This window comes from Oryctolagus cuniculus, chromosome 9 (assembly GCF_964237555.1).
Source record: "Oryctolagus cuniculus chromosome 9, mOryCun1.1, whole genome shotgun sequence".
Lineage (NCBI taxonomy): Eukaryota > Metazoa > Chordata > Mammalia > Lagomorpha > Leporidae > Oryctolagus > Oryctolagus cuniculus.
This window is the reverse complement of record NC_091440.1, coordinates 60,452,827-60,597,005: the sequence shown is the minus strand read 5'-3', so window position 1 is coordinate 60,597,005 and position 144,179 is coordinate 60,452,827. Positions and strand designations below refer to the sequence as shown.

Sequence of the window (144,179 nt, the reverse complement as noted above, 5' to 3'; positions counted from 1 at the left end):
GAGGGGAGGCTGCAAGGGCACAGAAGTGCCTGTGCTCTGGGGGGCTGTGATGCTGTAGTATATGTGAGAAATGTGCAGTACCTCTGACCCTGTGCAGCTTCCTGGCACACAGCACCCTAACCACCCCCCGCCCCATCTCCAACGCCACAGGTGTGCTTTTGTATGTTAATGATATGACTTGGGGAGTGGGGGGTGGGGGGCTCCTGGATGCCTCCGGATGGGTCCTGGTTACCAGGCGAAGCAACCAAGGGATTAGAGGATTGGAACTTTGCGCCCCACTGCCCCTTTAGGGAGGGGGAGGTGGGCTAAATGTCCAGTTCATCACTGTTGCCAAAAGGATGGAGTTGGGAGGGTTTGGGGTAGTTAAGCACCAGGAGGAGGTGGGATAGCAGGGCGGGGCACTGGGAGGGGGCAGGCAAGCCCCACAGCCCTCCCCACATACCTTGCCATAGGTGCTTCTTGCTTCCTCTGGCCATTCGTCTGTATCCTTTGTATTATCTTTTGCACTAAGCTGGTGCACAGCTGTGTCCCTGAATTCAGAGAGCTGTTCTAGCAAATGATCACTCCCAAGGAGCAGGGCACGGGAGTCACCTGTTGAAGGCTCATCATTAGAGGTCCTGGAGGCCTGCACTTGCAGTTGGCGTCTGAAATGGGGGCAGTCTTGTGGGACCGAGCCCTGAACCTGTGAGATCTGATACTAACTTCCAGCAGGTAGGGGCAGAATTGGACTGAATGGTAAAACACCAGTGTCCCTGTGGAACGTACTGCCACATATCTCATCAAAGAAGTGTTCTGTGCTGAGTGTTCCATCACTCCCCAGTATCCACAAAGGACTGGCTCCAGAACCCTCCTCAGATTCCAAACTCTGTGAATGCTCTGGTCTCATAAGAAACAGTGCAGGATCACATAGAATCCACATAATCCTCCCGTGTCCTCTGAATCACCTCTACATTATTTACAACACCTTTTGCACTGTAAGTGCTAGGTAAATGATGGTTATATTGTTTAGGGAATGGTGATCAGGAAACTATTCTGTACGCATTCAGTACAGAGGCAAATTTCCCCCACATATTTGGAACCACAGTTGGGATGAAGCTGCAGAGGAAGACACAGAAGGCTGAGTGCAGAAGGAGGAACTGGGCTCGTTCTGTGCCAGCGAAGGTACTTGTGGATAGCAAAAGGGGTCTCACACACTGCTTCCCCCTCAGGGTCTTGTAGTTTCAGGACACAGAGACAGGGCATACTGTCACTTAGAAAGGCCTCCTCACTCTACCGGTGAGGAATGGGGGTCCTGGGAAGGCGTGGCCTGCCTGAGACCAGTCCCCGGTCCTCCCAGTACAAAGTTGCTGCCCTCCAACAAGCCAGCTGGCTAGCGGTTTTCTGTCTTGGCAGAGGGCAACTAGCATGGGGATACATTGGATCAGGAGGAATCGCATACACTTCCAGCACATGGAGAGAATCTAACTTATTTGAAACAATTAAAGTTCAGGTCCATGAATAGTTACCTTAATTTTTAAGAACTCAGAAAAATAAACTTGAGTTGGAAAGCGTGCCCTCTAGTGGGGAAACAATGAACTACACACATCAGTTTCACAAAAGTGATTGCTGCCCTGAATTTTGTGTTAACCAAGTGTGTTTAACTGGAAAATAAATATTAAGGAACACATGTAGCACCTGGTATAGGCTTAGTGAGACCAGACTTTAAGCACACATGGGATCAGACAAATCATGACCGAGAGAAAGGGACGAGGTGCTTGGCTCAAAGCTGGAAGGAGTGAGTTTCGATCCTGGTCTGTATGGAGCAGCTGTGAGCCCAGGGAAAAGCATCTGTCCTATTGGTGCCATCGAATCCGAGAAGACCTCTTCCACGGGGTGAATGAGGGCTAATGAGAGACTAGTGGCGTACTTAGTGACTGTGCGCGTTCCTCACCATGTTCTCTGCTAGTTTGCGTCTTTCATACTAAAGACGGACCACAGAAATGATTGAAGTGACAGATACGCCAGTTCTCCTGATCTGGTCATTATACGTTGCTTATGAGTATTGCATGGTCACGCTGCACACATGAGAGGGCTTAAAAAGTTGGTGGAAGGCCGGCGCGGCGGCTTACTAGGCTAATCCTCCGCCTAGCGGCGCCGGCACACCGGGTTCTAGTCCCGGTCGGGGCGCCGGATTCTGTCCCGGTTGCCCCTCTTCCAGGCCAGCCCTCTGCTGTGGCCAGGGAGTGCAGTGGAGGATGGCCCAGGTGCTTGGGCCCTGCACCCCATGGGAGACCAGGAAAAGCACCTGGCTCCTGGCTCCTGCCATCGGATCAGCGCGGTGCGCCGGCCGCAGCGCGCCAGCCGCGGCGGCCATTGGAAGGTGAACCAACGGCAAAGGAAGACCTTTCTCTCTGTCTCTCTCTCTCTCTCACTGTCCACTCTGCCTGTCAAAAAAAAAAAAAAAAAAAAAAAAAAGTTGGTGGAAAATTCACATTATGAGAAAACTGAATGGATTTCAAACCATTTTTGTGTGGCCTGGTAGGTTAACCCACCACTTGGAATGCTACTTTGAATTCTGGCTACTCCTCTTCTGGTCCAGCTTCCTGCTCATGGGCCTAGGAAGGCAGCAGAAGGTGGCCCAGGTACCGGATTCCCTGATACCCACATGGGAGACCTGGATGGAGTTCTGTGCTCCTGACTTTGGTGCCCAACCCTAGCTGTTGTGGGCATTTGGGAATGAGCCAGCAGGTGGAAGACCTCCATCTCTCCAGACTCTCTCTGTTCCTCTGCCTTCCAAATAAATAGATTTATTATTATTATTACTATTATTATTTGAAAGGCAGAGTTACAGAGAGAGAAGGAGAGACAGATCTTCCATCTTTGGTTCGCTCCCCAAATGGTCACAACAACCAGCGCTGGGCCAGGCCGAAGCCAGGAGCTTCTTCTGGGTCTCCCACATAGATGCAGGGGCCCAAGCACTTTGGATATCTTACACTGCCTTCCCAGACTCATTAGCAGAGAGATTGGAAGTGGAGCATCTGGAATGTGAACCAGCACCCATATGGGATGCTGGCACCACAGATGGCGAGTTTACCTGATACAGCACAGTGCCAGCCCCTAAAAAGATGGGAGATGGCCCAAGTCTTTGGGCCCCTGTGCCTATGTGGGAGACCCAGAGGAAGCTCCTGGCTTCAGATCAGCGCAGCTCTGAGCATTGCAGCCAATCGAGGAGTGAACCAGCTGATGGAAGACCCCCACCCCACCTCTCTTCTCTGTGTAACTCTGCCTTTCAAATAAATCTTTTTTTGGAAAAAAAAAAAAAAAAAGAGGTCTCCCACTTGCTCAAGCACTTGGGCCATCTTTCACTGCTTTCCCAGGCCATAGCAGAGAGCTGGATCGGAAGTACAGCAGCTGGGACTGGAACCAGCACCCATATGGGATGCCAGGGCTTTAACCCACTGTGCCACAGTGCCAATCCCCAAAATTATATATATACATATATATATATATTTGACGGAGTTAGAGACAGAGAAAGGTCTTCCTTCTGTTGGTTCACCCCCCAAATGGCTGCTACAGCAGGCGCGCTGCGCTGATCCAAAGCCAGGAGCCAAGTGCTTCCTCCTGGTCTCCCATGCAGGTGCAGGGCCCAAGTACTTGGGCCATCCTCCACTGCCTTCCTGGGCCACAGCAGAGAGCTGGACTGGAAGAGGAGCAACCGGGACAAAATCTGGCACCCCAACCAGGACTAGAACCCAGTGTGCCAGCGCCGCAGGTGGAGGATTAGCCAAGTGAGCTGCGGCATCAGCCCAAAATTATATTTTTTAAGACCACATTGGTGACCTTAGGGAACTTAGAATCAAGCTAAGTAACTGGATGTCAACCGGTGACCAGGTAAGTGGACTACTACTGGCACACATGCCTCCCCTGCAAGATCTGAAAAGACAGCCCTGTAAATGGAGGAATCTCAAGTCAAGGCCCCTTCTGGGGAGAATTTTGAGACCTACATCACTGTAGAATATGGCAGCCTTTAGCCACTTGGGACTGGTTAAGTTTTTTAAAAATAAGATTTACCATTCAGCACTCAAAAGGCACATGTGACTAGGATTACTGAACTGGACATTGCAGATTATGATAGATGCAGGGCCATTGCTGTGGCTCACTTGGTTAATCCTCCACCTGCGGTGCCGGCATCCCATATGGGCGCCGGGTTCTAGTCCTGGTTGCTCCTCTTCCAGTCCAGCTCTCTGCTGTGGCCCGGGAAGGCAGTGGAGGATGGCCCAAGTACTTGGGCCCTGTACCCGCATGGGAGACCAGGAGGAAGCACCTGGCTCCTGGCTTTAGATCGGTGCAGCTCTGGCCGTTGCGGCCATTAGGGGAGTGAACCAACGGAAGGAAGACTTCTCTCTCTCTCTCATTGTCTGTTTAAAAAACAAACAAAAAAACACCTCCAATTGTGAGTTCTGGCAGTGTTGTGGTGAAAACTCACACAGCATTTTTCAAAAAAAAAAATACTATGATAGATGCTAGATTTGATAGATAGGAACTACTTTCTATTCATTGTCCTCATTTTTTTCTACTTTGGTCTTATTTTAAAGTTCTACTCTTAAAAAAAAATAAAGTTCTCTTAAAACATTTTAATTGTCATGTAATACTTGGAAATTTTATGAGCTATGTTTTTTTTTTTTTTTTTTGACAGGCAGAGTGGACAGTGAGGAAGAGAGACGGAGAGAAAGGTCTTCCTTTTTGCCGTTGGTTCACCCTCCAATGGCCGCCACGGCTGGCGCGCTGCAGCCGGCGCACCGCGCTGATCCGATGGCAGGAGCCAGGTGCTTCTCCTGGTCTCCCATGGGGTGCAGGGACCAAGTACTTGGGCCATCCTCCACTGCACTCCCTGGCCACAGCAGAGAGCTGGCCTGGAAGAGGGGCAACCGGGACAGAAGCCGGCGCCCCAACCTGGACCAGAACCCGGGGTGCCGGCACTGCAGGCGGAGGATTAGCCTAGTGAGCCGCGGCACCGGCCTTTTTTTTTTTTTTTTTTTTTTTTTTTTTACGGGCAGAGTTAGTCAGAGACAGAAAGGTCTTCCTTTCCTTTGGATCACCCCCCCAAGTGGCCGCTATGGCTTGCACACTGCGCTGATCCGATGGCAGGAGCCAGGTGCTTCTTCCTGGTCTCCCATGCGGGTACAGGGCCCAAGCACTTAGGCCATCCTCCACTGCACTCCCTGGCCACAGCAGAGAGCTGGACTGGAAGAGGAGCAACCGGGACAGAATCCAGCACCCCAACCTGGACCAGAACCCGGTGTGCCGGCGCCGCAGGCGGAGGATTAGCCTAGTGAGCTGCTGGCCTATGTTGTAATATTTCAACACAGATGCAGAGCATAACCCAAGCACTCCAGGCAACTTAGCCTTTCCGTTTCCTTATGTCTGTTTTGTGTTTGGAGTCTCCCAGGTCTTTACACTGTAATACACAGTGGTGAGGCGTCCTCACCCTGCCGTCCTGTTAGCACCACCGCACAACTGGGGTTTGGTACCCATCATCCAATCTCCCTTCCCACTCCTTATCCCAGCCCCTACTAATCACTTTTAGATTCAGATCGAATATAACTTTTTGCACTTAGTTTTTATATATTACAGAGAACAGGCAGTCTTTTGGGTCTGATTGACCTCATTGAATATAATGACCTCCGGCTCCACCCATTTTGCTGTTTGGAATGTCATTCCTTTTTACAGTTGATTAATGCTCGCTTTTCTTGAGCCGTTCATATATTGATAGATACCCAAGTTGGTTCATATCTTAGCTATGATGAATAGTGCGGCAATGAGCATTGAAGTACAGGTTTGTTTCAGCTGCTGCTTTCATTTCCTTCCGATAAATACCCAGAAGCGGGATATCTGGGTTCATGTGATCTATTTTTAGTATTTTGAGGCACCTCCATACTGTTTTTTTTTTAATTAATATTTACTTTATTTGGAAGGCAGAGTTAGAGAAAGAGAGCTCCCATCTGCTGGTTCACTCACCAAAGAGCCGCAACTTTCAGGGCTGGGCCAGGCTGAAGCCAGGAGCTTCATCTGTGCTGCTCCTCCGCTTGTTGGTCCCTTTTTTTACAAGTCCTTTCTATAGTAAAGTAAGAATAAGTAAACAGCAAACTCCCAAAGCAAGAATGAGTAGAGAAATAAGAACCAAGTAACGAACTTCCCCGCAAACTCTCCAACGCACTCTCCAACCAACCCACACCACCATGCCGTCTCTCTCCTCCTATATAGTCCTCCTCTGCCAATCCTAACTCGGCTGCCCACACGCCGAGCACGCTGCTCTCCTCCAATCAGGAGCAAGTCCTACAGTTTATTGGCTGAACTGGAGGCAGCTGTGTAGAAGCTGTTTTCTTCTCTCCCAGCGCCATATTGTGGGAGAGCAGATGCATAGAATAAGTCTTAATTCCAGTAACAGTATAGTCCGAGTTGCTCCCCACAATCTGGGTCTCCCGTGTGGGTGCAAGCACCTGGGCCACCTTCCACTCCTTTCCCAGGCACATTAGCAGGGTGCTGGATCAGAAGTGGAGCAGCTGGGACTCAAATTGGCACCCACATGGGTTGCAGATGTGGCAGGCAGCAGCTTTACCTGTTAACGCCACAACACCAGCCCCATCCTTCTGTTCTTCAGAGAACTTCCCAGAGGCCAGAAAACCAATTAAACGCCTTGTCCTGGCCACCCCTGGCTTCATAAACAGCACATTCTGACATCTGCCACAGATTTCAGCGATACATTAGAATCCAAATTGTTTCTCTTGAAGAGGAAGAGAAAGAGCCTTCTCTACCGGGTAAGAATGACAGGCGTTCCCACACACAAGTGCAACCAACATTTACACACCGATCTTCCTGTTCAACCATCAGCTGTCATTCTAACCCCTGCAACATCAAAATGTAAGAATTTACTTAACACATCGGCTTGATAAAAGCTGGGACAGGACAAGCCCAACCTAAGCTTAAAAGCTTTTTCATCTTGAAGGTGTTACTGCCTGCCAACCACTTAAAAGACCAACACACTTTGTTACCTCCATACTGTTCTTAATAATGACTATTCTGACTTTTGCATTCCCACCAGCAGTCTGTAAGGTTTCCCTTTTCTGCAATATCCTTCTCAGCGTGTTATTTTTTGTCTTTGATGAAAGACATTCTAACTGCAGTGAAATGAGATGATGCTTCATTGTGGTCTTGATTTGCATTTCCCTGATGACTAGTGATACTGAGTAGTTTGAGTGTTTGTCTGCTATTTGTATTTCTTTTGAAAAATGTCTATTCAGAATGTTTGCCTATTTCTTAACTGAATTGTTTGATATTTTTTTCTTTTGCTGTTTTGAGTTCTCTGAATTCCTCATATATTCTAGACAGTAGCCCTTTGTTAGATGCATAGTTTGCAAATATTTTCTCCTCTCCTATTGGTGGTCCCTTCCTTTGTTATGCAGAAGCTGCATAGTTAGCTATAATCCCACTTGTCTACTTTTACTTTTAAGGTGTGATCCAAAAAAATCGTTGCTTATACCAATGTCTTGAAGTGTTTCTCCTGTTTTCTATTAGTTGCATAGTTTGGGGTCTTACATTTAGATATTTGATAACATTTTGAGTTGGTTTTTGTATAGAGTGAGAGCCAGGTGATCAAGTGAGGGTCTTATGTATGTTGAATATCCAATTCTCCCAACATCATTTGTTGAAGACCTTGTCCTTTTTCTGGTGGATACTTTTGGTGCCTTTGTCCAAAAAGTTAGCTGTAGATGCCTGAATTCATTTCTGGGGTGTCTGTTCTGTTCCATTGGCCCATCTTCCAGTACCACACTGCCTGGGTTGCAATTGGTCTGTGGTATGTTTTTTGTTTTTTTTTTTAAGATTTATTTATTTATTTGAAAGAGTGGCAGAGAGTTGCAGAGAAAGACTTGGGCCATCTTCTACTGCTTTTCCAGGCCATAGCAGGGAGCTGGATCGGAAGTGGAGCAGCTGGGACTTGAACTGGAGCCCATATGGGATGTCATCACTGCAGGTGGTGGCTTTACCTCTACGCCACAGCGCTGGCCCCTGCAGTATGTTTTACTATCTGGTCTTGTGATGTCTCTAGCCTTGTCCTCTATAAGATTGCTTTAGCTACTCAGGGACTTTGTACTTCCATATGAATATTGGAATTTTTTTCCCTAGTTAAGTGAAGAATGTCATTGGTATCTTGTCATTGAATCTGTGAGCCATTTTGGATAGTTTGGACATTTTAATTCTTCCAATCCATGAACATGAGAGGTCTTTCCATTTTTGTGTCTTCAATTCTTTTGTTGCTGTCTTGTGATTTTCATTGTAAAAGTTTTTCACATCCTTGGTTAAATTTATTCTGAAGTATTTTAACTTTTATATCTATTATGAATGGGATTATTCTAAGGTCTTAGTGAATTAGTTATTGATATATAGAAATTCTGATTTTTTTTGTATGTTGATTTTTGTATCCTGCAAGTTTACTGAATTTGTTCATCGGTGCTAATAGTCCCCAGTGGAGTCTTTTTTGTTTAAAGATATTATTTGAGAGGTAGAGTTACAGACAGTTAGAGGGAGAGACAGAAATTCCATCCACTGGTTCACTCCCCAGTTGGCCCACATGGCCGGAGCTATGCTGATCCAAAGCCAAGAGCCAGGAGCTTCTTCCAGGTTTCCCACCTTGAATGCAGAGGCCCAAGCACTCGGCCATCTTTCACTGTTTTCTCAGGTGCATTAGCAGGGAGCTGGATCAGAAGTGGAGCTGCTGGGACTAGAACTGGTGCCCATTTGGGATTCTGGTACTGCAGGTGGAGGTTTAGGCCACCACAACACAGTGCCGGCCCGGTGGAGTCTTTAAATTTATATTTATACATAGAATCATGTCATCTGGGAGGAAAAAAGGCTAATTTAACTTCCTCCTTTCCTATTTTTATGACATTTCTTTTATGCAGTTGCTCTGGGTAAACCTGCGGTACTATGTTGAATAACAGATCTTAGAGAAAATGCTTTCAGCTTCACCCATTCAATCTGATGTTGTGGGGCCAGTGCTGTGGTGTGACAGGTAAAGCCACTACCTGTGATACTGGCATCCCATGTGGGCACCACTTCGAGACCCAGCTGCTCCACTTACTATCCAGCTCTCTGCTATGGCCTGGGAAGGCAGTAGAAGATGGCCCAAGTCCTTGGGCCCCTGCACCCATGTGGGAGACCTGGAAAAAGCTCCTGGCTCCTAATTTCGGCACAGCTCTGAACGTTGTAGCCATCTAGGGAGTGAACCAGTGGATGGAAGACTTCTGTCTCTCTGCCTCTCCTCTCTCTGTGTAACTCTGACTTTCAAATAAACCTTTTAAAAAAATATGCTGGAGGCTGGCACCGCTGCTCAATAGGCTAATCCTCTGCCTGCGGTGCCGGCACACCGGGTTCTAGTCCCCGTCGGGGTGCCAGATTCTATCCCGGTTGCCCCTCTTCCAGGCCAGCTCTCTGCTGTGGCCCGGGAGTGCAGTGGAGGATGGCCCAAGTGCTTGGACCCTGCACCCACATGGGAGACCAGGAGAGGCACCTGGCTCGCTCCTGGCTTCAGATCAGTGCAATGCGCCGGCCGCAGCGCACTGGCCCTGGCAGCCATTGGAGGTGAACCAACGGCAAAAGGAAGACCTTTCTTTCTGTCTCTCTCTCACTGTCCACTCTGCCTGTCAAAAAAATTAAAAAAAAAATATGCTGGCGTGGGTTTGCCAAATAAGCCTTCGTTACACTGAGGTATGTTTCTTTGATACAGAATTTGTTCAAGGTTTTCAATCATTGAATATTGATTTTTATTTATTTTCCTGCATCTATTGATACATCAACAGAATGAATGGTAGAAATAATTATTGATTTGCATATGTTGAAACATCTCTACATTCCTGGGATAAATCTCACTTGATCATGAGTGGTCTCTTTGATGTGTTGTTGGATTTGATTTGCTAACATCTTATTGAACATTTTTGTATCTTCATCAGGAATGGTGGTTTATAGTGTTTTGCTCTTATGTCATTGTCTAGTTTTGGAATCAAGGTATTGCTGGCCTTGTAGAATGAGTTTGGAAGCATTCTCTCCTTTTCAACTTTTTAGAGTATGAGAAGAATTGGTGATAGTTCTTCCTTAAAAGTTGGGTACACTGGTGCCAGCATTTTGGCATAGTGGGTAAAGTTGCCTCCTGTGATGCCAGCATCTCATATGGGCGCTGGTTCATGTCCCAGCTGCTCCACTTCAATCCAGCTCCCTGCTAAAGGCCTGGGCTCTGCCACCCATATAGGAGACTCGGATGAAATTCCTGCCTTCCGCTTAGCTCAGCCCTGGCCATTGCTGGAGAGTGAATCAGTGAATGGAAGGGGTCTGGGTCTGGGTCTGGGTCTGGGTCTGGGTCTATGTCCGTCTGTCTCTGCAATTCTTTTCAAATCAATCTTTTTTTCAAAAAAAAGTTTGGTATGGTTCAGCGATCAAGCCAAGAAATGGTGGGCTTTTCTTTATTGACAGTCTTATTTGATCACTGATCTCATTATGTTACTGGTCTGTTCAGGTTTTCTATGTCTTTATGATTCAATTTTGGTAAGTTATGTACATTCAGAAATGTAATCTCTCCAATTTGTTGGCATATAGTTTTTTGTAATAGTCCCTAATGGTTCTTTGTATTTCTGTGGTATCAGCTATAATATCTCTTTTTCATCCCCAATTTTGAGTCTTGTCTTAGTTAAAGGCTTAACAATTTTATTTTTACCAAAAACCAACTCCATTGATTATTGTGGGGTTTTTTTTGTTTGGTTTGGTCTCAGTATCATTTATTTCTGCTCTGATCTTTCTTTTTTCCTACTAACTTTGAGTTGCTCTTATTTTTTTCCAAGTCCTGGGGGTGCATTGTTAGGTCATTTATTGGATATTTTTCTTTTTATACAGGTGTTCATTGATATTCCTTCTTAGTACAAATTCACTGTATTATGAAACAAGAAACTTTCCTGTTTCTATGAGACATTGCTCTCCCATCATAACAGTATTCACTCAATGCTGCTTCTACCCATCCTTGTATTCCTAATGCGGGCCCCCTGGTGCTTCATTTTACATGGTCTGACCAACGCTGGGTTATCTGCCAACCAACAAGGTTGGTTCCATTGAGGTGTAATCATCTGAGTAGAATTCAGATGCGGGATACTTAGCCAGAGATGTTGAGTGTCCTGGGGAAAATGTAGTAGTCTTAGGGTAATCACCAAATACAAGGTGATCAGCGTTGGCCAGAGGGCTTCTTGGAGCCAACTCTGACTGCAGATAGGGATGCATCTCCTCCCTATTGAATTTTTAGTTAGGCCACTGTTGGAAGAATTTAGGTGAGATAGATGTCCATCCACAAAAATGCAATAGATAAACAGTAACATGTGGCGTTGTAACAGACACATGGCTTAATCAGGTCAGTGTTACACCAAGATTTTTTTAGTAGAGAATACTCATCAATCCCAATAGACACACAATATCATTGATAAACATTGGTTTGATTACCATGAGTTATACTTCAAGGAAAAAAATTCCAAAAAAATTCTCCAAATGGGAGGGACATGTATGTTTGTATTAAGATATATGTCGGGGCTGGCACTGTGGTGCAGTGAGTTAACACCCTGGCCTGAAGCACCAGCATCCCATATGGGCACCAGTTTGAGACCCGGCTACTCCACTTCTGATCCAGCTCTCTGCTATGGCCTGGGAAATCAGTAGAAGTTGTCCCAAGTCCTTGGACCCCTGTACTCACATGGGAGACCCAGAGGAAACTTGAGGCTCCTGGCTTCGGATCAGCGCAGCTCCAGCTGTTGCGACCAAATGGGAAGTGAACCATCAGATGAAGACCTCTCTCTCTCTCTCTCTCTCTCTCCCTCCCTCCCTCCCCCTTCTCCCCCCCCACCATGTAACTGAATTTCAAATAAATCTTTAAAAAATATGCCAATGTCTGGATGCATGAAGAAGTTGATAATTGTGTAACAAATATCTTTGAGTCTGATTTTTTTTATCACATAGGATAACCTGTAGTGTTCTGAGTAGCTAAGAGGTTTTTTGTTTGTTTTGTTTTTAAGATTTATTTATTTGAGAGAGTTACAGATAGAAGGAGAAACAGAGAAAGGTCTTCCATCTTCTGGTTCACTCCTCAAATAGCCACAATGGCCAGAGCTGGGCCAATCCAAAGCCAGGAGACTGCTCAGGGTCTCCCATGTGGGTGCAGGGGCCCAAGGGCTTGGGACAACTTCTACTGATTTCCCAGGACATAGCAGAGAGCTGGATTGGAAGAGGAGCATCTAGGACTTGAACAAGTACCTATAAGGGATGTTGGTGCCTCAGGCAGTGGCTTTATCCACTATACCACAGCGCTGGGCCCCAAGAGGTGGTATTTTCCCAAGTATACTTCTGGGACTCTAAGAAAAGATAGAATTTAAATAAGCACATTAGACAACATGATTCGCAGGGCATAAATTATAACAAGTATAAATGCAGGGCTGGCACTATAGCACCCTGGCCTGAGGTGTCGCTATCCCATATGGGTGCAGGTTTGAGTCTTGGCTGCTCCATTTTCAATCCACCTCTCTGCTAATGTGGCTGGGAAAACAACGAGGGATGACCCAAGTGCTTGGGCCCCTGCACTTGCATGGGAAATCTGGAAGAAGCTTCTGGCTCCTGGCTTCGGATTGGTCCAGCTCTGGCCAGTTGCAGCCCTTTGGAGAGTGAACCAGCAAATGGAAGACCTCTCTCTCTCTTTCTCTCTCTCTCTCTCTCTCTCTCTGCATCTCACTCTGTAACTGTCTTTCAAATAAACAAATCTTTTTAGAAAAGTATAAATGCATGCATTACAGGCCTGGTCAATAGTCCTAGGTATCCAGCTGTCTGCATCTGATATTGGCAATCTCTCATCCTCATTCTAGCAGTATAGCTTTAATTTTTTTTTAAAGATTTTATTTATTTGAGAGTTAGAGTTGCAGACAGTGAGAGGGAGAGACGGATCTTTCATCCATTGGTTCACTCTCCAAATGGCTGCAACAGCCGGAGCTGTGCCAATCTGAAGTCAGGACCCTCCTCCAGGTCTCCCACGTGAGTGCAGGGACCCAAGGACTTGGACCATCTACTACTGCTTTCCCAGGCCATAGCAGAGAGCTGGATGGGAAAAGGAGCAGCTGGGACTCAAACTGGCGCCCATACGGGATGCCAGCGCTGCAGGCGAAGGATTAACCTACTGCGCCACAGCACCGGCCCCTGTAGCTTCAATTTGAATTTGGATATTCATTAAGAAGACCGCTTTGGAATTGGTACCTTTTTAGATGAGGAATAGGAATCCAAGAGGCAATTCTTTGAAGCTTAGCTACACATAAGGTGGTTACAAGGACCTGATATGGTCCCTTCCATTTAGACTGCAGGGAGCGTTTTACCTAATGATGATTCCACAGCATAGTGACCTGCTTTGTCATGAGCCTGCACATCTTCATTTGTGAGTAGACGTGATAGCTGGTGATGAATTTGTATTTCAGATTTTTAGTCAGTTGTTTGCATTAGTACAATAGATATTAGAGCAAAGTAGGTTCATACATTCCTCCTTTTTAAAATTTATTTACTTGAGAGGTATTTGTTTCACAGAGAGAGGGAGACAGATCTTGCATCCACTGGTTCACTCCCCAAATGACCACAACGCATAGAGCTAGGCCTATCTGAAGCCAGGAGCTTCTTCCAGGTCTCCCACATGGGTGCAGGGATCCAAGCATTTGGGCCAACTTCTACTTTCCCAGCCATAGCAGAGAGCTGGATCAGAAGTGGAGCAGCCAGGACTCAAACCAGCACCCATATGGGATGCCAGCACAAAGGCAGTGGCTTTACTTGCTATGCCACAGTGCCAGCCCCTATTCTGATTTATTTTTCCCAAAGAAACCTTTTATTTAAGGAGTGCAAATTTCATGCATTTCATAAGTACAGCTTTAGGAATATAGTGATTCTTCCCACCATACCCACCCTCCCACTCATACTCCCATCCCTCCGCCTCCTCCCTCTTCCATTCCCAGTCTCAATCTCCACTAAGATCCATTTTCAATTAACTTTATACACAGAAGACCAACTCTATACTAAGAGTTAAACAATTTGCACAGAAAAAAAAAAAAACTGTTCCTCAACAGTCAAGATTAGGGCTATTCAAAGTCATTGCATATTGAAGTTAATTTCACTACTTTTATTTTCTTTTTAGAAATGTATCTTTAAAGAAGCATCCAAGAATGATATCTTTTGTGAGCATTTAGAGACATAATTATAACCTATGAGACATAGGAATATCCCCCACTTAATATATCAAAAAGAAAGTCCTTGAGAATGAGTTTTATCATTAATTAAGGAAGTACCTAAGAAAACAAGCAATGGAGTTGTACACTTAGGCATAATTAAAACTTATGAGACATTAGAATATCCTCCAATTAATACACTAAAGAGTAAATCTTTGAGAACAAGTTTTACTGTTAACTCTTAATACAACTCTGAGGACAGAGTTGGTGCACAGTGACTCCTGTTGTTAATTTAAAAATTAACACTCTTGGGTGATCACTGATGTCATACCTAAGGCTCTTCACATGAGCTGCCACAGCTATGGAAGCCTTTTGAATCCACAAACTCCGTCAGTATAGAATTATAGACAAGGCCATAAAGAAAGTGGAAGTTCTCTCCTCCTTTCAGAGAAAAGTACCTGCTTCTTTGACCACTTCTTTCCACTGTGGTCTCATCCACCAAGGTTGTTCCTTTAGGACAATTTTTGCCACAGTGTCTTTGCTTGCCATGCCTGAAATGCTCTTGTGGGCTTTGCAGCCAGATCAGAATGATTTAAGGGCTGATTCTGAGGTCAGAGTGCTATTAAAGCTATAGTCATTCTATGAGTCTGCTGTGTGGACCACTTCCCATGTTGGAGTATGCACTCCTTTTTAATTATTTCCAGACACTTAATCCTATTTATATGATCACTTTAACACTTAATCCTATCTATATGATCCATTTACACTTGATCTTAGCCAAAAGGCCAAGAAACACTTAATCCTATCCATATGATCATTTTAACACTTAAGATGGTATTTTTACCACCCAGTTAAGGGGACTTGGGGTCCCATGGCAAGCTTTTAAGCTGTACCCTCAGAAGTAAGTCCATAGGAATGTATACAGAACAATACAGCTCTACAGTTACAAACTTCATATACTTCATAATTACAACTTTAAGAACATGGTGGTTCATAAACCTGTGCTCACCTTCCCATCCATACTCTCACCCCTCTTCCTCCTCCCTCTCTTATTCCCACTCTTATTTTTTACTGAGATCTATTTTTCATTTGTTAGAAAGCATTTATTTATATATTTATATACTTATATATATATATTTTATAAATATGTATTTATAAATATAAACATCATAGGTACAGCTTTTGGAATATAGTGGTTCTTCCCCCCCATACTCGCCCTCCAACCTTCACTCCCATCCTACCTCCTACTCCCTCTCCCATCCATTCTTCATTAAGATTAATTTTTAATTATTCTTATATACAGAAGATCAACTCTATACTAAGTAAAAATTTCAAATTTGTACCCACTAAGACACAAAGTATAAAGTACTGTTTGAAGACTAGTTGTACCATTAATTCTCATAGTACAACTCATTAAGGACAGAGGTCCTACATGGGGAGCAAGTGCACAGTGACTCCTGTTGTTGACTTAACAGTTGACACTCTTATGTATGATGTCAGTGATCACCCACGGCTCTTGTCATGAGCTGTCAAGGCTATGGAAGCCTCCTGAGTTCATTAACTCCAACCTTATTTAGACAAGGCCATAATCAAAGTGAAAGTTCTCTCCTCCCTTCAGAGAAAGGTATCACCTTCTTTGGCCTCTTTTTTCCACTGGGATCTCATTTGGAGATCTTTCATATAGGTCATTTTTTGCCACAGTGTTTTGACTTTCCATTCCTGAAATGCTCTCATGTGCTTTTTAGCCAGATCCAAATGCCTTAAGGGCTGAGTCTGAGGCCAGAGTACTATTTAGGGCATTTGTCATTCTGAAAGCCTGCTTCCCAAGTTGGATCATTCTCTTTTAAATTCTATCTATTGTTATTAGCAGACACTTGGTCTTATTTATGTGATCCCTTTGACACTTACTCCTATCTTTATGATCAGTTATTAACTTAAGCTGATCACTTAAACTAGTAAGATGGCATTGGTACCTGCCAACTTAATTGGATTTGAAGTCTCATGGCAAGTTTTTAGCTTTACCCTTAGGGGTAAGTCCATGGGAACATGAGGCAAACTGTACATCTCCCTCTCTTATTCTCAGTCTCGTTCTTCAAAAGCATCAGTTTTCAATTGAATTTAAAAACACAGAATTATTCTTAGGTGAATAGAGTTCAACCAATGGTATTAAGTAGAAAAAGAAAATACTAAAGAATAAACAGTCAGGACGTGGGCTGATCAAGTCATTGCTTCTTTTAGTGTCAGTTTCACTTCTACAGATTTCCTTTTAGGTGCTCAGTTAGTTGTCACAGATCAGGGAAAACATATTTGTCCCTTTGGGACTAGCTTATTTGACTCTCTATGATGTTTCCCAGATTCCTCCATTTTGTTCCAAGTGATGGGATTTCATTTTATTTTTTGTTGCTGTGTAGTATTCCATAGAATACATAACCCCTAATTTCTTTATCCAGTCTTCCATTGATGGGCATTTATGTTGATTCCATGTGTTAGCTATTGTGAATTGAGCTGCAATAAACAGGGAGGTGCAGAAAGTTCTTTTATTTGTCAATTTAATTTCTCTTGGGTAAATTCTGATGAATGAGATGGCCGGGTCGTATGGTAGGACTATATTCAGGTTTCTGAGGTATCTCCATACTGTCTTCCATAGTGGCTTTATCAGTTTGCCTTCCCACGAACAGTGGATTAGGGTACCTTTTCCCCCACATTCTCACCGGCACTTGTTGTTTGCTGATTTCTGTATGAAAGCCATTATAACTGGGGTGATTTAAAACCTCATTGTGGTTTTGATTAGCGTTTCCCTGACGGCTAGTGATCCTGAGCATTTTTTTCATGTGTCTGCTAGCCATTTGGATTTTCTCTTTTGAAAAATGTCTAAGTCCTTGACCAGTCTCTTAAGTGGGTTGTTTGTTTTGATGTTGTGGAGTTTCTTGATCTCTTTGTAGATTCTGGTGATTAATCCTTTATCAGTTGAATAGTTTGCAAATAATTTCTCCCATTCTGCAGGTTGCCTCTTCACTTTCCTGTTTCTTTTGCAGTACAGGAACTTCTCAATTTGATGTAATCCCAGTTGTTAATTTTGGCTTTGGCTGCCTATGCATCTGGGGTCTTTTCCAAGAAGTCTTTGCCTGTGCCGATATCTTGCAGGGTTTCTCTAATGTTCTCTCATAATTTGATGGTGTTGGGTCAAAGATTTAGATCTTTAATCCAGTTTGAGTGGATTTTTGTGTAAGGTGTAAGGTAGGGGTCTTGCTTCATGCTTCTGCGTGTGGAAATCCAGTTTTCCCACACCATTTGTTGAATAGTCTGTCCTTGCTCCAGGGATTGGTTTCAGCTCCTTGGTCAAACATAAGTTGGTTGTAGAGGTTTGGATTGACTTCTGGCGTTTCTATTCTGTTCCATTGGTCCATCCATCTGTTTCTGTACCAGTACCAGGCTGTTTTGATTATAACTTCCCTGTAGTATGTCCTGAAATCTGGTATAGTGATGCCTCCAGCTTTCTTTTTGTTGTATAAGATTGCTTTAGCTATTCAAGGTCTCCTGTGTTTTCCTATGATTTTCAGCATTTTTCTAGATCTGAGAAGAATGTTCTTGTTTGGTATCACATTAAATCTGTAAATTGCTTTCAGAAGAATGGACATTTTGATATTCTTCAATCCATGAACATTGAAGAGTTTTTCCATTTTTTTGTGTCCTGTATTTCTTTTTTTAAAAAATTATTTATTTGAAAGTCAGAGTTACACAGAGAGAGAAGGAGAGGCAGAGAGAGAGAGAGAGGTCTTCCATCCACTGGTTCACTCCTCAGATTGCTGCAACAGCCAGATCTGCAGCAATCTGAAGCCAGGAGCCAGGAGCTTCTTCCAGGTCTCCCACAGGGGTGCAAGGGCCCAAGGTCCTGGGCCATCTTCTACTGCATTCTCAAGCTACAGCAGAGAGCTGGATCGGAAGTATAGCAGCCAGGACTCGAACTGGCACCCATATGGGATGCCGGCACTGCAGGTGGTGGCTTTACCCACAAGCTACAGCGCTGGCCCCTCTTTAATGTTTTGTAATTATCATAATAGAGATTGTTGACATCTTTGGTTCAACTTATTCTAAGGTATTTGACTTTTTTTGTAGCTATTATGAATGAGATTGATCTTAGAAGTGCTGCTCCTCCGCACGCGGAGGAGCCGCACCGGACCGGGCGCTTGTTGTTCCCTTTTTTTACAAGTCCTTTCTATAGTAAAGTAAGAATAAGTAAACAGCAAACTCCCAAAGCAAGAATGAGTAGAGAGAAATGAGAAAGAACGAAGTAACGAACTTCCCCACGAACTTCCCCGCGAACTCTCCAACGCACTCTCCAACCAACCCACCCCACCATGCCGTCTCTCTCCTCCTATATAGTCCTCTCCACCAATCCCAACTCGGCTGCCCACACGCCGAGCACGCCGCTCTCCTCCAATCAGGAGCAGCTCCTGCAGCTTGTCAAGTTGGTGAGAGGCAGCTGGGTGGAAGCTGTTTACTTCTCTCCCAGCGCCATATTGTGGGGGAGCAGATGCATAGAATAAATCTTAATTCCAGTAACAGTATAGTCCGAATTGCTCCCCACAGATCCCCCTTTCTTTTTATTTTTTGGCGTTGATACGCGCCTGTGTAAAGTTCAGTGTGATCTTCATGCTATTGACTCTTGTTTGTCGTGCTACTTCAGAGTTTGTTGAAAAATGTCCCGTATTCCAAAGATCCCAGGGATTGGTTATTCATTGTTTTCTTCCTCAAATGGAGTTTTCTTCTTCTAGATCTTCTGCTGGCAGGTTTATCAACCGAATTCTTCTCTCAGGGGTCCATATTGGTTGTGCCGCACCCTGTGGAAAAAAACAAACGGCGCCTCGTACTCTTCTGAGTAAGGGGAACGGGCCTTTCCATTGGTTGTCCTGTAAATCCTTCCACATTACCCACTGTATTGATTCCTTATCAGCTGATTGAGTATGCATTTCTGCAGGTGTTTTACCGTTCTTTTTCTTGTTCAAAAAATTAATTGTATAAAGAGCTAGGGCCAAGACGTCCTTGTTGGATGTGGCCATTTCCCCTATTCCCCCTTTTTGTTTAATTATTAAATTTTTTAAATATAAGTGAGCGCGTTCTACCACAGCTTGCCCCTGTGGATTGTATGGAATACCGGTAATATGGGAGATTCCGAATTCTTTCAAAAATGCAGCAAAACGCTTTGATGTATACGCTGGGCCATTATCCGTTTTGATCACATGAGGAACTCCCCAGGCTGCAAAAGCCTGCAAGCAGTGTTGGATTACTTGTTGTCCTCCTTCTTTATTCATGGCTGTGGCCATAATTACACCTGAGTATGTATCTACAGTGACGTGAACACAGCTTTGTCGCCCAAAAGAGGGGATATGTGTAACGTCCATCTGCCAGATATGTCCTGGTTTAAGGCCACGGGGATTGGCTCCCGCAGGAATCTTTGGAACTATGGTAACAACGCACTTTTCACAGGATCTAATGATATCTTCTGCTTGCTTGCGGGGAATATTAAATTTAAAACTTAAAGTGTGGGTGTTAACATGCCATTTAGAGTGATATTCTTTAGCTTGTTCCAAAGCGGTGCATGCAAGCAAGAATCTTGAATAGTGATCTGCCATCATGTTTCCTCGAGTAAGTGGGCCAGGTAAATTAGAATGAGCTCTTATGTGGCCTATGTAAATAGCATGCTCTCTTTGATTTAATAACCCCTGAATTTCACTTAGATAAGAATAGACTGAGGAGGATTTAAGAATAAGGCACTGTGTAGCGAGCATCTGAACTGCATTCACCACATATGCACTATCAGACAAAATATTCATGGGTGCGCTCTCTCTGCGTAATACTGTTGCGATAATAGCTAATTCTGCATGTTGTGGAGAAGGGGATGCTGTTAAAACAAAATATCGTTGATTGTTAAATATAGCTGCTCCTGTTCCGCCTTTAGCTCCATCCGTAAATACGGTAACTGCCCCTTGAATTGGATCCCTTCGCACCTTCTGCACCCGTTTTATTGAAACCTGTGTGCAGAAGTTAACAAATGGATGGCGAGGGTAGTGATTGTCAATCTCTATTTGTAGAATGAGAACTATGTATGCCCATTGCCAGCATTCCCTTGTAAAGGCTTCTACTGCCTCTTGAGCAAAGGGAACTACACATCGCTTTGGAGTCTTCCCCGCCATTTCTGTCGCCTTTTTTATTGCTGTTAATATTAAATCAGCCACCGCAATGCCTTGGGTGTATAGTACACGTGGTGCATGTGAATGTGGGTATACAAACAACAAGGGTCCTCCTTGCCAAATGACTGCGAAGGGATACAGCTGTTCCATAAAAATTAATATTTCTAGGGCTTGTTGTGGATCACATCTTTCCATCTGCATTGCTTTAATTTGTTTTTCAATTTTCTGTAACGCCAAGCGGGCTTCTATTGTCACTCTACGAGGGGAATCAAGCTGGGCATCTCCTTCTAAAATATTGAATAATGGCATCATATCTTCGGTAGTTAATTTACAATAGGGCCTCAACCAATTTAAATTGCCACATAATTTTTGGAAGTCATTAAGGGTCTGTAACCCATCTATTGCAATTTCAAATTCTAATGGGGTTACCTTTTCAGAAGTTACTTTAAGTCCTAAGTACTGTACTACTTCCCCTTTTTGTATCTTCTCTGGCGCTACTTGTAACCCAACTTTTTCCAAATATAATAGCAGCAGCTTATATGCTTCCATTAGGTGACTTTCACTTTCAGCCGTTATTAACAGGTCATCCATGTAGTGTAAAATTTGTACTTTTGGGCACTGTTGTCGAACCGGCTCTACTGCCTGGTCAACATATAGCTGGCATATGGCAGGACTGTTAGTCATTCCTTGGGGAAGCACCTTCCATTCATATCTTTTGTCAGGACCTTGATGATTAATGGAAGGTACGGTGAAAGCAAACCTCTGAATGTCTTGTTCATGTAGAGGTATGCTAAAAAAGCAGTCCTTCAGATCGAGTACTATTAGTGGCCAATGCTTTGGGATCATAGTAGGAACCGGGAGTCCGGGTTGCAATGCCCCCATGGGTTGCATCTGCTGATTAACAGCCCGTAAATCATGCAACAACCGGTATTTCCCTGATTTTTTCTTTATCACGAATATTGGCGTATTCCATGGGGAGGTTGATGGTTGCAAGTGGCCTGCCTCTAATTGTTGTGATACTATATCATTTACCGCAGCCAGCTTTTCCTGGGTAAGGGGCCACTGTGGTATCCATTTTGGCTTGTTGTCCAGCCATGACAATGGCAGCGGCTGCATCTCAGTGGCCCCCACGAAAAACCCGTGTCCTGTCTTTTAAAATCGCCTTTGGGCTGGGCTAGGTCCCTTCTGCCTTCTCTGGAGCCTAATCCTCTCTCCTGATATCCCTTTTTATACATAATACGCCGTTCTGTAGAACTCTCCAATTGATCCTCATTTGTTAACGTCAGTCCCAATTGTTCTAAAATGTCTTCCCCATAATGTGATGGGGAGTGCACTAACATAAGGTTGCACATTTCCCTTGTTCCCTTCTTGATCCTGCCAATGAAGCACCTGAGCACTCCTTGATGGTGTCATGGCCGCACCTAGGCCTACTAAAGTATTATCTCCTGGCTGAAGGGCCCATGACTTCGGCCAATCATTTTCCGAAATTATACTTACATCTGCACCTGTGTCTAGCAGGCCCTGAATCGACTTTCCTCTAATGGTTAAGGTCCACAGAGGTCGATCTGCTAGAGATAGGGACAAGGCTGCAAATTTCTCCCCTTGGGGTCCATGAACATCCTGCGCTCCAATCATGATCAGTATTTGAGCCACAGGTTCTTCTGGTTTGATTTGAATAATACCCTTTGTAGATTGTATTAGCACTTTTAACTTATCAAAAGGTAATTGAATGACTCCGGTGATGACCATTAGGCCTCTCAAAGCATTTGTTTCTTTTCCTACGATTATTCCAAGTCCGTTATGCTCCGCTGAAATTGTTTCTGCCCTCACCTCTATGGCTTGTGGCCCCATTTGAGGTGTTAGTACCGAATATTCGGTGGCTCGTAACTCTGCGCGGTAAATATTTGGTTTTGGGACCGTGGCACCCACCGATTGTTTTGGCCCCGGGGTGCAGGGGCCCACATTCCGTTTTTTTGCTGTTGACCATATACACCTGATCTTCTTATGGGGCCCGGCTCATTTGGCATCCTCAGGGGATTGCCTGTGCTATACATTTTAGAGTAACATTCACTGACCCAGTGATTCCCTCTTCTACAGCGTGGGCAAAGGCCTGGTCTTCTCGAGTTCTCTATGCCCTGCCGATCTCGGGCTGGAAATCTGGCCCTACATTCCCTCATTAGATGCCCTTCTCGACCACATCTAAAGCATATTCGTCCCCTCATGTTCTGTCTAAATTGTCGGGTCACTGCTACTGCAGCATGTGATCCAGAAACTACATCATCCATGACATCCCTACAGATTTTCAAAAAGGTAGGGATGTCTTTATGCTGCCATGGTCTAAGAGCTTCCCGACATGTTTTATTGGCCTGTTCATACGCCAATCTTTTGACTAAGGGCATTGCTTCTTCCACGGTTTCAAAAATGTTTCCTGCTGCTTCCATTAATCTGTTCACGAAATCAGCGTAAGGTTCGGTAGGGCCCTGTACTATCTTAGTTAGGCTGTGTCTTACTTCTCCTTTTCTGGGTATCACCTTCCAGGCTCTTCTTGCTATCTCTCTCACTTGTAAGAGGACAGCTGTTGGTAATCGGGCCTGCTCATCGGGACTGGCAAATCGCCCTTCTCCATTTAACATTTCCTCATCCCATGCTTGATTCCCTGTTTGATAGTTCTGCTTTGAATATTCTCGCGCAAATTCTTTATAAGCAGCTAACCACAAGAGGAAGTCACCCCCGCCTAACACCGCCTTTACTAAGTTTCTCCAATCCTCAGGTATTAGGCCTTGCTGCCCGATGTTATCAAGGATTGCCTGAGTGTAACTTGCATGGGGCCCATACAATTGTACTGATTGCTGCAACTCTTTAAGTAATTTATGGTCAAGAGGCGTCCATCCCCTGTTTCCCTGTGGATCCTGAATTACAGGAAACACCTGGCCTGGTTCCTGGTACTGCTCCCAAGCAGGTTTTCTATAAACAGCTCCCCTTTGCTTGTTTTCGGTTCTTGGCCTTTCTAGCTCCTCCTGCATACCTACTCCCTCCATCACTCCTTCTTCCTCCCACTCTTCTTCAATCTCATGTGGAAAAAAGGGGCTTTTCTTTACAGGAGGAAACTTTGGTAGTACCAATGGGCGATACCGGGGTGGTGATTCATCCTTTATGGTTGAATTTGCCAGCCTTGTATGGCCAGGCATCTCTCTCGGGGGCGAGGTTCCCTCCTCAGCTTCCTTCTCCCCCCCATAAGCTTCCTGGCTCTCTAAATCCTTCTTTGATTTTCTTCTCACTTGTTCGTTACAATAGTTGCTCGCCTGGCTGCCCTGCCATAATTCTTCCTGCAATTCACTCCTCTCATTAAGCAACAACTCGATCCCTTCCGTGGGGTCCTGAAGCACCTGATCAACGAGTTGCCACAGCTTCAGCACTTCTATCGATTCCCCAGCCTCGCGCATTTTCCGTCCCACCTGCCTCCACTGCTGTAGAAACCAGGGGGACGTCTCTACGACTGCTCTTACGAATGCATGAATTTTCCTCCCCCCTCGTTTCCCTTGCTTAGAGGAAAAGCTGCGAGGAGGTGGGGAGTAGGAAGAGAGAGAGAGAGAAACCACATTCAGCCCATAATGGATGATCTTTAGGGAGAAACAGAGGATGGTGCCCAGCAGGAGGAAGAGGTAGCCAGTGGGCAAAGAGTAGCCAAAGAACTCCATTGTCTGTACCATCTGTGACATGTTGGAGCAGTGGGCGTAATGGAAGACTGAGTCTCCCAGACGTTCCCAGTTAATACCTCCTTCCTAGCTTCTAATTTTCTTCCCCCACGGCTTTTTTCCTAGGTTCTAACTAGCTTTTCACCGGCACTCTTTCCGTCCGGCCTTCCCCTAGGCTCTTTGCTAGTCTCTCTCTCCAGTAATTTCCCACTTCTTCCCGGTCTTTCCCTCCTAGGTTTCCTATCCGAGTCACGGCACCACTTGCTGCTCCTCCGCACGCGGAGGAGCCGCACCGGACCGGGCGCTTGTTGTTCCCTTTTTTTACAAGTCCTTTCTATAGTAAAGTAAGAATAAGTAAACAGCAAACTCCCAAAGCAAGAATGAGTAGAGAGAAATGAGAAAGAACGAAGTAACGAACTTCCCCGCGAACTCTCCAACGCACTCTCCAACCAACCCACCCACCCCACCATGCCGTCTCTCTCCTCCTATATAGTCCTCTCCACCAATCCCAACTCGGCTGCCCACACGCCGAGCACGCCGCTCTCCTCCAATCAGGAGCAGCTCCTGCAGCTTGTCAAGTTGGTGAGAGGCAGCTGGGTGGAAGCTGTTTACTTCTCTCCCAGCGCCATATTGTGGGAGAGCAGATGCATAGAATAAATCTTAATTCCAGTAACAGTATAGTCCAAATTGCTCCCCACAAGAAGCTCTTTCTCATCTGTGGGATTGTCTGTCTATACAAAGGTTGTTGATTTTGTGTGTGTGTGTGTTGATTTTATATCCTGTCATTTTACCAAACTCTTCTATCAGTTCCAGTAGTCTCTTAGTGGAGTCTTTTTGATCGCCTATATATAGAATCATATCGTCTGAAGATAGGGATAGATTGACTTCCACCTTCCCAATTTGTATCCCTTAATTTCTTTTTTCTTGCCTAATGGCTCTGGCTAAAACTTCCAGGACTATATTGAATAGCAATGGTGGGCCAGCACCGTGGTTCAATAGGCTAATCCTTCGCCTTGCGGCACCGGCACACTGGGTTCTAGTCCCGGTCGCCCCTCTTCCAGGCCAGCTCTCTGCTATGGCCCGGGAGTGCAGTGGAGGATGGCCCAAGTGCTTGGGCCCAGCACCCGCATGGGAGACCAGGAGAAGTACCTGGCTCCTGGCTTCGGATCAGCGCAATGCGCCGGCCGCAGCGCGCCAGACAAAGGCAAACCAACGGCAAAAAGGAAGACCTTTCTCTCTGTCTCTCTCTCTCACTGTCCACTCTGCCTGTAAAAAAAAAAAAAAAAAAAAAAAAAAAAAAAAAAAAAGAATAGCAATGGTGAGAGTGGACATCCTTGTCTGGTTCCAGTTCTCAGTGGCAATGCTTCCAACTTTTCCCCATTCAATAGGACACTGGCCGTGTGTTTGTCATAAACTGCCTTGATTTTGTTGAGGAATGTTCCTTCTATACCAATTTGCTTAGAGTTTTTATCATGAAAGGGGGTTGTATTTTATCAAATGCTTTTTCTGCATGTGTTGGGATAATCATATAGTTTTTGTTCTTCATTTTGTTAATGTGATGTATCACATTGATTTTCAAATGTTGAACTATCTCCTTGTATACCAGGGATAAATCCCACTTGTTCTGGGTGAATGATCTTTCTGATGCGTTGTTGGATTCCATTGCCTGTATTTTGTTGAGGATTTTTGTGTCTATCTTCATCAGGGAAATTGGTCTGTAATTCTCTTTCTCTGTCAGATCTTTTTCACATTAAGGAATTAAGGTGATTCTGGCTTCATAGAATTTGGGAGGATTCCCTCCCTTCCAATTGTGTTGAATAACTTGAGAAGAATTGAAGTTCTTTAAATGCCTGATAGAATTAGCAGTGAAGCCATCAGTCCTGGGATTTTTTTTTTTTGCTGGGAGGGTCTTTATTACTGATTGAATTTCTGTCTAGATTATAGGTCTGTTGAGGTTTTCTATGTCTTAATGGCTCAATTTAGATAGGTTGTATGTGTCTAGGAATCTACCCATTTCTTCTAGGTTTTATGATTTGTTGGGATACAGGTCTTTTTAGTAATTTCTGATTATTTTTATTTCTATGGGGTCTGTTACATTTCCTTTTTCATCTCTAATTTTTTTAAAGATTTATTCATTTATTTGAAAGTCAGAGTTACACAGAGAGAGGAGAGGCAGAGAGAGAGAGGTCTCCATTCAATGGTTCACTCCCCAGTTGGCCGCAATGGCCAGAGCTGCGCTGATCCGAAGCCAGGAGGCAGGGGCCTCCTCCAGGTCTCCCACGTGGGTGCAAGGGTCCAAGGACTTGGGCCATCCTACAAAGCTTTCCCAGGCCACAGCAGAGAGCTGGATTGGAAGCAGAGCAAGCAGGTCTCAAACCAGCACCCATATGGGATGCCAGGACTTCAGGCCAGGGCATTAACCCACTGCGCCACAGCGGCGGCCCCTCTAATTTTGTTAATTTGGGCCTTCTCTCATCCTTTTTTTGGTTAGTTCCACCAATGATGTGTCAATTTTATTTTTTCAACAAACCAGCTCTTTGTTTTACTGATCTTTTATATTTTTTGTTTCAATTTTGTTTATTCTCTAATTTTAATTATTCTTTTCTCCTACTTGTTTTGAGTTTGGTTTGCTGTTTTTCTGGATCATTGAGATGCATTGAAAGCTCATTTATTTGGTGTCTTTCCAATGTGTATTCTGCAGCTATAGGATGGAAAGTTCTGTAGATATCTGTTAGGTCCATTTGGTTTATAATGTTAACTCTGTTTCTTTGTTGATTTTCTGTCTGGTTGAGCTGTCCATTGCTGAAAGTGGGCTATTAAAGTCGCCCATTACTGTTGTATTTGAGTCTGTATCTCCCTTTAGATCCTTTAACATTTCTTTTAAATAGCTAGGTGCCCTATAATTGGGTGCATATACATTATAATAGTTACATCTTCCTGTTGAATTGATCTCTTAATCATTACATAATGCTCTTCTTTGTCTCTTTTAACAGTTTTTGTGTTAAAGTCTGTTTTGTTTGATATTAGCATGGCTACACCAGTTCTTTTTGGTTTCTGTTAACATATCTTTTTCCAACCTTTCACCTTCAGCTTGCATGCATCTTTGTCAGTGAGATGTGTTTCTTGCGGGCATCAAACAAATGGGTTTTGTTTTCTTAATCCATTCACCAACCTTTGTCTTCTAACTGGAAGGTTAAGGCCATTTACATTCAAGGCAACTATTGATAAATAATGACTTTGCCTTGCCATTTTTCCATAAATATTTCTATTATTTACTTTGGATTTCCTTTGTACTTTTACTGGGAGATTTTCTTCCTTTACCTTTTGTAGTGATGACCATGTTTCTGTGTGCAACACATCCTTAAGCATCTTTTGCAAGACTGAATGGGTGGTGACAAATTCTTTCAATTACTGTTTGTTATGGAAGGTCTCTATTTCACCTTAATTCATAAATGAGAGCTTTACAGGGTACAATATTTCAGGTTGACAGGTTTTTTCCCTCTTAACAGTTATAATATATCTCACCATTCTCTCCTAGCCACTGTGAGTCTAATTGGGAATCCTCTGAAAGTAATCTGCTGTTTCTCTCATGCATATTTTAGAGTTCTTTCTTTATGTTTTACTGTGGAGAGTTTGATTACAATGTGTTGTGGTGAAGATCTTTTCTGGTTATTTCTTTTTTTTTTTTTTTTTATTTTTTGAGGCAGAGTGGATAGTGAGAGAGAGAGAGAGAGAGAGAAAGAGAGAGAAAGGTCTTCCTTTGCCATTGGTTCACCCTCCAATGGCCGCTGCCAGCATGCTGTGGCCGGCGCATTGTGCTGATCCGAAGCCAGGAGCCAGGTGCTTATCCTGGTCTCCCATGGGGTGCAGGGCCCAAGCACTTGGGCCATCCTCCACTGCACTCCCGGGCCATAGCAGAGAGCTGGCCTGGAAGAGGGGCAACCGGGACAGAATCTGGCGCCCCGACTGGGACTAGAACCTGGTGTGCTGGCACCACAGGCAGAGGATTAGCCTATTGAGCCGTGGTGCCGGCCTCTGGTTATTTCTATTAGGAGTTCTATGAGCTTCCTGTACTTGGATGTCCCTTTCTCCAAATTAGGGAAGTTTTCTGCTATTATTTCACTAAAAAAGCCTTCTAATCCCTTCTCTTCCCACACCTTCAGGAACTCCTAGAACCCATATGTTGGGTCATTTGATTGTACCCTGTAGATTCCCAACCGTGTTTAGTTTTCTAATTGCTTCTTCTTGAGCTTGGTCCGACTATATAATTCCCTGCAATTTGTCTTCTAAGTTAGATATTCTTTCTTCTGCTTCATCAATTCTGTTTAGCTTTCCATTGCATTTTTTATTCCATTGAATTCTTAATTTCCAAGATTTTATTTTGATATCTCTTTTAGATCTCAATTTCGTGGGAGAAGTTTTCTTTCATGTCCTGTACAGATTGCATTAGTTTGTGCATTTGCTTGATTACTTCTAAGTAATCCTACAATCAGTTTTTGGAATTCCAGTTTGGCATTTCTTCAATCTCATTATCTTCACAATCTAGTATTGAAGTGTTGTGTTCTTTTTAGGGTATCATGTTGTCTTCCTTATTCTTGTTTCTTGAATTGGTGCATTTATTATTTGGCATTTGTAGAGATACTTTTTTTTTTTCCTGTGATGGCTTTTATCTCTGGACTATGCCTCTGTGGATTAGTGGAGTGTCTACTTTTTCAGTGAGTACCTAAAGCATGTGGTGGGTGTGGCCAGGGAGCTCCATTCAGTGTTCTAGGGTGAAGGGAATGTCTATGGTGACACCCAGGTTGGGCATGGTAAATCTCTTCTTTTTTTATATCAGAGGGGAGATTTGTTCTGCCGTGTTGGTGTAGACTTGGCTAACCTCTCCTCAAAGGAGGCCAGTGCCTGGGCACTAGCCTCAGTGGGTATAATATTCATCCACACTGCCACAAGAACCACAGAAAACATCTGTGCAGTCCTCGGTGTATGCAGATTCCACAGCAATGTCCCTCACAGGTAACCAGGGAGCCCTGAGCATGTGGAGCCTCCCACAGTGACTGTCCCAAGTCCCAGCCACACCCTGAGCCCTCCCACTCAGCCTCAGTGTTTTCACAGTCCCAGCACACCAGCCTCCCAGTCACAAGCATCCAGGCCCCTGTCATTTCTCCCTAACAGACTCGAGTCTCCACTCGACTGGTTGCTGGACACGGACATGAGCTGGCGCAGTTGTTACATGTGTGCAAAATGGCACCTGCTCCCTAACAGCTTGTTACAGCATGCGGTTGCAGGGTGACTGAGAGAAATATTCCCCTCTATTTCTCCTCTAGTTTGGCAAGTACACTATCCCCTACAGGGCTCCAAGCCTAACTTACTTCAGGCTCTTCCCGCAGCTTTATTGCCAGTGGCTTGGGCTACTGCAGTCTGGTCTCATCTCACTCTCCAAAGCTGGTGAGGAGGCTTTCAGCTGCTGGGGTCCTGAGTTGTGCATGCCCACACCCTCCACATAGGTCCACAGTGTCCCTCAAATTTGTATGGAGTTTCCTCTGCAGTTTTCTCCCTGACTCTTCCCTGAGATTGCACACTCTCCAATTTTTTTTTTTTTAACTCTCTTCTCCTAGAGTAGAAGAGTAAGCTCCCTCCTTACTCTGCCATCTTAATCCCTTCTCAGAATTTAACAAAGAGAAATACACAGAACACTAACTTTGTAGTTACCCTACTGTGTCACAGAACCACAGAACTTCTTTCTCCTATCTAACTATAACTTGCTGTTGGTCAACCTTACTCCACTCCTCTTGCCTTCTCCTCCCCAGTCTAGTAACCACTGTGATACTCCTAAGTTCTGTGACATCCATGTTTTTTATGCTCCACTTATGAATGAGATCATGAGTATTTGCTTTTCTGTGCCTTACTTATTTCACTTACATAATGACCTTCAGTTCCATCCATGTTGTTGCAAATGACAAAGATTTCATCCTCTTTATGGCTGAATAATACTCCATTGCACATATGTAATATACTTTTTATTTATCATTAGATCGACATATAAGTTGGTTCCATTTCCTAGCTATTGTGAATAACATGGGAGTGCAGTTGTCTCTTGGTGTATGACCAGTAGTAATTGCTGGATCACACAGTAGTTCTATTACTAGTTTTTTATAGCATCTGTTTACTATTTTCCACAATGACTACTAATGTACTTATTGATCATTGGTATGTCTTCCTTTGAGAAATGTATGTCCATTTTTAATTGGATGGCTTGATTTTAGCAATTGAGCTGAGAGCTTCATATATTCTGGTTATTAACCCATTGTAAGATATCTAACTTGTAAATATTGTCTCCAGTTCTGCACACTGCCTCTTCACTCTGTCAATCCTTTTGCTGTGTAGAACCTCTTTAGTTTGAAATCTTGTCTTTAGTTTCCTGTGCTTTTCGAATCTGGTTCAAAAATTCTTGCTCCATCCCAGTGTCCTGAAGCATTTCTTCTGTGTTCCAGTAGTTTCAAAGTTTCTGATCTTACATTTAGATCTTCACTCCATTTTGAGTTGACTTTAGTACATTATGAAATAGGGGTCTGGTTTCATTCTTCAGTATGTGACTATCCAATGATCCCTGCACTATTTACTAAAAAGATTGTCCTTTTTCCATGGCATGTGATTGTGAGTGCATTGGTTTACTTTAAGGTCTCTATTCTGTTCCATTGGTCTCTTATTGTTTTTATGATAATATGTCTTAATTAACTTTGTAATATACTTTAATTTTTAATTTTTCCCTTCTGCCTTGATTTTTAAATTCTCATTTTACTTGAAATGCAGAGGGTATTGGTATTTTGTGTTTCCATTTTCATCCATTTTAAGAAATATTCAAATTTCCTTTTGTTTCTATACTTATCAATTGGTAGTTCAGGAGTAAGTTGTTTAATTGCCATGTATTTTTCAGTTTCCAAAGATTTTCTCATTATTGATTTCTACTTTTATTGCATTATTGTCAGAAAATATATTAAATATGATTTCTCTTTTTAAAACTTTGAGACCTGGCTGGCGCCGCGGCTCACTAGGCTAATCCTCCGCCTTGCGGCGCCGGCACACCGGGTTCTAGTCCCGGTCGGGGCGCCGGATTCTGTCCCGGTTGCCCCTCTTCCAGGCCAGCCCTCTGCTGTGGCCAGGGAGTGCAGTGGAGGATGGCCCAGGTGCTTGGGCCCTGCACCCCATGGGAGACCAGGAAAAGCACCTGGCTCCTGGCTCCTGCCATCGGATCAGCGCGGTGCGCCGGCCGCAGCGCGCCAGCCGCGGCGGCCATTGGAGGGTGAACCAACGGCAAAAGGAAGACCTTTCTCTCTGTCTCTCCTTCACTGTCCATTCTGCCTGTCAAAAAAAAAAAACAAAACAAAAAAAAACAAAACAAAAAAAAAAAACTTTGAGACCTGTTTGGGACCTGTCACATGATGTATCCTGGAGAATGTCCCATGCACATGTGTATTCTGCAGCTGTTGGCTGGAACATTTTGTAAATGTCTGAGCTACAGTATGATTTAACTCCATGGTTTCTATGCTACATCCTGCATGGATAATCTGTCCATTCCTGAAAATCGGGGGTTAAAAACTCCTCCAACTATCGTGTTAGAGTCTCTCTCTGCCTTTAGGTCTACTAATATTTGCTTTCTATATTTGAGTGCCCTACTACTGAGTGTGTACATATGTACACATCTGTTACTACGTTTGCCTGGATTGAACCTTTTTATACAAGGACCTTCCTTGTCTCTTTCCCTGTTTGGATTTTTAAATATATTTTATCTAAGCATGACTGCCCCTGCTTCCTCTTGGGTTCCATGTGCATAGAACGTTTTATTGCATCCTTTCACTTTCCATGTGTATCGATAGAGGTGAGGCCAGTTCAAGTAGCACACAGTTGGGTCTTTTTTAAATCCATTTGGTCCCTCTGTTTTTTAATTAGAGAATTTTAAACGATTAAAGTAATTATGGACAGGTACGGTCTTGCTCCTGCTATTGTGGTTCTTGTTTTCTAGTTTTATTGTAGTTCCTTTCTGTCCTTCCTTTCTTTCAATCTTTTGTGGTTAAGTGACTTTATTTAGTAATATGCTTTGATTCCTTGTTTATTTATTTTGGTTAACTCTATTACAGATTTTTGCCTTGTGGTTATGAAGCTTACAAAGATCTCTGGGTTATAACAAGCTATTTTGAAATAACAGCATCTTGACATTTGTTAGAAGATAGGAAAACAAATAGTAATAAAGACTCTGCACTTCAACTGCATTTTGAATATTTTATTTTGACAGTTATAGACAGGCATTTTGAATTTTTGATGTCACATTTTACCTTTCTATATTGCCTCAACATATTTAGTAATTTTTTTTTTCTTAGACTTATTCATGGGGCCAACGCTGTGGCATAGCAGGTAAAGCTACTGCCTGCAGTGCCAGCATCCCATATGTGTGCTGGTTCGAATCCCAGCTGCTCCACTTCTGATCCAGCTTTCTGCTATGGTCTGGGAAAGTAGAAGATGGCCCAAGTCCTTGGGCCCCTGCACCTGCATGGGAAACTCAGAAGAAGCTCCTGGTTTCAGATTGGCCCAGCTCCAGCCATTGTGGCCATCTGGGGAGTGAACCAGCAGATGGAAGATCTCTCGCTCTCTCTCCCTGCCCCACCTCTGCCTCTCTGTAGGTCTGCCTTTCAAATAAATAAATAAATCTTTAAAATAAACTTATTTGAAAGGTAGTTAGGTAGAGGCAGAGAGAGGGAGAGGTCTTCCACTTGCTGGTTCACTCCCCAGTGGCCACAAGGGCTGGAGGTGTGCTGATCTGAAGCCAGGAGCTTCTTCCCAGGTGTCCAACTCGGGCCATCTTCTACTGCTTTCCCAGGCCGGAATCGGAAGTGGAGCGGTTGGGACTCCGAGTGGTGCGCATATCGGATATTGGCACTGCAGGCGGTGGCTTTACCCCGCTACACCACAGCGTTGGTATATTTAGTTCTTTTTAGTTTCATACTAAGATATGACTTATTTATGTTTACAGTATTAGAGCACTCTGAATTTGTCTATATAGTTCATTACTCTGGCTGAGTTTTCTACCTTCTGTATTTTCTTAAGTGTCTGTAGTTTGAAGAAATCACTTTAACATTCCTTGTAAGGCAGGTCTGGGGGAGGGGGAGAGGAGTGATCAATTCCCTTGGGTTTTCTTTGCTAATGCCCTTATCATTCCTTCTAACCATCTCCCCACCCCCCTCCAAAATAAAGCTTGGCTGGGTGTGGTAGTGTTGGCTGGCCCGCTCACCAGGACGGTACGCTTGCTGGTAAGAAGTGTGCAGTCATGGAGTTGGGAACACTTAAAGTGCTTCTTTTCTCTTGAAGCTTGGGAAATCCTCTCTGGAGAGGGCTGATTACGTCTTGTGATCAACACGGTTTAAACCTGACTGGTGACCTGAGGCTTTCCTGTATCTTGATAATTGTATCATTTCTTGTTTATTTATTTGAAAGACCTACAGAGAGGCAGAGAGGGGGAGAGAGGGGTCTTCTATTGCTGGTTCACTCCCCAGATGGCCACAATGGCTGGAGCTGAGCCAATCTGAAGCCAGGAACTGGGAGCCAGGAGCTTCTTCCTGGTCTCCCACACGGGTACAGGGGCCCAAGGACTCGGGCCATCTTCTACTGCTTTCCCAGGCCATACCAGAGAGCTGGATCGGAAGGGGAGCAGCCAGGACCAGAACTGGTGCCCATATGGGATGCTGGCACTTCAGGCCAGGGCTTTAACCCGCTGCACCACAGCACCAGCCCAAGACTAGTTGCTTTCCTCAGTCTGTGTAATCTGGCTTCATTGATAGCTTTGTTCTCTATGAAGTGCTAAAAGGTCTGCTTGTTTTCAGAACCTATGTGAACTTTTTGCTATGTTAGCACTAGATGGAGCCCTATGTCAAGGTTTGCTGGAAGTCCACTGTTGACAGTCCTGTAGACCCTGTAGAGCTGAGCTCAACTGGTATGTTGTTTAGAATAAACATGGTTAGTGTCTTAAAAGGGATAGACAATTCCTACAAGCCTCTTCTTGGTGCTGGAGTGACCACCAACACCACAATGCTAGATCACACCTAGAGCCTACAGCTTGCCAATACCAGCACAGTGCAGGGGTTGGATCATAGCCTACTCAGTTTGTCTGCTTTAGTGATGCATTCACAGCCCAGGGCCACTGCAACCCATCACAGGTGACGCTGCCTGGGTTATAAGTCCAACTGGGGCTGTGGGACCCCACTTGGCATCTGGGAAGGTGCAAAGGCTGCCCACACGCACTGTCCTGGGGATAAGGAACATTAGAATCTCTCCAGTGTTGGGTATTAGCAGCCCTGAGTCTCAAAACCCAGTGCGGTGGTTGGATAGAAGCAGTCCTTTTGATACCAAAGCTAGGTCAATCCTGGAGGCCTGTATTAGGCGGGCGGTCATTTGGAACAAGTCTTCCACCAGAGCGCACACTTCTGATGCCAGGGCAACTCAGAAGCACCCTGGTCTGCAAGCCCTAGCCTGGGAAGTAGAGGATTTTTGGCGTTATTTAGGTGCTGTGCATCACAGGTGGTGGGCCCAGCTCTGAGCTCTATGGCAAGGTCCTAAATTCTCTTTCCTGCCTTAATCCCCAGCAGCTGGAGTCCTGCCAGAGGTTGACAAGGGGTGGTGGATGCATTCCCTGGGCACCTGGAAAACCGAAGTCCAGAGACTCAGCCTATGTGGGGTAGGGCCGTTGTTTCTGTTTCAGCACGGTCGTCTGGTCCTGAATTTCAGGTTTAAGGATTTAAACTTAACTCTTACCCTCCAAACTGGGAGGTGAGGCAGCTCCCTGACCTACTTGGATATGGCAGACGGGCGACACGGCCACTCTTTCCTGTCTTCCCGAGTCTTACAGTAAAACCAGGCACTGGTGGTCTCCCGCCGGGCTTCCAAAGCTCTCGTGAAGGTGACTTGCTATGTGAACAGCTGGCTCAGTGCGCCTGAGGGAGATGATCACCAGAGCAGCTGAGCCACCATCTTCTGCCTCCCCTTGGTCTTTCCAAGGGAATCCTAGTAAGGAACTTTTGAATTGCCTTCCCCATTACCCACTCATGGAGGAACTTACCGCATACCTACCTGCAGTGTAGACAACTGGCTGAAAAAATTCAATCTTGAATAATGCAGAAATGTAACACTGAGGAGTGTCTCACTCTTAGGGCCAGGGCCCCGCATGAACTGGTAGGCTGACAATGGGGCCTGCGCTGGCACTGGGGCTCCAGCAACCCCACGGTGTTCCCGTTGGATTCAGGTGATCCACTGTGGGTCCCTTGATGACTGCCAATACTGGCAACTGAAATCATCAGTCTTGTTAGAGAATCAAAGCGAGCCTATTCAGAAGTCAAACTGAGGGTTTAAGCTGGGAAAACCATTGCTTGGGTAGATGCCCCTCCAACTTCTCTTTGGTTGCAAGTTTTTTTTTTTTTTTTTTTTTTAAGATTTATTTAAAAGTTAGAGGCAGAGACAAGAAAGGTCTTCCACCCCTTTGTTCACTCCCCAGACGGCCGCAATAGCCAGAGCTGTGCCAACCCGAAGCCAGGACCCACGGTTCCCTTACGTGGGTGCAGGGGCCTAAGGACTTAGACCATCTTCCACTGCTCTCCCAGGCCATAGCAGAGAGCTGGATTGGAAGAGGAGCAGCCTCTTCTAGGACCAGCTAGAACTGGTGCCCATATGAAATGCCAGCACTGCAGGCCAGGGCTTTAACCTGCTGTGCCAAAGTGCCGGCCCCATGTTTCATATTTTTCATACAGAATGAATACATGCAGTGAGTCAAATTTAAACAAGACAGATCTGTGTTGCAGTTATTTTTAATATTTATTTGAAAGTCAGTTACAGAAAGGAAGACAGAGAGATACCTTCCATCTTGGGGTTTACTCCCCAGATGACCACACTAGCCAGGGCTGGGTCGGGAGCCTCTTCCAGGTCTCCCATGTGGGTGGCAGGAGCCCAAGTATTCGGACCATCTTCCATTGCTTTTCCCAGGCCACAGCAGGGAGCTGGATCAGAAGTGGAGCAGCTAGGCCATGAACCAGCGCCCACATGGAATGCCAGTGTCACAGGGTGGGTGGTTGGGGGGTTTTCTTGTGGTTATTCTTAGAATGTATCAAAGGAGGCTACATTTAGTTATGGTTTAGTCTTGGTTATTTATTTCAGGGATATACTACATCCCTGTGCTGATTTTTCATTATTCTTAGGTTTACATTTAGGGTCATTATAACTCCCTCCATCCCATTTATTCCTTCTTAGCACAAAGATGTTTCTTGGGTTACGAGGTCAGAGGCTGCTGAAAGATCCTGGTGAATGTGCTTGATATATGTAACTGACCTTCATGGTTTCTTCACAGCCGGATGTGACCTGGCTGACTTAGGCCTATGCAGTCACCATTCTACTCTCAAAGCTGCAGTGCCATGACAAAAAGGTACAAACATCTCTCCTGTTAAGCAATGCTGATAGATCACTATAGAGGAAATACAGCTACATATATATTTTCTGAAAGAAAACACTTTTGTATTCCAATCAGAAAAAAAGATAGAGCATGCCTAATTGTATTCCTTTGCCCCCAAATCCTCTTATAAATACCTCAACAATCAGTTGATCTGAATCAACCAGATAACCCTCTGCAATCCTACTGTAAGAGCACCGATGTCCAGTGCATCTGCTATGTTGCCAATTTTTCTTACATTTCAGATAGTACAATTATACATCTTATGAGATGTATAATTTCAAAATGGCTACTGTTGAAAGCATAATTTCCACACTATTTACGTAAATGGCATTTTGTTGAAAATAACAGGACAAACTACAATTTCCCAGAATATCTCATGACAAAACCAACTGACAACATTTTTTAGACGTGAAAAGACTAAGTTCTCCCTCTAAAAACACTTTGCCACAAATAGTTGGGCAGTGTGAAGTAGTAAGAAAACACAAATACAAATAAGCAACTGTGTACAAAATAATTTATTCAAGCATTTTCTAGGTTGGCATTATTTTACAGTGAGGTTTTTTCCCTTTTAACACTTTTGAGTCTAAACAGATAAGGGTGAAGGGAATCCAATTAGAATATTTGCCTAAATAAAATCTCCCTTTTTGAATTATATTTGCCTATAAGGGGTGCATTAACATTATAGACATATTTACAGTTTTAAAACTTAAGCAGTAACTCCATTGTTTTCTGTACAAGATCCAACAAAAAGCTAACTGTCCTTAAATCCTCAATACTGTTCAACAACATCATGTCTTACTAGTCAAAGTAATGACAATTTAAATTCTCATCTTGCTAAGATATAAAAATGCATTTCACATAGCTATAAGTTAATAAAGCTTCATTTTAATTTGTATTCTGCTCTTTTTATGCACCCTTGAAGCAGACCTCTGAGTATAAACTGCTTGCTAACACTCAAAGCAACTTGTGAACAAGAAATATGCAAAAAATTCACCAGTGACTTTCCACGGTTAAGAAGGGAAACCAAATTTTCACATTCTCAATCTACGTAAAACTGGAGTACCCTTGTGTCACTGTCATGGATGCTACAAAGGAAATGGTGAGTCATGAAAAATTAGGTGAAAAAGGGGAGATTTAAATTTCAGTATCTGCCAAGAGCAACTTCATACTGACTTTAACAGTTAACACCTTGAAAGAAATAAACAGTAACAAAACAGCAAGACAAGGGATCAAAACACACATCCTGAAACCAGAGTCTAAAGAAAAAAAATACACCAGGATTCTACATAACTTAGCCTATAAGAATCACGATGCTGATAATTTGAGTTTTAAGAAAAACTATACAAGTACAAACAGGTAATCTTAACAGACATTTATGTAAAGTGGCAAAGTCAAAGAATAAAATGAGCTTACAGAATACTCCATTTAAAAATTCAACCCAAACATCGCATTTCACATCTATATTAAAAATGTACCCTGGCAAGGACACCCTGATCTGTCCACGTCGATCTTCCGTGAGACTTCACATCTCATTTGCCAACACCTCAGAGTTCACAGTGTGCTTCAGTGCCGCAGCAGGACTGTCCGCTTTGTTCACAGCAGGCAGGAAAGCAGGTGTGAAAGGAAGGAGGTTATGACAGGCCACCTTGTACTCTTCATATTGGGAACTACAGTTCCCAAAGCTGCCATCAAGCAGTGCCTCGGAAACCTTTATTAAAGTCTAAAACAAGGGGAAAATACAAGTGACTTTTTTTTAATGTAACAAAAAAGCCCTGCCATAGGTAACAAGAACTGGCAAGGATGTGGAGAAAAGGGAACCCTGTGGGTGAGAATATGAATTAACACAGCCATTAAAGAAAATAGTACACAGGTTCCATAAAATATTAAAAATAGAACTACCTGTAACCCAGCAATCCTATCTGGTATGTAGCCAAAGGAAATGAAATCGGTATTGGAGAGATGACTGCATGGAATGTTTACTGTGGCATCATTTCACAACTAGCCAGGAAATGGAATCAATTTAAGTATCCATCTGCTGATGAACGGATCAAGAACATGTAGTATGTATACCATGGAATACTATTCAGCCTTTAAAAAGGATGAAATGCTGCCATTATGTTAAATGACATAAGCCAGGTACAGAAAGACAAGTTCTGAATGATCTCACTCATTTGTGGAATCTAAAAATGCTCAGCTCATACAAGTTGAGAGTAAAACAGTGGTTACCTAAGGCTAGGAAGTTGAGGGGGAGAAGAGGGACATGGTTGGTCAACAAATACTAAGAAAAAAATCGAGACCACAAAGAGATAGATAAGCTTACCCTGATTGGAACAGTATATAATGTATACCTGTATAGGTACATAACAGCCCATAGATACATTAGAATTTTGGCTTGTGAATTCAACAAAAAAAAAAATGTTTTGCAGAGTTGATTTATAAGTAGTAAAATTTTAATACTTGACAAGCTCTCCAACTGATGGAAAACAGAAGTGTTCCTGATGAGTAACAACAGCTCACGTTCATTGAGTGCTTACTATTCCCCAGGTACTTCATGCTAACTCTGATAAAGGCAGTATTTTCCTTACATTTAAAATAAAGGAGACAACTGTCTCAGGTGACATGGCTTGTGATGGGTGGAGCTATGATTTGTATCTGGGCATACCTCTAGGGGCCACTTAGGAATCTGTGAGCTAAAGATACATGTTTTGTTCCACCACTCAGCATCTAGTTAGCCTGTGAAAATCTTACCTTTACATTTTTATCTTTTATAGTTTCATCCAGTCTAGTGGCTATAGCAACTGCTTTCTCTTGCCTTGACTTGTCCAGGAAATACATCATTTTGGCACCTGAAATATCAGGACATTTCAAAGTGAGTAAACTCTTACATTTTATCTGATTTATACTGACTGGTGACTTAAAATATGGTTTGAAGAGTTTTATCTGTGGTGAGTTAGTGCTGGCTCTCACCAGTTCTCAGAAGCCCTCTGTGACATCTCTCCCCAATTTCCTATTCAGTGAAAAATAAATGAACCTTACTTTATTTCTCCTGCAAATTATATGGCTTATATTCTATATTCATTTTTATTGGATTTTTATTAATTTATAAGAGTATATTAGCTTTTTATCAGTTACATATCTGAAATTATTTCTTCCCACTTGGACTTTCTTTATAATACTTTATTTTCATATTGTGAAAATTCTTTTCTCAGAATGCATTTTCCACAAATACAAAAGAGAAATCTTTTCTTCTACCTAGCCTCTAATCTTGAAGTGTTTTTTTGTTGTTTTGTTTTGTTTTTACTAGAAAGAAAAATTAGAGTAATAGTAAGAAAGACAGATCTTCCATCTGTGGGGAGCAGCCCGGACTGGACTGAGTTACTGGAATTAAGACTTATTCTATGCATCTGCTCTCCCACAATATGGCGCTGGGAGAGAAGAAAACAGCTTCTACACAGCTGCCTCCAGTTCAACCAATAAACTGTAGGACTTGCTCCTGATTGGAGGAGAGCAGCGTGCTCGGCGTGTGGGCGGCCGAGTTGGGATTGGCGGAGGAGGACTATAAAGGAGGAGAGAGACGGCATGCACCAGGAACATCTAAGGGGAACGCCTGTGCAGCCCCCGAGAGAGCCGGCCAGCGGTGTGCTGCTCCCCTGCGGAAGTGGGGAATGTGGCAGGGGGAACTGCCCTTCCACGGAGGTGGAAGGGATAGTAGCCAACCCGGGAAGAACCAGCAGCAAACCCGGGGAGGGCCGAGCAGACGAAAGAACAGCGCAGGGTCCTGTGTCGTTCCTCCACGAAGAGGGGGAGCGACATAATGGTGCCGTGGCTCGGATATGAAGCCTAGGCAGGGCTTGGTGTCGTTCCTCCACGAAGAGGGGGAGCGACATAATGGTGCCGTGACTCGGATATGAAGCCTAGGCAGGGTTTAGTGTTGCTCCTCCACGAAGAGGGGGAGCGACACCATCTACTGGTTTACACTCCAAATGGTCACAATGAAACCAGGAGACTATAACTCCATCCAGGCCTCCCACTATAAGTTGGCAAGGGGCCCAAGCACTTGGGCCATCTTCTGCTTTCCCAGGCCATTAGCATGGAGCTGAATCAGAAGTGGAGCCCATAGGGGATGCTGGTGATGCAGGCAGCAGCTTAATCCATCGTGCCACAACACCACCACTAGAAGAGAAATTCTTATCTGTTTTTACTACCAAGAAGTAACTTTTCAGAAGGATTTTTTTCCATAGACACAAGAACTGAGAAGTTTCCTTTTAATAAGAAAGCTTAAGGTAGCATAACTGTAAAATATATGGCTTAAAAGCCTGCCTAAGTATGGTCCAGCCTTCATTTTGTCCCCAACTCCCTTTTCACTTATACCATACTGTCATTTTACACATTTGTATAAACTGCCTAAAACCTTTCCTGTAGCAAGGCAGTATATAAATAAATAAGTCCTCAAGGCAGAAAATACATAAAGCAGTAACAACACAAGAAAAAATAAATCACTAAGAACCACAACAGCCAAAGGCTACATTAAAGCTAAACATATACTTCTTCCATTCAGCCTTTCACCCCTGTAGGTTCTGACACAGCTGAGATACTGTGGGTACAAGTTTGGATATGTAGTAGAAAAGTATTTATCCCAATCCTACAAACACTTCGAAGAAACACCATCTTAAATAATGACCTGGTATTCCATCCCACGAGCCAACCTCCATTTTATCTATTATGACACATACAGTTAACCTGAACTCCCTCTTTCCCCCAAACTTACACACAGCATTTGAGTATCTTTGCACATAAAGCTCTTTTTTTGCTTCAGAATAGTTATTTTCAAATTATTTATAGAAACTTCCATGTGAGGTGAAAGTCTTGCTAAGAACAAGACAAACCCCTCTCCTAATTGGCTGGGCCAATTTACAATCACAGCCACAAAGTACAAGTGTGCCATATCCTGTGCACATTTCACTCTTTTTTACACACTTTTGGGGGGTGTATTTGGTACAGCAATTAAGTTGCTCTTTGGGACCCCCCATCCAAGTACAGGGTTCAAGTCTTCACTCTAATTTTAAACCAGCTTCCTGCTAATGGCACCCTGGGAGGTAGCAGGTGATAGCTCAAGTACTAGGGTCCCTGCCTCCATGTGGGAGACCTGGATTGGGTATATGCTGCCTGGCCATACCCTGCCTATTGAGGGTATTTATAGAGAGAACAAGTAGATGGGAACTATCTCTCTCAAATTTAATTTAAAAAAAATGGTACTGTGTTCATTTCTTTTACTCTTATAACATCTTTCCAAGTGTTTTCCACCACAATCTTTTCCTATAAACATTTTAACCCCTGGGAGGAATTACAAACCTGAAAGTAGATGCTGAAGAGAGGTAGAATTATGTTTGAGAAAATCTTCATTAAAACTTTCCAAATCCCTGTTGACAAATATTTTCTGCATTTCTTGAGACAGAACTTTGCTCACAATGTCTGGAAGATTACTATGATTCGATACTGCAAAAATAAAAATCAGTGTTTTTGAGCCCTTTGAAAAAAAATAATTAGAAAACTTAGTATTTATTACTCTGCTTGATATATTCCACACAGTAAAAATACTGCTTTGGAATATAAACACATCTTCATTTAAATAATATAAACATTTCCTTTAACTTTGTTGCAAAATGGAAAATAGCCCTATTTGCTTCTCTATAAACATTACCTTTTTTAATACTCACCAGATTTAGAAAATCTAATTAAACACTCATGTAACCATGGGTTATTGCTGTTGATAGCAAAAGCACGTTTGACAGACTGCAGCATCAGTAAGAACTTTCCTGTGTCAGAAAAATGTAACAGCTTCAATATGAATTTTCTTTGTCAATTAAATTCAGTGAACTTTTCTATAATACTAGTAGGCAAAATTCAAAACTGACAAATAATTATCAAAGAACAACTTGTGGTTTCCAAAGAAAAGCTTAAAAATCATCAAGAACTTCTTTGGGTAAATAATTCTTAAACTGGATTTTATCTTAACATGTAATACATAATTCTGTGCAACATTTCAGCACATGCACACATCATAAACTGACCAAATCAGACAATTTGTATTTCCATTTCCTTTTAGGTTTGAAGGACTGTTAGTCCTTCGCACAGTATACACCACATTATTATTGTGAACCAATTATTCCACTGTGCTGTGTCAGCAAAGTTTTGAGGAACAAGGACAAGAAGATCAAGAGTCTTTGTGCAAAGCTGAAGTGGAACTCTAAGAAATGAAACAGATCTAACTGACAAAGATTACACTGAGTACAGTCACCAATATAATTAAGGAGTAAAAAAAACTATTACCTTTTCTAAAATATATTTCAAATGCTAATAGATGAGTGTTAATGTTATCGGCAACAAGATTCTTAAGAGGTATAAGGAACTTGATAGCTTCTTCTAATGGGTTTTCTACCTATTTTGGAACAAAGGACAATTATTACATTTACACAGCTATGCAAGTCAAATTTCCCCTACAGTTTTGGATGGTTTTCTTCATATCCATATAAGAAAACATTTAAAAAAAACTATCTTCTACAAATATTTAAAGTACAGAGTCAAATTTTCAAAAGGCTCCATTTTTTAATTACAAAATCAAGGTACTTTTTATTAATATTCCACACACTTAAGAAAATGATATACCAAGTACAGACAGTCCTTTATATACCACAAATATTGCAAGGAAGAAAATGGTATCATATAATTGGGAAAAAGTAATGACTGATTCAAAGTCCTTATACTGGATTTACAGTGACTGTAAGGCAAAAAGCTAAATATTTCACTAAATCTACTAAATTTATCAGCAATGGAGATGAACTATTGCTGTGTAGCTACATTATCTAATAAGACATAAAATTATTCCATCTATTGCTGCAATAATGTATTACTAAAAAGTTACTGGCTTAAAGCAAAGCAAACTTACATTGCAGTTCAGTCTGTCTCACTGGCTTAAACGTCAAGGTGTCAGCAAAGTTGCCATTTTGAAGGTGTTGGGGAGAATGATCCCAACCTTTCCTAGCTTCTAAAAGCTAGAGGACTCCTTGGCTTGAGGTCCCTTCCCCCAACTCCAAAGCGAGCAGCAGCAGGGGAGTGCTTCTCCTAACACCCTAACCATTTCTGGCTTCCCTCAGAAGCCCCTTCTCCTTGCACGGGGTAACCTGGAAAGTCCAGGCTAATCTACCAACTTTGGGGTCAGCTATTACAATCTTAACTCCCCTTTGCTAGGTAAGGTCTCACAATCACAGGTTCTAGGCATTAGAGCCCAAAAAGCGTTAGAGAACCATTACTCTGCCAACCACAATAATTCTATATATAATTTGCATTAACCAAAATGTACATATATCTCTCAAAGACAACTGATATGGACCCTGAAATATTGCAAAATGGCTTCTCATGCTTTTTACCAAATAACAAAGACGGTAAATTCATCTCACCCTTTCTAACTTCTCAGGTATAAGTTCCTCCTTAAGACCACTGGCTTCTTCTTCATCATCATCTCTTTTTTTCTTTTGAATTTTTTGTTGACGTTCCTTTTCCGAATGCTTTCTCTCTTCTTCTAATTTAGCTTTTTTCTGAGCTCGTCTCTGTTTGCTAAGCATTTTCTTCAATTCTTTGGCTGACAGGTTTTCTATAAACATCCAAACAAAAATTCTATTTGAGTCAATGTTTGCATTTTTCCTCACATTCTAGTACAGCTTTTTTGAGAAAGGAGGGGCTGCTACATGGAAGTTTTCAGAAAGTGCATACTCATGAATAGCCCAAAATCTGGCCCACAGAAAAGTAACGGTAAATGCTGCATGAACTATAAAATGAACCAATTCTAGCCAGTTCTGCCTCCTAGTTAATGTCTAACCTTTTAGTCTCAAGTCCTAAACTGTGTAAAAGTGGGCTGATATCACCAACTATCCTCTGAGAATATTTCAAGGGTAAGTGAAATGCATTTAAACACACTTGCAATCTTTAAATGCTATATAAATGTTAGAATGAAAGCTTGAAAATCTGCCTCCATGCTAGTAATTCTAATATTCCTAGATACTAACATTCTAGGAAATAAAAAGCTGTACAAACAGTCTTACTGGTATTCTTATCATAAATAAAGCAGGTACTAGAAGTTTTAAAAACATATATTTTCCTTGTGCTCAAAGCTACTTTCATTTACAATTTAAGAAAAAAGAAACAAGATCATAGGCATTTCTATTTGTTCTGAACCACTCCATTAAAGTGACTAAGAAGCATCAGCCCGCAGAGCTTCAGTTTCCTTTGACTCTTCCCCCACTTGTCAGTAATTGATACCTTTATATCCAGGTGACAAGGCACTTTTCTAGGCATTGTTTGTTAATGACACTCTATAATTTAGTGTTCTTTTCAAATCTTTTTAAGTCAGTTACCTGAATTTATTTCTTGTTGTTTGCTTTCATTGGTTAAAGGGTTATCATACAATTTCAAGTATATTTCAATCGCTGATCTAGCAGCCTTGAAATAAAAAGCATGTCTTCTGAGTATATCTTCTAACCTCAAAAGGTCAACATAGGCACGGAGGGTCATCTTTCTCATGCAGTATGTATGGAAGTCAAATTGATCATCGGTTATCTCAAAAAAATGCTTAAAAACAAAACCACAGAATTACCCCTTACATTTGTTGTCAGTCTACCTTTTGAAAGAAAACCATAAAAAAAGCCCCCCAACAAAACAGTGTAAATAATGTCACATTTTCACTTGGTTGCTCTCTCTCCTTTTTATTAACAGTATCATGTTGGAGTTTTTGCTACAATACATCCCCATTCCCTATAAATCAAGTTTTGTGATGATATTCAACAAGTCAAATGATCAGGTTGTTTTTTAAACTGGACATTCTTGTATGTGATGTTTTAATTTTAATCAGTGATTTCTCCTCCATAGTCACTAAATTCAGAATGGCAGAGTTAAACATAAGTCTGGATGAAGACTAAACATGTAGGTACACACTAAATGTTTGCAAGTCAAAACTGTTCTACCCCACTCAGCTCTTGGTGGGAAAGTCTTATCTTCTCTATCCCCACTGCCTGGCACAAGAACCTAAGAAGTGGCAGACATTCAACAGCCACAGTATTTTGCCAGCTTGAGGGATAAGCTGCTCAGGAGACATGTGACCCTGAGTGAGCCTTTTCATCTCCCACAGTTATATAGTGAGGAATGAAACTCTACACAGCTTGTTTCTTAAGGCTGACTCTCAACAGTAAACTGCTAAGCCAGTGCACAGCACTATGGTTTTCTCCCTTCTCATTAAGCTCCCATTAATTGTCTACATTCCATTTTAGCCCAATTCACTCATCTGGATTCTTCCTAAAGAGACAGCTGCAGAGCTTTCATCCAATTATTAAAGGATAGATGGCCCATAAAAGGTTATGAACATCTGGTATTTTACATGGAAAGGAGAACATCAATGCCTTACTCCTCAAAAATTTTTGTTCTTTTAAAGTCGGAGTTAGATCTTCCATTTACTGGTTCACTTCCCAGATGGCCACAACAGCCCCGGGCTTGGCCAGACCTGAAGCCAGGAGCTTCTTCCAGATCTCCCATGTGGGTGGCAGGGTCCCAAACACTTGGGCCATCTTCCACATTCTCCCAGGTACAGCTGGGACTTAAACAGCACCCTTATGGGATGCTGGTGGCAGGTGGTGGCTTTAGTCAATATGACACAATGCCAGTCCCACCAAGAACAGTTATACACTATTTTCTCTCCTCTATGCATTTCTACCTCTGATTCTGTTTCCCTACATTAGCATCTCTAAAATCACATGGAAAAACTAATGATTCTACCCATCAACAGAGGTAAGTTTCCCTTGCACTTCACAGTCCTGGGTGTCTACTAAGTCCTCACAGTGAGGACACATCAGTAATCATCCACAGCCATTTGACAGTTTTAGCCATCATGGTAATTAGAAACACATTATACACAGAACATTCCCTAGACTTTAAGATTTTTAAGAATAAAAGCACACAATGTGGAGGGCAAGAAATTGAAAAAATATTTTATATTAGTTTATACTTTAACTAAAAAAATGCTTTAATGTTCTATTCAAGTACTGAATCCTTCCCACCAATAAAATAAGCAATTCATATATAACAAACTTGGCTTCATTTTCAAAAAGTGAAAAGGTTATTATGTCAAAGTTGCTGGTTTTCCTTAAATGCAAATCAAGTAACATGTAGCATCACATCTTAATATTCAATACAAATGACCAAGAAAAAAATAGCAGTGCTAATAGTCATGGCCACAATGATACAAAAACATCTAAGAGAGTTTAGGATGATTTCTAGGTTGAGAAACATAAAAAGGCAGATGACAAGCTTCAAGAGATATTCCTAGCAGCATCGGTAAACAGATTTTAAGTCAAACCTTGAAAGGAACCATTTGGAACCAAAATTCTTGATGCTGCCTCTTTTATCAGTAACAGCCCATAGGCTGCCTCTCTCCAGTTAATGTCTTCCATATACAGGGTGACCAACTTATCCCAGTATGCTGAGGCTTTCCCAGTTTTTCCAATGAAAGCACTGAGTCTCAGGAACCTACCCTGACAGAGGCAAACCTGAGCAGTTAATCACCCTATAATAAGCTAAAAGTGATAACACAGAATATGGCTAGACTAAGAAAAAGTAGGAAACAGCAGCTATGGCTTATTAATCCTTTTGCTTTTCAAGAAGTGGTGTATTGCAGAATACTACTCTTGGGTAGGTCTTTCTAACCTTTTGCTTTGAAATTACAGATAAAGTGGATATTGCAAAAGTAGTATACAGAGGTCCTATTTATTCTTCCCTCAGTTTCCCCCAAGGTTCCAGCATATAAACTATAGGACATGGCCAGCGCCACGGCTCACTTGGCTAATCCTCCGCCTGCGACGCTGGCACCCCGGGTTCTAGTCCTGGTTGCTCCTCTTCCAGTCCAGCTCTCTGCTGTGGCCCGGGAGCGCAGTGGAGGATGGCCCAAGTGCTTGGGCCCTGCACCCGCATGGGAGACCAGGAGGAAGCACCTGGCTTTGGGTCGGCGCAGCGCGCTGGCCGTAGCGGCCATTTGGGGGGTGAACCAATGGAAAGGAAGACCTTTCTCTCTCTGATTGTCTAACTCTGCCTATCAAAAAAAAAACAAAACAAACAAAAAAAAAAACTACAGGATAGTATCAAAACCAAGAAACTGCAATTGGTACAATATGTATCTACAGTTCTATGTAGTTTTATCATGTGTGGATTCATATAACTGCTACCAAAATCAAGACACAGAACTATCATTACAAAGTTCTCTCTTACACGATCATGGATTGATTTTTTTGTCTCCAAATTTGTAAAATTTGAAAGTAAGCAAGACAAAATAAAGTTTGTTTCCCTGCACTTTTTAGCCAAACACAAAGTGCACCCTAAGTCATTTGTCAGCTCACTGCAGAAAGCTAGGTATCAAAATCTTATTAACATACCCTTTCCTCTAAAAATGCTAGTTTTTTTTTTTGAGGGTGGGGGCAGGTGATGCTGGCAGGAGTTGCTGGAGATGTCGAAGACAGTCTTTGCTAACCTGTCTTTGATTCAAGCCTGAGAAGCCACTCACAGTTCTACTGAGTGGTTTCTTTAGGAATCCCCGATAGGTCTTCTCCCCTGGCTCAGATTCTTCTGCCAGTACTTTGTGTTCCTGAGTGACACTAGTAAGAGTTTTACACACAGAAAAGCAACAGAGGCTCTGAACTTTAAAAATAACTGGGGACAACGCTGCGGCATAGGAGGTTAAGCCTCTGCCTGTGGCACTGGTTGGAGTCCAGGTTGCTGCACTTCCAGTCCAGCTTCTGTAAATGGCCTGGGAAAGACAGCCCAACTGCTTGAACCCCCAGAAGTCAGGTGAGAGATCCAGAAGAAGCTGCTGGCTTTGGATTGCCCCAACTCTGGCCGTTGTGGCCATTTGGGGAGTGAACCAGTGGATGGAAGACCTCTCTATCTCTCCCTCTGTTAACTCTGCTTCTCAAATATTTTTTAAAAATAACTAGATCGAGGAGAATAAGCAATTTGATTTTCTTTATAGAGAATCTGTCATTAACAAGCATATGTCAACTTGATAAAGATGCAAAGAAGATAGTTATGAACTGCTCTAACTTTGGTTTATCTGAAGTCCAAGATCTTATCAGATATAATTGCTGCCCTGATTCCCATATGAACCAGCACACTAAAACAATGGGAACCTAATCACCTGAAGTTTTAATTCTTTTATTTATTTATTTATTTTTTATTTTTCACAGGCAGAGTGGACAGTGAGAGAGACAGAGAGAGAGAGAGAAAGGTCTTCCTTTGCCATTGGTTCACCCTCCAATGGCCGCCACGGCCAGCGCGCTGCAGCCGGCGCACCACGCTGATCCGATGGCAGGAGCCAGGTGCTTCTCCTGGTCTCCCATGGGGTGCAGGGCCCAAGCACTTGGACCATCCTCCACTGCACTCCCTGGCCACAGCAGAGAGCTGGCCTGGAAGAGGGGCAACCGGGACAGAATCTGGCGCCCCGACCGGGACTAGAACCCGGTGTGCCGGCACTGCAAGGCGGAGGATTAGCATATAATCACCTGAAGTTTAAAAAGAAAACCTCACTTCTTGAAATAGTTAAAAATGTTATTCTGAACATCAGTTTCTATTGAATATTTTGGAAAAGACTGTTTTAATAAAGTTCATTTCAAACATTAGACTGGTTTGTACCACATAACCTTTATGTATATAATCCTAAAATCCTATGAGAGGGAGCTGGTGCTGTGGCATAGCAGGTAAAGCTGCCGCCTGCAATGCCAGCATCCCATATGGGCGCTGGTTTGAGTCCCACTGCTCCACTTCCCATACAGCTCTCTGTTATGGCCTGAGACTGCACGGCCTAAGTCCTTGGGCCCCTGCACCTGCGTGGGAGACTGGGAAGAAGCTCTGGCCGCTGCGGCCAGTTGGGGAATGAACTAGCGGATGGAAGACCTCTCTCTCTCTCTGCCTCTCCTCCTCTCTCTGTGTAAATGACTTTCAAATAAAATTTTTTTTAAAAAAAAGATCTAGCTCTTTGTACTTCTTAGCTACCCTTCAGTTTAGAAGGTAAACTGCAAAACTATTTTTGAAATATGTTCCTTATTCAAAGCATTAAACATTAAGTACCTCATCAATACTATTACAATAAATTCATAAATTTTGTAATTCTAAATCCTTCCAATGAGTGCAGGAATTTTTTTAGATTAGAAGTTAATTTTAGAAGCATTAATCAATATGCTATTTGTACTAAGCATCCCATTTCTATACAACATGTAGAAGATGTATAACCATATAAAAGATCTTTACTTTTAGTAGAGCTAAGTCATGAAAAGAATATCATACAAGTGGCGCAAGAGGCTATCGTCTATTTTTTCTATGTCTAAGTTTTATTCTCGTTTATTTCTAGTTCCTTTTCTCAAATTCTTCAAATTTCTAGCAACAGTTAAGTAACATGACAATGATTTCTGCAATGTTCTAATCTGATATAACCAATGATTTTTTAATTTTTTCCTCAAAAATGTCTTCTACAAATTAAATCATTTCTTGAACTAAAAGTCTTTTACCTGACATGTAGAAGCTTATTCAATGCTACTCAGTGAAGTTCACTACAAATTTAGGGGAAGTATAACCTAAATGTAACAGTGATGGAAGATCAATTCATATTCTAACAATTCTCAAAAATATGAAAAATATTCATTTAAAGGCATTCTGCTTCTTAAGTGATGGTCATCTAGCAAGTATCAAAACAAGCTCAGATTTATCACAGAAATAACAGCCTGACAAACTAGAATGCTTAAATAATTCATGTATCATCTAGGAACTCTACATTTTTCAAGGAGAAAATGACAAGGACTTTCCCCAAAGAGATAGCCATCAAGCCCAGGCTTAAAAGGGCAGCAAAAACAAAACAAAAATCAGGTCATTTCTAAAAAGGCTCAGGTATAATCCTGGTTCCGATTCCCTTCAAAAGCCACCCCCTAGGAGTAAGCCTTCCTTGTGGGTAACCTCAGAATTTCCCCATGGAAAAAGGCCGAAGTGACTGCCACGGTGCAGACATCAGGCTCACCTGACTCTGATGCCTGTGGTTCTATACTGCGTCAGCAGGGGAACTGTGGTGCCGATTGCCCCCACAACTGAGGGCTGCTGAGGACTGCCTCAGGGGTGCATTTGCGGCTCTTTTCCTCCTGTGGTCCATGTGGAAGGAGAGTGCTTCAGAGATGACAAAGAACAGGAAAACAAAAATTCACACAAAGGAAAAGAAAAGTCCCCTCACTAAGGCACATCACACATAATTCTAAAAGCAAGTAATAAAATAAGCCTGCAAACTGGCCACAGATTGCCGTACAGAGCACTGGGTGTGAGAACAAACATCCTGGGAAGACCAACTGGAGAGAGGCTGACTGCGGACCAGATCCTGAGCCTTACAGGATAAAGAGGTTGCCATCAGCTATGTGTTCTAGGCTGGTGATGAAAATCAAGTAATAGCCCAATTAGGGAACAGAAATTCTGACTTTGTTAATAATAGCACTAGTGTTTTACTAATTCATCTTTCCCCCTTCCTTCAAACAAAAATAAATACACGTGGCAAAAGTATAATCATTTGAGGATCAAAAATCATCATTTGTTCACAGCTTCTGATTAAAAGGCTAAAGACCAAAGTTTTGTTCTTCAGGATGAAGCTCTCACAGCAGTTAGAAGAGGCAGATGATCCTGTGCAGAAATCTACCTGTTTTCACCACCTTACAGGAGCAAACTAAGGACAAAATCCTACCCTTTCTACTTCATGGCACTTCTTCAAGGCATCCCCGTATCTGCCCAGACGCTGATAAGCGGCAATGCATTCAGTCTGAAACCACATACACTGCATTTCATTCAGGTTTTCCATGGCAGACGTTCCTTCCTGAAATGGAAGCATTCACAACACAACTATAGGGAGCAAACAGGAAGACCCTAAAAATCTCATTTTCTCTTTTACACTTATTTTTACTACATTAAAAGTATTATAACAATCAATTAGCAAATATATGAATTAAGCAAATGACTCCCATTAGTTTTAAATTATATAAAGTCTAGTGTAAAGTCTTATAGTTTGATAAAATCTATCGCTCTGTTGGAGTATCCAACACTCTATATAAAAGACTCCAGATCACTAAAGATGCATTTTTGAACACCAAAGCTTTGACTTAAATCATTTAATACAGTAATCTTAGGAAACACTGCCTATCTTCTGAGCTTTAAGCAAAGACAACTTAACCTTCCCTTGCTTCCCAAAACTGTTGAATCTGTTAGTAAATTTCAGGCCTCCTGTTCAATTTCCCAGACTCCTTCCTCCAACTTAGAAATCCACTGTCTCTCAGTTTCAGTGTACAAAGCTGCAAATGCACTATGAACAATTCCAGGTAGTTAACTTTTTGAAATGAAAAGTAATGTACATTTCTTAAAATATGTGGTCACAAAAAAAAAAAGGAGGCGGGCGCCATGGCTCACTAGGTTAATCCTCCACCTGCGGTGCCGGCATCCCATATGGGGGCCAGGTTCTAGTCCCGGCTGCTCCTCTTCCAGTCCAGCTCTCTGCTGTGGCCCGGGAGGGCAGTGGAGGATGGCCCAAGTGCTTTGGCGCCTGCACCCACGTGAGAGACCAGCAGGAAGCACCTGGCTCCTGGCTTCGCATTGGTGCAGAGCCGGCTGTAGTGGCCATTGTGGGGGGTGAACCAATGGAAGGAAGACCTTTCTGTCTGTCTGTCTCTCTCACTGTCTAACTCTACCTGTCAAATAAATTTAAAAAACAAAAAGAAAAAAATTTTAAAATTCTAAATTGAAAAATCTGTAAGAAGGAAACAGGAATATTTCACTCCTTTACTGGCAACTGGAGCTAAGCTGGGTTCAGCAATTAAACAGGGCTATTAGCAATTTTCTTCTCCTAGCTCACTATGTTAATGACATCTTGTGAATTTACAAAGCCAATGAACAAGTATCAGCAAAATGAACAAGGTCTGTGAACAGCATGGCACCTATCAAAACCAGATGACCAGAGGCAAATGATGAGCAACCTAAGCCATAGATTTTGGTGGCTACTTCCTTTAAATAACTAACTCCTCTCACCATCTTGTTCTCCTGTTCCTTTGAAGACACATCCTCGTTAGTTACGTTCTTTGTTGTTTTGAAGTCACTAGATTTATTTAAGTTCTGTACACTCACCTTTTTAAAAAATTTATGAAAAGGGAACAAATTTTATATATTTCAAATACAGTTTTAATATAATACTCCCCACCCTACCCTCTTTCCTACTCTCCCTATCCTTTACTCATTTTTCTTTTAATTTAAAAAATGATAATTTCAATTTACTTTATAATCACAAGCTTAACCCTCCATGAAATAAAAAACTCAACAAGCAGAAAAACTACTGTTCCTCAAGAGAAAACAAAGGCTGGCTATAAACAATCAATTCTCAAAATGTCAATTTCACTCATACTTTTTTTTGTACTCTGTTTATTATTTACCACAAATCATGGAAAACGCAGTATTTGTCTTTTAGGGAAGGTAATGGTCTCCAGTTGTATCCAATTTGTTATGAAAGGCAGGATTTCATTAGCTCTTACAAGTGAGTACTATTCCATTGTGTGTATACAATTTCTTTATCCAGTCATCAGTTGATAGACATCTGGGTTGATTCCATATCTTAGATATTCTGAGTTACTGGGCTGTTATAAATATGGGGGTAAGTTCACTCTTTAATATGCTGATTTCATTTCCTTTGGGTAAATTCCCAGGAGTGGATGGCTTGGTGATATGGCAGGTTTATTTTCAGATTTGTGAGGAATATCCAAACTGTCTTCCATAATGGCTGTACTAGTTTACATCCACACCAACAGTGTATTAGAGAAAGGGTACCTTTCTCTCAAATCCTCACAAATTTTTTTTTTTTTTTTTTGAATGACAGCCATTCTAACTGGGGTGAGGTAAAACCTCATTGTGGTTTTGATTTGCATTACCATGATGGACAGTGATCCTGAGCATCTTTTCATATGTCTGTTGGATATTTGTATTTCATCCTGTGAAAAGTGACTATTTATATCCTAAGCCCATTTCTTAGATAGACTGTTTTCTTACTGAGTTTCTTCTTTTTTTAAAAAAAAGATTATGGGGCTGGTGCTGTGGTGTAATAGGTACACCACCTGCAGTGCAAGCATCCCATATGGGTGCCAGTTTGAGTCCTAGCTGCTCCATTTCCAATCCAGCTCTCTGCTATGGCCCGGGAAAGCAGTGGAAGATGGCCCAAGCCCTTTGGGCCCCTGCACCCATGTGGGAGACCCAAGAAGAAGCTCCTGGCTTCAGATCAGTGCAGATCCAGCCATTGTGGCCAATTCAGGAGTGAACCAGCAGATGAAAGACCTCCCTCTTTCTCTGCCGCTCCTTTTATCTGTGTCTCTTTCAAATAAATAAATAAATCTTTTTAAAAAAAGATTGTTTATTTGAAAGAGCTGGAGAGAGGCGGAGAGAGGCGGAGAGAGGCGGAGAGAGGCAGAGAGAGAGAGAGAGAGAGAGAGAGAGAGAGAGAGAAAGAGAAAGTCTTTCATCCACTGATTCACTCCCCAAATGGCCTCAATGGCCAGAGCTGTGCCAATACAAAGCCCAGCTTCTTCTGGGTCTCCCCCGTGAGTGCAGGGGCCCAAGGACGTGGGCCATCCCCTACTGCTTTCCCAGGCCATAGCAGAAGAGCTGGGTCAGAAGTGGAGCAGCCAGGATTTGAACGGGCACCCACACAGGATGCCGGCATTATAGGCAGTGGCTTACCTTCTACACCACAGCACCAGCCCCTTGTTGAGTTTCTTGAGCTCCTTATAGACCCTGGATATTAAGTATTTATCAGATGTATAATTTGCAGATATGTTCTCCTATTCTGTCAGTTGCCTCCTTTGTTGTGTTTCCCTGTTGTGCAGAAGTTTGATGTAATCCTATTTGTCTATTTTTACCTTTTCTGCCTGTGCTGCTGGGGTCTTATCCAAGATGTCTTTCCTTTGCAATACACTGCAGTATAACCCCTGTTTTCCTCTAGAAATTTCATGGTTTCAGGTCTTAGATTTAGATCCTTAATCCATTATGAGCTGATTTTTGCACAGGGTATAAGCAGTGTTGTTTAATTCCTTTGCATGCCATGCAGAGATCCAATTTTCCCAACACCATTTGTTAGACTGTCCTTTCTCCAAGGAATGATTTTTGGCTTGTCAAATATTAGTTGATTACAGATTTTTAGGTTAATTGCTGGGGTCTGTAGTCTCTTCCGTTGGTTTACATGTCTATTCCTTTGCCAGTACTAAGCTGTTTTGATTGTAACTGCCTTGCAATATGTCTTGAAATCTGGTATTGTGATGCCTCCAGCTTTTTTTAATTTTAATTTTTATTTTTTGACAGGCAGAGTGGACAGTGAGAGAGAGAGAGGCAGAGAGAAAGGTCTTCCTTTTCTGTTGGTTCACTACCCAATGGCCTCTGCGGCCGGCGCACTGCGCTGATCCAAAGCCAGGAGCCAGGTGCTTCTCCTGGTCTCCCATGCGGGTGCAGGGCCCAAGGACCTGGGCCATTCCCCATTGCACTCCTGGGCCAAAGCAGAGAGCTGGACTGGAAGAGGAGCAACCGGGACAGAATCCAGAGCCCGACTGGGACTAGAACCCGGGGTGCCAGCACCACAAGGTGGAGGATTAGCCTATTTTTATTACTTAAGACTGCTTTAGCATTTCAGGGTCTCTTGTGATTCACATGAATTTGAGGGTCATTTTTCCCAGAAGAGAGAAGTACGTCTTTGGTATTTTGCATTGGGATGATACTGAATCAGTAAATTGCTTAGGTAATACGGACGGTTTGATATTAGTTCTTTCAATGTACAAACATGGGAGATCTTTTTATTTTTCTGTGTATACTCATTTCTAATTTTACTTTATATTAAACTTTTACCTTGGCCATCCAGGCACCATTTTTCTCTAAAAAACAGTATTGCTTTTTTTAAAAATAATTTATGTATTTATTTGAAAGGCAGAGGCAGGGAGGGAGATAGAGAGAGAGGTCCTCCAAATGCTGGTTTGTAGTGGAATGAGAAGGCCATTCCAAGATGGCCGCTGGCAACAGGCTGTGATTGGATGGCTTCAGAAACTGCCTTCAGAAACTGGCAACAGGGTGTGATTGATTAGGGCATAGACCACCCCTTGACCAGATTGGCTGCCGTGGCTGTGTAAGCTGCTGTACCAACTGAAATAAACGAGTCTGCAGGCTGCTCGCCTCAGGCCTGCTTTCACTGGGCTCCCGGAATCTGTGTGGTGACTCCATGCCTCTTGCCCCCACCACACTCCTCCTCTCAGAATAAATCAACCACAACACTGGTTCACTCCCCAAACGGCCGCAACAGCTGGAGCTGAGCCGATTCAAAGCCAGGGGCTTCTTCTGGATCTCCCACATGGGTGCAGGGCCCCAAAGACTTGGGCCATCTTCTGTTGCTTTCCCAGGCCATTAGCAGGGAGCTGGATCCAAAGTGGAGCAGCCTTGACTCGAACCAGTGCCCACATGGGATGACAGCACTGTAGGTGGTGCCTTTATCTGTTATGTTATCTTAGCGCCGGCCCCCCAGTATACTTTTGTGTCTATTCTGTATACTCTGTTCTATCTTCAAACCTGTGATTCAATGGAAAGGGTGATGAAGAGTTTGAACCCTAGCACTGTTTACTACTTGACCAAAGATCCTGTGAGTAACCTCAGAATTTCAATTATCTTACTATAAAATATTAGAACACTTGATAAGCACTACAGGAACATAAACAGTATTGCTATTTTCCCTATTTTTTTCTCCTAACAATCATCACTGTTGCTGATCTTCTTTCCCAACATTGCATGTGCTGTCTTGCCTCTGCTAAGGTACAAGTTTTAGAATCACTATTCATTGCAGTTGCTCTTCCTATTACACAGTTATGGTTTGGCAGAACATGAGTGTCAGGATCAGAGACACTGAATGTAGAATCCTGCCTCCAAATTAATACAAAGCTGATTATTTCCAGCTGACTGGTACTTGACCTCCATAAATATTTCCTTAACTATAATATGGAGGATTACAAAGGGTACTGTTTAACATTAAATGATTTATGTATATATGTATATACATATAAAATACTTAGTTCAGTGCTTATTAAGTATAAAGTTACTTTTCTATTTCCCCTTTCAAATGATAAATAAATTATTAGTATTAGTGAATAACATCCAATGTTAGGCTGCTTCATATATGAAGAAGACCTTTATATAATGAGAAACAATAAATGTTCTATAGTACTGGCCTTTAATGAAAATTGAGAGTATGTGTTATATAAAAATATACCCTGTTATATCAGACATAACCTTCAGCCTATTAAATGGTTCTAAAATGCTATTTTATTTTTTAACTTGCATCTCTCTGATTACTAATAAAGATATCTTTTTTGGACATTCTATTTTCCACTTCTATGAATTAAATACATTTATCACTTGCCTACATATGCTTTTTTTCTTGTTGAGTTTTTTTTTTTTTTTAAGATTTATTTATTTATTTGAAAGTCACAGTTACATAGAGCAAGGAGAGGCAGAGAGAGAGAGAGGTCTTCCATCCACTGGTTCATTCCCCAGATGGTTGCAACGGCTGGAGCTGCACCGATCAGAAACCAGGAACCAGGAGCCAGGAGCTTCTTCCTGGTCTTCAACGCAGGTGCAGAGGCCCAAGGACTTGGGCCATCCGAGGAGCAGCCAGGACTAGAACCGGTGCCCAAGTGGGAGGCCGGCGCTTTAGGCCAGGGCATTAACCCACTGCGCCATAGCGCCAGCCCCCTTCTTGTTGAGTTTTAACTTAAAGTGTTTTTATGACATTCTTGCAAACTGCTAAATTTTCACAATAAAAGTTCAAGCTATTCTTCGAGTTCTAAATTATAAAAAGTTGCCATAAATAAAAAACTAAAGTCCAGTTACCATTTAAGGAAGATGGTACCACCGATGCAGTATTAGTGACATCTAAGCATCACTGTACACAGCAGTAACTTATTTTCATCCTCAAGAATTTACTGTTGAGACTGGTGATGTGGACCAACAGGTTAAACCGCTGCCTGCAGTGCTGGCATCCCTTATGGGTGCTGGTTCAATTCCCAGCTCCTCCACTTCCAATCCAGCTCCCTGTTAATGTGCCTGGGCGGGGGCTGGCAGGAGAGGGTGTAGCGGTGGAAGATGGCCTGAGTGCTTGCTTGAATCTCCGCACCCACATGGGAGACCTGGAGGAAGCCCCTGGCCCCTGGCTTTAGCCTTGCCAAGCCCTAGCTGTTGCAGCCATTTGGGACATGAACCAGTCAACAGAAGACCTCCCTGTCTCTCTGTAATTATGCCTTTCAAATAAATAAATCTTTAAAAAAAAAAAAAAGGGGGCTTACAAACACGGTTTCCTCATTACACCTCAATCTCACATTTAATGTATTACAGAATATTCAGTGAATTACTTGGAGTTCTTTATGAATTCTTTTTCATTGAAAGCTAAAAATATCTTCTCCAATTCTTTTATCTATTCTTACTTTGCTTATTCTTATTATACATAATCCTAAAAGTTTGACACTGTGAATTTTACTCATACTTTACAGTTTTGGGGTCTCAAGTGCTTTCAAGGGCAGGCTTTCTGGCGCAGTAGGTTAAGCCACCACTTGGGACAACTGCAGCCCACATCAGAGTGTTGGTTCAGATACCAGCTCCCGTGTGTCCGTTCCTGCTAATGCATTCTGGGAGAAAGCAGACGGAGTTAACAGGTTCCTGGCTTTGACTTGACCCAGTCCTGGCTGTTGTGGGCATTTGGGGATAAAGTAGCAGAGATAATATCTCTGCCACTTCACCTTTCAAATATATAAACTTTACATTAAAAAAATTTTCCTATACTAAGCATAAAGAATGTTTCTTATCCTGAAAATAAACTATATTTTCTTCTGATAGTCTGAAAGGTTTTCTTTCCATATTTAGATCTTTAAAATTGATTTGTGGGGCCAGCACTGTGGCGTAGTAGGTAAAGCCGCCACCTGCAATGCCAGCACCCCATATGGGCACCAGTTCGAGACCAGGCTGCTCCCCTTCTGGTCACGCTCTGCTATAAATGGGAAAGCAGAAGAAGACAGCCCAAGTCTTTGGGCTCCTGCACCCGTGTGGGAGACCCAGAAGAAGCTCCTGGCTCCTGGCTTCAGAATGGCATAGCTCCAGCCGTTGCAGCCAATTGGAGAATGAACCAGCGGAAGGAAGACCTCTCTCTTTCTCTTTCCTTCTCCTTCTCTCTTTGTTAAGGAAGACCTCTTTCTCTCTCCCTCTCCCTCCCTCTCTGTGTAACTCTTCCAAGTAAAATAAATATTAAAAAAAATAAATTGGGGGCCGGAACTGTGGCACAGTGGGTTAACACCCTGGCCTGAAGCGCCGCCATCCCATATGGGCACCGGTTCTAGTCCCGGCTGCTCCACTTCCTATCCAGCTCTCTGCTAAGGCCTGGAAAAGCAACAGAAGATGGCCCAAGTCCTTGGGCCTCTGCACCTGCATGGGAGATCCGGAAGAAGCTCCTGGCTTGGGATCGGTGCAGCTCCGGCCGTTGCAGCCAATTGGGGAGTAAACCATCAGATGGAAGATCTCTCTCTCTCTCTCTCTCTCTCTCTGCCTCTCCTCTCTCTGTGTAACTCTTTCAAATAAATATTTTAAAAATTTTAAAAAATAAAAAAATTGATTTGTGTGCAGCACAAGCATAAGATAGGGATGCCATTTTATTTTTTAAACAAAAATAATTGTCCTGGCAATATCTTTTCATGTCTAATTCTTAAAAGTATCTCTGGCTATACAAGTTTTCAAATATAAGTCAATCTGTTTCTGAGCTTTCTATTCTGATTAGTCTACTTCTGAACATAAAACATATATTATTGAGGCTAGTGCTGTGGCGTAGTGGGTGGAGCCGGCGCCTACAGTGCCAGCATCCCATGTGGGCACTGGTTTGAGTTCCGGCTGTTCCACTTCCCATCTAGCTCTCTGCTGTGGCCTGGGAAAGCAGTGGAGAATTGCCCAGGTCCTTGGGTCCTGCATAGGAGACCCAGGGGAAGCTCCTGGCTCCTGGCTTTGGATAGGCGCAGCTCCAGCTGTTGTGGCCAGTTGGGGAGTGAGCCAGCAGATGGAAGACCTCTCTAACTCCGAATTTCAAATAAATAAATAAATAATCTTTTTAAAAATGTATTATCTTCATATTATAACAAATTCTAAAAAATGAATAGATGTTTAACACAAAGGCACCAGAGAACTTACATTTTAGAATGTCATAAACACTAATAGTGCACATAGAAAGAACTCAGAATAGTTTTGAAACAAGACACTGTAAAAAAGAATTAAAAAGCCATCACAAATTACTAAGGAGATAAAAAAATTAAGATATAAATTGTATTTTACATACTAGCACTGAAGTACAGCACATTGCTTATACTGGTATTGAGGTATTCTGCTTCTGCTATTGCTTTTTAACAATCCCCTGCCAGAAACACATACGGCGACACCCTTAAAATATGGGCTAAACAGGACTTAAAAAAAATTTATATGAACGTCAGTGCAAATTTCATAAATCATAAAACTTAAGTACAAATTCAGATAATTACATATGCTATTTCCTACCCTTGTGAACTTGGAACACATTTCCTCTGCTTCTTTTATCATATTTGCTCGAAGCATATATTTTGCACATTTGGAATTGATGAATCTGTCAGCTGTGTCCAAAGACTGTGCTTCATCCATCCACTTTGCAGCTTCTTTGAGATTACCTATATGCTATAAGAAATAAAAGCATTAAAAAATCAGTTTATTATCAAGAGAATACATATATACTATAAGTGGAAAAACAAATCATTTGCTAAACAAATTATTTGCTACCATTTCTGTCAAATTTATCTAGAAGTCTAGATAATTAAAATTCACATTTACTAAGAGCTGAATCAAATACCAAACACTGATTACACAACAATGTAATATGAAACTCCTTGGGATTATCAGAGTATTTGAAAAAAGATTATCAGAGCACCCTAGAAATTATTTCTACACAAAAATAACTCAAAGGCTTCTTAAATAGCTAAATTCTTCAACTATTCAAAAAATATGACTAAGAATTTACCTTGTAAATTTTTGCTTTCATATAGAATAATTCTATTAGAGTTGGAGTACTAGCAATTGCAGCATTAATATAATCCAAAGCCAGTGAGTGCTGTCCAAGTTTATCAAAGTGCTGTGCCAGGAAATACTGAACCCAGAGTAGTGTTGTTGGGGGTTCCTTTTCCCCATTCTCTGTAAATAAAACAAAAGTCAATTACATGGAAAAGGCAAACAAACAAATTATGTTCTCTCTCTGCCCTAATTTTAATAAAACTATTATTACAGAAGTGAAACCCCAGAAAAAATGTCCAATTTCAACATTTCAAAAAGTGACAGCCACACAGAGAATTAAAACATCTAGTTTCAGACTTCTGATCCCAATTCCACTCCAAAGAAACAACGATGAGGAAAGGAACTCAAATCAATCTAATTCTGTGAGTTCTCAAACTGAAAGGAAAAAGAGGCAAGCCCAGTAGAAGTTAAGGAAAATAACTCAGAGAGGAGACTGCTTAACTACCACAGCAAGATTTCAGCAGAGGAAAACAACGGCCAGACTTCCAGGGCTTAGCATTTTCTAGGCCTCACCACTTAAATCAAAGAAACATAAAGTTCAAAAATATGATCCTCAAGAAATGGATACACCCTTGAAAATATGGAAATAACCCTGCCAGATGACAGGAATCTGAGAGAGAATACAAACCAAGCCCTCTAACAAAAGCAGTCAATACGCTGAGTTCTATTCTGTCCCCCTTAAGCTACACAAAGGTAGATAAGAAATAACAGGCTCTCCAAATGGATTTCAGAAGGGAATGGGACTGGTACTATATCACAGGAGATTAAGCTGCTGCCTTCAATGCCTAGATCCCATTTGGGTACTGGTTCTGGTCCCAGCTGCTCATTCACCTGGGAAAGCAGCCGAAGACAGCCCAAGTGCTTGGGGCTTAGCCAGAAGAAGCTTATGGCTCCTGGCTTCTGCCCTGCCCAACCTCTACCACTGCAACCATTTGGGGAGCAAACCAGTGGATGGAAGATCTCTCTCTCTCTCTCTCTCTCTCTGCCTTCAATAAAGCAATCCTTAAAAATTAATAAAAAAAATTTTTTGAAAAAAAGGAAGACATACAGGTCTAAAATGAGGTGAGAAAGGGCTGGCATTATGGCAGAGCAGGGTAAGCTGCCTCTTGCAATGCCAGCATCTTGTATCAGGGTACTGGCGTGAGTCCTGGCTGCTCCATTTACAATCTAGTTCCCTGCTACTGTGCCCCGGAAGGCAGCAAAAGATGGCCCAAGTGCTTGGGCCCCTGCCACCCAAATGGCTCAGGCCAGGTTGTTACAGCCATCTGTGGAGTGAGCCAGCAGATGGAGATCTCTATCTCTTTCAAATAAATCTTTAATAATAAAGTAAAGTGAGGTTAGAAAAGAAATTATGATGTCTGAGGTGACAGATATGCCAATTACTCTGATCATTACACTGTATACATAAATTGAAATGGCATATTTATTCCATAAATATGCATTAATTAATATTACTTTATTAATATTAATATTATATAATTGTTAATTATAATATATTAATTATATTTATTATAATATTTAATATGATATTATATATTTAATAATATATAATATTGTAATTATATTTAATATAATTATATTAATTATAGTTAATTATATTATTATAATTATATTAGTCATAATATTATTATATTATATTATGTTAATATTAATATGTATTAATTAACATTAGTCAAAATATATGTAAAAAAATAAATGAAAATGGAAGGAATAAATCTATCCATGCACCATCAAAACAAAAAGGTCTCTTGTTATAGCTAATAAAATGATATAAAAATAATACAAATGCACTGTCGCACACATTAAAATACAAACAACAAAGGCAAAGGGTCAAGTTCCTCTTATATAAACTGTATTTCAGTAAAACAAAACTCTTTAGAAAAGAGCTAATAAGTCAGAGAGGAAATGATAGAGTAAAGGGAACTGGGGCCAGCACTGTGGTATAGTAGGTTAAGCCTCCACCTGTGGCACTAGCATCCCACATAGGCACTGGTTCAAGTCCCGGCTGCTCCACTTCCTATCCAGCTCTGTGCTAATGGCCTGGGAAAGCAATGGAAGATGGCCTAAATGCTTGGGTCCCCACACCCACACCAACATGGGGGACCCGGGAGAAGCTCTTGGTTCCTAGTTTCTGATCGGCCCAACTCCACCACTGCAGCCTTTGGGAAGTGAAGCAGCAAACAGAAGACCTTTTTTTTTTTTTTGGACAGGCAGAGTGGACAGTGAGAGAGAGAGAGACAGAGAGAAAGGTCTTCCTTTACCGTTGGTTCACCCCCTAATGGCCACTGCGGCCGGTGCACCACGCCAATCTGAAGCCAGGAGCTTATACTGGTCTCCCATGGGGTGCAGGGCCCAAGGACTTGGGCCATCCTCCACTGTACTCCCGGGCCACAGCAGAGAGCTGGACTGGAAGAGGAGCAACCGGGACAGAACCGGTGCCCCGACCAGGACTGGAACCTGGGGTGCGGGCGCTGCAGGTGGAGGATTAGCCTATTGAGCCGCAGTGCCGGCCCAGAAGACCTTTTTGTAACTCTTTCGGTAACTTTGCCTCTTAAATAAATAAATAAATCTTAAAACAAACAAACAAACAAACAAACAAAAAAAAACAATGATCCAAAAATAATGCTAAAATCCTGAATCGAAAAGCCCATGAGACACCATTTAATGGGCACATCAGGCTGACAGCAAACTGTGATCAATCTTAACATCAAAAAACACAATCAGAATGCCACCTGCCATGACACAACAGGAAGCCCAAAGCTCCTGGTTCATGGCTTCTGCCTGGTCCAACCTACCACTGCAGCCATCTGGGCAGTGAACCAGCATATAGACGATCTCTCTGTGTCTCTCCCTCTCTAAATCTTAAAGTTCATGGAAAAATAAACTCATAGTGACATAAAAGTAGTAATTTTTAAATCCATGCAAGTTTTTCCTTAAATCTGAAGATTTGTATGCAGATTTAAATTTTTTTGCACCAAAACAGAACTGATTATATCCCACTTTCCATAAACTTTAGAACCCTCACAAAGACACATGAAGAACCCAAACTAAAATTACCATCTGCATGACTACAAAAATTCTAGTATTTTCTAAATTAAATCATCCTTATGTACATAAAACCTTACAAACAGAAAAAAAAAAAAAAACAGAATTATACAAGATTGAAAGGAATAAGAGTAGAAAAAAAGGTTCCAAATGAAACTGCATGGTCTCAGCAAGCCACATAACCTAATCAAGGCTGTTTTTTTCATGTTAAAATAGGTTTAACTCCCTCCCGCCCACAGGATGATGGAAAATTTAAATTAAATGAGATTGAAAGTGTTTTCATTTCGTTCTCTAATTCAATATCTATTTAATAAGTAGCTTTTATGTAGTACATACACAATAAACATAAAATAGTATTACTGCACATAACTAAAACTGATAGAAATAAGTAATCAAATTCCAATTTAATTTAAACTTACCATAAGGGCTAAAAAATTCACATGTTTTAAGAGAAGCTTCATAATTAGTAACAAGTTCCTGGATTATAGAAACCTGTTAAAGAAACATTTTTTAAGCTTCAAAATATTTTATTGAAGGTACTTTCACTTATTATCAATTACATATGAGAAGCACTCTACAGCTTATTTCAGAGCTATAAATTAACCAAACTACCAGGATGTCTGCTTCCCACCTCCCTTTGAATATGAACATTTCCTGGTATAGAGAAAGTGAGAAAAAAACAGAAAATACACTATTTATTAATAGTAAAAAAGAACCTCTTAAATTTCTCAATAAGCAGTCTGAAATTTTGAAAGATAAATTTCTACTAGTTACTACAAAATCTATTTTTGACAATAATTAATCCTTTACTTCAATATTGTAAAACAGTAAACTGTTCATTGTATATTGATTTCCTAACATGTTATTACAAAAAAGTAAAATGAAAAATGACTGCTTACTTACTATTGCTAGCAACCTTAATGAAGTGCAGAAAGCAGTATCTCCACTTAGAATTACAGATTCTCCTACCCAACCTCCTTATTATCTACCTGCTAAAGTAAGGTCTGAAATCCTGCTTAGTATTTAGTGAAAAGTGGAATGCTATCCATTTTTAATTTCAGAAAAAGAATTCTACTTCTTTTCCATCACCAGCCTTCTTTACAAACTGGCAGGGTTCGATATGCCTTGAGTGAGGCCCCCAAAGGTCCGGATACTGGAAGCTGAGTCCTTAGTGTGGCACTGTTGTAGAGAAATGCAGTTAGGGCGATGGGGACACCACCCTCTGAGGGGATAAATGTAGTTCTTAGTCACACGTTGTGATGCCAGCTGGAGGATCCACCTCCCGAAACTGTGAACTAAATAAACCTCTTATCTTTATAGAGCCTTAGATATTTTGTTATGGCAACAGATAATGGACGAATAACCAAAGTTCCTTATAGTTTCCCTAACACTGAAGAGCAGACCCAGTGTCACAAAGTCCTAGCAGATTTTATACATACATAAGAATTCAGTTGTATGCATATACAAAAAACTTCTTCACACATTTAATGCAATATGATATTCTTCAACTAGCTTTATTTTGAATTCACTTTAATCCCCGCCCCTCAAAATCACAGTGCCCATGAAACCACTGACATTCCCATTGATACCAGTCAACTCAAGAAAGATCATATTAAGAAAAGTCGCAGGCCTACGTATCTGTTTGGCCAAATGCTGCCTCACAAGTGTAAATCTCTAGTTAAAATAAAAATTTTAAATAAAACAGTTTATTCTGGTACACAAAATTTGAAATCCATGCAGTTTTTTCATAGTATTTTTTTGAAGACTCTTTTGAAGACCCCATTTTATGTAGAAAGAATACAAACTCAATGAAAATATGAACAGAATTTACGCTGGTAGAAAATGGGTACATTTTTTTTTTAATTTTAAAAGAGTGGTTCTGAAAGTGTGATCCTCAGAACTTTAATATCATTAATAGTAACATTATCTGATAATTTGTTAAAGATTTTTGGACCACACCCCAGACCAGTTAGAATCAAACTCTGGTTCTGTACATCATCATGTTATTAACAAGCTCTCTGGTTAAAACAAACACAGTTTGAGAATCATTGAAAAAAAAGATGCAAAAGTATTTTTACTATACAACAACATCAAAGATTAATAGAATTTTAAATCCACCATGACCATCCCACCAATCTCACAGTGTACGTTAACTAAAAAACTATTTCCAGGCTTAGAAATTCACAAGTTGTTCAATGCATAGAGGCAAATATTTGTTCATTAACTTATGTTGCCTTCTACTGGAAGTTGCAAAAACTGCAGCTAGTCCAGATTTTAAATAGGGTTTGTGAAACTTTCCTGCATCTCCAAGGTAAGAAATATATTTTTTTTTTGTAAGAAATATTTTTAAAGTAAATTGTATTAAATAAGAGATATAAGACATACACAGAAATTATACATAATCTTTAATAAAGGTGTATAAGTACTGGTGAATAACAGACATCCAGTTTTAGAACTTTAAAATAAGATGTGATAGGCCGGTGCCGCGGCTCACTAGGCTAATCCTCCGCCTTGTGGCGCTGGCACACCGGGTTCTAGTCCCGGTCGGGACGCCGGATTCTGTCCCGGTTGCCCCTCTTCCAGGCCAGCTCTCTGCTGTGGCCCGGGAGTGCAGTGGAGGATGGCCCAAGTCCTTGGGCCCTGCACCTCATGGGAGACCAGGAAAAGCACCTGGCTCCTGGCTTCGGATCAGCGCGATGCGCCGGCCGCAGCGCGCCAGCCGCAGTGGCCATTGGAGGGTGAACCAACAGCAAAAAGGAAGACCTTCCTCTTTGTCTCTGTCTACTCTGCCTGTCAAAAAAAGAAAAAAAAAAGCATAGGACAGCATTTTCTTCAAAAACTGATTATAGCTATTTTTATTAAAATGTAGCCTATAAAAATCAATAAAATGTAGCCTACTGGTTAAAATTAATAAATTATATTTTGTTGATCAAATGGCAGTTTACTGCTGCAATAAATTATCCATGCTCTAAGTTTAAAAGCAGGCATAACAAATTGAAAAATCTATATCTACACTACAAAATAATAATCATGATGGAGCAACTAAATATAGACTGTGATAATATGTCAAATCCAAAATTCGAACAGAAAACTATTAAAAATAAACCACCTTTATAGTCTTAGTACGCTAAATTTCAGAGATTGACATTTCTGTTAACATTACTTACAACATATATATATATATATATATATATATATATATATTTCCAGTACATACATTAACAGACTAAAATTTAAGGTGAATAACATCACTAGAAGATGATTAAATCATATCATGTTATGTGCGTGGGGATCTTCCTATAGCAATTAAGTTCATATAGCAAACTAAATAAATACCAAATTTTACCTTTTCTGCATTGTAATATAAAGATTTCAATGTAGTAAACAAGGGTGGGCAGCCTTTACTGAAGTTAACCCTCAGGAACTTATCCATTAGTTCTTTAAATTTTTCACCTAGAAACAAAAGTGTACTTAGGTTATATTTGATTGGCATAAGCAAGTCTTAAAATATTATTATAAATAAAACAACCACAGAAACAATTATCTCCATATCCAAATTTTAAATCTAAAAAGTCTGCATTATTTCTTGATAATGCCAAAAAGCCTAACACTTAATATCTCAGTTGGTAATTTTATTTTTCTCTAAATCTAAGTTGAAAATATCTTCAAGAGAAGTAAATAAAATGTGCGATTTTGAGCAGAGTGGAAGTAGACATAACAAGTATCCTTCCCGACTAGCCGACTCAATCCTACTGCCTAAAACTCAAAGCCCTACAGACAACTCAAAATGCTCTGCAGCAGACTACTCTAACCACCCCTGTATTCAAGGAGTAGCCAACATTTCCTCTTAAATACTAGGGGATATTTAGAAATGTTTCCCAAAATCATCTTGTGTTTTACTTCAATATGCATTCATTTGTTCATTACACCATTACGTATGAAGCACCTATTACATGCCAGACACTGTTTCAGAGCTAGGTGATACAGCAGTGGCTAAAACAATTTTTTTAGAAAATTCTGCCCTAAAAACATACATCAGACATTAGATTGAACCCTGTGAACATTAAAATTAAAATGTTCCATTTGCAACATCAAGTCAGTCAGTTTCCTCTTATTGCTAAATCCTTACAAAAAATTTTAGCATCACTGTTTGAAAGCAGAAAATATTGAAAAAATTTTTTCTTTTAACTTTAAATGTAAAGATGGTTAAGAGTTAATACTTGGGGCCAGTGCCGTGGCACAGTACGTTAATTCTTTGCTGCGGCGCCAGCATCCCATATAGGTGCCAGTTCTAGTCCCAGCTGCTCCTCTTCCAATCCAGCTCTCTGCTGTGGCTTGGGAAAGCAGTGGAAGATGGCCCAAGTGCTTGGGCCCCTGCACTCACGTGGAAGACCCAGAAGAAGCTCCTGGCTTCGGATCGGTGCCGCTCTGGCCATTGAAGCCATTTTGGGGAGTGAACCAACAGAAGGAAGACCTTTCTTTTGTCACTCCCTCTCATTGTCTACAACTCTACCTCTCATATAAATAAATAAAATCTTTTAAAAAAAAGAGTTAATACTTAAGAACATGAATTTGCCCAATGATTTTTTAAAAAAGAAAAATACATATGTCATGAATGATTTAGCCTAAAATAAAAGACTGGTAAAATGAATTGTAAAGAATTTAGGAACCACAACACTGTACAACAAGCCCCAACAATCCGAAGTGTTTTTTAACTGTTGTGGCTGGTCATCTTAAACAAAACATGAACATGTAATACAATCAGCTGTAAGAAAATTTTGAAGGAAAAATTTAACTCAACTTACTACCAAGATTGTTTTCAATTCATCTGTGAACTTTCTCTAGATCATATACAACATATTGATCTTTTGAAATTTACACATTACCAAGACAACATGAAACTTTGCCTAGGTTAAATATTTGTATGCATCATTACTTCCTTAAAAGCAAAAGTCATGGGGCAGGAGAGGCAGAACAGGGCCAGTCCTGTGGCGTAGTAGGTTAAGCCTCTGCCTACTGGACCAGCATCCCTGATGGGCACTAGTTAGCTTCCTGGTTGCTCCTCTTCCAATCCAGCTCTCTGCTATGGCCTGGGAAAGCAGTAGAAGATGGCCCAAGTGCTTGGGCCCCTGCACATGAGACCCAGAAAAAGCCCTGGCTTAGGATAGGTTGAGCTCCAGCAGTTGGGGCCATTTGGACAATGAACTAGTGGATAGAAGACTTCTGTCTCTCCTGTCCCTCTGTAACTCTGCTTCTCATATAAATAAATCTTTAAAAGAAAAAAGAATCATTGAGCTGGCATTGCGGCACAGCAGGTTAAACAATGCCAACATCCCATATGAACATCAGTTGCATCCTGACTGCTCCATTTCTGATCCAGCTCTCTCGTAATCTGCGGCAGAAGATGGCCTGAGTGCTTGGGCCCCTGCCACCCACGTGGGAGACCCAGACAGAGCCCTAGGTTCCTAGCTTCAGCATGGGCCAGCCCACCCTGGCTGTTGCGGCCATTTGGGAGTGAACCAGCAGATGGAAGAGCTCTCGGTCTCTCCTTCTCTAACTCCACTTTCAAACAAATAGATTTAAAAACAAAAATCAAGTGATTTCAGAGTTCAAATCCTTCCAGCACTTCCTTGTATATAGCAAAAGCTAATTTTATGGTAGACAGTAAAAGATGCTGTTGTTTAGAATACATATTGCTCCACTTCCCTGCTGTAGGACCTTAGACAAACAATCTGTACCCTAAAAATCCTCATTTTCTCTGACATAAAATAAGGCTAACAACATTACTGGCTTCAAGAGCACTCTTCTATGGCTCAAACAAGATGACAGTGTATGGCAAAGAGCAGTATTATAATAATCACTAAGTGTTGCCTATTATTATCTGTCCTAATATCTGTGGCTATTATACTTCTACAGTTAAGATTCTGTTTTCCAAACTTGCTATCTTCTGCTGAGAAAACTAACATTGGTGTCTACCTCTTTTGCAGCCCCCATCTTGGCTACTGCAGCAGGTTTCTGACAAATAAATCTTGCTTTGCACTGCCTATCCTCATGGAAATTCTTATATGCGAGACAAGAACCAAAATCATTTCCTTTATCATTTTCTGGGTCACAGCTAGGCCCCATGACTCGGATCCATTTAGAATTTGACTCCAGCCAGTATTGGATTGCCTCACTGGACAGAAGAGCAAGCAACCCGCTCTTGCTTGTTTTTCAGAGTCTCACTCCCCTCCATAGTAACTCTCTCAAAAGGTCTCTGTTAAAAGTGGTTAGCACAGTTAGATTCAGATGTTAGGCTTGCTGACCAGGCTGGAGCAATCCCCTGGAGAAGAGACTCTATACTTCTCATCTCAGCTCTGGGAATGCTGGTCCTATCCAACTCAGTTTCTTCTTCTTCTTTTTTTTTTTTTTAATAAGATTTATTTATTTATTTATTTGAAAGTCAGAGTTACACAGAGAGAGAAGGAGAGGCAGAGAGAGAGGGGGGTCTTCCATCCACTGTTTCACTCCCCAGCTGGCCACAGCGGCCTTAGCTGTGCCAATCCGAAGCCATGAGTTTCTTCCAGGTCTCCCACACAGGTGCAGGGGCCCGAGGCCTTGGGTCATCTTCTACTGCTTTCCCAGGCCATAGCAGAGAGATGGATGGGAAGTGGAACAGTCAGGACTTGAACTAGCGCCCATATGGGATGCCGGCACTGCAGGTCGCAGCTTTAGCCACTACACCACAGCGCCGGCCTCCAACTCAGTTTCTTTGCGGGGACTGGGCTGTTGTGTGAGACTGGGAGCAGGTCCTGGAGTGATTGTGAAATTCAGGCCAGGATAACACACATGTTCCTCAAAGATAGCTTGACTAGACAACAGACTCCGACAGCCTGATAGGGTGTCAAGCTGAAAAGTGCACTCTGTTGTCTCCTCGGAGAACAATTTGTCAGCGAGATTGGGTGCACTTTGGAGTGAGGCCATGGGCTCCATGCTCCATGTCCCAACAATTTTTTCTTCACCCCAAACCCTAACAAGATCTCTTTTTCTGTTTGCCTCATTCTAGATGCTCTCCTTACCCCACCTAATCTACAATTCCTACCAACTCGAATTCCTGGCCCCATTAGCCTGTATTTCCTTAGACATCTGGTTAGTTCTGCATCACAGTCTACATATCTCTTTCACGGAGAGGTGGCTTTTCCATCTAGACTCCACCTTAGGTGTAGATCCCCTCATGACCTGAACTTATGGAGACAGGACCTCCAGTGTGTTCACAGGTATCCCCTTCCTCCTCAGGTCTCTGTCTCTCTTATGTCCCCTTCTGTCAGGTCCTTCCTATGCAGTACTTATCTCTCCAAGGTAGCACAATGGGGAGAATATTTATTCTCCCACTATGCTCCTTTATCCCTCCACCTGCCTATTTAACAAACTAACTGGTCTACACAGCTTGTAGCCTCCCTCCAAACTCTAGCACAAAATACTTTAAGGCTCTTTTTGTGGAGGCTCATTGTCTATTTCAGGCCCATGAGCTAGGACTCAAGGTTAAGAGGTGTATAACAACTATTTCTCTTCATGCAGGGGAGCAAAGTGATGGTATACATTTGACCAGGCAGAGGCAGAGTTCTAGCATGTACCAGTACAGGGATCTGATCACTCCCTGCAAATGCTGTTCTGACAAGTACATATCCGAGGTTACAGGCATGGAAGGCTGAGTAAGCATGGGTAATACATGCTAGTCCCAGCTGCGCCTTCCGCCCTTCCCTGTGGGCTTCAGTGCATGTCTGGATGGCACAGGCAGTGAGTGTTTTGAAAAATGTCTCAAACTCAGGAGACGTAAGAACTGAAGGATGCTTCTGTTTTTATCCTCTCATTCCAGATGGGAAACAAACCACATACAGAACACATTCTCATGGGATGGATCCTTAGATTCTGGAATTCCTTTGAACCCCCAGAGTTTAAAAAAAAATGCCTGATCTTTCTCTGTACCACCACCTAACCAGTTACAAGTTAGAGGAGGGAGAAAGTTAGCCTAAGTGAGATGAGGTTCCTTATGTACAGGCTTTCTTTGTGCTAAAACTGTCCTTGATAGATCAAACTCAATCTGCCCAAGGCATTAGGAAAAAGCTCCACAGACCTGCAATAGAACCTCAAAGTACTCTGGACGACCACTTAAAGGTGGCTACTATGGTCTTTTATAACAACCGAAGAGAGGACCCAACAGCAGAAAGAAAGGATAAGAGAAGGAGTGTGTGCCTGCTGATGTCTCAGCTCCAGTGAGACCCGTAGAGACCTGCAAAGTGCTTTCACTGCAAGGGCAGTGCACATTTTGCACAGGACTCTTGAAAAGACCCTCAGGCCGGTGCCACGGCTCACTAGCTAATCCTCCGCCTTGTGGCGCTGGCACGCACACCGGGTTCTAGTCCCGGTCAGGGCGCCGGATTCTGTCCCAGTTGCCCCTCTTCCAGGCCGGCTCTCTGCTGTGGCCAGGGGGTGCAGTGGAGGATGGCCCATGGGAGACCCCATGGGAGACCAGGAGAAGCACCTGGCTCCTGCCATCAGATCAGCACGGTGCGCCGGCCGCGGTGGCCACTGGAGGGTGAACCAATGGCAAAGGAAGACCTTTCTCTCTCTCTCTCACTGTCCACTCTGCCTGGCGAAAGAAAGACAGAAAGACAGAAAGACAGAAAGAAAGACAGAAAGACAGAAAGAAAGACAGAAAGAGACAGACAGAAAGAGACAGACAGAAAGACAGAAAGACAGAAAGAACAGAAATCAATCCAAACATCTACACAATCAACTTAAACTTGACCAAGTAGCTAAAAGCAATCCCTGGAGCAAGGACAGTCTCTTCAACAATGGTGCTGGGAACTCTGGATTTCCACATGCAGAAGTATGAAGCAAGACCCTTACACCTTACAAAAAAAAAACACTCAAAATGGAGTAAAGACCTAAATCTATGACCTGATACCATCAAATTATTAGAGAACATTGGGGAAACCCTGCAAGACATTAGCACAGGCAAAGCGTTCTTGGAAAAGACACCAGAGGCACAGGGAGTCAAAGCCAAAATTAACGAATGGGATTACGCCAAATTGAGAAGTTTCTGTCCGTCAAAATAAGCACTCAGGAAAGTGAAGAGGCAACCAACAAAATGGGAAAAATATTTGCAACTGATGAAGGATTAATAACTATGCAACTGATAAAGAATTAATAACCAGAATATACAAAGAAATCAAGAAACTCAACAACAAAACAAACAACCTAGTTAATAGATGGGCCAGCAACTTAAAAAAGATGTTTTTTAAAAGGGGAAATCCAAATGGCACACAGACATGAAAAAATGCTCAGGATCACTAGGCATCAGAGAAATGCAAATCAAAACCACAAAGAGGTTTCACCTTAACCCAGTTAGAATGGCTTTCATACAGAAATCAACAACAAATGCTGGCAAGAATGTGGGGAAAAAGGCACACTAATCCACTGTTGGTGGGAATGTAAACTGGTAAAAGCCACTATGGAAGACAATATGGAGATACCTTAGAAATCTGAATATAGACCTACCATATGACCCAGCCATCCCACTCCTGAGAATTCACCCAAGGGAAATGAAGTCAGTAAACAAGAGTTCTCTGCACCCCCATGTTTACTGCAGCTCTAGTCACAATAATTAAGACGTGGAATCACACTAAATGTCAACCGAAGACTGGACAAAGAAATTATGGGATAGGTACACTATGGAATACCTCATAGAAGTTAAAAAAAAAATGAAATCCAGTCATTTGCAACAAAATGGATGAATCTGAAAATCATCATACTCATTGAAATAAACCAGTCCCAAAGGGACAAATACCATATGTTCTCCCTGATCTGTGATAATTGATAGAGCACCTAAAACAAAATCTGTAGAAGTTCAATTGACACTTCAAGAAAGGATGACTTGAGCTGCCCTTGTCTTGTCTGCCGAGGAACAGTTTCATTTTTTCAACTTTTTTTTTCTTCAGACTATTTGCTGAACTCTACTTAACACAGTTAATCGTATATGTATAAAGTCAACTTTAAATAAAACTTGGTAAACAGTAGGAGTGGGAATAGAGGGATGAGGAAGTCTGTAACTGTAAAGCTGCATAGTTCTGCATATATTCCTACAGACTTACTTCTAAGGGTACGATTTAAAAACTTGTCATGGGACTCCACATCCCATTAAACTGTGGTAAAAATGCCATTTTAATTGTTAAAGTGATCACACTAAGTGTTAAAGTGAGCATACAAATAGGACAAAGCCCATGAGAGCATTTCAGGCATGAAGACACTGTAGCAAAAAATGTTCCACATGGAGGATCTCTATGACAGATGCCAGTGGAAATAAGCAGCCATCAAAGAAGTATGTGCTTTTCTCTCAGGGAGGAGAGAACTTGCACTTTGATTATTGCCTTGTCCAAATACTGACGGAGTTTGTGGATTCAAAAGGCTTTCATAGCCTAGGCAGCTCACGTCAAGAGCCTTGGGTGATCACTGATGTCATACGTAAGTATTGAATGTTAAACTGACAACAGGAGTCACCGTGCACTGACTCCCCATGCAGGACCTCTGTCCTCAATGAGTTGTATTGAGAGTTGACTATAAAACTACTTCTCAAACAGTTGTATGTATCTATGTGTGAGCAAATTGTTGAAATTTTTACTTAATGTAGAGTTGGTCTTCTGTGTACAAAGTTAACTGAAAATGAATCTTAATGGAGAATTAGATTAGACTGGCAAGGGGAGAGGGAGGAAGAGCAGTGGCAATGTGGGTGGGAGGGTTGGTATGGTGGGAAGAATAACTATATCCCTAAAGTTGTGCTTTCATTTTTTTTTTTAAGATTTATTTATTTATTTAAAAGGCAGAGTTAGAGAGGCAGAGGCAGAAAGAGAGGTTTTCCATCCCCAGTTGGCTGCAATGGCCGGAGCGGTGCCAATCCAAAGCCAGGAGCCAGAAGCTTCCTCCAAGTCTCCCATGCGGGTACAGGGGTCCAAGGACTTGGCCCATCCTCTACTGCTACCCCAGTCCATAGCAGAGAGCTGGATCAGAAGAGGAGCAGCCAGGACTAGAACCGGCGCCCATATGGGATGCCAGCGCTTCAGGCCAGGGCGTTAACCTGCTGCGCCACAGCACTGGCCCCTAAAGTTGAGCTTTTGAAATTTTTATTCCTTAAAATAAAAAAGGGTGGGGGGGACAACTTAGGCCAACTTCCTCTCTCTCAAACTCTCTACCTAGGCCCTCCTGACTTTGGCCTGCTTGATCTGCCTAGAGGCTGTTCACTACCTCCTCTTCTTGGCCTCAATCATCAGGAAGGGGCTGGGAGAGAAGTGGGGACAAGGTTGCATTTGTTCACATACAAGAAGGCACAGCACCTGGTTTCAGTTGGCCCTCCCTATTAAAGGATGCCAGGAGTCTCATTTTCCCGACCTCCTTAGTCTCCATTTTGAAGAGATACTCAGAAAAACCTGTTCTAACAGCATATGACTGGGTTTTTTTGTTTTTAACACCAACCAGACTCTGAAAGGCCATGTTTTCCAATCTCTCTCTTAAGTTTTCTCCTATACTGACAACCGTGGGCACTCTGGCTGCTCTGATTCAAAGAGTTCACATTTTCTTGTTTGCTGAATTATAGAAGTTTCTCTGCCCACCTATTTAAGATTCTTCTGTTGCATAATCATCAATATATGCTTGTTAAAGGAGAGTTCTCCAAATGAATGCCATTGCCCTAAAAAGTATAAAGGTCTGTAAAACCTTGTTATACTTTCTAAGACACTACAAACTTAGTTGTTGTAATCATAACTAATTTAAATCCTTTGCCATTTGCAATGTGATTTTCAAAATATTTATGTTATATCTTAACAAAGCATTGTTGGTAATATCCTTAAGTGTCTTCTAGGCTAAACATTTTCCAAGACTCCCAGGCTTTGCAATACTTTGGTAAACTCTAACTGTATAAAAATTATTTACCTATTTCCCACCTGGATACAAAACCTGCTTTAATGTTTTCAAAACTCAGAAACTGCTATTAAAGTAACTATGGGTTAAAATTCTGTATGTTCCTTTAAAAATTATTTAAAGATTTATTTCATTCATAAGTCAGAATTACAGTTAGGCAGAGACAGAGACACACAGAGAATCGTCCATCTGCTGGTTCACCTCCCATATGGCCGCAACACAAGGGCTTTCAGGAGACAGTTTTTCTCATGTCTCCCACCTGGGTTCAGCGACCCAGGCACATTAGCAGGGAACTGGATTGGAAGTGGAGCAGCTGGCAACTGAACTGGTGCCCATATAGGATGTCGGCACTGCAGACAGCAGCATTGGCCCCAAAAGATATTTTTCTTAATTTAGAGGTGGTTAAGGATTGTTTAGTATAAGAACTGAAGGAACCAGTACATAGGAAAGAAAGTTGTGGAGAAAGGTATGAGTATCAGAGTACATTCTCAGTTATAGAAGATTAAGTGAAATTTTGGATATTAAGAATTTTTTGATAGAAACTAAAGGAACAACCATGGTTTGGAAGTTGAATTCTGGGTAAGATTGGTTTGATGACATTAGAAGGATATTATTTACAAACTTAGGTCTTCTAAAAGAGAGCAGGATTACCAGATTCTCTACCTCTTTGCCATATGATGTATTTACCTGTCCTCAGTGATGGATTCATATGCTGTAATCACTTGCTATCCTTTTCAGTCAAGGTTTTCCTGTGTTTAATAACTGGCCTAGGTAATAAAGTTTAATGTATCACAAGTTTCATGTGTTTTTTGTTGCCCTTATTGCATTTAATTGCTTTAAAAATTTAAATCTTGGTGCAAGTGCTGTGGTGTAGTGGGTTAAGGCACCACCTGCAGAACTGGCATCCTACATGAGTGCCAGTTCAATTGCTGGCTGCTCCACTTCCAATCCAGCTCCCTGCTAATGTGCCAGGAAAGCAGTGGAGGATGGCCCAAATCCTTGGGCCCCTACACCCACAGAAGAGACCAGGAAGAAGTTCCTGGATCCTGGCTTTGGTTTGGACCAGCTCCAGCCATTGTGGCCATTTGGGGAGTGAACCAGTAGATGGAAGATCTATCTCTCCTTCTCTCTCTATAACTTTGCCTTTCAAATAAAACAAATCTTTTTTTAAAAAATTAAATCTTAATGGAGTTAACTTTATCTGATTTGAACTGGTCCACAGCTTGTTTCAGATGCTCAGATTTAACTTGCTTTGCCCAAATGGTTTAAACCTCTGAAAATTCTTTCACATTTACAGCTCCAAAACTGAGTCTCTGACATTGAGACTTCCAGCTGGATCCCTGGAACTCGCTGCTGTCCCTCAATGATGCCCCCTTTCAGCATGAAGTAGCCACAGTGGTCATTACCCCCATATCCCTAACAGTAGTTAGGGTCCACTCCTCTGGGGGGATGGAATTTGAGGAAATAGGCAACTAAGTGAGGTCCCTGCAGGAATGAGAAGAGAGGGAAATTTCTAAGAATGTACAAAATGCAGACAAGCACTGTAGCATAGCTGCAGCACCAGCATCCCAGTCAACAGTTCGTGTCCCAGGTACTCCACTTCTGATCCAGCTCCCTGCTAAAGGCCTGGAAAAGCATCAGAAGATGGCCCAAGCGTTGGGGCCCCTGCACCCACGTGAGAGACCTGAAAGAAGCTCTTGGCTCTAGCCTGAACCAGCTCTGGCCACTATGGCCATTTGGGGAGTGAACCAGAGGATGGAAGATTTCTGTCTTTGCCTCTCCCTCTCTCAGCCTGTCAGATAAATAAGTCCATCTTTAAAAAAAAATGTACAAAATGCATGTTTCTCCCCAAAAGCTACTTCTAACAATACAAAAGTGCTGATCCCACTCTAATGAATTTCTAGTTTTATCATGAGAAAAGAAAGAAGTTACCCATCCCACCCTTCTGATGGCTTTATCATGAGGAGGCTTGACTTGATCACAATACAGGCCGTCTGATGAGTTTTGTCCATACCCTTTGATTGATTCTTCCCCAAATTGTGCTTAAAACACTCTACTTCATGCCAGCCCAGAATATTATATCCTGCAAAGCTATCATTTGTGAATGAAGGTGAAATAAAGACTTTTCATTGCAAACAGAAATTGAAAGAATTTGTTGCCACTCGTCCAGCCCTGCAAAAGATGCTTAAAGATGTGTTACACACAGAAACACAGAAACACGGTCATCAATATGAAAGAAGGTAAAGGAAGGAAACCAAGGAAGGAAACCTCACAGCAAAAGATCACAGGGAATTCAAAGCATATATTAGAACTTATCTTTGGCAAATGGCAGGGCAAAGTTACCACTTATCATTAGTCACTTTGAACGTGAATGGCCTGAACTGTCCAGTTAAAAGACACCGATTGGCTGATTGGGTTAAGGAACAAAACCCATCTATTTGCTGCTTACAAGAAACACATCTTTCCAACAAAGATCCATATAGACTGAAAGTGAAAGGCTGGAAAAAGATATACCACGCCAACAGAAATGAAAAAAGAGCGGGCGTAGCCATCTTAATATCGGACAACATAAACTTTACCACAAAAACTGTTAAGAGAGACAAAGAGGGACACTATATCATGATTAAGGGATCAATTCAACAGGAAGATATAACAATTATCAATGTATATGCACCTAACTACAGGGCACCAGTTTATCTAAAAGATTTATTAACGGACTTAAAGGGAGACTTAGACCCCAATACAGTAGTACTGGGGGACTTCAATACTCCACTCTCAGAAATAGACAGATCATCCGGTCAGAAGATCAACAAGGATACAGTAGATTTAAACGACACTATAGCCCAAATGGATCTAACAGATATATACAGAACTTTCAATCCTACAGCTAAAGATTTTACATTCTTCTCAGCAGTACATGGAAGCTTCTCTAGGATTGACCACATACTAGGCCATAAAGCAAGTCTCAGCAAATTCAAAAGAATTAGAATCATACCATGCAGCTTCTCAGACCATAAAGGAATGAAGTTGGAAATTAGTAACTCAGGAATCCCTAGAGCATACGCAAACACATGGAGATTGAACAACATGCTCCTGAATGAACAATGGGTCATAGAAGAAATCAAAAGAGAAATCAAAAACTTTCTGGAAGTAAATGAGGATAACAGCACAACATACCAAAACTTATGGGACGCAGCAAAAGCAGTGTTAAGAGGAAAGTTTATATCAATAGGTGCCTACATCAAGAAATTGGAAAGACACCAAATAGATGAGCTTTCAATTCACCTCAAGGATCTAGAAAACCTACAGCAAATCAGACCCAAATCTAGTAGGAGAAGAGAAATAATTAAAATCAGAGAAGAAATCAACAGGATTGAATCAAGAAAAACATTACAAAAAATCAGCCAAACGAAGAGCTGGTTTTTTGAAAAAATAAACAAAATTGACACCCCGTTGGCCCAACTAACTAAAAAAAGAAAAGACCCAAATCAATAAAATCAGAGATGAAAAAGGAAATGTAACAACAGACACCACAGAAATAAAAAGAATCATCAGAAATTACTACAAGGACTTGTATGCCAGCAAACAGGGAAACCTATCAGAAATGGATAGATTCCTGGACACACGCAACCTGCCTAAATTGAACCAGGAAGACATCGAAAACCTAAACAGACCCATAACTGAGACAGAAATTGAAACAGTAATAAAGGCCCTCCCAACAAAGAAAAGCCCAGGACCAGATGGATTCACTGCTGAATTCTACCAGACGTTTAAAGAAGAACTAACTCCAATTCTTCTCAAACTATTCAGAACAATCGAAGAAGAGGGAGTCCTCCCAAATTCTTTCTATGAAGCCAGCATCACCTTAATTCCTAAGCCAGAGAAAGATGCAGCACTGAAAGAGAATTACAGACCAATATCCCTGATGAACATAGATGCAAAAATCCTCAATAAAATTCTCGCCAATAGAATGCAACAACACATCAGAAAGATCATCCACCCAGACCAAGTGGGATTTATCCCTGGTATGCAGGGATGGTTTAATGTGCGCAAGACAATCAATGTGATACACCACATTAACAGACTGCAGAAGAAAAACCATATGATTATCTCAATAGATGCCGAGAAAGCATTTGATAAAATACAACACCCGTTCATGATGAAAACTCTAAGCAAACTGGGTTTGGAAGGAACATTCCTCAATACAATCAAAGCAATCTATGAAAAACCCACAGCCAACATCCTATTGAATGGGGAAAAGTTGGAAGCATTTCCACTGAGATCTGGAACCAGACAGGGATGCCCACTCTCACCACTGCTATTCAATATAGTTCTGGAGGTTCTAGCCAGAGCTATTAGGCAAGAAAAAGAAATTAAAGGGATACAAATTGGGAAGGAAGAACTCAAACTATCCCTCTTTGCAGATGACATGATTCTGTATTTAGGGGACCCAAAGAACTCCACTAAGAGACTACTGGAACTCATAGAAGATTTTGGCAAAGTAGCAGGGTATAAAATCAATGCACAAAAATCAACAGCCTTTGTATACACAGACAATGCCATGGCTGAGGAAGAACTTCTAAGATCAATCCCATTCACAATAGCTACAAAAACAATCAATACCTTGGAATAAACTTAACCAAAGACGTTAAAGATCTCTACGATGAAAATTACAAAACCTTAAAGAAAGAAATAGAAGAGGATACCAAGAAATGGAAAAATCTTCCATGCTCATGGATTGGAAGAATCAATATCATCAAAATGTCCATTCTCCCAAAAGCAATTTACAGATTCAATGCAATACCAATCAAGATACCGAAGACCTTCTTCTCAGATCTGGAAAAAATGGTGCTGAAATTTATATGGAGGCACAAGAGACCTCGAATAGCTAAAGCAATCTTGTACAACAAAAACAAAGCCGGAGGCATCACAATACCAGATTTCAGGACATACTACAGGGCAGTTGTAATCAAAACAGCATGGTACTGGTACAGAAACAGATGGATAGACCAATGGAACAGAATTGAAACACCAGAAATCAACCCAAACATCTACAGCCAACTTATATTTGATCAAGGATCTAAAACTAATTCCTGGAGCAAGGACAGTCTATTCAATAAATGGTGCTGGGAAAATTGGATTTCCACGTGCAGAATCATGAAGCAAGACCCCTACCTTACACCTTACACAAAAATCCACTCAACATGGATTAAAGACCTAAATCTACGACCTGACACCATCAAGTTACTAGAGAACATTGGAGAAACCCTTCAAGATATTGGCACAGGCAAAGAATTTCTGGAAAAGACCCGGGAGGCACAGGCAGTCAAAGCCAAAATCAACTATTGGGATTGCATCAAATTGAGAAGTTTCTGTACTGCAAAAGAAACAGTCAGGAGAGTGAAGAGACAACCGACAGAATGGGAAAAAATATTTGCAAACTATGCAACAGATAAAGGGTTAATAACCAGAATCTACAAAGAGATCAAGAAACTCCACAAAAACAAAACCAACAACCCACTTAAGAGATGGGCCAAGGACCTCAATAGACATTTTTCAAAAGAGGAAATCCAAATGGCCAACAGGCACATGAAAAAATGTTCAAGGTCATTAGCAATCAGGGAAATGCAAATCAAAACCACAATGAGGTTTCACCTCACCCCGGTTAGAATGGCTCACATGCAGAAATCTACCAACAACAGATGCTGGCGAGGATGTGGGGAAAAAGGGACACTAACCCACTGTTGGTGGGAATGCAAACTGGTCAAGCCACTATGGAAGTCAGTCTGGAGATTCCTCAGAAACCTGAAGATAACCCTACCGTTCGACCCAGCCATCCCACTCCTTGGAATTTACCCAAAGGAATTTAAATTGGCAAATAAAAAAGAGGTCTGCACCCTAATGTTTATTGCAGCTCAATTCACAATAGCTAAGACCTGGAACCAACCTAAATGCCCATCAACGATAGACTGGATAAAGAAATTATGGGATATGTACTCTTTAGAATACTATACCGCAGTAAGAAACAACGAAATCCAGTCATTTGCAACAAAATGGAGGAATCTGGAACACATCATGCTGAGTGAAATAAGCCAGTCCCAAAGGGACAAATACCATATGTTCTCCCTGATCGGTGACGACTGACTGAAAACCAAGAGGGAAACCTGTTGGAGTGAGGTGGACACTATGGGAAATGGTGGCTTGATCAGCATAGCCCTGACTGTTAATGAACAACTTAATACATTATCCCTCTTAGTAGTTTTTTTATCTGTTCTACTTAATATGACTGGTTTAGATCTGTAATTGATGCACAGTTATTCTTAAGTGTTGAAAATTAACTGAAATGTGATCCCTGTTGAACATGGTGGTGGGAATGGGAGAGGGAAGAGATGTATAATTTGGGACATGCTCAGGCTGACTTGCCCCAAGTGGTGGAGTTGGAAGCATACCAGGGGATTCCAATTCAATCCCATCGAGGTGGCATGTACCAATGCCATCTCACTGTTCCAGGTGATCAGTTTCAGTTCACAGTTGGTCATGGTGAAGGGACTGGGAGTCAAAGGGAGCACATAGACAAGTCTAGTACCTGCTAACGCTAACTGATGGAGTAAATAAAGGGGAGAGTGATCCAACATGGGAAGTGAGATACTCAGCAGACTCATAGAATGGCAGATGCCCTAAATAGCACTCTGGCCTCAGAATCAGCCCTAAAGGCATTCGGAGCTGGCTGAAGAGCTCATGAGAGTATTTCAGGCATGGAAAGCCAAGACACTCTGGCAAAAGATCTCTGCGAGTGAGATCCCAGTGGAAAGAACAGGTCATCAAAGAAGGAGGTACCTTTCTCTGAAGGGAGGAGAGAACCTCCACTTTGACTATGACCTTGTCTAAACAAGGTAAGAGTCGGAGAACTCAGAGGGCTTCCATAGCCTTGGAAACTCATGACTGGAGCATAGGGAGATTACTGATGCCATAGACAGGAGTGTCAATTGGTAAAATCAACAAGGAGTCACTGTGCACTTACTCCTCATGTAGGATCTCTATCCTTAATGTGCTGTACATTGAGATTTAATGCTATAACGAGTACTCAAACAATATATTTCACTTTGTGTTTCTATGGGGGTGCAAACTGTTGAAATCCTTACTTAATGCATACTAAACTGATCCTCTGTAAAAAAAAAAAAAAAAAAAAAAAGAAATTATCAATTCCCAACTTGACTCTCACTGGGATTAAACATGACAATAGGTCTGCTCTGATTTCATCATCATTTAAAAAAAATCATCTATTATTTTTCACTTTATGTTTCTGTGTGGGAGCAAACTGTTGAAATCCATACTTAATGTATACTAAGCTGATCTTCTGTATATTAAGATAATCGAAAATGAATCTTGATGTGAATGGAAGGGGAGAGGGAGTGGGAAAGGGGAGGGTTGTGGGTGGGAGGGACGGTATGGGGGGGAAGCCATTGTAATCCATAAGTCGTACTTTGGAAAATTATATGCATTAAATAAAAGTTTAAAAAAAAATTAAAAAAAAAAAAAAACACTCTACTTCAGTCAGTTTCTTGGGTCTGCCCCTTTTGGAGCCCCCCCTCCTGGCTATAGCTGCATGATGTTTTGGACTTAAATAAATCCTGCTTTGCCAAACTAGCATTTTATCTTCCTGTGAGAATTCACGTCTGAATTCCTCTTCTTGGTCAACTGTCTTGGGTCTGTTCAGATGACACTGGCAAATTTGATTTAAAAAATAACGTACTAGCCGGCGCCGTGGCTCAATAGGCTAATCCTCCACCTTGCGGCGCCGGCACACCGGGTTCTAGTCCCGGTTGGGGCGCCGGATTCTGTCCCGGTTGCCCCTCTTCCAGGCCAGCTCTCTGCTATGGCCAGGGAGTGCAGTGGAGGATGGCCCAGGTGCTTGGGCCCTGCACCCCATGGGAGACCAGGAAAAGCACCTGGCTCCTGGCTCCTGCCAGGATCAGCGCGGTGCGCCGGCTGCAGCGGCGGCCATTGGAGGGTGAACCAACGGCAAAGGAAGACCTTTCTCTCTCTGTCTCTCTCTCTCACTGTCCACTCTGCCTGTCAAAAAAAAAAAAAAAAAAAAAAAAAAAAAAAAAAAAACGTACTGAGGCTGACGCTGTGGCATATAAGCAGCTTCCTGTGACGCCAGCATCCCATATGGGCGGCAATTCAAGTCCCAGCTGTTCCACTTCCAATCCAGCTCCTTGCTTATGTGCATGTGAAAGCAGCGGAAGCTGGCCCAAGTGCTTGGGCATGTGGGAGACCCACAGGAAGCTCCTGTCTCCTGGCTTTGGAATGGTACAGCCCCAGCCATGTGGCCATTTGGGGAGTAAACCAGTCCAAGGAAGATCTGTCTGTCTCTCCCTAACTCTGCCTTTTAAATAAATAAGTCTTTAAGAAAAAGAGACAATAGACAATGTACTCAACTCTCATTTCCCCATAACACAGAAAGCCTCTTCTCCCATTAAACTGTTAGTGAGACTGTGCAACTATGAGTGTGTGAGTAAGCTATTTATGTGCTGATAGAGGACATCTTCAAATACAGAGGTAAGTAAAAAGAAAATGCAGATGCAGAACAATCCACGTTATCACTTTCATTTAAAAGGGGGGGGGGGTGCGTGAGAGGGCAGTAAAAAGGGAAGCTGTACATCAACCTCTCACACATTTTTGCTTGTATATACACAACATGTTTTTGGAAGAATACACCATCAACTGATAATAACTGCTGTCTCAAGGAAAGTGAATTTGGTGGACAGAGGAGAGTAAAAAGAATTCACTTATAACCCCTTTTGGACCCATTGTTACCCTATGATACTATCTAAGCAAGAAGCCTGCACACAGCTGCTCAACTGTTCAGTCACACACCGTATCCCAAAATTACTTCCTATTTAACCATTTCATAATTTTCTTAAGATATACAAAAAAAACCTTTCCAAAAAATAAACTGGCTCCCTTCCTCCTAGTTATTTCATAGTAATTCTTTAGCACCTACTAGACTTTATTTAAAGGAAAAAAGACCAATCATTCCAAGTTTATTTAGCATTAAGTTCACAAAACAGGTTATCTCACTGCATAGATATACTTAATTAATCTCTAGATGTATACTCTAGGTGTTCTAGGACCAGCACAGTGGCATACCTGGTGGGTAAAGCCACCTATACTGCCAGCATTCCATATGGGCACTGCTTCGAATCCTGGCTGCTCTACTTCCCATCTAGCTTTCTGTCATGGCGTGGGATGGTCCACGCGAAGATAGTCCAAATTCTTGGGCTCCTGCAGCCACATGGGAGACCAGGAAGAAGATCCAGGCTCCTGGCTTCAGATTGGCCCAGCTCCAGCAATTGTGGCCATTTGGGGAGTGAATCAGCAGATGGTAGATGGTAGATGTCGATCTCTCTTGCTCTTGCTCTTGCTTCTCTCTCTCTCTGCCTCTGTAATTCTGCCTTTCAAATAATTAATCTTTTTTTAAAAAGATGCCCCCCCCCCAAAATCCATTACTAAATTGATCAGCATAAACATCAAGATAACACTGTTTCTGATTCACTGGAAATTTATTTAAATAATGGATCAAGTTGAATTAGCACTCTATGCTGTCTCCTGACCTCTCTCCACCCCTTTGTCTATGAAGAATAATTAACTAGTTATTTTGAAAAGTAGCTTTAAGGGCTGGCGCTGTGGCGCAGTGGGTTAATGCCCTGAGACCCAGCTGCTCCACTTCTGATCGAGCTCTCTGCTATGGCCTGGGAAAGCAGTAAAAGATGACCCAAGCCCTTGGGCCCTGCACCCACGTGGGAAACCCGGAAGAAGCTCCTGGCTTCGGATCAGCGCAGCTCTGGCCATTGCGGCCAACTGGAGAGTGAGCCATAGGATGGAAGCTCTCTCTTTGCCTCTCCGCCTCTCCTCTCTCTGTGTAACTCTTTCAAACAAATAAATAACTTTTTCTTTAAAAAAAAAAAAAAAAAAAAAGGAAAGAAAAGTAGCTCGAATCACTGCATTTTTTTTCCACAGTATTTAATGCTTTATAGTATACAGAATTTCCCCAGGATTTCTACTATGTTTACTGCTCTGTATTACAGCTTTTTTTTTAAAAAAGATTTACTTTTATTTATTTATTTGAAAGGCAGAGTTACAGAGAAGCAGAGAGAGAGTGCGAGAGAGGTCTTCCATTTGTTGGTTCACTTCCCAGATGGCCACATCGACCAGAGCTGTGCTGATCCAAACCCAGGAGTCCGAAGGCATTTCCAGGCCTCCCACGCGGGTGCAGAGGCCCAAGGACTTCAGCCATCTTCTACTGCTTTCCCAGGCCAGAGAGCTGGATCAGAAGTGGAGCAGCTAGGACTCAAATCAGTACCCATATGGGATGCCGGCACTGCAGATGGCGGCTTTACCCCCTACACCTCAGTGCTGGCCCCTATTACAGCCTTTTAAATCTAAAAATGGGAAAGACCTTTTAAAAGCTTTGATATTGGGACTGGCCCCATGGCAGAGCAGGTTAAGATGCTGCCTATGATGCCAGCATCCCATGAGCGCATATCTAACATGATTTCCGGCTGCTCCAGGCTGCTCCACTTCGGATCCAGCTTCCTGCTAATGCACCTGGCAAAGTAGCAGAAGATGGCTCAAATACTTGGGCCCCTGCCACCCCATGGGAGACCTGAATGCAGTTCCAGGCTCCTGCTTTGACTTGGCTCAGCACTATCTCTTGTGGCTATCTGCGGAGTGAACCAGCAAGATGAAAGATCTGTATCTCCCTCTCTTTTTCTGTAACTCAACCTTTCAAATACATAGAAATAAATCTTAAAAAAACACATTTTTGGTACAAATTTTGCAACCTATGCAGTGTTTTCATAATAAGCATTTCTATGAATTTCTGATAACATATCATGTGAATATTTCAAAAAAGCTACTTTTAAAAGGAGAAAGAAAAGGAGTAATTAAAGAACACAATGAGCCTAAGTATCTTCCATACAACATTTTTATCAGTAAAATGCTCTTCCCTGTACAGTATATTCCATCTTGAAAATTCACACTACACATGAGGAGGGCTTCAAAAAGTTCATGGAAGGGACTGGTATTGTGGCAGTGTTTAAGCTGCCATTTGAGGCAGACATCCCATGGGAGTGTCAATTCAAGTCTCAGCCGCTCGGCTTCCCATCCGGCTGTTAATATAATAGCCTAGGAAAGTATACTGAAGAGATGGCCCAAGTACTTGGGCACCTGCCATCCCTGTAGAAAACCCAGATGAAGCTCCTGGCTTCTTTGGCCTGGTTCAGCACCAGCCACTGAGGCCATCTGGTGAATGAACCAGCAGATTTAAGATTTCTGTCTGTCCCTGTGTAACTCTGCCTTTCAAATATATAAATAAATCTTTTAAAAAAAATTCATAGAAAACTAGTATTAGGAAAAAATTGTGTATGCATAGATTTCAAATTTTGTGGACCAAAATAAACTTAGCATTTAATTCTATTACCCATGAACTCTTTGACATACTTATGTGTATCAAAAAGCTCTGCAGAAACCTGACAGCTGTGTTTCTAGAGTTTTCTAAACTTTCTTTAATAATATCCCAGCACACTTTTACCCTGCCTACCAAATCTATTGTCCTAGAAAGTTTTACGGAAATATGCTCTCTGAAGTCTAAGAATCAGAAAAATACAAGTCATCACCTGTGGAAATGAAATCAGCAGAAAATCAATTTTTCAAGTGAATTCCTAGGATGGGCATTTGGCACAATGGTTAAGATGATTGATACTTGGGACGGTGACACCCCATTTAAGAATACCTGGGCTTGGGGCCCAGCGCTGTGGTGTAGCAGGTAAAGCCATCACCTACAGTGCTGGCATCACATATGGATGCCAGTTTGAGTCCTGGCTGCTCCACTTCCAGCTCACTGCTATAGCCTGGGAAGGCAGTCAAAGACAGTCCAAGTGCTAGGGCCCCTGAACCCACATGGGAGAGCTGGAATGGGTTCTGGGTTTTGGCTTCAGCCTGGCCCAGCCCTGGCTGTTATGGGCATTTGGTGAGTGAACCAATGGATGGAAGATTTGTCTACATGCCTTTGAAATACATAAAATAAACTTAAAATGAATTCCTAGCTACTATATAATTCAACACATCTCTAAGACAGATTTCATATATTTTTCAAGAGAATGAGGGGCCAGTACTGTGGCACAATAGGTTAATCCTCTGCCTGTGGCACCAGCATCCCATATGGGTGCCAGTTCTGGTCCCAGCTGCTCTGCTTCAGATCCAGCTCTCTGCTATGGCCTAGGAAAGCAGTGGAAGCCAAAGCACCTGATCCCCTGCATCTACATGGGAGACCCGAGGAAAGCCTCCTGGCTCCGTATTGGCCCAGCTCCAGCCATTGTAGCCATTTGGAGAGTGAACCAGCAGATGGAGGACCTTTCTCTGTCTCTCCCTCTCACTGTCTTTAACTCAAATAAATAAATTAGCTCTTTAAAAAAGAAAAGGCCGGTGCCGTGGCTCACTAGGCTAATCCTCCGCCTAGCGGCGCCGGCACACCGGGTTCTAGTCCCGGTCGGGGCGCCGGATTCTGTCCCGGTTGCCCCTCTTCCAGGCCAGCTCTCTGCTGTGGCCAGGGAGTGCAGTGGAGGATGGCCCAGGTGCTTGGGCCCTGCACCCCATGGGAGACCAGGAAAAGCACCTGGCTCCTGGCTCCTGCCATCGGATCAGCACGGTGCACTGGCCACAGCGCGCCGGCCGCGGCGGCCATTGGAGTGTGAACCAACGGCAAAGGAAGACCTTTCTCTCTGTCTCTCTCTCTCTCACTGTCCACTCTGCCTGTCAAAAAAAAAAAAAAAACTCTTTGAAAAACCTTATCATAAATCTTATGATAAAAATAAAACTTATAACCCAATGATCTGAACAAGCATTAGAGGGGCCAGTGTTGTGGCATAGGAGGTAAAGCAGCCTGCTGTGATACCAGCATCCTGTATGGGCACCTTCCAATCCAACTCCCTGATAATGGCCTAGGAAAAGCAGTAGAAGATGGCCCAAGTGTTTGGGCCCCCGTAACCCACGTGGGAGACCTGGATGAAGCTCCTGGCTCCTAGCTTTGGCCTGGCTCAGTTCTGCCTGTTGCGGCAATCTGGAGAGTGAACCAGCAGGTGGAAGATCTCACTTTTTCTGTCTCTCCCTCTCTAACTCTTTCAAATAAAGCTTTTTTTTTTTTAAGATTTATTTATTTATTTATTTGACAGAGTTACAGACAGTGAGAGAGAGAGACAGAGAGAAAGGTCTTCCTTTCATTGGTTCACTCTCCAAATGGCTGCAACGGCCAGAGCTGCGCTGATCCGAAGCCAGGAGCCGGGTGCTTCTTCCTGGTCTCCCATGCGGGTGCAGAGGCCCAAGCACTTGGGCCATCTTCTACTACTTTCCCAGGGCACCACAGAGAGCTGGACTAGAAGAGGAGCAACTGGGACTAGAAGCAGCGCCCATATGGCATGCCGGTGCCACAGATGGAAGATTAACCTAGGGCACCACAGCACCAGCCCCATCAAATAAATCAATCTTTAAAAATAAACAAATGAAAAAGTATTAGAAAATCTATTCAACCTCACTTACACTCTCTGGAATACAGATTTTTTTTAAAGATTTTATTAGCTTTCTGCAGTCTGAATTGTATCAAAGTAAATGTCAAAAGAAGTCTCAATTCGTAATCTGTAGCATTTAAAAACTGAAATTAAAGAAGACCCAACAAAAACATACTTTTTAAAATAAGATCATCAACAAAGATGTTAACTATGTGTAGAACTAATATATTCTCTTCCATCTAATACAGCCCAAAAGCAAATCAGAGTTCAGCTATATACAACAACTTGGCTTAAGGTCATGAATACAATATACAATAAAAGCATATCATAGAATATATACCGCGGTATTCCAATTTATTTAAAGTATTACACCAGTTTGTTTTTTAAAGTAAAAGTAATTTGGAGCCCTGTAAGTAAAAAGCAATGGTGTGATAAAAACTAAAAATAAGCAAAGTGGTCAACTCTGAGCAGGAGGTCTTCAAAAGGAATGGTGATGTTCTTATCTTAAAACATTGTGGTAAACACAAAGACCTCACAATGATTTACTTGAATTGATGCTCTACAAAGAAGATTTAACTTTAAAACTTCCACCACTTAAATTGTAATACTTCGTATATAATTTGTCATCAATTTAGGGAATTTAATTTACCTTCCAAGTATTTTTTTTAAGTCAACTAAGAAAACAGTTTTATACAGATAATTTCTGCTACTTTAAAACAAACTGCAGCTACACACTCAACTAATCAAACTCTCACCCACAAGACTGTTATAGATGTAAACTCTGTACCAGCAACAAATTTTTAAAATACAAATAGCAGTTGGTAATTTCAACAAATTCTTAGTCTCACAAAACATATCGTAATATTACCTGGGACAAGATTCAAAGGTAATCTTCTAGGTGAAATTGCTCTCGGGTGCTGTTTACTAATTTCTTCATAAATCTGAAGCCTCTCTTCTAAAGTGCCTGTTATTAGCAAATATATGTGAGATTCACAGCAACTAAACTTATTTATAATAAAATGCTAGTAACTTTAAACATTCTCTTATAAATAAAAATTACATTATTAATAGTAAAGCTGTTCTCAGTTTTTGCATGCAAGACCCTTTAAACTCAGGTAGAAAATACTGTTATTAATAAATCATCATATTAAACCCAATCTCCAGAGAAATTCAACATTTCTTTCATCACAAAAGGTTTGATATCAAATTCAAAATCAGATACATCAAGCCACAGACTCAAGATATACTGTACTTCCCTTCGTACACTATCCATGAAAAAGTAAATCCTTTTTATATCCTGTATAACATACCTTATGTACACACTTTAAGCCTACTTATGCTCCCCCTTCATACAGTGTTTAATACCTATTGATTAGGCCTAACGAAGCAACAATTCAGGATCATGACTACAAATGTTTCATAGTTTAAAAGGTGAACTAAATTTCTATTGTAGTTTTGACATTTAAAATCTCCAACAGAGACTCCATTATAAAGGACTGCATTAGTTCAGATTCTTTAAAGTGGTAATCATTTTTCTCAATATAAAATACACTTCCTAGGGCCTAGCTTAACTCTCGCATGCAGCACCAGTATTCCATATGGGCGCCAATTCTAGTCCCGGCTGCTCCTCTTCCAATCCAGCTCTCTGCTATGGCCTAAGAAAGCAGTAGAAGATGGCTCAAGTGCTAGGGCTCCTGCACCCACACAGGAGACCTGGAAGAAGCTCCTGGCCTCGGACTGCCCCAGCTCTGCCATTGAGGCCTTTTGGGGAGTAAACCAGTGGATGGAAGACCTTTCCCTCTGTTTTTCCCTCTCAGTGTCCATAACTCTACCTCTCAAATACATAAAATTTAAAAAAAAAAAAAAAAAAAAAAAAAAAAAACCCACTTCCTAATAGTAGCTATATCTTCCCTCCCAAGAATCATCTTGTGAAAAATTTTTTAATTTTCTGAGATAACATTATTTTTAATACACTTTATAGTCAAAGGCTTAATAGAGCTACTAAATAAAGAACTCAACAAATAAAAAGTTAAAAGAACACAGTCCAGCAGGAAAAGAGGCAAGGCTATTAAGAACCACCTATTTTATAGCTCTGCATAGAGGACTTCTATGTAAACTATGTTTGTCTGCAACAATTCTTCTATGTAACTATGTTTGTCTGGGGCCAGCACTGTGGCATAGCGGTTAGAGCCACCGCCTACAGTGCCATCATCCCATATGGGCGCCGGTTCTAGTCCCAGCTGCTCCACTTCCGATCCAGCCCTCTGCTACGGCCTAGGAAAGCAGAAGATGCCCTAAATCCTTGGGCCCCTGCACCTGCGTGGGAGACCTGGAAGAAGCTCCTGACTCTTGGCTTCAGATTGGCGTAGCTCTGGCTGTTGCAGCCATCTGGGGAGTGAACCAGCAGATGGAAGACCTACCCCCCCACCCCGCCTCTGCCTCTAACTCTACCTTTCAAATAAATAAATAAATCTTTTAAAAACAAAAAGCAGGCCGGCGCCACGGCTCACTAGGCTAATCCTCTGCCTGTGGCGCCAGCACCCCGGGTTCTAGTCCTGGTCAGGGCGCTGGATTCTGTCCCGGTTGCTCCTCTTCCAGTCCAGCTCTCTGCTGTGGCCAGGGAGTGCAGTGGAGGATGGCCCAAGTGCTTGGGCCCTGCACCCACATGGGAGACCAGGAGGAAGCACCTGACTCCTGGCTTCGGATCGGCTCAGCGTACTGGCCGTAGCGGCCACTTAGGGGGTGAACCAACTGAAGGAAGACCTTTCTCTCTCTCTAACTCTGCCTGTCAAAAAAAAAAAAAGCAAAACACACAAAAAAATCTATGTTTGTCTGCAATACTTTGCAGAGTAAGATCTGGCTGCAGTTCATTATTCTAAAATAATTCATATAAAATCTACAAAGAATTTACATGATTATACAGAAGCAACAGAAACAATTTACAGTAAAATTTTTTATGACAAAGCAAACAAACCCATTTTTTAACTAAACAGATTTTAATTCAGATTACAAAAATACGAGAATAACCTCTGGTACTAGCAAATACATTATTTCCATAGTAAATGTAGTGTTTACTTTCAAGATCTTAAACAGCATACTTTAAAAGGTAAAGTATGATTGTGTGTAGACTCATTCCTTCCCCCAATAATATGTTTTGGAGCTCCACTGTGATTATATTTTAAAACTGAGATATATAAAACAATTCTCACATTCTATTAATGATCTGAAGACATTATGAAATATTAAGTACCCTTATATTAAAATTTATGTGAAAGCTATTGCATATATTAAAAAATAGTAGTTCTCATATTTATCCTAAAAAATGGCAAACTGTTAAGTAAAAACAAAAACAAAAATCTCCACTACCCTAGATATAACAAGTCTTATAAATGTAGTTAAATTAACATGAAGACAAATATAGCATTACATTGCCCTATGTGAAGTCACAAATTGGAGCTCCAGAACTTACCATGGGGGAGAAAAGGTCCTAAGGAACCTAAAAAAATAAAAGTACTTTCATTAGTTTGAAATCAATGCATTTCACAGTAACCAGGATCCTGACAGAATGTTATAATCAGTATATTAAAAACACTTAACTATTACTACTAGCAATGTAACTAGTACTTTAAAGGAAATCAATTATCTCATATTTTCAACCTTTAGGCATTATGACTTTGTTTTTACCAGATCACCAATCTAATCAATATTTTAAATTTAATCATTTTCTTGAAAATAGCTAGTTAAGGAAATAAAAATACTTTTAACAACTTGGGATACCAAAATCTAAATATTAAGCAGAACACTTGGACTCATTTAAATAATGACTAGAATTTAACAAACTCTTTTCATAGCTCATAATACTGTATAACTGAATACAAGTAATTACCTATTTATCATACTTCATATTTAGAAATTATGCTGTTCAACATCCTCAAGCCAGTTTCATAATTCGTTCCGGCATGCTATTCACTCCTGAGTGAAATGATTTTAGGAACTATTCCCACCAACAGTTAATTATGAAAATATTAGGGAAAATTTGGAATAACACTCTAGATTTCTAAAAAGGGTCAAAACTATCTAATTTCCAAAGATGATGATTAACATTTGTTCTATGCAAACTGCCCTAGTTTGAAATTCACAGAATAATTTTCATGCCAATGCTATACACTACATACCCTCGGCAAGGTTTCTTTGGCCCAATTCTTAGGTTTAGAGGTGAGGTAACAGGTCTGTAATGATTTAAAAACATTAAATGACTGTAACATTTCCTAGAAACAAATATTCATTTTTTCCCCATCTCTCTAGCTAAAATGATAGGATTTTAATGGATCAACAAAACTAAAATTATCTGTATGAGCTTACCACTTAAGTATAAATATTTAAAGTCATTTTCACTCATGTTTAACCTATAATTTTACTAAAAGGAAAAATAAATACTAATGCTTAAGTTACCTGTTCTCAAGTATTATTATAACTTTGCATTTCATTATAATTCAAACATTAGTTAAGAGAAGGAAGAGAAAAATCATTACATACTAAGTTGGAGAGCTTTTTCCAAGCCTTCATAATAACACCAATTTTCTGCATTCCGATCAATCAAGTTTTTGAATACTTCACTGGCTTCATTTAATCTTCCCAATTTCAACAGTATTTCCCCTAAAATTAAGTTTAAAGTCATATTCACTTTACTTAAACATTAAATGTCCTGTAATTTCACTAAGCATTATTGCTGAATAGATGTTTATGAAAGACAGAACACTGTGCTCCCCCTGCATATGTTGCACTTTATTTACATAGATTAATACACAGCTTGCCTCTAGAAACGAGCCTTCACCTCAACAGTCCACATTCCTTTTTTTGCGCTTTTCCAAATATACATGTAAGATGTAAGATGTTAATTTGTTAGAAAAAACAATCTGTTACATTTTTACGGGCTTTTTGAAGTAATCAAAGCACTCCTTCCAATACACACACAGCAAAATTAGGTTGCCAAATAATTTGAATGAAATATCACTAACTTCCTACTTCAAAATTGGATGTACCTTTAATCAGTTCATATAATAATCCTCCATTCAATTCTTATAATTTCCTTTCCAGGTCACTAAGATTTATGAAGTGTTAGTAAAATAAAACTGAATACTGCTTCATAGCAAGAAACCACACAAGTTATGTTCTTTTATGGGTCACCTCTAATAACCCACACAAACTGAAAGTAGGTGCACAGAATGAGGAACCTCTCTGATATAACTGAAAGCCCACCTAACTCAAGACAAGAGAGATTCTCAAAAAAGAATAAACTTCAACTTCCATTCCGCAAAGAATCTATTTCAAACCACTAAGCTTAGGAAATGTCTTCAGTAATACTATTTTAGCATTCATCATGTTGGAGAAGGCAGCATATTACCATAGTTTTTATATACTGTTACAGTACTTAAATACTCTCAAGCCCCTGCGCAGGACTGAACAGTTCCACAACTTACCAGCTTTCTGATCTTAAGCAAGAGAGTGGCTTGCTAAAGTAAACACTGTTAAGATTTACCCTCATTCATCTGCAATTATTTTCTAGCCAGTCTAGTTTTTACCCTGCCTACCCTAGATATAATAAACAACAGCATATTTTTCATTTCCAAAAATATATTATCTGTTACCACTATGAAATAAACATTATTATTAGAGGAATATGCAGGACAAGTAAGTACATGTACATAATCACAAAATAAATGGAGTAAAATCAATGAAAACCTCTAACTTTATTGTTAAGGATCTCAATGGTCACAAGCTAATGACTACAAAAGACAAAGGCATGCAAAGTTCACTGAAAAATTAGAAAATAATATTGTAAACTCTTTCTATTAAGAATATAGAGGGAGCCAGCACTGTGGAAAAGGTTAATCCTCCTCCTGTGGTGCCAGCATCCCTTATGGGCACCAGTTCTAGTTCCAGCTGCTCCTCTTCCTAACCAGCTCTCTGCTATAGCCTGAGAAAACAGAAGATGGCCCAAGCACTTGGGCCCATGCAACCGCGTGGGAGACCTGGAAGAAGCTCCTGGCTTTGAATCGGCCCAGCTCCAGCCATTGCAGGAATTTAGGGAGTGAACTAGTGGATGGAAGATCTTTCTCTCTGTCTCTCCCTCCCACTGTCTGTAACTCTACCTCTCAAATAAAAATAAAACAGAACACTGGCTATATATGTAACATTTATGGCCTCCAAATTACTTATTATTTTTCAAACGTATTTCTTTTTTAATTTGACAGAGTTATAGACAGTGGGAGGAGAGAAAGGTCTTCCTTCCGTTGTTTCACTCCCCAAATGGCCGCTATGGCCAGCGCTGTGCCGATCCGATGCCAAGAACCAGGTGCTTCTTCCTGGTCTCCCATGCGGGTGCAGGGACCCAAGCACCTGGGCCATCCTCCACTGCACTTCTGGGCCACAGCAGAGAGCTGGACTGGAAGAGAAGCAGCCGGGACTAGAAACGGTGCCACAGTCGGAGGATTAACCAAGTGAGCCCCGTCACCGGCCCAAATTACTCTTATTAGCAATACACACATGTGAATGAATGTGGCTATTAAGTAATTTGCAGGATTTTTAACTAGGGGCCAGCATTGTAGCATACCAAGTAAAGCTACTGCCTGAGATGCTAGGAGCTCCTGGCTCCTACTTCAGATCGGCACAATTCTGGCTGTTGTGGGCACATGGGGCATGAACTAGCAGATCAAAGATTCTCTGTCTCTGTAACTCTGCCTTTCAAATAAATAAATCTTTAAAAATAATTTAAAAATCTTAAAAAAAATAAAAACTAAGTCTAAAGACACTATACATTAACAAGTAAGAGAGGCCAGCACTGTGGCAAAGTGGGTAATGCAGTGCCGACATCCCATATGGGCACCGGTTCGAGTCCCAGCTGCTCTACTTCCTATCCAGCTCTCTGCCTAAGGCCTGGGAGAAAGTGGTACAAGATGGTCCAAGTCCTTGGGCCCCTGCACCCACGTAGGAGACTGGGAAAGATGCTTCTGGTTCCTGATTGGCACAGCTCCAGCCATTATAGCCATCTGGGGAATGAACCAGTGGTTGGAAGACCTACCTCTCTCTCTCTGCCTCTCAAATAATAAATCTTTTTTAAAAAGATAAGTACAAATTAAGTAATTAAGTAGAGTAGTTAAAAGTAAAGGCTCATCTCTCTCACTGTCCACTCTGTAAAAAAAAAAAAAAAAAAAAAAAAGTAAAGGCTCATGAAAAGACAAAAGGAATCTTAAATACATATTACTAAGGTAAAGAAGCCAACGCAATAAAGCTCTTGTATGATTCCAACTACATGATGTTTTAGAAAGGCAAAACTATGAATATTAAAAAGGTCAGTGGTTGCCAGGAGTTGAGGGGAGGGAGGGATGAACAGGTAGAGCTTAGAGAACTTTTAGACAAACTATTCTGCATGACACCATAATGGTAGATTATATCATACCTTTGTCAAAACCCAAAGAACATGACAGTGGGAGAGGCTGGGGGTGTACAGAGCATGGGGACATTTGGGAATCCTCTGTAACTTTTGCTCAATTTTCACTGTAAACCTAAACTCATTCTGAATAATAAAGTGTATTCTAAAAAAAAGTGGGGGAGCTGTGAAATCAAAATATGTTGATAATGTTTAGAAACTAACTCTGCCATTTAAAACAATGGGTACACCAGACAAGTCCTTAATCTCTCTTAAGCCTCAGTTTCCTCAACTATATAATGGGAACAGTACATAGTATTCTCCTTAAAATAGTGGAAAACTAAATGAAACAAAGCAGGGTTTTTTTTTTTTTTGACAGGCAGAGTGGACAGTGAGAGAGAGTGAGAGAGAGAGAGAGAGAGAGAGAGAGAGAGAAAGGTCTTCCTTTTTCTGTTGGTTCCCCCTCCAAAGGCCACTGTGGCCAGCAGACTGCGGCCGGTGCACTGCGCTGATCCGAAGGCAGGAGCCAGGTGCTTCTCCTGGTCTCCCATGCGGGTGCAGGGCCCAAGCACTTGGGTCATCATCCACTGCACTCCCTGGCCACAGCAGAGAGCTGGACTGGAAGAGGAGCAACCGGGACAGAATCCGGTGTCCTGACCGGGACTAGAACCCAGGGTGCTGGCGCTGCAGGCGGAGGAGTAGCCTATTGAGCCGTGGCGCCAGCCGAAACAAAGCAGTTTAAAGCAATCACCAAATTCTGAAACATAGAAGAGTAAAATGTTATTATTTTTATTGTTTTCAAAGTCCTTCAACTCTATGAAACTTTAGTTCTAAACTAATGATTATTCTAGGTGGATGCTCGGGGGAATGGGTAACTGATGTGCAAAGTTCTGAGAAAAACTTCTAAGCTTTTGTTGATTAACAGTTTAGGGATTCCTTCCTTTATAACGAGTCCATAATGAAAATGCCTCCTGCTTTCATGATGACCCCAAGTGTCATCACTTACTGTTCTCTGTATTTACCGCATATGAACGTAAGCATATATGGATCTGCTTATGTATTAAAGTTCATAGAGGGACCAGTGTGGAGGTGCAGCAGGTTACCTGCAATGCCATCATCCCATACTGAAGCGCTGGTTTGAATCCTGGCTGTTCTGCTTCTGATCTGACTCCCTACTAATATGTCTGAGAAAGTAGTGGAAGATAGTCCAAGGAACTGGGCTCCTGTCACTCATGTGGGATACCTAAACAAGAGGTCTAGGCTCCTGGCTTTGGCCTGGCCCACCCTTGGCCATTGCAGTCATTTAGGGAGTGAACCAGTGAATGAAGATCAATCTCTCTCTCAGACCTCTTCTATTTCCTCTATCTGTTGCTCTTTCAAATAAATAAAATAAATCTCTTAAAAAATTCTCATAGAAATGGAATTAAAAATTTGTTTTGGTACAAAAATGTTTGAAACCCATGCACTGTTTTTCCCTAATAGTCATTTTCCATGAACTTTTTGAGGACTAAGAAGGCAGTGTACCAATATGCTGCTGAAGAGAATAGAACCTAGGGCTGCCCAGTATTATGGCACAATGAGTTCCTGCCTACTGACTTCAGCATGGCCCAGCTCCTGCCATTGTAGTCATTTGCGGAGTCAACCAGTGAATGGAAGAGCTCTCTCTCCATCTCTCCCCCTCTTTGTAACTCTGCTTTTCAAATAAGCAAATACACATTTTTAAAAAATGAGAGAGAGAGAGAGAAAATAGAATCTGGACTCAAATTCAGAACCACCCAGTTTACTAAGCTATGCAATTCTGAGCAAGTCATTTAATTTCTGTTTGTCAGATCCCCATATCTAAAATGTGTGTAACAACTATATCACAGGGTTGTTACGACACTTAAATTAAGTAATAATGGCTTAGAGGTCAAGCATTATGGTGTAGTGGGTAAAGCCACCACCTGCAATGACAGCATCCCATATGGGTGCTGATTCGAGTCCCAGCTGCTTCATTTCCAATCCAGCTCCCTGCTACTGTGTCTGGGAGAGCAGCAGAAAATGGTTCAAGTCCTTGGGACCCAGTACCCATGTAGGAGACCTAAAAGAAGCTCCTGGCTTTGGACCAGACCAACTCCAGCCGTTGCGGCCATTTGGGGAGTGAACCAGAGGATGGAAGATCTCTGTCTCTCTCTTTCTGCAAAGTCTTCCTTTCAAATAAATATTTTTTTAAAAAATGGTGTAATGTGCTTATATCGCCTGATAAACAGTAAAAATAATTTTTTATCTATTAGAAAAGAATACAGTTTTTTCCTTTGAGATCACTAAAAACAATTCAATTTACCTTTAATTTCTTCCACAAGAAGTTTATCACATACTTGTTTCTCATACATTTCTATATGTTCCAAAGACTGCTGAAATAGATCTGCCTCTCTCATCACTTGATTCTGGTACAATATGAGTTCACTGTATTCATAGTCTACTTTATTGGGAGGAATCTGGAAAAAAAAAAGAGCAAATTACCTTACTTGCATAATTATATAAAGAAGTTGCAAATCTTTTGTTAAACTGCTTTCCCAGGAATCATTCACACAGATTTCAGAGAGCAACTCACAAGCAGTTATAAACAGAGGAGTGATTTACAGCACAGATTAATACATCCTTTAAAACAAATGAAACAGGTGAAACTTCTGTGAGACTTCTATGGTCAAATGAAGAAGCCAACAATTCTAATATCCACATATAAAAATGGTTGACATCCAAAGGAATCTACCAAAACAAACAAAACTACTGCACTTTTAAAGGAGTTATTATCACAGAATAAGCAAGCAGCATATCAAAATCAATTATATTTCTATATACTAATAATGAACAACCCCAAAATAAAATAATAATTTCATTTACAAAACTATAAAATATACAAGAAAAATTAAAGATATAAGTGGGTAGGTGTTTATTTTAGCAGGTTAAGACATCTAAATCCCATATTGGAGTGCCTGAATTTGAGTCCCAACTCCTAACGTGCCTCCTGGGAGGAAGCAGGTGAGTGGCTGGGTTCCTGCCAACTACATGACAGAACTTGAGTGGGTTACTGGCTCCCAGCTTCGGAGTGGCCCAGCCCCAACCTTCTGGCATTTGGGGAGTGAACCAAAGGATAGGAGATCTTTGTCTCTGCCTCTCAAATAAAAACAACAATAAAAAGATATTAAAGATCTAAATAAATGGAAAGACATTGAATGATGTTAATAAAACAAAACACTCAATATTGTTAAGATGGAAATTCTCCCCAAACTGAACTATAAACTCAAAGCAATCACTATTAAAATATTTTGACAAGTTGATTATAAAATTCATATGGGGCCGGCGCTGCGGCTCACTAGGCTAATCCTCCGCCTTGGGGCACCGGCACACCGAGTTCTAGTCCCAGTCGGGGCACCGGATTCTGTCCCGGTTGCCCCTCTTCCAGGCCAGCTCTCTGCTGTGGCCAGGGAGTGCAGTGGAGGATGGCCCAAGTCCTTGGGCCCTGCACCCCATGGGAGACCAGGAGAAGCACCTGGCTCCTGCCTTTGGATTGGCACGGTGCGCCAGTCACAGCACACCGTCCGCGGCGGCCATTGGAGGGTGAACCAACGGCAAAGGAAGACCTTTCTCTGTCTCTCTCTCACTGTCCACTCTGCCTGTCAAAAAAAAAAAAAAAAAAAAAAAAAATCATATGGAAATGCAAAGGACCTGAAACAGCCAAAAGAAGAAAGCTAAAAGGAAATACATTTCACATTTCAAATTTATTATAAAGCCACAGTAATGAAAGCAGTATGGCATAGCCATAAGGACTAACATACATAGTTCAGTGCAACAGAATAATAGGTCTTGAAATAAATTCTTAAAAAAATTTTAAAAAGCTCGTGGAAGGGCCAGCGTGGTGGCACAGCAGGTTAAGCTGCCATTTGCAGTGTCAGCATCCGATATAGGCACCGGTTCAAGTCCCAGCTGCTCCACTTCTGATTCAGGTACATGCTAATGCACCTGGGAAAGCAGCAGCAGATGGCCCAACTTCCTGAACCCATGCACCCAGCTGGAAGACCCAGATGAAGCTCCTGGCTGCTGGACTGGGCCTGGCCCAGCCCCAGCCCCAGCTCCACCCTCACCATATAGGGGACAGAACCAGCAGATGGAAGATCTCTCTCCATCTCTCCCTCTCTCTGTAACTCCACATTTCAAATAAATTAATCTTAAAACAGAAAATATGCATTCTAACAATTGATTATCATCAAATAACCCTATATTCACATCATATAATATACAAAAATTAACTCAAAATGGATCACAGAGGTTGAATATTTGGCCTTTCTACTTGGAATGCCTGTATCACCTATCAGAGTACCTGGGTCTCAGTCCCAGCACTACTTCCAATTCCATCTTCTTGTTAATGCATATCCTGGGCAGGTGATGGCTCAAGTACTTGGCTCCCTGCCACCCATGTAAGAAACTCACAACTGAGGTCTAGGCTCCTGGCTCTCCAGCCCAGTCCAGGCTATCATGGGCATCTGCTGAGTAAACCAGTAGATGTAAGAACTGTCTCTGTCTGCCTTCCATAGAAATTTTTAAAAAATAAAATACCAGAGACCTAACTGCGAGTGCTATACTGTAAAATTAGTTAGAAGACTGAGAGAAAATCTTTGTGATCACATGCATGGAAGAAAATAGCAAATGGAATTGCATCAAAATCTAAAACTTTTCGGGGCTGGCACTGTGGCGTAAAGGATAAAGCCACTGTCTTCAATGCCAGCATCCCATATGAGCACTGGTTTGTCCCCTTGCTGCTCCACTTCTAATTAAGCTCCCTGATAATGGCTTGGGAAAAGCAGTGAAGATGGCCCAACTGCGCGGGCTCCTGCACCCGTGGGATAGCCGGGGGAAGTTTCTGGCTCTTGCTTTGGCCTGGCTCAGTCTGGTCAATGCAGCCATCTGGGAAGTAAACCAGCAGACAGAAGAACACTCTTGTCTCTCTAATTCTGACTTTCAAAATAAATAAATCTTTAAAAAAATTAAAACTTTTCCTCTTGAAAACAGACCTTTAATAAAATCAAAGTATAAGGTACAGAATGGGAGAAAATAATTCATTGCAGATATGGTTGATAAGGAACTTGTATCCAAAATATCCAAAACTCTTACAACCCAACTGTAAGACAAATAACACAATTATAATACGGGTCAAGGGGCCGGTGCTGTGGCGCAGCAGGTTAATGCCCTGGCCTGAAGCACTGACATCCCATATGGGCGCCGGTTCTGGTCCCAGCTGCTCCTCTTCCGATCCAGCTCTCTGCTATGGCCTGGGAAAGCAATAGAAGATGGCCAAGTCCTTGGGTCCCTGCACCCACATGGGGGACCCAGAGGAGGTTCCTGTCTCTTGGCTTCGGATCAGCGCTGCTCCAGCCATTGTGGCCATCTGGGGAGTGAACCAGCGGATGGTAGACCTCTCTGTCTCTACCTCTCTCTGTAACTCTTTCAAATAAATAAATCTTTAAAAAAAATATATGGGTCAAAATGGCTAATAGGAACAAGATAATGGGACAGGTGTTATGATTCAGTCGGTTGGCAGGCCTGCATCTCATATCAGAGTGCCTGGGCACCCTTCTGTCACTTTTTTTTTTTTTTTAAAGACAGGCAGAGTGGACAGTGAGAGAGAGAGAGAGAGACAGAGAGAAAGGTCTTCCTTTTCTGTTGGTTCTCCCCACAATGGCCACTGCGGCCGCCGTGCTGTGGCCGGTGCACCGCGCTGATCCGAAGCCAGGAACCAGGTGCTTCTCCTGGTCTCCCATGCGGGCGCAGGGCCCAAGGACTTGTGCACTCCTGGGCCACAGCAGAGAACTGGCCTGAAAGAGGGGCAACCGGGACAGAATCCGGCGCCCCGACCGGGACTAGAACCCAGGGTGCCGGCGCCACTAGGCGGAGGATTAGCCTATTGAGCCAGGGCGCCAGCCCTTCTGTCACTTTCAATCTAGTTTCCCACTAATGTAACTTGGAGACAAACGATGGCCCAAGTACTTGGGTTCCTACCAACCATGAGAGGCCAGGATAGAGCTCTTGGCTACTGGCTGTGGTCTGGTCCAGCCCCAGCTTTGGGAATATCTGGGGAGTGAACCAGCAGACAAGAGATTCTGTTTCTCCATCTCTGTCATTCTTTCAACTTTTAAAAATGTACTTACTTTAAAAAGCTTACTTTAAAAATGCTCAATATCGTTAGTGATTAAGAAAATGCAATTTAAAATACAAGTACACTCCACTAAGATGCCTTCACCAAAAACTAAACAAAAACATGGAGCTGTGTAGAAATTAAACCACCATACATTCCTTCTGAGAATGTAATATGGCTTAGTTATTTTGGAAAACTGGGAAGTTTATTAAAAAGTTAAATGTACATTTACCATAAAACCAGTAACTTTATTCCTAGTTATCTACTCAACAGAAGTATGTCCAAACAAATGAATATAAATGTTTAGGCAGCAATAATGGTTAGGACTTGATTAGATAAAGACAAAGAACTAGTCTCAATAGAATATTCTTTGAGATAAAAAGCTAAAAATCTAAGTAAAGATAGCAAGATTAGGAAATGACAGATAAACAGAAGTCAGAATTAAATATGGAGCCCAAGACTGGGAGAGAAACAAGAAATTCAGTATGTGACCTGAGTCTCACACCATTTCCTCAACGTTGTAGCTAACATGAGTAGAACACCCTATTTCTCAGGAACCTATCCAATTAGAAAAGAAAAGCATTATTCTCCACAATAAGTACAATCCCTTGGCCGGCGTCACAGCTCAACAGGCTAATTCTCCGCCTGCGGCGCCAACACCCCAGGTTCTAGTCCTGGTCGGGACGCCAGATTCTGTCCCGGTTGCTCCTCTTCCAATTCAGCTCTCTGCTGTGGCCTGGGAGTGCAGTGGAGGATGGCCCAAGTACTTGGGCCCTGCACCCACATGGGAGACTAGCAGAAGCACCTAGCTCCTGGCTTCGGCTGAGCGCAGTGCACCAGCCGCAGCAGCCATTGGAGGGTGAACAAATGGAAAAAGGAAGACCTTTCTCTCTGTCCACTCTGCTTGTCAAAAAAAAAAAAAAAAAAAAAAAAAGTACAATCCCAGAGAACTTAATGTCAACGGGGAAAGAAAAGACAGAAAAGACAACCTGCACCATAAAAACCCTTTAAAATTAAAACAATTGACAAAAATTTCAGTAAAAGGATTAAAAGCAAACTCATCTGCCTCTGTGGTGGTGATGGTGGTTACACGAATCTACATGGATTAAAATTCATAGAACTATTCATCAAAAAGGGATTAACTTTAATATATGATTTTTAAATAAAATTTTATGACAAGCCAAGTCAAATAACAGTGCATAAAGTTGAACAAAGGAAGACTTGATAAAAATTAAGGGAACAAAAAGGAGGCAATCTACAAGGGTACTATTAAATTTCCAAGTCTTCAAAACAGAGTAAAACACAGAAAAAGTGGTCAAAGGGAAAATCCAGGATAAAATCTGGGAGCTCAAAAACCATTTTCTCTGACTAAAAAGTTCCAGTAAGTACCTAGAGCAATGATTTAAAAATCAGCATAAAGTTTCAGAACACAAAAAATAAAAAAGACACTTCCAGGGGGGAAAAACAAAACAAAACAAATCACTTAAAAGAGTAACAGCCAGGAATCAGACTCCTTATGGACAACACTAGAACATTAGGCACTTTTGAGATGATTTTATACATAGAAATCTATATCATCTAAGCTAACAAGTCCAAGGATGGAATAAAGACATTTTCAGAAATATAAGGGCTCAGACATTTATGTCTCACAATGTTTTTTGATTTTTGTTTTTAAAGATTTATTTGAAAGACAGAGTTACAGAGAGGCAGAGACAGAGAGAGGTTTTCCATCCGCTTGTTCACTCCCTAGATGGCCACAACGGCCAGAACTGAGCCAATCCAAGTCAGGAGCCAGGAGCTTCCTCCAGGTCTCCCAAGTGGGCGCAGATTTCATAACGTTATATACAATGTAAAAACCTGTGAAATCCATACAGGATCTGTACCTGAGGTATTAATATTGTACCAACATCAATTTCATGGGTTTGACAATATCTATGGTTATGTAAAATATTGTCACTGGAGAGTACTGGATGAAAAGTAACTCTCTATACTTTGTAAATTATTGTGAATAGTTAATCTAAAGAAGTTTTTTAAAGTCAACCTATAGACCAAAAAAATAAGAATTTGTTGCAAAACAAAAATTAAACATTATCAACCTTGACAATGTAACAATGAATCAAAGTTAACAAAAATTGGGGGATACAAGGATCACTGTGGCACAGCAGGTAAAGTCATCGCCTGCATGCTGGCATCCCATATGGGCGCCAGTTCCAGTTCCAGCTGCTCCACCTCCAGTCCAGCTCTCCACTATGGCCTGGGAAGGCAGTAGAAGATGGTCCAGGTCCTAGGCCCCTGCACCCACATGGGAGACCCCGAAGAAGCTCCTGGCTCCTGGCTATGGCCTGCCCCAGCTCTGGCTGTTGTGGTCATTTGGGTAGTAAACCAGTGGATGAAGGGATCTCGATCTCTTTTGATTTCTCTAATTCTGCCTTTCAAATAAATAAATCTTTAAAAAGAAAGAAATTAGGAGTTACAGAAAAGAGCATAGATAAAGGATACATGCCTCGGAGCCAACCCTTGTGGCTGGTAAAGCCACCTCCTGCAGTCCCAGCTGCTCCACTTCAGATCCAGCTCTCTGCTATGGCCTGAGAAAGCAGTAGAAGATGGCCCAAGTGGGCCTCTGTCCTATGGGACACCTGGAAGAGGCTCCAGGCACCTGGGTTCAGATCGGCCCAGCTCCAGCTGTGGCAGCCATTTGGAGAGAGAACCAGGAGATATGTCTCAGTAGCCTCACATTATTATAAAGCAGAGAGGAAGGAAATACTACAAGTAGTTTTCAGCATAAGAAACAAAAGTATAAATACATATTCCCTAAAGGTGTAACTACTTAAAAAACCAAAAACATTGATTTAACTATATGCTTAACCATAGAAGAATCGGAAACAAGGGATGTTCAAATACTTAAGAGATTTATACACTAATCTATCATGGAGAAAACTGGTAGAGCATATCTAAAACAGAGATGGGGGCCGTAGAGGACTGTCAGCTGAATTAAGAATTACTTGAGTGGGCCAGCACTACAGCATAGTGGGTAAAGCCACCGCCCTGCAGTGCCGGCATCCCATATGGGTACCGGTTCAAGACCCGGCTGCTCCACTTCCAATCCAGCTCTCAGCTATGGCCTGGGAAAGCAGTGGATGATGGCCCAAAGCCTTGGGCCCCTGTACCCACATGGGAGACCTGGAAGAAGCTCCTGGCTTCACATTGGCGCAGCTCCGGCCGTTGTAGCCATCTGGGGAGTGAACCAGCGGATGGAAGACTCTCTCTCTGCCTCTCCTTCTCTCTGTGTGTGTAACTGTGACTTTCAAGTAAAATAACTCTTAAAAAAAAAAAAAAAAAAAAAAAAAACAGGAATTATTTGAGTGGCTGACAGGTTCAGCCACTGCTTATGACACTGGCATCCCATATGAGCACCAGTTTGAGTAGCAGCTGCCCCACTTCTGATCCAGCTCCCTGCTAAGTAAAGGAGCAGAAGAGGGCCCATTTGGGAGACCCAGAAGGAATTCCAGGCTCCTGGCTCTGTCCTGGCCCAGTCCCGGCTGTTGCAGCCATTGGGGGGGGGGGGGTACCCTGAAAACTGAAGATATCATTCTCTGTCTTTCTCTGTTAACTCTGCCTTTCAAATAAATATATCTTTTTTAAAAGTCAATAAATGAAAAAACTCCCTCACATCAGGATGTAAATTATAGTCTGGCTAACCTTTCAAACAAAAAGATACTTTATTTTTTAAAATAATCTGTCAAACTAAAGAATTTTCTTCAAGAAAATACAATGATGTCAGCATAAACGGTAGAATACAGACCTCCAAAAGTTTATTCCTCCATTAAAGGCACTGAAAGAACTGGCAAAAATCTATCAGAATCAACTTCAGAACTCTGGAAATCAGCCAGAGGCTTACAGCAATCTGAAGAGCCTTTATTAAACAAAAACAGCTGGGACTCAGCAAGAAAAGTGAACTTTGAAAGCATTTTAATCTGCCCTAGTCCTATCTATGTCTTCCAGCCTCAGAAAGCCTTGAAATACCAGCTTGAACTCCTGGATCAGCTTGGCAGCTACCAAAAAGAACAAAACAAACAGACTTTCAGAGCCTCATTCCCCAAGAATTGTAATTAACTGACAGATCTGGTAGTTCCCAGGAAGACCACACATAAAGCTAACTCAGAGGAAAAAGCCTTCTGGGGGCATTTAAAGGAAGTGTTGTAGGCAGGCATATAGGATAAAATTGATCAGGTTTGTAAGCTGGAAGACCACGCCTTCACCACGTCCCGTGCGACCTCATCTCCCTACCTGACCACAACTGTGTGCCCACCTGCCAATCAGGCTAATTAACCATTCCCCTTTGTAAGTGGATTAAAGGCCTGGGCCCAGCCTTTTCCCCTTTCTTCCCCTTTCCCTTTATTCTCCCTTGCTGCCCTTCACCTCTGGGACCCGTGGCCTTCAGGCCACCGGCTCCATTATTCCTGGCTTGCATGCCCCTCCACATGGCTGGCTCCTGATGCTAAGAATCCAGATTTCCCTCTCTTTTTTAGATAGAGCCCTCACTCTCCTATGCATTTCTCTCAATGAATAAAAAGTTTAAAAAGTTATCATGCTGCCTCATTCATTTATGCCAGTATTCAGAATTCTTCTCTGAATTCATGGCAAGAACCCACAGGCTTATTAATACTGCAAATTTATTAATAAACTCCCAGTAACAGAAGGGCATATGGAGTATTTGTTGAAAACAATTACGTACCTTTACAGTGACTGAAGCAATGGAAAACACAGCACAAAACAGACTAGTCAAAAAGCTTAAAGGAAAAACTGGGAAATGATGTATCCACATGGGCTTTATCCTCAGAATCCATAAAGCCAAACAAATGCAGAGGGCTATGTACATGCTCTAGAAAGATCTGAGGAGGGGGCCGGCACTGTGGCGTAGTGGGTAAAGCCACTACTTGCAATGCCAGCATTCCACATGGACGCTGGTTCAAGTCCCAGCTGCTCCACATTTGATCAAGCTCCCTGCTAATGGCATGAAAACAGTGGAAGATGGCCCAAGTCCTTGGGCCCCTGCACCCACATAGGAGACCCAGAAGAAGCTCCAGGCTCCAGTCTTCGAATCGGCACAGCTCTGCATCAGCTGGGGAGTGAACCACCGGATAGAAGACCTTTGTCTCTACCTCCCTGTAAGTCTGCCTTTCAAATAAATAATAAATCTTTAGAAAAAAATAAAACTGAAGCGGCCCTATGTGCTCACTTCTGGCTGACCCTGAGACTGCACAAGCAGGAAGTAAAAGCAAGGGCAGAGCTGTAAACTCCCTGGCTGAATGCTGAAGGCATCCCCAGAACACCCACAGAGAAAATTAACCAAACTACAAGTTGGTTCTTTGACAAGGTCAACAAAACTGACAAACCTTAGCTAAAATGACTAAGAAAAATAGAGGACAGTAAGTATTAAAATCAGGAATGATCGCTTCTGGGTCTTCTGGCTAAGATCAAGTGTAAAATCAGGAATGAAAGAAGGAACATTACCACAAACTTCATAGAAATAAAAAGGACTTTATGGAAATATTATGAAAAATTATATGGCAACAAATCACAAAACCTAGAAGAAGTGGGCTAATTCTTAGAAAAACAAAAGCTACTAAAATTGGCTTTAAAAAAAGAAAATCTAAATAGACCTACAGCAAGAAGAGAATATATTAGAAATCAATAAATTTCCCATTAAAAAAAAAAGCCAAGAACATATTGCACAAGAGGTAAATTCTACCAAATGTTTATGTAAGAATTAACATTAGCCGGCGCCGTGGCTCACTAGGCTAATCCTCTGCCTAGCGGCGCCGGCACACCGGGTTCTAGTCCCGGTCGGGGCGCCGGATTCTGTCCCGGTTGCCCCTCATCCAGGCCAGCTCTCGGCTGTGGCCAGGGAGTGCAGTGGAGGATGGCCCAAGTCCTTGGGCCCTGCACCCCATGGGAGACCAGGAGAAGCACCTGGCTCCTGCCTTCGGATCGGCGCAGTGCGCCAGCCACAGCACGCCGGCAGTGGCGGCCATTGGAGGGTGAACCAACGGCAAAAAGGAATACCTTTCTCTCTCTCTCTCTCTCTCTCACTGTCCACTCTTCCTGTCAAAAAAAAAAAAAAAAAAAAAAGAATTAACATTACTCATTACTTCACAGTTTTTTCCAAAAGATGAGGGAACACTTCCCATCTTATCCCATGAGTCCAGTATTACCCTGATAACCAAAATAAAAAACTTCAGAAGATTAATACACCTTTTTTCATATCCCTTCACCTCACTAGTAATCAAGGAAATAACAAATAGAAAATAACTAAACTCTCAGAACACTGATAAAAACTAACAGAGTAGACATCAAGTGTCAGCAAGAATTCAAGAAACAAGAACTATAAAACCCTGCTGCTGGGCATATATCAGCACAATGCAGAGAACAAAACTAAAAGATCTAGTAAAGCTGACAACATGCACAGTGGTACAAATCTTCAGCTCCAGTTTTAGACATACTCTTAAGACAAACTGACAAGTGAGGCCAATGAAACAGCAGACAAGAATATTAGCTGTCACATTTTTAAGAGATGAAGTAGGATGAATAAACGGCAGTGAAAATGAATAGTCTCACATGAATAAATTTCAAAAATATTCACTTAAAAGACCTGCAACATTCATGTAATTTTTTACACACAGAAAGATAGTCAATCCTTAATAGATTAATACCCAATGTCAACATAACCAGGAATGATCTACCTAGATCAATTTCAGAATAGTAGCTACCTCAGGGAGGCATCTGGAGATGGACTTCAGCTATTTTTCTAACATGTTATTTTTTAAAAAATAAAACAAAACCTGGGGGCAGGGGTTTGTAAGACATAAGTCAAGATGCCTAATCCATGTTGGGATGACAAGAGATAGTTCTAGCTCCCAAGTCCAGCTTCCTGCTAATTCAGAACCTGGGAGGCAGTGGTGATGGCTCAAGTGATTGGGTTCCTGCCATGTACTTGGAATGAGTACCCAGATCCCAACCGTGGCTTCAGCTCTGTATCAGCCCCAGCCATCACGGCATTCTGGGGGAGAAGGGAGCCAATCAGTAGATAGGACAGAGAAAGAGACCCTGTTTCTCTATCTGCCTCTCAAATAAACAACTAAAATAATTAAAATCTGTAGCAACTATAAAAAATGTTAACACCCTCCTCTGGTCATACATAAGTATGCTTTTGTACCTTTGCTTTATATATGAATATATATTGAAATGCATTAGAGAACTTCAAAAAGCCATGGAACACTCCTATTACCTTTTAATACCACCTTTCTATCACGGGTCCATGAATACTGAAGCCCCCTCACAGCTATATGAAATGCAAATATATTTCAGAGAAACAATCCTCACAACTCCAAATGCATTTTCATTTTTGCATTTTCTTTAACCATTTGAATACTGTTGAAATTATAGCATATAAAATTCTTTATATTATTTGTTTGGATTAAGAATTTTCACTTTTATTTTTTCCAATTATTTAAGAATCTTCCAAATTTTTCCATAAGTTTCAAAGACAATGATTCAATTATGGAGAGGTTTAGAAGTCAACTATTTTAGTTTGTGAAGGTAGAAAATGTTAAAGTTCTTACTTGTTGAGTTTGTCTAAATTCTTCCAGTAGTTTTAGTGCCATATCATAATCTTTCAGTAAATGGTATGCAATAGCATATCCAACCCAGGAAGCACGTTGTGTCGGGCGCAACTGAAGAAGCTGGTATCTTGTCTCCTTTAAAAAAAAATTTAAAGTTTTTAAAACGTTCTCTAAAATTTTTTATTTCACTTTTAAGAAAATAGTATCTTTGGGGCCAGCCCTGTGACATAGCACATTAAGAAGCTGTCTGCAGCACCAATATCCCATCTGCTCTGCTCCTGATCCAACACCCTATTAACGTGCCTGGGAAAGCATCAAAGGATGGCCAAAGTGCTTGGGCCCCTGCACCCACATGGGAGGCCTGGAAGAAGCACCTGGGTTTGGCTTGGCCCAGTCCCAGCCACTGGAAAATCTCCATTCATCCTCTTTCCCTCTGTAACTCTTTCAAATAAATAAACCAATCTTTGGAGGGAAAAAACAAAAATAATATCTTTAACACCTAATGACTTTAATCAAAAACATTGATCTTGAAATCATAGAAACATTTTTTATGTATATTATCTAAACTACTTAAGTTCTACAATTTAATTCTAGAATACCCTTTAAGAATGTCTCTGAAAACTTGTCTTTGAGGTCTATGCCTTTGGGCTGCCTTATAAAATTACCTTTACATAAATAAGAATTTCTTTTGATAACTTCACAAGACAGATTAAGATAACTTTTATAAGCCGGCGCCACGGCTCACTAGGCTAATCCTCCACCTTGTGGCGCCGGCACACCGGGTTCTAGTCCCGGTCGGGGCGCCGGGTTCTGTCCCGGTTGCCCCTCTTCCAGGCCAGCTCTCTCTATGGCCCGGGAGTGCAGTGGAGGATGGCCCAAGTGCTTGGGCCCTGCACCCCATGGGAGACCAGGAGAAGCACCTGGCTCCTGCCTTCGGATCAGCGAGGTGCGCCAGCCACAGCGCACCGGCCGCGGCAGCCATTGGAGGGTGAACCACTGGAGGCAAAAGGAAGACCTTTCTCTCTGTCTCTCTCTCTCACTGTCCACTCTGCCTGTCAAAACAAAACAAAAAAGATAACTTTTATAACACAAGATTTTTGTCAATAAAATTATATGAAATTACAATGTATGTACATTGTTGCAGCTGGTCTCCAAGACAGACGGACACAGCCAGAAAAAAAAAAAAAAAAAAAAAACCACTCTAAAACCTGACTGGCCTTCTAGCAGGCTTACAACACTGTCATTGTGACACAGTTCAACCAGAACATTAGGAACAATTCCATCATGGTTGCCCCAGAAGAAGCAAGATCTCTTCCTCAGAAATCCCACCTCTCATAACTCACTTATTCCTTTTTCCAAGTTTTGTGCAAATGCCAATATTTAAATGGTTGAAGGAGTCTGGAAAGTCTAGTGTTTAACTTCAATGACTCTGTTGTAGATGGTTAGAATGGGTATGGATTGAGACCATCCAACACTGTGTCATAGGGATCCTCTCCGAATACTTTTTACAGTGGTAACTTTGGAGACAGGCATTTGACCAAGTGATTAAGATACCCACATCCCGTATCAGAGTGCCTGGGTTCAAAACCAGCCTCTAGTTCCAGCCTATGCAGAGCCTGGAAAGCAAGGGCGATGCTCCAGTAATAGGATCCCTGCCACTCATTTAAGACACTGATTGAGTTCCCAGCTCCCAGCTTCCGCCTCTTCTCAGCACCAGCTGAGGTATCTGGGGAGTGAACCAGTAAGTGGAAGCACTGTCTCACAAAAAAGACAGGAGGAAAAAAAGCCTGAGTTAATTTTCTTCTCTCCAACAAATCCTGCCATTTCCTGGGCAAATAAAACACATGTGGATCAACTATCCAATGACCTATCTTCTTAGTTCCATGATTTCCTCCTTAATGATATTCTCCTGCACCTGCTTCAGAGACCCATTCCCACAGCGACATCCCAGACTTCACTGCCACCCAGAAATCACAGCCTCAGTTCTCTCTCTCTAACCATGGTTCCTATGCTGCACACTCTCGCTCAGTGACACTCCTACCCTTGTTCTTTATGTCACCTACATACCTCTAGTTCCTTCAGTCTTTCATGTTCACCAGCAGCTTTTTTTTAAAAAAGATTTATTTATGTGAAACATAGAGCAGCACAAAGAGACAAAAAGGGAGAGAAAAAGATCTTCCACCGGGTTCACTCTCCAAAGGCCACAAGAGTCATGTCAGGCCAAAGCCAGGAGCCAGGAAAATAATCCTGGTCTCCCAGATGGGTGGTAGGAACCCAAGTATTTGAATCATCTGCTGCTGCCTTCTCAGGCTATTAGCAAGAAGCTGGAAGGAAGCACAGCAGCCAGGACTCAAAATAGCACCCTGATATGGGATGCTGGCATTGCAAGCAGTGGCTTAACCCGCTGCACCACAACACTGGTCCCTCACCACCAGCTCTTCCAACTTCATTTATTTTACAATCCAGCTTAGGAATCACTGTCTTTTCAATGTTCTTAATTTATATGCCTCATTCCTATATTTAACTCTGCTACCACACTCATGCTGGTAGGCATAGCTGAAGAAAAACTACCACAGCTGTTACTAGTTCAGCACAACCCTTGTAGCTACAGCAAAAATCTAGAGTGGGGAATAAGGATTCACATGACAGTAGAAGAGAAAGACAGAAGTAAAGGGAGTAGGTATTTGGCTGAGTGGTTAAGACATCCACATCCCATATGGGAGTGCCTGGTTTCAAGCCCCAGCTCCACTCTTGGTTCCAGCTTCCTCTAACAATGCAGCACTCTGGGAGGGAACTCATGATGACTCAAATTTTTAAGATTCAAACTGAGTTTCTGGCTTCCAGCTTTGGCCTGGATGCAGTTCTTGGTTCCTGCCTGGCCCAGCCCTGACCAGCCATTTGAAAAGTGAACAAGCAGATGGAAGATCTGTCTCTCCCTCACTCTATGTCATTCTTTCAAACAGTTTTTTTTTTTTTTTTTTTTTTTTTTAAACAGGCAGAGTGGACAGTGAGAGAGAGAGACAGAGAGAAAGGTCTTCCTTTGCCGTTGGTTCACCCTCCAATGGCAGCCGCGGCCAGCGCGCTGTGGCCGGCGCACCGCGCTGATCTGATGGCAGGAGCCAGGAGCCAGGTGCTTTTCCTGGTCTCCCATGGGGTGCAGGGCCCAAGCACCTGGGCCATCCTCCACTGCACTCCCTGGCCACAGCAGAGAGCTGGCCTGGAAGAGGGGCAACCGGGACAGAATCCGGCGCCCCAACCAGGACTAGAACCCGGTGTGCCGGCGCCGCAAGGCGGAGGATTAGCCTAGTGAGCCGCGGCGCCGGCCAACAATTTTTTTTTTTTTAAGTGAAGGATTTATGTAAAGAGAACTCCTAGGAGTTGGTGGTTTCTTCATGTAAGAATCAAAGAATTCCATTGTGTACATACCAATTCTAGGCTACTAAGCAGACCAAGCACATGGGGACGCACAGCAGAGCATGGGAGACAGAAGTCTGAAGTGGCCCAACCACAGAAAGACTGATTCACAAACTTTGTAAAGATTCCTTGGAAGAAGTTACAGAACAGTATTGACGGGAAAGCTCCCAAGTGACCTTCCCTTTCTATAATGAAAGATCTATAATGAAAAATCAACTAAAAGGCCTTCGGTTAAGTTTACACACAGTTTTAAATAATATCTATTATAAAAGCAGGTATATTTAAGACTAAAGTACTTACTCGGTAACCTTCTAGGTCTCTCATTTGGATCTGCAACAGAGAGAGATCCCTCAAAATTTGCAGATTATCTTTATCTAATTTGAGGGCATTTCGGTAACACTTAATAGCTTCATCATATTTCTTATCAGAACGCTGAAGGAGCCCATATACATGCCAACCTATTAAGTTAAGGAAAGAGATATTCACAGACACTACAATATACTATACTGTTATAAAAAAAATTAATACAATGGTATTTAGCCTGGGATTTGTTTCAGAAGGATCTGAGGCAAGAAGGAAAAGCACAATGAGAGGTGGTTAAAGATGAAACCAGATTAAACTTGATTGACAACTGTTAAATTTTTAAAGCTGAAGTAATGGGCACATGGGTTCATTATTCTACTCTCTCTACTTCTGTATGTGTTTGAAATTTTCCTTTTTTAAAATAAACTTAAAAAATTCTTGAAAACATTCTGCATGTTTTCTGCCCTCTATCCCCTTACTTTTCTACTCCAGCAATTTCAACATTCACTGTACTTCATCTCTATATACTGAAACACTATACAAAAATTGCAACCATCTTTTAAAATAAGTTTACATTCAACCAATTCTGAAACTACAAATAACTATCCTTTAATTCACTAGTGATATTAAAGACTACAAAAATTAAAACTATCATACTTACATGCCCCCTTTCTTCACTCTAGGATAAGCACTGGGATAAAGAAATAAGTACTTAGTATTTTGAGAACACTAAGCTAAGTGTGAGAAAACACTGCTAAGACTATTCGTGTTTAATACTATTTTATGGTTACATGAATTAAATATATAAAAAGATTAGGGTAGTATGTGGAAAGGTTGTGAACACAGACAAAAATGAAAATCAATTTCAGGGATGCAGTCTTCAAGTTTTTTTGTTCTTTTTTTTTACTAACTAGGATACTAGCCAAAGAAACACTCAATTTTAAAAATCCACTGAAGTAATAACTACATCCCTGTATTAAAAGAAACCAAGCTGAAGAATGAATAGAATATACTTAATACCAAATAAAATTTCAAAATAAGTTGCTTTTAAGTTTTTCTTTTACGTTTCTACAAAAAGTTTAAGCAATATAAATTTTAGGTAAATAACTAAAAGTCATTATTTAAAATAGGAAATAGTAACCAAGGTAACTTTTCTCTAACAGTAAACACAAATGTAACAAATACACACATTTTATAGTAATGGGTACACAGAGTTCATAAAACTCTCTTGTGGCTGATCCTGTGCCTGGCCAGAGACTGCCTGCCTAGCCCATGCAGGAGGTTAAGAGGGCATGGCTGGCCGGCGCCACGGCTCACTTGGCTAATCCTCCACCTGCGGCACCAGCACCTTGGATTCTAGTCCCAGTTGGGGCGCCGGATTCTGTCCTAGTTGCTCCTCTTCCAGTCCAGCTCTATGCTGTGGCCCGGGAAGGCAGTGAAGGATGGCCCAAGTGCTTAGGCCCTGCACCCACATGGAAGACCAGGAGGAAGCACCTGACTCCTGGCTTCGAATTGGTGCAGCCGTAGCGGCCATTTGGGGGGTGAACCAACAGAAGGAAGACCTTTCTCTCTGTCTCTCTAACTCTTCCTGTCAAAAAAAAAAAGAGGGCATGGCACACTATGACTCCTGGGAAGGACCCACGACCTGACTGTTGGCAGGTGGCAGGAACCCTGGGCGTATTTCTCCCACCACCACGCCATTGAAGGGTCTTGTAATTGCCAATCAGGTAAACAGCTCCCAGGTATGGCCCAGACCCATAAGGATCACCTGGAAGGCTATAGGCCCTTCAAGCTGATTGGAGAAGCATAGGGGCACCAATATCGGCTTTATCCTATAGAATTAGGGTTCCCCTGAACTAGCTATGCCCCTTCTGCCTGCCCTTTAAAAGGTGTGCTTGATTGTTAATAAACAGACACGCTCACTGAAACTGGTCTCCCATGCTTCTTGTCGAAGAACGCCATTGCCCCACCATCCTGGCAGTGCGGGCCTCACAGGGTGAGTCTGCACTCTCTTCTATATACATTGGAAATTTTTCATAGTGAAAAGGTTTTCAGTTTGAACTAGGAAGAAAAACTAATGAATGGAAATATAAATGAAATTAAACATTTACTGCAAAAGGATACACACATGACTCTTCACGTCATTACGAAGTCCTTTACGAACAAATTCATATGCTTCTTCTTTTTTTCCTAAACAGTTCAATGTTAATCCTTTCATAGCCAAAGTCTCTGAAACAGAATTTTGGCCTTTATTTACACATAAAAAACTCAAATTACTTTTCTTAACACTTTTTCAATATTTGAGATCTGAAGGATTACTACTATTCCAATGCATAATTATTATAAGTTCATAATTAGAACTGCTCTCCAAGTACAAAAATGTAAAACTACATTTTAGTTATTTGCTTAACACTTAACCAAAGTCCTTTTCTGAAATTCCTTAAGGCAGGACAGAATTGCTAAAATGATTTCTGCTCTTTAGACTACAAAGGACATTGCTATTATCGACTGAAGAAAAATAAAATGCCAGTAGGAAGTGAGTCCCATTGAACCAAATCTACTGCAGCAGTCCATAGCTTTCACTTGAGATGATTCTAATCGGTCATCACCTTATTTACAGCCCACAAAAACAGTCAATCTGGGGCTGGGGTTGTGGCACAGCAGTCTGGAGTACTGCCTGTTCTGCTTCTGAGCCAGCTCACTGCTAATGTGCCTAGGAAAGCAGCAAAGATGGTCCAACTATTTTGGCCCCTGCCACCCAAGTGGAAGACCTGGATGGAGTTCCAGCACCTGGCTTTGGCCTAGACCAGCTCTGTTTTTGCAGTCATTTAGGGAATGAATCAGGGGATGGAAGACTCTCTTGGACTTTCCAAAATAAATAAATCTTTAAAAAAAGATAACAGGGGCCAGTGCTGTGGCATCGTGAGTTAAGCCACCGACTGCAGTGCCAGCATCCTGTATGGGTGCTAAGTCGAGACCCGGGTGCTAATTTGAGACCCAGCTGCTCCACTTCCGATCCAGCTCGCTGCTATGGCCTGGGAAAGCAGCAGAAGATGGCCCAAGTCCTTGAGACTCTGCACCCGCGTGGCAGACCTGGAAGAAGTTCCTAGCTCCTGGCTTTGGATCAGCATGCATCCAACTGTTGCGGCCAGTTGGGGAGTGAACCAGCAGATGGAAGCTCTCTCTCTCTCTCTCTCTCTCTCTCTCTCTCTCCCTCTCCCTCTCTCTCTCTCTCTCTCTCTCTCTCTCTCTCTCTGCCTCCCCTTCTATCTCTGTGTAACTCTGACTTTCAAATATAAATAAATCTTTAAAAAAACTACCTTAACAAAGAGATACACATAATTTTAAAATCACCTTATTCAATATTGGAACAGACTTCATTTTGGGCAGCAGGTTTATTCCAATTGATTTTACTTAAGCTAAGTAATCTCATACTATTTCTATATTGTAAATATGGCCCAAATTTCACATACAGGAAATCAAGGTATAAACTTAAATTCTACAGAGGGAGGAAATCAGATGTATAAAAATACTTATATATACCCAATATTTCCCCAATGTATCAATCAACCACTTACCACCTTTTAAAAGCAAACAAGCCATGCGTAATCCTAAGCATGATTTTAAAACACCTAAGATAAGGCTCATATGGGGGTGAGCATTTGGCACAGCAGTTGAAGCCACCATTTGGAACCTTGCATCCCATATCAGTGTCTGGGTTCAAGTACCAGCTCCACTTTCAATTCCTGCTTCCTGATAATGTACACTCTAGAAGTGAGGCTCAAATACTTGGGGCCTGCCAACTACATGGGAGACTTGGATTGAGTTGCAGTCTCCAGGTTTTAGCTTGGCCCAGCCATGGCGCTGTTGTAGGAATACACCTAACTGATAGATCTCTGTCTCTCAGTCTCTCTACTCAAATAAAAACTTTGAAAAATAGACTCATACAAAGCATACTAAAAATGCTGTACATTGGTGGACTGTAACGGAGAACCATAAGATTCTTTCACTGTTAAGAATTGTCTGAATTGTCTGGGGGCCATCATTATGGCATAGTGGGTAAAGCCGCTGCCTGTAGCACAGGCACCTCATATGGTTGCTCTACTTCTAATCCAGCTCCCTGCTAATATGCCTGGGAAAGCAGCAGAGGATGGCTCAAGTGCTTGGGCCCCTGCACCCACATGGCAGACCTGGAAGAAGCTCCTGGCTTCAGAACTGGCCCAGCTCCAGCCGTTGTGGCCATTTGGGAAGTGAACAAGCATGTAGAATCTCTCTCTGATTCTTCCTCTCTTTAACTCTGCCTTTCAAATAAATACATTTTTTTAAAAATTAAAAAAGAATTCTAAAATTAGATATCCCCAAAACAATCTCTCACAGAAGACAATACCTCCATGTTCAGCAAATTTTGGATTCGAAAGAATCATCTTGCAAAACTTGAGGCCGTTTTTGTACTGCTTCTGTTCGTAACATTTCTGTAAGAAAATAGAACGTACGTTAGTTCATAAAATGAATAGACAGTGGGATAACTTTTCATTGAATTATTCAAATTGTACACAGATCTATAATTTATATAATGGAAAAATTATGCCTTGACAAATTGTTCTAGGATCAGTATTTTTACTTTCATAGATTTAAAAACAAAAAGACATTTAATAAACAGGGAGGGGCTTGCACTGTGGCACAGGGGGTAAAGCCGCTGCCTGCAGTGCCGGCATCCCATATGGGCGCCAGTTCGAAACCCAGCTGCTCTACTTCCAATCCAGCTCTCTGCTATGGCCTGGGAAAGCAGTACAAGATGGCCCAAGTCCTTGGGCCCTTGCACCCACATGGGAGACCTGGAGGAAGCTCCTGGCTTCGGATGGGTGCAGATCCAGCCTTTGGCGGCCAATTGGGGAGTGAACCAGTGGATAGAAGACCTCGCTCTCTCTCTGCCTCTCCTTCTCTGTGTAACTCCAACTTCAAATAAAATAAATAAATCACTGAAAAGGAAAAAAAGATATTTAAAAAAATAAAAAAATAACCAGAGAATTTAATTGTCAACTAAAACTGACAGAATTCAGCATTCAAAAGCAAAAATATATATAATAACAGAAGAATACTAAAAATTGTAAATCTTTGCCTCTGCAAGAATGAAAATAAAGCACATAAAAATTTTTACATGGGAGACTTGGATTGAATTGCAGTCTCCAGGTTTCAGCTTGGCCCAGCCATGGCTGTTGTAGGAATACACCTAACTGATAGATCTCTGTCTCTCAGTCTCTCTACTCTAATAAAAACTTTGAAAAATAGACTCATACAAAGCATATTAAAAATGAACATTGGTGGACTCCAACAGAGAACCATAAGACTCCTTCACTGTTAAGAATTGTCTCCCACATAAAAATACTACTACTTCTTAGGCAATGACTTAACTTATGTCTGTACAAAACTTGTTTTATCTTATTGTAATGCTTATAACAATTCCTTATGGTAGGTGTGATTACCTCTACTGCACTGATGCAGAAACTGATACTCAAGAGTTGAAAAATCTTGATAGAGTGGGCATTTGGCATAGCAGTGAAGACCCTGATTAGAACACTCGCATCTCACATCCCACATCCCACATCCTGTACTGGAGTGCCTGAGTTCACTTCCAACCCAGCTTCCTACTAAAGCACACTGCAGGCAGCAAGTAATGGTTCAAGTACTTGGGTCCCTGCCACTCAACTGGAATTAAGTTCCTGGCTTCAGCCTGGTCCAAACCCACTGTTTTAGACATCTGGGGAGTGAAGCAGCTTACGAAAAATCTTTCTCTACCTTTCCATTAAAAAATAATTTTTTCAAAGAAACCCCTATAAGCCTGCACTGTGGCATAGTGGGTTAAGCATCTGCCTGCTGCGCTGGGATCCCACATGGGCGCTCATGGGTGCTCAAGTCTTGGCTGCTCCATTTCCAATCCAGCTACTTGCTGATGGTCTGGGAAAGCAGAAGATGGCCCAAGAGCTTGGGCCCCTGCAATCAGAAGAAGCTCTTGGTTCCTGGCTTCAGATTGGCCCAGCACTGGCCGGCTGCACCATTTGAGGAGTGAACCGCTTTCTGTAACTACACCTCTCAAGTAAATAAATAAATCTTTAAAAATATATATACACAACGGCCCAGTTTAATTGCAAACTCCAGTCTGGCTCCAAACACCATGGTCTAACCATCATTAGTCTAATATAAGCATAAGTAACACCTCTTCCTACAATGCCACCAGCCAGGCAAATGAACACATCCTCTGCAGCCACTGATCATAAGCATGCTTCATCTCACTCCAAGCACCCTTGCTATGGTTTGGGTACAATTTTAAGTGTGTCTACCAAAAGTTCCTGTGCTGGAAACATGGATTCCAGAAGGATAAAATCATTCATTTTTTTCCCCATAAACTTAAAAAAAAAAATTTATTTATTTATTTATTTGAAAGGCAGAGTTACAGAGTGCCAGAGGCAGAGAGGTCCTCCATTTGCTGGTCCACTCCCCAGATAGCCACAATGGCCAGAGCTGCGCTGATCCGAAGCCTGGAGCCTCCTCCGGGTCTCCCACACGGGTGCGTGGGCCCAAGGACTTGAGCTATCTTCTACTGCTTTCCCAGGCCATAGCAGAGAGCTGGATCGGAAGTGGAGCAGCTGGGACTTGAACTGGTGCCCATATGGGATGCAGGCACTGCAGACAGCAGCTTTACCAACTCTGTCACCGCACCAGCCCCAAAATCGGTTTTGCAGCACCCTGCTAAATTCATGCAGACTTACAATAAACATTACATATCCATAAGAACATGCTTAGTGTTGTCTAATTTATTTGGAGATAAAGATACCTCAGCAACAGCTTTAACTTTTTTGAAACTTGAGAGCAATAAGCAGCTGGGTTTTTTTTGTTTTGTTTTGTTTTTAACGTTACTGATACAACATTAGAAGTAGAGGATAGCCATAAAGGAAGAAAAGTGTAGTCATGTTTTGGTTAATCCTGAAACCTATAATTTATAGTTTTCCATTGATGTTTCCGATTCCCTGGAGCCAAAAAAGGGAAGGGGGGGCTAAAACAAGGGTTCACATCCCCAATTCCACACTATGTAAAACACAAATGTATGAGAAAAATCAAAGTAAAAATGTAAAAGGTATATCCAAAGCCAAGTTAAGCAATCTGTCACAATGCTTTAATTATCAGCATTTAAGTATTTTGTTTTTACACGTGGTCTTTCATTATTCACTCAACATTAAACACCATATAAAAAATGAAGATTTAACATCTTCATCCCATCTACTCTGTCTCCAACATTCTGAAGATGACGTGTGGAGTGTCAATGGGCCGGAAGCAGAACAGCATCTAGGAACTTCTACCCGACATCGACACTTAATACTTAAAATTAACACAAAACTGGGGTTATGTTTATAGTAGTCCTAAGTCACGCAACTGCTAACGGTCATACAGCGAAACTGGCTCTCAGTATAAAGTTGCCCTTGAAGTCTAACTGCTCCTTCTCAGATGCAGAGCTGCCAGTCCAACACACTGCGGTGTGCCTCGAGAAAAGCCAAGGCGGCAGGAAGCACGGAGCACCGACAGCCGCGAGGGCACCTGGCGCTGCCACCCACGGAAAGCTGCCCTCGCAGCTCGGTGGCGACCACCACTGCCCAGCCTGAACCGCTCAGGGCACGGCAGGCGCGGGTCCAAAGCCACGAGCAGTGCTGCAGTCTGTGACAACGTAGGTCAAGCCACCGAGCCACCTCCCCGAGACGGAATTCTGAATACCCGTGCATTTTCCAACAGGCAGACGCTCGCTCTCCCTGGGGGAGCTAGTGCCAGGCTGGCTTCCCCGAGCTGCCGGCGTCGCTTTCCCGCAACCGCATTGAGCCTGGGGCCTCCACGGCCCCGCAGCATCGCTTCCGCTGTGAGGGCTCCTGGGGTGGCCGCGCACTCGGATACCTGCGAAGCAGCCCAGGAGAGCCCCCTGCCCGGGGCAGAGAGCCCACAGAAGCAGATCGCGGAGGATCCGGGCGCCGAGGCGGCGAGCCCGGCGCCGCAGCGGGCAGGGAGCCACTGCCCGGCCGCAGCGCCTTGGCTCAGGACAGGCACTGCGGAGGGCGCCGTGAAGTTTCTGGAAAGAGCGCGGCCGGGGCGGGGAAGAAGGGTCCCCGCGGGCTCCGTGGTAAACAAAGAGCGGAGCAGCGAACCGAGGCAGAGGCCGGGTCCTGCAGCCGTCGCCGCCGCGCGCGACCGGCGGCCTCCAGCCTCCAGCCTCCAGCCACTCACCAGGATGCGTTTGAAGAGGTTGCTCTCCTTGGGCGGCAGCTGCACGTTCGGCATCGCGGCCGGTGGGGAGGAGGCTGCGCCTTTTCGCGGGCGTCGGCACCGGGACGGGCCGCTGCCGAAGGTCGGGCCGCGCGCGGAAGGGTGGGTTAGTTCATTGGCCCAGTGTTGGGGCTGGCCAGCCAGGGCAGGGCTATTTGGCAGGCTTGACAGAGGGAAGAGAAGGCGGTGTGAGCAGGACAAGCTTTGGCTCCGACCCCGTTTTGGAGCGAGCGCGCGCGGCAAGATGGCAGCCAGGGCCCGCCCCTCCACAGGCCGGACACAGGGCGCATGCGCGGGGCTCCCCGCGGGTGGGCGCGCGGTGGCGGTGCGGGGGCGTGGCGGGCAGCGGTGGGAGCTTGCTGAGGGCCGCGGTCGCGGTTGCGGTCGCGGTCGTGGTCGCGGTCGCCAGGCCCTCGGCGCTGCAGATCATGAATTGTAGCGCGCTGTGCGCTGTGGTTGCCAGGTCCGTTTTTTCGGTGTTGCTCTCCGCCCAGGAACTCCAAGGGCGCTCCCACGAAGCAGATTCTTGGTGTAGGACGCTATCGTCTTCCTTTTCCCACAAAGAAGTCTTCACAGCCCAGCCGGCCTGATGCGAAAGCACGTGTGAAAGAAATGTCGGGGAAAAAAAGACTCCCAGCAGTTTGGCGCACCTTAACGTTTTTCGTGGGAATTATGAGGGCTTTACGGGGCCGCCGATCCTCTAAGTCAGCTTATTCCTTCTCAGGTGGTTCCACCTCACACAAGCCATATAATAATGGGAGGAACAGGATTCAAACCCAGGACCTTCCAGTTCAGGGCCCCCTTCCACAATACTAGAAGACGTACTGATAGTGATGTGAGAGTCTAGAAAGATACTTTCGGAGTGTCCATTTTTAAATCAACAACAGGCGTCCCTGTGCGCTTACTCCCCATGTTGGACCTCTGTCCTTAATGAGGTGAACTTGAAAATTAACGGTAACCACCTGTCTTCAAATAGGATTTTATACTTTGGGGGTGCAAACAGTGGAAATCTCTGCTTAGTGTAGAGTTGGTCTTCTTTATATAAAGTGAATTAAAAATGAATGTTAATGAAAAATGGAATAGGAGAGGGAGTAGGAGGTGGGATGTGTGGGAGGGTGGGAATGGGGGGAAGAAACACTATTTCCTAAAGCCGTACATATGAAATGTGTATTCATTAAATAAAAACCTTGAAAATAAATTTTCTTAAAAAAGATACGTATGTACCTCAGTGACAAGTACCATGTAAGGACGCCACCGCTTGCAGCACCTTCATTGCATATGGGCATCGTTGGAGTTCTGACTACACGGTTTCCAATCCGTGTCCCTGATAATGTGCCTGGAAAAGCCGCGAAGGGTGGCCAAGGTGTTTGGGCCCCTGTAGCCATGTGGGAGACCTAAATAAAGCTCCTGGCCCCAGCCTAGCAGTTGGAGCCATTTGGGGTGTGAACCAGCAGATGGAAGCCCTCTCTTTGTCTCTCTCCCTCTCTCTGTAACTCTGCAAGGCCCACACTGTCGGGATGGTGGAGTGAGGGTGTTCTTGGACAAGAAGCACCAGAGTCCAGTTTCGGTGAACACGTCTGTTTATTTATGATCAGGCACAGGCTTTTAAAGGGCAGGCAAGGAGGCATAGCTAGTTCAGGGTAGCACTAATTCTATAGGATAAAGCCGACATGCTTCTCCAATCAGCTTGAAGATCATGTAGCCTACCAGGTGGTCTGAGTCTGGGCCACACCTGGGAGCTGTTTACCTAGTTGTCAATTACAAGGTCCTTCAACAGGAATTGGGGTGGGGGGCGGGACATGTGCTTGGGGCTCCAGCTGCCTGCCAGCAGTCAGGTCAAGTGTGGCTCAGTGTGTTGAACCCCTCCACCAGGGTTCCGGGAGGCACGGTGTGCCATGCCCTCTTAGTCTGCTGCATGGGCTAAGCAGGCAGTCTCCAGCCAGGCACAGGATCACCCATATCAAATAAATATTTTTTTAAGTATGTTCATATTAGGCACTTTTTTTTTTAGAGATTTATCTACTTATTTGAATGTCAGAGGTCAGAGTGTTGTAGAGAGACCAGAGATTTTCCATCAGCTGGTTCACGCCCCAGAAGGATGTAAGAAGCTAGGCCAAACTGATGCCAGGAACCAAGAACTCCATCCTGGTGTCTCCTGTGAGTGGCAGGGACCCAAGCACTTGCTTCCCAGGCACATTGTGGGGAGCAAGACTGGAAGCAGAATAGGAACTCCCACTATGGGATGCAGGTGTCTGACAGCTGCTTAACCCACCGCAGCACAACACGTGCCCATAGGCACACTTTTTTTTTTTTTTTTTTTTTTTGACAGGCAGAGTGGACAGTGAGAGAGAGAGACAGAGAGAAAGATCTTCCTTTGCCGTTGGTTCACCCTCCAATGGCCGCCGCGGCCAGCGCGCTGCGGCGGGCGCACCGCGCTGACCTGATGGCAGGAGCCAGGAGCCAGGTGCTTTTCCTGGTCTCCCATGGGGTGCAGGGCCCAAGCACCTGGGCCATCCTCCACTGCACTCCCTGGCCATAGCAGAGAGCTGGCCTGGAAGAGGGGCAACCGGGACAGAATCCGGCGCCCCAACCGGGACTAGAATCCGGTGTGCCAGCGCCGCTAGGCGGAGGATTAGCCTAGTGAGCCGCGGCGCCGGCCAGCACACTTACTTTTACAAATGCTGGATCTTCATTTGTGCGTATTTATGAGACTATAGGGTAACGGCCGTTAGTGGGCTATAACGAAAACTGGGCTGGCATGTATTTGACTTTTCTTCCCTCTTGGCTGAGTTGGTTGGAGATGGAAGAAACTATCTATCATAGGAGTCTTTTAAAATAGGGAAGAGACTGTTAGGACTGTAATTAAAAATGAGAGTCCAGAAGGTTCTGTGTGTTCTCTGCAGAAACTAGGCTGCCCAGGCTGCTAGAGAGGAAGTAAGCAAAGAGGGCCGCTTAGTGAGTTTCCCTAAGCTGTACCTGTACCTGACCAAGACAGCCAAGCAGGTGCACAAAAGTCCCTGCTCACATCACCCTCCTACCCAGCCACTTCCTCAGTCTCTACCTACTCTTTGCTCAGTATGGCATGACTGAAAATTCTTTGGTTCCCAATTCATCTACTCCCCCAGAAGTAAAGGGCTATCTTGGGAAGAGCCAAAACTCCAGTACTCCAACCAAACCATCCCTTGACTCATAGGACATGGACTTTTCTGGAACGTACCTGGGCCAGTTCAAACCACTTTACCTCATTTCAAGTCCTGTTTCAAAATTACAATTAAGTATTTTTTAAAAAGTAAAGAGCAGAGGAGAGGGCTGGCGCTGTGGCTCACTTGGCTAATCCTCCACTTGTGGCACCGGAATCCCATATGGGCCCCAGGTTCTAGTCCTGGTTGCTCCTCTTCCAGTCCAGCTCTCTGCTGTGGCCCGGGAAGGCAGTAGAGGATGGCCCAAGTCCTTGGGCCCTGCACCCCATGGGAGACCAGGAGAAGCACCTGGCTCCTGCCTTTGGATCAGCGCGCTGTGCCGGCTGCAGCGCGCTAGCTGCAGCGGCCATTGGAGGGTGAACCAACGGCAAAGGAAGACCTTTCTCTCTGTCTCTCTCTGTCCACTCTGCCTGTCAAAAAAAAAAAAAAAAAAAAGTGGGTGTTTCCCTTGTCTTTCATCCACCACGCATGCATATGTTGCTTGTCTACACTAGGACAGGGGTGAAGGGAGAGAAGTAGAGAATTGATTGAAAAGCCAATTGTGCTGCTGGAGCCTGTCAGCCTGAGTCTTAGAGCATATAAAAAGTGGAATGTAGGCACAACCCAAAGCTGGGATTAACTCGTGGCTATAAGTTTATTGCTGACTTCCTGTTTAGTCTAGAGCAAATCTCATTTCAGCTTTCAACAGAAAATAGGGTTATAATAACATTTTTGTAATCTGCTCCACAGCAGGGTTATGTGAATTTAATGCTTACTCATTTCAAGCCCTTGGTGTGGGGGAGTGCTGTGTCAATCAGAACTCACGGTTTCCCAGGAAGGTGCTGAAGCCCCTTTGGGGACATTAGGGACATTCACCCGCCATGCTCCCTCCTGGTACTTCAGACAGGGTGTGCCTCCCTTCAGAAACACGCACTAAGTGAAAGATCAGTGAAAGCATCTGTAAAGACCATCTGAGTTCCCCAAGCACTTTTCCAATATATGATATGAGCCAGCGATTCGCTTGCTAAGTCTAGCAGAGCCAAGGAGAACAGAATCTGGAAAGGAATTTTCTCTACCCCATGAACACAGCGTATCTTGCAGAGCCAGCTGGCAGAGTCACATCAAGTAGGTTGCTGCTATTCCCACAACCAATTTAACCATGTAATTAAAGGCTGATGGGAAAAGAACTTACCCAGTTGCGTAATACTTTCCACCTCAGATTCCCTGATGTTTCTGCTCCCTTCTACCTTTTTTGCTCTTGTTTTCTTTAAAAAAAAAAACTTTACTTTTTAAATTTTTGTAATAGGTAAGAATTACACATATTGATGGGCTACCATATGATGTTGCAGGACCTGGTGCTGTGGCACAGTAGGTTAATCCTCTGCCTGTGGCACCAGCATCCCTTATGGACACCAGTTCAGGTCCCGGCTGCTCCACTTCCAATCCAGCTCTCTGCTATGGCCTGGAAAAGCAGTAGAGGATGGCCCAAGTCCTTGGGACCCTGCACCTGTGTGGGAGACCTGGAAGAAGCTCCTGGCTTCTGGCAGCAGCTTCTTCGCAGCTCTGGCCATTGCGGCCATTTGGGGAGTGAACCAGTGGATGGAAGACCTCTCTCTCTGTCTCTCCCTCTCTCTGTCTGTAACTCTACCTCTCAAATAAAATAATAAATAAAATCCCTAAAAAATACATAATTACACTGTGTAATGTCCAGTTGGGGGTAAATATATTTCTCTCCTCAAACATTTAACATTTCTTTATCTCTTCTGAGTTTCTTAAATAGAGTAATGTATAGTACATTAACCTTATCTGTAGTCACCCTACTGTGCAAGAGTACCTCAGAACATCTTATCCTATCTAACCATAATTCTGTACCCACTAATCAACCTTTCCCCACCCCTCTACACCCCCCTTTCTTGCTCTTGCTTCTGAGGAAGGACTGGCACTGTCATTCCTCCTTGGAGTTCATTTCCTCTGTTTTTGCTTTTCCTGAATTATTACTCATCAGTTACTACCCTCACAATTTACATTGTCTTCTTCCTTATGTAGCTTATATTCTAGTGGGAGAATGTCGCTCCCCCTCTTCGTGGAGGAATGACACAGGACCCTGCGCTGTTCTTTCTGTCTGCTCGGCCCTCCCCGGGTTTGCTGCTGGTTCTTCCCGGGTTGGCTACTATCCCTTCCACCTCCGTGGAAGGGCAGTTCCCCCTGGCCACATTCCCCACTTCCGCAGGGGAGCGGCACACCGCCGGCCGGTTCTCTCGGGGGCTGCACGGGTTCCCTTAGATGTTCCCCATAGATGTTCCTGGTGCATGCCGTCTCTCTCCTCCTTTATAGTCCTCCTCCGCCAATCCCAACTCGGCTGAGTACGCTGCTCTCCAATCAGGAGCAAGTCCTACAGTTAATTGGTTGAACTGGAGGCAGCTGTGCGGAAGCTGTTTACTTCTCTCCCAGCGCCATATTGTGGGAGAGCAGATGCATAGAATAAGTCCTAATTCCAGTAACCTAGTCTAGTCCGGATTGCTCCCCACAGATCCCCCTTTCTTTTTATTTTTTAGCGTTGATACGCGCCTGTCTTCGGTGTCCCGCGGCACACACTCTGCTCTGCTGCTAGAGTTGCCCACAGGCTCTTACAAGTCCTATCAATCAGGAAAACCGAATCCGGGTCCTCTCTTCGCCATTGTGAGGAGGTTTTTAGGCGCTGATGCATGCCTGTGTTCGGTGCCCTGCAGCGCATGCTCTGCTCTGCCCGCAGGGGCTTACAAAACCTATCAGGCAAACCGAATCCAAGCCTTCTCATTGCCTTTTTGTGGGGGAGACTTATTAGTGTTGGTTCGTGCCTATCTTCGGTGACCTGCAGCTCATACTCTGGTCGAGCTGCTAGCTGGCGCTTACCGCCTTAAATCAGGCAGACCGAATCCAAGCTTAATATTGTTGTATTGTGGGGAAGCCTTACTGATGTTAATTCGTGCCTGTCTTCGGTGACCTGCGGCGCATAACCTGCTAGCTGCCCGCAGGTGCTCATCGCCTCACTTGATTAGGCAGACCGAATCCAAGCTCTCACATTGCAGTGTTGTAGGGAGGCCTTTTTATTTCTCTATTTCTCTATCTCCGGGCATTCCTATTTCTCCCATTTTACTTCTATCTTCCAGCATTCCTATTTTTCTCACTTTACTTCTAAACTTCTGTTTCTCTTATCCCTGCGGCTTTCCGGCACCTCGCCCCGCCGGCGGGTTCCCGGCTCTGCGCCGCTTCAGCCCGCGCGCCTCTCTCATCTGCGCAGCTTCCCGGCTTTGCGCGGCTCGGCTTTGCGCGCTCCGCAGTCTCCACGCTTAACCCTTTCGCGTCTGAACCACGGCCTACGCCAGCGTTCCCTATCTATTCACGCCCCGTGCTCTCTCTGCACGCGGCGGCTTCCGCGAGTAACACAGCGTAGCTTGCGTCTCCGCCACTAGGATTCAATCTAAGTTCCCCGGGCTAGCCTGGCGAATTCAACCCAGCGTACGTCTCCGCCCCACGGTTTGGCTTCCCGTCCTTTGCTCCCCGGGCTAATCAGACGGATCCCAACCTGGCTTGCGTCTCAGCTTCTGGTTTCAACTTTTCGCCCCCTATTCCCGGGCTAACTTGAGAACCCCAAAGTGGCTTTCGTTTCCGCCTTGGCCTGCCCCCCGCGGCTTCAATTTCCCTAACATTTTTCTCTACCCGGTATGTTTCCCCAAGCTTTCTTCCAACAATACTCCTCCCTCATTTCTCCTGGCCTCTCCCCACAGTCTGCATCCGAGTCTGTTTGTTCTAGCTTTCACTTTCACTTTCGACCTTAGAGATTTCTCCCAGCTTCCCCCCGTAGTCCGTATCCGAGTCTATGCCTAGGCTTTCAATAGCTTCTTCCGGCACCCTTTTCGTCCGGCTTTTCCCTAGGCTGTTTGCTAGTCTCTCTCTCCGGTATTTTCCCAGTTCTTCCCGTTTCTTCCCTCCTAAGTTTCATCTCCGTCCTAGGTTTCCTATCCGAGCTAGGTTTCCTATCCGAGTCACGGCACCATTATGTCGCTCCCCCTCTTCGTGGAGGAACGACACAGGACCCTGCGCTGTTCTTTCTGTCTGCTCGGCCCTCCCCGGGTTTGCTGCTGGTTCTTCCCGGGTTGGCTACTATCCCTTCCACCTCCGTGGAAGGGCAGTTCCCCCTGGCCACATTCCCCACTTCCGCAGGGGAGCGGCACACCGCCGGCCGGTTCTCTCGGGGGCTGCACGGGTTCCCTTAGATGTTCCCCATAGATGTTCCTGGTGCATGCCGTCTCTCTCCTCCTTTATAGTCCTCCTCCGCCAATCCCAACTCGGCTGAGTACGCTGCTCTCCAATCAGGAGCAAGTCCTACAGTTAATTGGTTGAACTGGAGGCAGCTGTGCGGAAGCTGTTTACTTCTCTCCCAGCGCCATATTGTGGGAGAGCAGATGCATAGAATAAGTCCTAATTCCAGTAACCTAGTCTAGTCCGGATTGCTCCCCACAGGAGAAGATAGACAATAAACACATAAGTAAACAAGATAATTCTTGGGGCTGACAGAAGATGGCCCATATGCTTGAGCCCCTGCCACCCACATGGGAGACCTGGATAGAGTTCAGGCTCCCGGCTTTGACCTGGCCCAGTGCTGATCATTGCAGCCATTTGGGGAGTGAACCAGCAAATGGGAAATCCCTGTGTCTCTCTGTAACTCGGCCTTTCAAATAAATGGGTTAATTTAAAAAATGGAAACAGGCTAGTGCTTGAAAAAAAAAAGACAATAATTTGAGGCTGTGGAAAGTCCTATGAAAGAAATAAAAGGAGGTCATGTGAGGGCAGTGGGGGTTGAAGAAAGACTACAGAACTTTAAATAAAGTTCTTGGGAATGAGCTTCCTCAGGAGAGGTGGTAACAAGTGAACAGAACCTGAAGATGAGTAGGGAGCTAACAAGGTGAAATGCAGGGACAAGGCAAAGGTCCTAATGCAGGAGCATGGTCAAGGAATGAAAGGGTCTGGGAGAACTTATCAAGTTCAAGGGGGTGACTGGAGTATGGGTGCGAGAGAGAAAGTGATTCAGAGTTGGGTTGAAAATGGAGGCCAGTGGGGTTAGCATTGTGGTTTAGTGGGTAAAACTGCACTGGGTCACAGTCTCAGCTGTTCTGCATCTGATCCAACTCCCTGCTAATGGCCTGGGGAAAGCAGCAGAAGATGGCCGAGGTGCTTGGGCCCCTGCAACCCACGTGAGAGACCTGGATGAAGCTCCTTGCTCTTGATTTTAGCCTGTGCCAGCACACTTGTTGCAGCCATCTGGGGAGTAAATCAGCGATGGAAGATATCTCTCTCTCTCTCTCTCCCCCCCCATAACCCTGACTTTCAAATACATAAATAAATCTTTTTAAAAAAGACAGTGAAGGCCAGGTTGTTCAGGGTTTTCATCACAAGCAATGGACAGTGTAGTTTTTGTTTTGTTTTAACCTAAGTTTAAGCATTTTCAGTAGGAAAGAGACATAATCTGATTTATTTTTTAAAATTTACTTACAGAAAATGGACAAAAAATAATAGGCAATTAGTTCTATTCGTTTCTTAAAGTTTCTGTGTCCTACAGTCTTCTGAAACTGTCTTCTGAAATACCAACAGTTCACTCACCAGTATTTATTGTTAAGCATCCACAGTGTGATAGGCAATCTCATAAGAGTCAAAAATATCTATCCTCATGAAACTTACATTGCAAATTTTTATTTGTTTATTTATTTGAGAGCAGAAAGAGACAGACGGTGCTCACTCCCTAAATGTCTGCAATGGTTGGGACTGGGTCAGGCCAGGAACTCATTCCAGCTCTCTCACATGGATAGCAGGGACCCAGCTACTTGAGCTATCACCAGCTGCCTGTCAGGGTGCACACTGGCAGAAAACTGGAACCACAAAGGAAGCTGGGACTCAAACCTAGACATTCTGATATGGGATATGGGCATCCCAACCACTAGGCCAAGCAACTGCCCCTTACAGCTTCAATTTTAAGGACTGGCTAAAAGATTTTCTTAGTCCATGGAGTTCTTCACCTCTCAACAGCATTTCACAGTGTAGACCATTCTCCCCATGAATCTCTCTTCCCTAGGTCACCAAGACCTGCAATCCTGGATTTCTTCCTCTCTTTCTAGTTACCCTTTGAGTCCTCCATCAGCTCCCCTTCGTTCTCATACATGTAGGTTGTCTGGATGATTCTACTTTGTTTTTCAACAACAGTAATTAAACATATTAATTGAACACCTGCTGTACCCTAGACCAGTACATACAGAATTAATACACCAGAATTATAGAATTAATAAGTTCTCCTTGCTCCTACAGCTTCCATTATTAACATCAAGTAGATGATTTAAAATCTGTCTCCTGTTTCAAGGTCTCTTTCTGTGTCCTTGCCTTCATTCCTAGTTGCTTGTTATATATTTTCAACTGGTTATCTTAGAAGCAACACAAAAATAAAATTTACCATCTTCTCATCAAACAAGTCCAAGTGCTGCCCTTTTCACATATTTTTGTCAATGAGACCATTCTTATAGTCAGCCTTAAAATTTAATAATCACCACTAACTCTTCTTTATCAGTCCCCACATCCAAATTGCCAAATCCTTCCCTTTCCTTCCCTATTCTTCATTCCCATTCCACTTTCATGTACCTTAAAATGAAATGTTATGGCTGGCACTGTTTCGCAGTGGGTTAAAGCCTCCATCTGCAGCGCCGGCCTCCCATATGGGTGCCAGTTCGAGTCCCGGCTGCTCCACTTCTGATCCAGCTCTCTGCTGGTGCTCCTGGGAAAGCGGCAGAGGATGACTCAAGTGCCTGGGTCTCTGCTACCCACTTGGGAAACCCAGATGAAGCTCCTGGCTTCCAGTCATTCCAGCCTTTTGGGGAGTGAACCAATGGATGGAAGATCTCTCTCTCTCTCTCTCTCTCTCTGTAATCTTTTAACTAAATAAAATAAATCTTTTTTAAAAAAAGCAAATGCTACAAAAGCCTCATAAGTGGTCCCTCTACTTCCAGGCTTCTTTCTTTCCATTTCATTTTTCTCTTTGCCTCTAGATCAGTATTTTCTATTCAAACCTCTAAGTGGGTTACACAGGGAGTCAAGACTTCCAGTCCCTCCCAATCCCACTGTCTAGGATCCAGGCTCTATTCTTAGATTTTTCTTGCACTTTGCTCCTTTGTTTCCACTAGTCTAGTATTTTCTGAATGCCACACTTTTGTTCAACCTGATATGTTTATCACAAACACTTCTCCCACCATCCTAATCTTTATCTTTATTCCTTCATCTCACATGGCATGACTTTTATAAAGTCTTTCCAGGCCTCTTTCTTCTATGAATTTTCATATCACTCTGTCCTTTTCTGTCCTTGCCTTACTGTTTTACGTTTCATATATTATAAGTTATTTGAAGGCAGTGGCTCCTGACTGTGGCTACTAGATGACATTTTGTGTCATCTGGTGAGCTTCAAAAATTGCTGATGCCAGAGTACCACCTGCATAAATTCTAATTCAACTGGAGTAGAGTGGATACTGAGTTTCTTAAAAGCTTCCCTGAATATTCTGATATGCAGCCAGAGTTGCAAACCATTGTTTCAAAGCATTTATGAAAATTAGGATGACCTAATCCAGGCTTAAACATGCTGCCCTTCCCCAGGATTGACTTTAGATGAGGCACAAAAGCAAAACAACTCTCATAACTAAGATCAAATTTTGAACCCTAATGAGACCGCAGTGAATGTGGTTTAGAATTGGAATCACTTAAAGTCTCTGTGTCAGCACACAAATCTTTATATATATATATATATATTTTTTTTTTGACAGGCAGAGTGGATAGTGAGAGAGAGAGACAGAGAGAAAGGTGCTCCTTTGCCGTTGGTTCACCCTCCAATGGCTGCTGCGGCCGGCGCGCTGTGGCCGGCGCACCTCGCTGATCCGATGGCAGGAGCCAGGTGCTTCTCCTGGTCTCCCATGGGGTGCAGGGCCCAAGCACTTGGGCCATCCTCCACTGCCTTCCCTGGCCACAGCAGAGAGCTGGCCTGGAAGAGGGGCAACCGGGACTAGAACCCAGTGTGCCGGCGCCGCAGGTGGAGGATTAGCCTAGTGAGCTGCGGCACCGGCAATCTTTATATATTTTTTCAAAGACAGTTACAGGGAGAGAGAGAGAGAGAGAGAGAGAGAGAGAGAGAGAATCTTCCATGGTCTGGTTCACTCCCCACAGAGCTGGCCCAGGTCAAAGCCAAGAGCCTGGTCTCCCTATGAGTGGCAGGAGCCCAAGCACTTGGCTCATCCTCCACTGCTTTCCCAGGTGCATTAGCAAAGAGCTGGATTGGAAATGGGGTAGCCAGGACTTGAACCAGCACTCACAGGATGCCAGTATCGAAGGTGATGGTTTAACCTGCTGCACCACAAAGCTGGCTTCCAGAAAGATCTTTACCCAAGAGTTCCAATCAGAATGATGAATACCATTTGCCTCTCAAAGCATCAAATTCCTACCCTTCTAGTCATCTGTCCTGTCATACTCTTGTTTGTTTGGCTCTGAGCCTTCTCCCATAATTCCTCCTTCCACTGCTGTTCTCCACACTCCCTTCCCATGCTGCTTTCTCCTGAAGCCCTTCAGTCAGCACTCTCTACCTCCTGGCCTCCTTACCAAGCACATGACCCCTCACTGTGCATCTTTTCTTCCCCACATAGGTGTTTCCCGCTAGGCGCCGGGGGAGGGGACATCAGCATTCTTTTCCATCCCTCTGCCCCTTCCAAATCATTACAATCCACCTTCATTGACAGAAAAGCCCTCCATTTCGAGTCTATGCTCACCAGCTCTATGAATCTCTTCTTTAGTTCTTGGTCACTATCTTTCATCCGTTCATTTGCCAAATAGCAATACTCCTCTTTTGCACCCAAACCAAGACTCTAGTACCTGTATGGATGGTTCAAAGTCCTGGCCTTACAGTTCCTTGGCTTCATCTCCAGGGACCTTCACCTTCCACCCTCTTTTAGCCAACTCGCTCCCACCATCAAATATTGAATCATTAAGACCTGTCATACCTCTTAAGTCATAAATTCCAGCAATCTCCTATCCTATTTTTCTAATTATTTTTAAATGAGTAGAGTTTTCCAGTATCTTTTAAATCCAAGGTAACATATTAGAGTAGGCATAATGCAACTGCTTTTAAAGATGAGATCCCTGGAGTGGGCATTGTGGTACAGTGGGTTAAGCTACCACTTGGAACACCCACATCCCATAATGGAGTGCTTGTGGGAGTCCCAGCCCCTCTGCTTCTAATGTATTTGGGAAGTAAATCAGCAGATTGAGGATTCCCTCTCTAGATAGATAGATAGATAGATAGAGATTTGTTTATATATATGATTTACATTTATATAAGATTTATATATATGATTTATTTATATATATAAGATTTATTTATATTTGAAAGGAATAGTTACAGAGAGAGACAGAGAGACTGAGATTTTCCATCCACTGGTTTACTCCCTAAATGACAGCAACAGCCAGAGCTGGGCCTATCCAAAGCCAGGACCCAGGAGCTTCTTCTGGGTCTACCATGTAGGTGCAGGGGCCCAAGTACTTGGGCCATCCTCCACTGCTTTCCCAGGCCATTAGCAGGGAGCTGAATTGGAAGTGGAGCAGCTGGGACGTGAACAGGTGCCCATAGGGAATTCTGGCAATGCAAGCAGAGGCTTTTCCCGCTACATCATAGTACCAGCCCCTAATATTATATTTGCTGTAAATGAAGGTGAACCATAGTGATTTGGAAGGGACAGGGGGATGGAAAAGAATGCTAATGCTCCCCCCACCAATACCTAGGGTATGTGGGGAAAAAAGATGCAAATTATGTTTATATATACATACACACAGTACTCTGTCACTCTGCCTTTCAAATAAATAAATAAACAAATCTTTAAAATAAAATGTTTTTAAAATATGGAATCCCAACAAGTAGAATTATGTCTGTCAAGGTAGCATGGAGAGCCCAGCATTCTGCCAAGAACTTTTGTACTTACGGGGTTATTCTCATACTGTAATTTCTGACTATAGTAGCTCTAGCCAGCTTCTTCCCGGGACAATCCACATTCTAATGACAATCTTTCAACAAACCCTTGTTTAGTCCTGAATAAATGCCATTCATCTTCAAGATGCAGGGGATCTGGGCTCACTTGCTTTCTTATTCTCAGTCTATGTATTTTTTTTTTTTTTTACAGGCAGAGTGGACAGTGAGAGAGAGACAGAGAGAAAGGTCTTCCTTTTTTCGTTGGTTCACCCCTCAATGGCCGCTGTAGCCGGTGCACCGCACTGATCCAAAGCCAGGAGCCAGATGCTTCTCCTGGTCTCCCATGCGGGTGCAGGGCCCAAGCACTTGGGCCATCCTCCACTGCATTACCGGGCCACAGCAGAGAGCTGGCCTGGAAGAGGAGCAACCGGGACAGAACCGGTGCCCCGACCGGGACTAGAACCCGGTGTGCTGGCGCTGCAGGAAGAGGATTAGCCTATTGAGCCACGGCGCCAGCCAGTCTATGTATTTTTCAACCGCATCTAATTTACCAGTTTGTGAAGCACAACACTTTCTGCTTCACCCTACACTGTGGAGTACCCATCTGCACCTACACTTTTTGTTGTTTCTTTCAAGTCTCAAAAGCAGCAGAGACCCCTCACCCATGCAGAATTAACTCCTCCTTCCGGGTTTAGGAGGGAAAACAGCACTGCCTTCTTTGGGGACTTCACTCCTCCCTCCTTACTCTCCCTTCTCTTCTCAATCACTGTAATCATGACTCATGACTGTGCTGGCCACTACACTCGTACTTTGGGCTATCGCTTATTTAATCCTCATGAAACCCCTGTAAAAAAAATACTATTATCTCCCTTTTACAAATGAGAGAAACAAGGTTAATAAAAAAAGGAATAAATATGCCCCAGTTTGCAAAATTAAGAATTAAGGGCCATTTAACGGGAGTCCATGCATTTAATCACTAAACTTCCTCTCTCAACATACTAACTGGTTCCCATGGGTTTTTGAGCAGCCACCTTCAATTAATTTCCTGCACAACTATCAAGAACATCTGTCTTAATTCTGCTATAACAAATTACCACAAATGTAATGTCTCAAAGCAACACTATATCTGTTCTCAAGGTCAGAAATGTGAACTGTATCAGTAGGGCTGCATTACTTTTGGTTTTTAACTTTTTTTCTTGAGAGAGAGAGATTGGAGAGACAGAGAGAGAGAGAGAGAGAGAGAGATTGATTGATTGATTGATTCTATCTCCTGATTCACTCCTCAAAGTCCTGCAACAGCCAGGAATGGGCCAGGCTGAAGCCAGAAGGCTGGAACTCAATTCAGGTCTCCTGCATGGGAGGCAGGGACTCAACTACTTGGGCCATCACTTGCTGCCTCCCAGAGTGCACCTCAGTAGGAAGCTGGAATCAGAAGCAGAACCAGGATTCAAACCCAGGCACTCTGACACAGGATGTGGGCATCTCGGGCAGCATCTTAACTGCTGCACCTGCATTTCCTCTGGAGGCTCTGGGAGAGAATGGGTTTCCTTGCCTTTCCCAGCTTCGTGAAGCCACCTACATCCCTGGGCTCATGGTCCTTTGCTCCACCTTCAAAGTCATCCACTTAACATCTTCTCTCGGACCTATGCATCCTCCTCACATCTTCTTGTCTAACTCTACTATCTCCCTCTTAATAAGGTCCCTTACGATTACATTGGTCCCCTCTATATCGTGCAGAATAATCTCACCACCTTGAAATATTTACTCACATCTGCAAAGTCCCTTTTGCTGCAGAAGGTAAAATATCCACAGCTTCTTAGGACTAGGTTGTGGTTATTTTTGGAGGGTATTATTCAAGATCTTTATAAAATATAAATATAATCACAGTTGTTTCTTTTCTTTTTTTTTTTTTTTTAAGATTTATTTATTTGAAAGAGTTACACAGAGAGAGGAGAAGCAGAGAGAGAGAGAGGTCTTCCATCGCTGGTTCACTCCCCAGTTGGGTGCGCTGATCCGAAGCCAGGAGCCAGGAGATTCTTCCGGGTCTCCCACGTGGGTACAGGGGCCCAAGGACTTGGGCCATCTTTCACTGCTTTCCCAGGCTAAAGCACAGAACTGGATCAGAAGAGGAGCAGCCGGGACTAGAACTGGCGCCCATATGAGATGCCGGCACTGCAGGCGGTGGCTTTACCCACTACGCCACAGTGCTGGCCCCCACAGTTGTTTCTTAAAACCCTTCCATGACTTTCAGGAGCAAGCCTGGCCTCCGTAGCTAACTGTGTGAAGCTCTTTATGATCTGGGGCCTTCCTATCTTTATTTAATTTTCTTTCTTTTTTAAAAAAGATTTATCTATTTATTCGAAAGGCAGAGTTACACAGAAAGAGGAAGAGACAGAGAAAGGGATATATCTTCCATCCACTGGTTCACTCTCCAAATGATTGCAAAGGCCAAGATAGGCCAGGCCAAACCCAGGAGTCAGGAGCTTCTTCCAGGTCTCCCACATGGGTACAGGGGCCCAAGCACTTGGGCCATTCTCCACTGTTTTCCCAGGCCCGTTAGCAAGGAGCTGGATGGGAAGTAGAGCAGCTGGGTCTCAAACCAGCACCCATGTGGGATGTCGGCATTGCAGGTGGTGCCTTTACCTAGCACACCACAATGCCCACCTTTTGATTTTGCGTTTATATATTTGCAAGTTGGGGCCAGGACTGGAACCCAGGCACTCTGATATAGGATGCAGCCATCTTAACAGCTGCACCAAATGCCCACCTCTGCTGCTCTTTGTAGCTTATTTCCCACCATTCAGCAGACTGCAACACTTGCAGTTTCCCAAGTTCTTGTTGTTTATGTGTGATGCCCTTCCTATCTTTTCCTAGCTCACTCCTACTTGTCCTTCAAAGTTCAGATTAAACATCTGTTTCTGGCAGTAACTGTCCTTGCCTCCTACTCTGATGTGACTGGCTATCACATGTTCAAAACACTCAGTATTCACCTCTAATCTAGCACTTATCATGCTATGTTGAAGTCATAAACTCACTTGTCCATTTCCTCCCGTTAGATGGAATTTTCTCTGGTTTGAGCAACTTGTCCTATTGGGTACTCCCTGTGCTTTAACACCAGTGCTCAAAAATAATCTTCCTATATCACATCGCATACCACCTTATGGATAGTAAAAAATACATTTGTTAAATTGAATCATAGTTGTTTTTACCTTTTCAACAATAAAAAGATAATTTATTATCTTTTCTAGATGATATTTAGAAGTTAGACTTATATCCTGATCCCCAAAACTATAAAATCTAGTGTGAATACAATGGTAAGTATGATACTACAAGTAAGCAGTTAGTAATGTTACAGGAGACATGTAATTGAAATGATGTGGGAGTTTAAAGGCAGACAAAAAAAAAGGCAGAATTACCCGTGATTAGGTGGCTCACAGAAGTGACTTTCAAGCAGGCTTATAAAAGATGATGACGGCTGATAAGTGTACTTTCCTCACCATTGAATTCCTAGCACTCAGTAGAACAAGGCCACGGGTATTCAGAAATTCCTACTTTAATGAAGAAAGTTTCAGGGAATTACATTCCAGGCAGAAGAATTAGTATTGTCAAGGAAAACTGTGAAAGGCTTTGAAATGGGTAAAAGATGATAGACTGTCTTGTTACTATATTTCATTGCCTTTGAGCTATTATGTAACTCTAATCAATTGTAGAAAACTTATAATGCAAATAATTCTTGTTGATAGAAATACAAATTATGTACAGGGCAGATGTCAGTGATTTTTTTTAAAAGACACTTTTTATTTATTTTCACTTTATTTGAAAGGGAGAAAGACAGATGGAGAGAGATCTTCCATGGGCTGGTTTACTCTCCAAACGCCCACAACAGCCAAAGCTGGCAGGGCCAAAGCCAGGAGCCAGCATCTCCATGAGGGTTTCCCCCCTGGTAGGCAGGGACCCAAGTATTTGAGTCATCACCTGCTGCCCCGAAGCGTGCTCATTAGTTGGAATTGGAAGTGGAGCCAGCATTCAAACCAGACACTCTGAGGTAGGATGCAGGTGTCTCAGGTGGCTGTATTAACTGCTACACCAAATGCCTGCCCTGTGAGTGATTATCGCCTTTCATATATTGGAAAGATTTTCATCTGTTAAACAAAAACTTCAACATTTTTTTTAACTTCAGCATTTCTCATGGTGATTTTAATGTGTTTTCTTGGGATTTTCTTTAGTCATTTACAGTATCCTACTGGTTCCTCATTGATTAATAAATTAATAAAAATTTTGTTATGTGCTCAACTTTGTATGTGTTCAAAGATCATAATTCTACCTTTTAAAACTGCCTTAGATGGGGCCAGCGGCTGTGGCGCAGAGGGTTAAAACGCTGCCTGAAGCACTGGCATCCCAAATGGGTGCCAGTTCGAGTCCTGATTGTTCCACTTCTGATTCAGCTCTCTGCTATGGCCTGGGAAAGTAGTAGAAGATGGCCCAGGTCCTTGGGCCCCTGCACCCACGTGGGAGACCTGGAAGAAGCTCCTGGCTCCTGGCTTAGGATCAGCACAGCTCCTACCATTGTGGACAATTGGGGAGTGAACCAGCGAATGGAAAACCTCGCTCTCTCTCTCTGCCTCTCCTTCTCTCTCAGTGTAACTCTGACTTTCAAATAAATAAATTAATCTTTAAAAAAATTGCCTTAGCAGGGGCTGGTGTTGTGGCGTAGCAGGTTAAGCCATAGCCTGTGACACTGGCATCCCATGTGAGTGCCAGCTTGCATCCTGCTGTTTCAATTCTGATCCAGCTCCCTGTTAATGTGGCTGGGAAGGATGGCCCAAGTGCTTGGGCCCCTGCACCCATGTGGGATTCCCAGAAGAAGCACCTGGCTGCTGGCTTGTGGCCATTTGGGGAATGAACCAGTGGCTTTTCTCCCTCTTCCTCTCCCTCTCCCCTCCCCCTCTCCCTCTTCCGTCTCCCCTCTGCCCTCTCCCCTCTCTCCACTCCCCTCTCCCCCCTCCCTACAAATAAATAAAATAAAAAATCTTTTTAAAACTGCTTTAGTGGGCTGGCGCAGTGGCTCAATAGGCTAATCCTCTGCCTGCAGTGCCAGCATACCAGGTTCTAGTCCCGATCAGGGCACCGGATTCTGTCCTGGTTGCCCCTCTTCCAGTCCAGCTCTCTGCTGTGGCCCGGGAAGGCAGTGGAGGATGGCCCAAGTCCTTGGGCCCTGCACCCACATGGGAGACCAGGAGAAGCACCTGGCTCCTGGCTTCGGATCAGCGTGGTGCGCCTGCCACAGCGCGCTGGTCGCAGCAGCCATTATGGGGTGAACCAACAGAAAAGGAAGATCTTTCTCTGTCTCTCTTTCTCACTGTCCACTCTGCCTGTCAAAACAAACAAACAAACAAAAAACCTGCTTTAGCAATATGAACAAAAAAGACAAATATGAAAATGTGCTTTGGGCTGAATAACTAGTTGAGCTAGTTATCTAGTTGAGCTGAAACATGAGGTTCTGGGATGAGGTCATGATACAGAGGCCAGTAGGTGTCACATCATAGAGAGCTGAGAGGATGATGGGATGATGAGGCCATTTGGAGAGACAGTGAATGCTGGCAGCCAAATAAGGTCACAGTGCAGTTCCTTTGGTTCAAATTCCTTTGGCCTCTAGATCATTCCTTTTGTTAAAATCTTCAGCAACTCTTCTAGCAACACAGTGCTAAAGAGCCTCACTTTGGCAAAATGGGCATTGCCATTGAACCTACTTTGTGGAAGTACGGTGAAGGTTAAGTGAGCTGGTGAAATGTAAGCTATTTAGAGCATTACCTGGGAAAGTATAAGTACTCAAGAAATGATCACTACTATATTTTTATTATAGTTCACAGTCCCTTATCTGAAATACTTGGAATCAAATGTTTTACAAAATTTAGGATATTTTGGATTTAGAAAGGTAAAGGCATATAATGAACACTGCACAACCTCCTCAGCAGATATGGGACAGTAACTTGTGATCCAATACATTAATATCTCTTCAGTGAGGCCTGTACTGTGGTGCAGCGGGTTAAAGCCCTGGCCTGCAGTGCCAGCATCCCATATGGGCACTGGTTCTAGTACCGGCTGTTCCACTTCTGAGCCAGCTCTCTGCAATGGCCTGGGAAAGCAGTAGAAGATGGCCCAAGTCCTTGGACCCCTGCACACTCATGGGAGACCCGGAAGAAGCTCCTGACTCCTGGCTTCAGATTGGCACAGCTCTGGCCATAGTGACCATTTGGGAGTGAGTCAGCAGATGGAAGACCTCTCTCTCTCTCTCTGCTTCTGCCTCTGCCTATCTGTAACTCCATCTTTCAAATAAATAAAATAAATTTTTTAAAAAATATTTCTTCAGTAATACATATCAATATTTATACCAAATGGAATAAATACAGGTATAAATAACTTCACATCAGCTCTGGTAAGTTTGCCTGCCAAATATGTCCACCAAGTAAGTTATTTTAAAAGCCTTTTACTTTCAGAGATCCTTTTTAATTTTTGAATTGCAAATAAAGTTTTTCTGAGCTTTGAGGATTTTGGAATTGCAGATAATTGGCTGTATTACTAAAGTTAAAAAAAGGGTAAAATTAAAATAGAATTTAAAAATTCTGGAAACTGTTCAGAAAGCAAACTTTTGAGTTCAATCAGCTTTCTATGTTTGGCAAACATTTTCTATATTTTCCTTTTAAAAACTATAAAGCATTGTCAAACAATCACTGATGAGGGGGCAATTTTCTGTTTCTAGATTTTCCAGAAAATAAAATGAAGAAGGAATGATAAAATATCAGCATTTTGCAACCCCCCATGAAACAGTAGATCTAAGGAATCAAGAGCCCCTAATGTGATTTAAAAAGACACACTCAGGTGATGGGTGAATGGGGGGGTCTACATTTAAACGCAGTTGAAAATTTTCATAATAAGAGAAAAAAGGAAAAAGACATATCTCTAAATACATGCACAAGATATAGATTACATTGTATTTGTAAAGTATACCACTTTAGAGTTAAGTTGCAAAACATGCTAATGCTTATAAAAGGGGCTGGCGCTGTAGCACAGTAGGTTAATCCTCCACCTGCGGTGCTAACATCCCATGTGGGTGCCAATTCTAGTCCTTGCTGTTCCTTTTCTGATCCAGCTCTCTGCTGTGGCCTGGGAAAGCAGTGGAGGATGGCTCAGCAGTCCTTGGGCCCCTGCACCCATGTGGAAGACCCGGAAGAATCTCCTGGCTCCTGGCTTTGGATTGGCCTGCTCTGGTTGCAGCCATCTGGTGAGTGGACCAGTGGATGGAAGATCTCTCTCTCGACCTCCCTCTCACTGTCTGTAACTTTACCTCTCAAAAAAATAAATAAAAATCTTCTTAAAAAAAATAGTGTCAGTAGAAAATGATGAAAATAAAATTTATTGGAATGAAGATTTAAGGATGCACAATTCAGAATTGAGGTAAAGGATTTAAGAAAAATATGTAGCATGTTATTTAGGATGGTAGACAGGAACAAAATTACCATGAAATTGTAGGAAAGGACACTTGATCTCATTAACAAAGCTGACTTTAATCTAGGCAATGCTAGTTCATGAGAAAAACAGGGAGTTTCCAGGATTGGTTAGTCTTTGGCTTGCTTTTGCCTTTTTTTTTCTTTTTTAGAAAAAAGAAAAAACAAAGACAAATTGACTTTTCAAGGTCACTTCGATGTCCCTAAACCTGAGAATTATTTCTGAGGGACAGAGGCTAACTAATGCCAGCAGGTGGTGCAATTCTTCTTTTTTTTTCCCCAAGCTAAGAAAAATTTGAGAACTGGTATGAACACGTGAAAATTAAAAATACTGCCTTTTCACTCTTCGAATTCTGCTTCTCTCAGGGAAAAGTTTCTAATAATAAAAATATAATATTCTTTGATTTTTCATTTCTTTCCCCCCATAGTAAAAGTTTGAATGAAAGTTTGTAATAAACTGATAAAGAATTTTTTATTTCACTTTATAGTAATATATGTCTGATAAAAATCCCAGCTTGTTGCCAATCTTCACATTGTGGGATGTCTCAAGATATGGTTAAGTGCTCAAATTCCTGAGAACCAGAAAGCCAGGTGAATCTTCATAGTGTGCTGTTAGTCATGGCTTTTGTTTCCAGTGCTTCTGGAAATTTCCCAGACCAAAGACTTCAGCTTAGCCTGATTTCAACCAGTCTCTACAGATACCTTTTTTGTTGTTGTTGTTTTGTTTTTTAAGATTTATTTATTTGAAAGGCAGAGTCGCAGAGAGCCAGAGGCAGAGACAGAGATCTTCCAATCAC

The 144,179-nt window shown here is 42.6% G+C and overlaps 1 protein-coding gene and 1 long non-coding RNA gene across 9 annotated transcripts; one reads left to right on the top strand and one right to left on the bottom strand.

Moving 5' to 3' along the window:
- Positions 1-37,122: 37,122 nt before the first annotated feature.
- On the bottom strand, positions 37,123-122,960 carry NAA16 (N-alpha-acetyltransferase 16, NatA auxiliary subunit). Of its 8 annotated transcripts, none has more exons than XR_011378777.1 (21): positions 122,639-122,947; positions 118,761-118,845; positions 116,498-116,602; positions 114,371-114,528; positions 110,657-110,791; positions 99,186-99,339; positions 93,970-94,089; positions 90,302-90,397; positions 67,260-67,366; positions 64,333-64,405; positions 60,819-60,988; positions 60,326-60,478; positions 51,429-51,557; positions 50,724-50,866; positions 45,037-45,250; positions 44,083-44,276; positions 42,956-43,064; positions 42,343-42,441; positions 41,978-42,121; positions 39,374-39,471; positions 37,123-38,345 (listed from the first exon to the last, which is right to left on the bottom strand). XR_011378777.1 is itself a non-coding variant. In XM_008260015.4 (21 exons), the coding sequence occupies exons 1-21, from the start codon at positions 122,690-122,692 to the stop codon at positions 38,148-38,150; spliced, it is 2,622 nt and encodes an 873-aa protein (XP_008258237.1). In that variant the 5' UTR covers positions 122,693-122,960; the 3' UTR covers positions 37,123-38,147. The 8 variants fall into 8 exon arrangements, 7 of the variants coding, with proteins under 7 accessions (XP_008258237.1, XP_017198991.1, XP_069904847.1 ...); XM_008260015.4 differs by lacking the exon at positions 50,724-50,866 and adding an exon at positions 92,903-92,929 and having other exon boundaries at positions 122,639-122,960; XM_017343502.3 differs by lacking the exon at positions 50,724-50,866 and adding an exon at positions 92,903-92,929 and having other exon boundaries at positions 116,502-116,602; positions 122,639-122,942.
- LOC103349064 (uncharacterized) lies at positions 37,597-42,848 on the top strand. The gene is made up of 3 exons (XR_007920964.2): positions 37,597-37,724; positions 39,397-39,494; positions 42,732-42,848. It is a non-coding gene; the product is annotated as an uncharacterized lncRNA (long non-coding RNA).
- Positions 122,961-144,179: the final 21,219 nt, after the last annotated feature.

Coding starts and splice junctions, on each gene's coding strand:
- NAA16 (XM_008260015.4), bottom strand. CDS start 122,692: ATGCCGAACGTGCAGCTGCCGCCCAAGGAGAGCAACCTCTTCAAACGC. Junction 90,398..92,902: donor AGGACCTTTTCTCCCCCATG/GTAAGTTCTGGA, acceptor TGCTAATAACAG/GCACTTTAGAAGAGAGGCTT. Junction 64,406..67,259: donor TATATTACAATGCAGAAAAG/GTAAAATTTGGT, acceptor TTTCTTTAACAG/GTTTCTATAATCCAGGAACT.